The 142731-nt window shown below is 51.1% G+C and overlaps 3 protein-coding genes across 3 annotated transcripts; 2 read left to right on the top strand and 1 right to left on the bottom strand.

Moving 5' to 3' along the window:
- Positions 1–2199: 2199 nt before the first annotated feature.
- On the top strand, positions 2200–2607 carry NHLH2 (nescient helix-loop-helix 2; the record flags this gene model as incomplete). Its single annotated transcript, XM_081121229.1, has 1 exon — positions 2200–2607. One exon carries the CDS (start codon positions 2200–2202, stop codon positions 2605–2607), a length of 408 nt encoding a protein of 135 aa, XP_080977355.1.
- Positions 2608–35803: 33196 nt separating this feature from the next.
- CASQ2 (calsequestrin 2) lies at positions 35804–72242 on the top strand. The gene is made up of 11 exons (XM_081121964.1): positions 35804–36385; positions 46465–46549; positions 49215–49315; positions 50795–50906; positions 53519–53592; positions 57496–57626; positions 59083–59128; positions 62372–62426; positions 67916–68016; positions 69961–70035; positions 70894–72242. The coding sequence occupies exons 1-11, from the start codon at positions 36152–36154 to the stop codon at positions 71095–71097; spliced, it is 1218 nt and encodes a 405-aa protein (XP_080978090.1). The 5' UTR covers positions 35804–36151; the 3' UTR covers positions 71098–72242.
- A 6526-nt stretch (positions 72243–78768) lies between these two features.
- Positions 78769–119180, bottom strand: VANGL1 (VANGL planar cell polarity protein 1). The gene is made up of 8 exons (XM_081121963.1): positions 119066–119180; positions 109531–109736; positions 105184–105316; positions 99859–100466; positions 85612–85745; positions 84002–84134; positions 83642–83876; positions 78769–81395 (listed from the first exon to the last, which is right to left on the bottom strand). The coding sequence occupies exons 2-8, from the start codon at positions 109599–109601 to the stop codon at positions 81135–81137; spliced, it is 1575 nt and encodes a 524-aa protein (XP_080978089.1). The 5' UTR covers positions 109602–109736; positions 119066–119180; the 3' UTR covers positions 78769–81134.
- Between the last annotated feature and the right edge of the window lie 23551 nt (positions 119181–142731).

Genomic DNA, 142731 nt, shown 5'->3' with positions numbered 1-142731 from the left:
GGAAGGAAGAGGAATCCTCCAGGAGCGGGATCTTACCTTAACCACCTTTCTTATTGATTCCTCCGCATTTAGAAAGTGGAGGGATCGGCCCTTTGATGAGACCGTGTTTATCTCTGCATCTCTTTTGTTATTTGTAGAGACCTAGAAGAGGAAAACAGGCACCAGACTTTTCAACACGTCCTGTCCTTTTTTTGGGGGGGGGGGAAATCAACGAATTTTCTGAAATGTTTGAGAACCATTAAAAGGAGAAAGGGCGTTTTTTGATCCATCAGCTAAGTAAACAATCACTGATACCATCCACCTCTTGAGAGATTATCGGTCCTCCTCACTGTGGGCACCGGCGAGATGACAGCTGCTTTTTCATATTTGAATGTAATAAATATTTTCTGCTTTTAATCTATTTCGGAATTCCTCTCCCCCCTGTTCCCTGGAATCTTAACTCTAAAAGATTGGAAAAAAGATTATCGAAAAGGCTTTTACAAGGTAAGGCTCCTTTAAGTAATTTTTTTTGTCCAGCTTGGAACTAAGTTAGATTGTTCATATTGCCTTGGCAGATGCATTTCGGTTCATTGTTAAAAAATTAAAATGCACACACGACCTGTTATTTACAAATATTTAAAAAAAAAAAAAGATATATGGAGGAGAATTGAACATGCTTGGAGGGCAGCCCAGGAACTTTTTACCTGAACTGCAACTGTGCAGGGGCTCATTCTGGTTTTCCACGACTGGCTTCTCTATTTACGCGCTTTCACGCCGGTGTGTGGATGCAGGTTGCTCTCCCGACAAACGCATCCGTGGAAAGCCCGTCGGGAGCCACATGCAATTCACCGGGAGCGTTTGTTTCATTCTGCCTTAGAGGACGTGTTGCAGGGAAATGAAAGCCGCCCTGGAGCCAGACTCGCTCCTAAGCCGGTGCGGTGCCGGGAGCGGATGGCGCGTCCCCGCTTTTGTCTCCCTGGAAGCAAACCCTCCTCCCGCGCCCACGCGGGTTTCTCCCGCGGCCAAGTCGCTCGGGCGGCACCCGAGGGGCCGCAGGCCCGCAGCTGGGGCCGCGCTCCCGGCGGCCGCGCTCGGCGCGCCCCGTCCCCGCAGGTGCCGGCCCCGCCCGGACGCTCGAATTCCCCCGGAGCGGGAGCCCGGGGCCTCTGCCTTCCCCGGGGCGCGCGGTCGGGCCGCCCTCCAGGCTCCGGGCGGAGCCGGGCCCGCCGACCGTCCCGGCGTTAGAGGAAAGCCGGGGACGGACCCGCTGGGCCGTCGGCCAGGCCCCCGGGAGCGCCGCGTGCCCTCCACTCCGGCCCCTCCAGCGCCCAAACTTTGCGGGCAGAGGTGCAGCTCCGGCCCACGCATCCCGCGCGGGGCCCACCTCCTCCGGCCGCGGGCCCTGCCTTCCCCCCGCTCCCCAGCCTCTCCTCGCAGCGCCCCGGCCGGCCCCGGCCTTCTCCCGGAGGGGCCGGCAGACTGCCGCGCGCATTGTCTTATCCCGCCGTCGCCGCGTCCCTGGGTCCCCGATGTGTGTGGCTGTCTGCGTGACAGATGGTGCTTCGGGAGCCTGCGAGGGCGTAAGAGTAACGGTTGGGTTGCAAGAAGCCTCCACGTTTGTTTAGCCATTTCTTTATGATTTCGGGGAAGCTGGGGGGGCGGGGGGACGGGGGAGGGGACCAGGACGCCTTCGCGCTCCGGGCCGCCTGCTCCGGGTCCGGACTGTGCGCGGGGTCCCGGCTCCTCTCCAGCCCCCGCGCTCCCCTCCCCCGCCGCGCCCCAGAACAGCGCGAGCCCCGCGGGCGGGATCCCTGCCCCCCGCCCCGTAAAACCCAGATGCGTTCGTCCTTCGGAATTATTTGTCGACGGAGACGAAGTGAGGGAGGCAGAATGGCACAGAGTTGGTCTATGGCCGGAGGTGGCACAAAACTCAGGCCTCGCGGGCCGGCGGTCGTCCCCCGGGCCAGGCCCACGGGCCGGGCTGGGCCTCCTGCAGGCCGAGTGTCGGGTCCAGGACGCGGCCTGGCCGGGGCGAGATGCGCCTTCCCCGCGGGGCCAGCTCGGCCGGGCGCGCCGGCCCGGCAGGGAGGAGGCCGGGGCGCACCGAGGCCCTGTGGGGTAGGCCCTCCCCCGCTCCCGCTCCGATCAAAAGACTGATTCCTTTTATTGATTGATTTTTCTAACTCCCCCCCACCCCACCCCCTACCCCCAGCCTCCAAAATGATGCTGAGTCCGGACCAGGCCGCCGACTCGGACCACCCCAGCTCGGCGCATTCGGATCCGGAGTCGCTGGGCGGCGCGGACGCCAAGGTGCTGGGCAACGTGTCGGACCTGGAGCCGGTGGAGGAGGCGGAGGGCGACGGCAAGGGCGGGGGCCGCGCCGCGCTCTACCCGCACCAGCAGCCGCTGAGCCGCGAGGAGAAGCGCCGCCGCCGGCGCGCCACGGCCAAGTACCGCTCGGCCCACGCCACCCGCGAGCGCATCCGCGTGGAGGCCTTCAACTTGGCCTTCGCCGAGCTCCGCAAACTGCTGCCCACGCTGCCGCCGGACAAGAAGCTGTCCAAGATCGAGATCCTGCGGCTGGCCATCTGCTACATCTCCTATCTCAACCACGTCCTGGACGTGTAGGGGCGCGCGCGCCGGGGGCCGCGGGGCTGGCGGGGCAGGCGGCGGCTCAGCGGGAGGCTTGCGCCCCGGGAAGAAGTTATGGACGGTTTGCGTGCTCTCCGATCGGAAGGGAGACCAGGAGGTTTCCGACTCTGGAAGGTGGGGTGTCTGGTGAGCCGTGGGGCTTGCAGGGGGTGTTTTGCAGGCCGGCGGACCCCCGGGAGGCGCTGGCGATGAGCCGCCCCCAGGCCGCCCCGCCCCGAGTTAGGATCCCTTTCAGGGTGGTTACATTTAGCTCACTGGAGACCTGAAGTTCTCCTTAGTTTGTTTATCTCCCACGAATCTTCAAGTTTTGGGGAAAAAAAATGAGGGCAGAAGCTCGGAGTACAGGCTCATAACTTTATAGACGATCTGGATTTTTCTAATGGACCAAACTTTCGGAGAGGGAGGGAGGGAATCGCGTCCAGGGTAGAGATTTTAGACACATTAAGGTGGAACAGGAAACTTTCCGTTCCGACGTGAAAGGACAGATTAGGTTAGAATCCAAATGCAACCGACAAACCTGCCTATTTGGTCAGGTCAAAAAGATACACTGAGAACAAACAGACACATTGTGGGGAGACCTGAGCTTGGTGAGAATTGAACCCTGGCGCACAACACTAACGTAGATGGGGGAAAATACATATTTAAACGGGAAACTTAATATCTGACTGCTTTTTCAGGCGAAGTGCCCCTTTATATATCCAAAAACATCTATTTGTGACCTTAAACATGTGGACCCATAGGTGCAGTTTAGAAAAAGACAACCTATTTTTATTTATGTTAGAAGGAGTAGAGTATTTTTTCCAAGACATTTATTTTTCAGAGTGGTGATAATTTTACTTTGGATACTCTGTGCCAATTTATTTATAGTCAAGTGTTTACACTTTTTCCTGTGGAATAATTGCGTCTAACTTTCTACGTGTTTGTTGAGATTATACTGTGGTCTTTCTTTTGGCTCTAAGTATATTGCACTTGCATAACAAATGTCCCACTTCTCCCTGTTTCTAAACATATTTTATATATTAAGATGTTTGTTGTTGAAAGGTCCTTTCGTTGTGAGATCAGCAGCACTGACACTTGACTACTATAGTTTTTTAAAAAAGTAAGTGTTGTTATTCTTATCTGTAGTTATGTCTGAAAAGTACTTTACAAACTGTTTATAAGGAGAGTAGCTTTTCTGTGTGCGTGTGTGTGATGTTTGTACGTGGGATGATTTTAGGAAATTAAGTTATTTTCCTAAAAAAAAAAAAAAGAATTCAGAAACTACTTTCCTCTGTGACAACCAAAAAGAAAAGTCTATAACCTGAAAATGTTTCATGTTCTCAGCTGTGAAACTCTTAAAACAAGGAGTGTATTTTAAAGACAAAGGAAAAAAGAAAAAAAAAAAAAAGAAACCACATCTGCTATCCAAAGATTTTAGTCTTTTTCAGGGTTTTTTTGTGTCTCTGTTGCTTTATATAATGCAATATTTTGTAGTGAAAATAGATATAATCTGGTTTCTATCTGACAAGTTTTTCATATCTCATGAATGGTGCGCTGTTTTGCATATAAATAAAGGTATCGAATAAAGGCCTCTCCTTTATTTTAAGCATATTGTCAAAAAAAATAATGAACGTGCTGGCTGAGCATGAAATATCTTAATGGACTCAACTCCTCAGGAAGGAACTAGAAAACAAAACAAAACCTTAACGTATTTATGCACTGAGATATCTGATGCTCTTCCTAAACTTGAACACTAACCAGTCTATAAATAGACCCCCCTGGAGGATGGTGACAGAGATCATGTTTCTCTCAATGGGGAAAAAAATTAGTGCTCATATGACAATATTACTTGAATCATAGATTATTTTGCTCTAAAAGGAAACTTAGTAAACTAACCCAACCTCTTCGAATTAGAGTGGGGAAACTGAGGCCCAGGGAGTATAAGTCCCTGCACTAGGTCACACAGCTGTGTGAGAAGATGGCCCCTGATATGATGACTCCCAGCTCTCATGGCACTCATTAAGAACAAGCTGATAGTACCACTGTGCACTCAAGCATCTAACCAAGACAGAGGTCCTAGACATGACACCTGCAAACAAGAAAAAATATTTAGCCCTGGGCTAACTTGAGATATGAGAATGTCACCTACAGAAGCTTATAGTTAGTATAAAAATGTGAAATATTCTTTCTATAAGCAGAAAACATGAGTAACTTAAAGCTATATGTATATACATATATATACACACATATATAGAATATTATGAACTATGTGTCTATATCACACCAAATCTCTGGTTGCAGAGGAGAAATGCAATTATGTGGATGCTTGGTGCTATGCCTACAAAATATGTGGGATTGTGAGTTTTTCACTTGGCACCCAGGTACCTTATGGTCAGGTTCACAGAAACCTAGCAAGGGAGGCTTCACTCTCTTCTTTCATGTCCTCACCCACGACCTGAAAAAGAACAGTCCCTTCTTTGGCCCTGTATCTGGGCTGAGTCCTGGCCACTGCAGCTGTGGCGGGTTATGCCAGCCTGCAGACACGTGCTGCCTGGGGACTGAGTGCAGGTCTTCCCTGCTCTAGGACTGGGGCGAGATGGCTACTCCCAGTCCTCATCGCACTTCTCTACTATGGGACGGAAGAATCGGCCTTGCTCCAATGCCAAAGCAATGAAGTCAACGCCTAACTTCTGGAGACCTTCTGGGGGTCTCCCTTTCCTGGTTTATGAGCCCAACTTCCAACTAACACAGTTCTGCCACTTACTCTAGGAGGAGCCTATTAACTCATCTCCCTAGACGAAGGTCCTCGCCCTCGGAGTTGGACATAGGGCAGATATAGGCAAAGACCAAAATCCCTTCCCAGCTGCACAGCCCATGTGATCCCAGGAGAGGATCTTGGCAGTGTCATTTCAAATCCAAAGCTGTTGAGCACCCTCCAAAGAGACAGGCAGCACTGTGGCACTCTGCTAGACCAGAGGGTGACTGACTCACCCTGGTACAAGGCATGGGCTCAGTGGCTATCCAGCCATAGTAAGGGAGTCACAATGCTTCTTTGAATAATGATAATGGTGATCCTTCAGTCTTACCTTCAACAAATACTTATTAAGGACCTACTGTGTGCCAGGCATTGTTTGAGATGCTAAAAATAGAGCCCTGAATGAGACAAAACCTACTGGAGGATCAGAGTAGACTGACAACAAATAAACAAACTAGTTAATTTCAGGTATTGCTAAATGCTGTGAAGAAAAATAAAGCAGGGTAGACAGAGAATGAGAGCGGCAGGTGCTGGTGGGGGTATTTTAGAGAGAGCTGTTAGATAGATAGACCTACCCAGCTGCCTCCACAGTTGCTGCCACCTGTTAACCTGTCCTGTGCTCATGCCACCGAAACACCCTGTGCCGATGGCTCCCCACTGGCAGCAGCCTGGTCCTTCACCCCCAGCTTGCCCTCTCCCCAGGCAGACCCAGGACCACAGTTCCTTCTGCTGTCGAGCTCCCCTTCTCTCTGCTGCCAGCTGTTCAACAACTGGCCAGGGCATTACTGCCTCCCAGGAAATCTAGCCCCACCCGGCCCAGCTGACAAGGCCACCTGTGCCGGAAATCTCTATGCCCAGAGGTCCACCTGGCTTCTGTCACTGTTTGGAGACATCCGGGGGAAAGGGGCAAAAGTCCTTGGCAAAACCCCTTTCCTTGGAAGGAGAGGACAGGGGAGGGGCAGAAGCTGAGAGTGTGGGTGGTGGGATGGGTCAGGAAGGGAAGCAGGCTGAGGGCAGGGCAAGTGGGTCTAGAAAGAAATGAGGGTGCACTGAGGTGGAGGACTGGGCAGGGAACACCTGCTTCCCACATGAACCCTGTTCTGGGGGCTTCCTCCAGTGGCCTTGCCCCATGAGCAGGTGTCACCAGACTGCTATGATCTGGTAAGTAGACAGAGCTGACGTCTGTAATGCTGTGACTTATCCAGTCCCCCCAGATACTGGTCTTCCACCCACTGAGGCATGGGGTGGTGGGAACTAAGGAGGAGGGGACACCAGCTTGAGTGCATGTATAGTGAATACCCTTTTCCAAAGGACTATCTCCTTTATTATTGGCAGTAGCAGAAATATTAAGAGCTGACATGTATGAGTGTGTACTATATGCTCACTGAGGTAAGTCCTTTGCATGCATTATCTCACTGGATTCTCACAACAATCCAATGAGGTAGGTTCTTTCGTCTCCACTTAACATACAAGGAACTTAAGGCTGAGAGAAATTTATAACTTGCCCGGGGTCAGGAAGCCATGTCTGTGGGTTTATCAAAGTGCCTGCCCTTACCTATTATACTCGCCCCTTTTCCTTTGCTCCCCTCGAGGGCAGCTGCACCATGCACATTCCCTCCCTTGGCCTCTGCACCCCATCTCTCCACCCATGTGCTTACGGAGGCGTCAGCTTGGGCAATGACAAAGGCGTGCGGGCTCTGCAGTGTACCAGCCACCCAGTCCAAAGGACATGCCAAGGAGGGGACTGAGCCTGTGCTCTGCTCGCCAGGTCAAGTGTGTGCCTCAGCTTGGGGCTGAAGGGTCAGGAAGACACTGCAGGCTAGTGGTGGCCCCTCCTGAGGGAGGTGGGGCTAATCTGACACTGTCCACAGCGTGACTACTCACCAGCACATGGGTGGGCCTGGCGCTGAAGTCTCCCCCACCCACACTCCTCAGCACGTGGAGGCTGGTTCTCACGCTGCCCCAAGAGCCATTTTTGAAAGCTAGCATGTCACCCCTGCCTGAAAACTCTTCCTGACTCCTCATCGCAGATAAATAATAAAACTCAAGTTCTTCTGGGCACAGACATCTTTCAGCACCTTGTCCCAGACACCTCCTAGCATCATTTTAGCTTCTCTCCCCCCTGAGGCTAAATGCTCCTGCCAATTCCCATTTCCTTGCTTCCCTGGAGATGCCCACTCCTTTATTATTATTACTTTCTTTTTTATTTTTAATATATGTTTATTGATTTTGAGAGAGAGAGAAGCATTCATGTGAGAAACACTTAACAGTTGCCTCCCATACGCACCCTGACGGGGGTTGAACCTGCAACCTTTTCGTGTACGGGACAACACTCCCACCAACTGAGCCACCTGGTCAGGGCTGAGCAGCTACTTTAAAAAAAAATACGGAAAATTTAGGAACACCTTCAAAAGCTAAGGGACAAGCACACCAAGTTCTAATAGCCCCGACATTTCATTTACACTCCTGTCCTCGCTATCCCACTACCTCTGTGGCCTATTTGAAACAAGTCCAAACATCACATCTTCGCCCATAAATAATCAGTAAGTCTCTCTAAAAGATAAAGGACTTACTTCTTCTTCTTTACTGTAACTAAAATACCAGTGTTAGAGTGAAGCAAATGCAGTATTTCCTGAGTGTCATCAGTGAGCACCTACACCTTGCGGGGAACTTCACAGCCCGCCCCACCCAGCTTTCCCCGTGGCCTTTTTCCTCTCTGCTTCCCTTCCTTCCACTTTACATCTCACCCTCCCCTCCCCGTCCTTACCTTAGGCACTTTCTCTAACGCGTGTTGGACAAGAGCCGCCCTGTGGCCACCCTCCGCCACCCTCCGCCACCTCGCCATGGCTGGATGCGCCTGGGAACCGCGCTCCCGCACAGGAGGCCAGCCCGCAGTCCAGGGCGCCGTGTGTGTTCCAGGGTGGCTAGTGGTGGCCAACTGACTAACCACAGCCCGGGGTAAAGTAGGAGGGAGACCAGGGGCCACTGGAACATGACAGAGCGGCCACACTGCCAGAGCCCAGCTTATGCAGATTTTAAAGATTTGAAAACAAAAAAAGAGATGGATTCTCTTAGCTACTGGTCAGGAACTGGGGTGGGGAGGTAACACGGGGCAGGAAGCTCTGGGGACCCAGGAGTGAGGACCGAGGGGTGCCCACTGGCAGCAGCACCTATGGAGGCCTGAAGATCATCAAGAACAGTAACAAGTGCCCCTAGTGTGGTCCTTTCAGTGACAGATCTGTCACTTATGCAACCTCTGTGAGCCCCGCAGGCCCCTTGCACTTTGAGTGGCTCACCCACAGTCTCACACCGTGTCAGCGACAGACAGAGCCGCCTAGGAGCCTTTGACACCAATCCACACGTAGACCCCACACTGTCTGCCCTGCGTTGTAGCCTAGTGACTAGACTAGTAACAATATCAGCAAAAACAACTGCCCAGATGTAGCACTTACCCCGTCCCGGGCACTGTCCATTATTAACTCACTCGGTCCCACACAGCTCAATGAGGCAGGACCTCTAAGTTACAGGGAAGACACCAAGACACAGAGAAGTTAAGTGACACTCCCAAGGTCACACCACTAGTAAGGATTTGAATGGGAAAATGCAGATGAAGGGCTATAAAATTAAAAAGCTTATACTTTGAAGAAAAGGGAAAAAATACAAAGTTTCTCTTGAAAAACAAAACCAAAAAACTACAGGAACTGAAAGAACAAATTTTCTCTTTGAAGCTGCCTGGGTCTGGACTAGATATTGGCCCAGCCCGTGGACGTGTCCTCTCATGTTGAGACCAAAACATCACCAAGAAGGGGCACCATGACTGAGGCGTGGATATGGGGTGTGGTCCGTGTCTGGCTATGGCTCTGTGCTGATGACGTCATGACTCACTGCTCCAGAATGAGTGCCTCTGGCAGGGGGACCCCGACCACATTGAGACTCTGGGAATTGCTCAGAAAGGCTTAGTGTTTAGTGCCCTTTGTATAAGTCTAAACGTAAAAAGAAACGAGTCTGCTTAGGAGAGAGGCTGCGTGGGCAGAATGCCTGACACTGAGAAAACGGGCGACCCAGGAGTTCCAGCCTATTGTGTTGCCGGTGTGACCGATGCCACTGGCCTAGGGCCGCTGCACACACTCCTGCATAGCTCGTGTCACTGTCCCTTACACCTAGCCCCGTTTCCCAACTTTCTTATCAATGCTGCTTAATGCCAGACACTGTTTTCTATTGTCACGTGGTGTGAGTGGGAGGAGATATTATGACGATAGCTAATTATTAATTTTTTTAAAAGTCTGAAAACCTAATTAAAGTTTGGGTGATTTTTAGTAGTTTGGACGCAAGGAGGATTTGATTCTCCTGGCCTGTGGGCGGATGGGAGAGGGCGGCAGGCTGTCCCTCTCCCTGTCCCCATCCTATTTGCATGTGGGCCCGGATCTGTCTTTGGCTCCTTGTATGGTTAGGGATGAGACCCTCGCGTCCCAGGGGAGGGGGGCAGGTGTTGCTCCAGTCGAGCGAATGGAACCAAATTACAGGCCCGTCTGTCACCTCCTCTAGGGAGAAGGTGGAGGGGTGGAGGGAGGGAGGGGGCGGGAAGGAGGGCGGGGGAAGGGAGAGCCGCATCCTGCAGGGGCTGGGGGCCTGAGACACTGGACAGCAGCCTCAGTGCAGGCGCAGCGGGGTGACACAGCTGGGGGGGCACCACGTGGCCCAGGACCCCGGGCTCTTTGCTGACCTGCCTTGACCCCGCAGCCACTTAGGCCGCGTCTATGCGGCGCCAGCGAACACTCACGCCGGAATTGGTTTTCACTAAATTGACGGATATATTTTCTGACTGCACTGACTTGGGGGCTGTGTCTCTATTCCACGAAATCTACCGAAACCTGAAACATCCAACACATCCACTCCCTTCATCTTTGGGTCTAACAGCTTGCATGTGCGCGCACACACACACACACACACACACACACACACACGCACACTCTCTCTCCCTCTCTCTCTTTAATTAAGCCACACAATTTGCACATGTAGACACAGATGCCCCGCCGGGATTGTAGCCACTGCACCTCCGCCTGGATTTGTCCTTCGGGGAGAGAGTTTGCGGTGATGCCCTGCAGCTTCATTAACGCTGGGAAGTGACTTTGAGGCTGCCGCATATAATCCGAGATAACCGTGAACCCTTGATGGCTGGGGCGGCCTCTAGGGATGGCCCTTCTGCCCAGCGCCCCGTGGGGCCCAGCAGTGTTATTCTGAGCCACCGAGAAAAATACAGATAGCCAGCCCTTTGTGGGACACAGGGCACAGGAATCACGGCTTGCCAGCACTGGGCTTTTTCTCGTAAACAGAATGATGTAAAGAATACAGGAGGGAAGGAGGAAAAGAACCCCCCCCCCCCCCAGCCCTCAGCGCTGGTAAGAAGCGGGGCCTGTGAGTTCCCCAGACTCGTGTGGGAGAAACAGCGCCTCGCACGCTCGCTCCTCCCACCGCCGGGCGCGCAGGTTAAAGGGATTGTCAGTTCCCACTAGCTCTTTCAATAAGGGAAGAACTGAGGCATAGAGCCATCACTGCGGAGGGGCTGGGAAGACACAAACAGCTTCTTCCCCTTCTCTCCGACAATCAAATGATTGACAGAGATAATTCCCCGTGTGAGGGGAAGAAAGGATCGCTGGCAGATAATGGGCTGGGCTTCGGCTGTGCCTGGGAAGGCTCTGTCCATCCCATGTCAAGTGATGACTGAAAAGTGAAAAATTAATTCCATTCTCCAGCTGCTGTTGCTGCTGGGTGCCAAAAGGCCCAGATGTTTCCAAACATCTGGGTATTTGACGGCACGTTTTTACCATATACCCAGATGCTCCGCATTGTGTAGACAAAGGCCAAACGTAGACATGGAGAAAAAGAAACTTGGGGAGTGGGGAGCCAAGAGTTTAGAAGGGGGATTGAGTGGCGACGGGGGAAGAAAAGGAGGAATTAAAGGAAAAAAGCATATGTGAAGAGACAGAAAAAGAAAAGCAAGTCAATGTTCCAAAAGAAAGAATGCCTGTTCTTGGCCTTGCTCTCAACCTGGCTCCATGAAAAGTATTTCTGCTTGTCCGTGTATGTGTGACAAGGAAGAGGGTACAAAGCAGTGACCTGGAGGACACCCACGAGGAGACCCAGTGAAGAGACCTGGGCCCAGACATCACGCTTGCCCAGGGCGGTGGCTGTGTGTCTGCAAAGAAGGGAGAGTACAGAGCGGAAACATGATTAATACATCGGGGGCGTGGTTATCACAACCAGGAATGAAAAGTCGACATTCAGTCAAGGAAGTCCGCACTATGCAAAGCATCGAAACGTGCTGATTAGTCAACTTTGTTCCCAGTTATCCATCAGGATGTTGAGCACGGTATACACAGAACCGGTGACGGTGTGACAGAAGGAAAGGGGTAATTGAGTGGGGGAAGGCTGTGCAGTTTGGTGACAGATTTAGAGGAGGGGACATGATGTGATTGAGGTGATCGTGGGAGTAAGTGTTAGCTTTCAGAACAGCTCACAAAGCCTCCTGTAATTCCCAAGCTGTCTGTTATCTATGAAATGCAAATCAGGAGGGGAGTGACATCATGTCGGATTATGGCCACAGGGAGTAATTATTTAGACATTAAAGGCTACTGAAGGGAGTGGCTGACAATATTAATGATGTCCAGATGGACAGAGTGTGATGCTAAAATTACTTTCTAGTACAAAGAACAAGGGAATTTTTATCAGGTTTTCTCTGCTGTTGGACAGTCTGTATCTCTCCGAGGTTTGCCCCTCAAAGAGATGTTGACACTAAGAGATGGCCTCTGTGAATCAGTGTACAGTGCGGTTTGCAGGAGGAGCCACTGTCCCCAGCCCTGCAGCAGCAAGGCACAATCAATATGCAAAACATTCCCATAATAATTATGACTATAAAAAGAGGAAATAATCTCAAGATGGTGTATGTAGCAAGCTGGTGATTGGAAATATTTTTTCCCAACACTCGCCCCACCCCATCTGTCTTTCTTACCCAAATATAGCAGCCGCAGCAACTTGTTGCTTGCTTTACATGCACTCCCCCAACCCCCTCCCCTGCTCCCTTCTGCAATACAAGCACTAATATAGACACCTTGGCCTTGATACTGCTATCAACAGCATCACCCCAGGTAACAGTATTCTCAGCCATTGAGGAGAAATACAGCGTGGCCAAGACCACAGTGTCAACAACACAAGAAAAAAGGAGGAAACTACATCCTGGGAGCCATACTGGGAAAGATTCATAGGCAATGGCAGGTTAAAGAAGACTAGTTTCAAGAAGAAGATCCAGAGAGAGTCTGCTCACCTAGATTGGAGATCCAACAATGCTGCCTGGAGTTCTGTTCTCTTCCCAGAGCAGGTAGGGAGATTCAAGTGAGAATTCACCAGGGAGCCAAACCTGCTGCTCATCTCTTTGACCCTCATGAGAGCCAATGATGCAGCCAGAAGAAACCAACGTGTCTCCAATATATGGGAAGTTCCTGCATTAAATTAAAGGGATCAGGGACACAGGTGATGTTTTGGCCTCTAACATTTGAAAGTCACTAAATGGGTAAAGAAGATTCAGAAAGGGAATAGGTAACTGCAAAGATGGTCTCAAAGATCCCCTGATCCCTGCTCTCCCAAGTTATGGCTTACAATACCAAAATCCATCTTCTAGACTAGGTCATTGCTTCACCCACCTCTAACAGATTCATACTAGGAAAAAAAAAAAAATCAATATCTTTCCTGTATTATTACCTTCACACTAGAGGACTTCCTAAGCATAGTTAAATGAATTTTCAAATTGACAAAAAAGTGATCCCAAGTCTAAGTGTGACTGACCTCAGGTAGACTGAGGAGACAAGTCTTCCTCCCCTTTTCACTACTGGGGAGGAAGATGTATTTACTAAGCTAACACCCCCTCCTTCCTACTCTGCTTCCTCCCCTCCCCCTCTCCCTTTTCCTTTTTCTTCCTTCCTTCCCACCATGCAGTCAAGAGGAGATCTCAGGCCCTACATGTATGCACACCACTGGGAAATTTTAGATATTCAAAGATACAGAGAAAATCCTGAGTTTTGGGGGGTAAAAAAAAGAGATGTCCTATAAAAGAACAAGATATGTATTGGTACTAGCAATATATTATGTCAAAAGAAAGTAAAGCAATACTTTCAAAAGACTTGAGGGAAAATAATTTTGAACTTGGAATTTTATACCCAGCCAAGTTATCAGGTATAAAGACAGAATGGAACCTCTTTAAACACATGCAAGATCTGAGAAAGTTTGCTTTCTATGTATTCTTTCTTAGTAAATTACTTGAATATATACTACAGGAAATATGAAGGCTTAAGCCAAAAAACAGAGATAATACAAAACGAAGAGTAGGTACAGCTAACCTAGAAAGCAAATAAATAGTCCAGTTTAGAGCCGAAAGACTAAAGGTATCAGGATGAAGGGCTGCAATTATAAAAGGGACTCCATATACTTTACATCTGGGGGGAAATAAACAAGGCTAAAGCAATTAGAAAGGTCATTAGAAACATCAGAAAAAATACAAAGCTTCGTAAAAATATCAAGGTTCAAATATGAAGCACCCAGTCCAAATATGAAGAAGTCAGTGGACTTCCAAGAAGAAAACTGGTATCACTTCTGAAAGGTGCAATGTCAAAGGCATGGCCCAGCTCTGAAACTCTAAAATGTAACAAAACATTTAATAATTAGTGTATTGTAAGCAAGGAGTACCTACTTATGTTTATTTGTCTATTTATGTTTGGATCTGTTTCATCTGTTTCATATTAGGAACATTTGAGAGGCACAGAGCCTGGGACTTTGGAACTACTCAGCTGTGCTGGGAATGATATTTGCATGTTCATAAAACATAAATGTTGTTTGCAGTTTATCTTTCATCTTCTATTATAAAAAATTCAGAACATATACAAACATATTATATAGTGCAATGAACCCCTATCATCACCCGGCCTCAGCAGTGATTCAGCTCAGGGCCTAATCGATTTTATTGCATATATATTTCCCACTTACAGCACCATACAACTAAGTGAATCAGCAAATGCTTCATGGAAACTGTATTTATACTGGGCCTCAGTAGGCAGGTTTCAACAAGAACAATGGGAAAAGGCATCCCAGGTTGGAGGAATGGCATAAGACAAGAATGAAGCTGGGAAAGTTTCAGGGTAGGCAGAGTTCTGGTCATCTGGGGCCTTGAATGTTGTGCTCAGGAATTTGGACTTTGTTCTGTAAACAATGGGAGACCAGCGAAAGCTTCTAAGCTGAGGAATGATCTGATCTGATCTGACAGTGACGAACATTTATGGAGGAATCACTACGATCCAGGCATCGTGCTAAACATTCACATACTTCGCCTTCATAACGACCCCTGGAGGATGGTGAACGTGGGCTGTAGTCCGATGGGCCAGAGGCAGAACGGTTAGGGGTGAGGCCGCGGGAGAGGACATCATTCCAACCTGTGGTTTAGGGTCCAGGGATAAAGGTCTGAACCGTAGAGTCTGCTAACAGTGGCAATGAGAGCTAGAGTTAGGATTATGAAAAGGTAGGGCCAGAGGACCAGGTGGCCAATTAGCTCCTGGAGTGAATGGGGGGCAAGTGACTAAGAGATCTAGAAGGAGAGCGTCCAAGTAGACAATGCCAGCGGACTCCAGTCTTGGGGCACAGCTCCCGTACCCACCACCAGATCCCAATTTCAGGAAAATGGGGCATTTTACCGTCGGGTGACGATGGGACTTGGAAACTCAGGAGGGTTCTAACTCATGGTGTGTGTCTCAGTTCTGTGCCTGAGCAGCCCTGTGAGCTAGGACCTGTTACCTAATCTCTCTGAGTCTCAGTCCCTTATCGTAGAGCAGGGACCATCATAGAGTTATTGTTGATATTAAATGACACGAGGTCTAATAAATGTCCAGCACAGGACCTGCCACACAGTTTGTGCTTCATGTAAGGAAGTGCTTTTATTACTCCTGTTCATTTGCCTCTGCATCCTATCTAGTGTCCCACCTGGACCAGTGGGAAAAATAATCATTGTGAGAACTCTGCTGGGATGGGACACCTGGATGCTTGTACCTGGTTTCTACTGGGCTTTGTCCCACATGCCTTTTCCTTTGCTGATTTTAATCTGTAGCCTTTCATTTTAATAAACTCTAACCATGAGTATAACAGCTTTCCTGGATCCTGTGTGTTCCTCTAACAAATCATCGAACCTGAGGGTGGTCTTGGGGACCCGTGACGCACTCCACGCTGGGGTGACAGAAGAAACAGCTGGAAAAGCACACAGCTCCAAACTGGTATTTCACCCCAGGAGAGGGGACTTCAGTCAGGCCATGTGCAAACAACTTTAGTGGGACCCTTTGTGAACTGCACAGAACAGGCGGGCAGGGCTGCCCCGGACACTGGCAGGATACTGCGCAGCTTACCCAGAATTCAAGGTCACTCTGCTGCTCTCGCAGTGGCCTCCAGGACTTGCTTTGACGCTGACCCATAAGAGCCAGCAGAACTGTACCTTTTCGTTTTTAGCTTTTGCAAAAAGTCTCATGTCCTCCCTCCCCTGTTGCTGCCTGTTCTGTTTTTTGGGGGTGTTTTGGGGTTTTTTTGCCAGATAGTTGTGTCAAAATTGGACCCCTAACTGCAGGCAATTTCCAAACTCTGTAAAACAAAATTTACCCTGAACAACAGATGTGAGAATCTACAGTGTGCCCCAGAAATGCAACACATCGCCATGCTGTAAACGGATAGGTTATTCAAACAACATGCTGTGATCCAGCAGGGAAATTAAACTTCCCAGCAATGGGTATGGTCCACAGCCAGGAGCCTGAGGTTAGATCGGATGTAAATACACGCTTCCTGTGTGCAACCTTACTCTTTGTTTTTACCACGTCATTGGTTTGTTTGCACAACATGGGCTATACTGAGCGAGCAGTGCCCACCTCCTCTCGCGTTTATCTAGGAAAGGACTCAGGTGAACAGGCGTTTCTGCTCCACTTGCAGCCCAAGCTCCTCCTTGTTCCCAACTCCAAGCCTGAGCGCTAGGACCTTTTATAATAGTTCAGTTAGACTAGCGACTCTTAAGAACACATCCTTTCTGTATTTGCAAAGCTGCTCTCGGGGGTCGCCAGGCCCTGCCACAGCCTGGCCTGGCATCCCCTTTATTATCTCCCACTTTCTGCTACTCCGGGGCCCTCGGTTCTGCACCCAGGCCAGTGGCAAGAAGACAGAGCTTCCTCAGCGTTCAGGGCAGAAAACAGAAATCTGGGTGTTTTAAGCAAAAAAGAATTTACTACAGGAAGTGGTGAAGGAAATGCTGAACTTTCCAGAACCCTCAGTACAGGGAGCACAGCAGGAGGTGAAGATGGAGATGTGTCAGGGAACTTACTGTACCCACCACAGGCTGCGAAGGTCCAAGATCCAACATCCCCGGTATGGCCAGGACCCAGAACAGGAGAGGCCGCGGCCTCTAGGGGGCTATGGAGAGGGCAGTGTGCCCTCTGCTACCATCTCCGCTGCCCTGTCACCTCCTTAGGGAGAGGCGAGAACCTCCGTTTTCAAGAGCAGGTGTGCCCGCCGCGCGTCGGTTCACACTGACAGGGGGCCGCAGGGGAGCGAATGGGCCGCGGTCATTCGGAACCTGGAAAGTGAGCAGTTGCCTTTTAACCTTACACATCTCTTGTAAGGGCTGCCTTGCAGACCTCAGCAAATGCCTCCTGCAGCATTTCCTGTTGGTTCCAGACCACAGGCATCTCCCTGGTAAGGGCTCCCCCTACTGGACGTGCTGTTATTAACCCTTCGGCCTCCAAAAGCGACGATCTTGCCCCTTGCGCTAGGGTATTCCAGCAACAGCTCTGGAAGAACTGGTTCACGCGAGGGCTGTTGAATTCAAAGGCTTCCTGGAAAAGGGGGGAAATACTCAGTGCAAGCATCAGTGAGCACGGCGCTCAGAAAGTGGGTTATTAGGGTCGAAATGAGCAGAGAGTCATCTGAAAAATTGTTGCCTGGAATACTCCGTGCTTCCCTCCCAAAGCAGGCTCGTCTCTGTGGCCCTCAGTAGGGCTGCCAGGACTGTGTCTCACCCTGAGGTCTTAGCTGTTTCCCTGGTTCAAAGATTGAGACAGGCACTCTTCCTATCTCTTCTCTGCCACCATGGGCCTGGGTGGGAACTCCAGTCATGGCTTAAATACCTTGTCTCTGAGGGGACATCAAGCCCAACAGTGACAGAGTTACTAGAAGGAATGCCTTCAATGTTCCCAAGCTTTTAAACATCTCGAACACCTCTAGAAAGAATGTAACCTAAGAACCAATCTCTGGCAGGCGTCCACTGATCTCAGATGTTAGGGGTAGAATTCACTCATTCAATAACTATTATTGGGTATCGACTATATGCCAGCCTCAGGGTTAGGGAATTCGCCACCACGCAGAGAAAGCTGATTAATGAGGTGGCATGTGGGGGAAGCACAGGAGGCTACAGGAACGCTTTTAAGAGTGCAAACAAGGGTTGTCAAAGATGCTTAAAACTGGAAACAAAAGGTTGATGGAAGGCTTCATAATAGATGTTCCAGTTCATATCATCTGAGCGCAAGGGTCAATCTAACGTCTCTAAAAGTGAAACCACCAGTCATATGGTCCTCCCAGTGTGGTGGATTAGGGAGCACAGAGCACCATTTATGGAGTATTATTGCAAGAAGAAAAAGGGACTGAACCTGTAAGTCTCTGATTAACCACCACTCACAGGAAATACAGGAGTTAAAGGGACACGGTAAGTGACACCAAGGGGATGCAATAAGACTAGTTCAGAATTAGGAAAATTCTTACAGAGGAAATAACTTTTTTCTCCATCAAATAAATGGAATGAAATAGCAAAAAATAACAGGAGGAGCTGTTAGAGAGTCACAGAAATTTAAGACACAAATCAAAGAATGCAATTTGTAGATCTTGATTCAAACGAATCAACCATAAAAAGACATTTTTGGGGACAATTATCTGAAACTGAACATGAACTGGATATTAGGTGACATTAAAAAATTATTGTTAACTTTGTGAATAATAATGGTATTGTGGTTATGTTAGTCTTAAAACAAAACAGTCTTTATGTTAGAGATCAATAAGGAAGGGTTCGCAGATTAAACGATACGATGTTTGGGCTAAACTATTCCAGATATATTCATGTATTACATGTATTACTTGTACAACTTGAAAAAGAAAAACTAAAGTGTAGGGACCAGATTTTTCTTAATCACCATTAACATACAAGAGAGACCTCACTTAATCTAAGGAGTTGGGTAGAAGGCATGTCTATGGACACTAGGTTTCAATGATGTAGGTTATTGCAGGGGAGGTCTTCTGGGGGGAAGCAGAGAACCAGGTAGGATATGCTGGAAGACCTTGCTCCTCAAAGGGTGGTCTGCAGCCCATTGGCATCTCCTGTGTTATCATAAATGCAAAACCTCAGGTCCACCTCAGAACCACTGAATTAGAAACTGCATTTTAACAAGATCTCCAGGTAATTCACATGCCCATGAAAGTTGGAGACCCACTGCTCCAAGTGCATGCTCATCTTTTAATAAAGTTGCTTCATAATCCATCTCTGAAAGCTCCTGGAGACCAAATCCAAGATTTCATGCAGAATCCCCCCAAGAGCATAGATTTGTGTATTAATCTGTTGCAACACCTACACCGGTTGCCGTACTAATGGCTGATCCACCATTTATTCCTGGCCCCCAGCCACACAACATCCTCCCTGCCATGCTTCCTAATTGGTAATCTGCCACCCATGACCTTGACCAGATGGTGTACTGCCTTGGGACCCCTGGCCTCATCAGCTGATTCCACACTCAGCCAGAACCATATTACAAAGGGAGGCCACTGCCCGGAGCATCCATAGAGATGAATGGGCCCCCAAAGATTGTGGCATGCAATTAAAGGGAAAGAACTCTATTAAGTATTTTTATGAGAGGCCACGGCCCTTTACAGATAGGGGTCACCGGCCCTGCTATTAATCTAGTCTCGCTCTGCCCTCCAAATAGAAAATACTTTACATATGAAGAGATATGAGGAGGGCAGCTATGGCGAGCTTCCAGTCCATTCACATGAGTGGGCCTCTCCATTAGTGTTCTCTCTCCTTTGGGCAGAGCCAACACCGATGTCTTCTTCGTGATTAACTTTTGTTCAGGCGTGTGGCTGTTTAATGATATTAATTCTGGCAATTGGTTGGATCAATAGAGTCTGAGGAATTTCACACTTCATATCTGAGTTGCGATGAGGCAGGTGGCCACCATATCACAGCCTCTTCCCGAAGAGTCTCAGAAGAAATCCCTTCCATCTTTCTGAGTACTTGTGATCAGCTATGCCCGGCACCTTCAGGCCTGACTCTTCCGTTTACTGCAGCTGCCCAGGGGGTCACAAAGGTGGAGCTGAGTGGTGGGACTGTGTAGGGGGTGGTGATCTAGGATGCAGGCTCTGAAGCCAACAGCTCGAGTCTAAATCCCTAGTTTGCTGCCCACCAGCTGTGTGACATGGGAATACCTCATCCTTCTAGGCCTCAGTTTCCTCCACGTAAAATGGGGGTGCTAATGACCTACTTCTACCTCATAGTGTTGGTGGGAGGGTTAGATGAGGTGCTGCGTGGAAAGCACTCAGAATAGAGCCCTGAACAGAGCTAGTGTTCGTGAATGTTATTTATTTTCACCCATGCAATTATTCACATTCCAAAACCAATCCTCTGACACGAGCTGGGCCTCCTACAATTCAATTCAGTTCTGGCACTGGCTACCCAGAGTTAGCACAGAACCCACAAATTAGAGGGGAAGTCCTCCAGGTAGGGCTTTAGGTAGTTAGTGTCATATCCCACAAGATAAAGGCAAGGTCCCCAAGACTGTCCTTATCTCAGATGCCAATTACAAGTGACATCCCCAGGATACCTGCACTTCTGTCCGAGTTGGCTACAAATTCAGGGATTTCCATGAGCCCCCTTCAGGTTTGATAATTCACTAGAATTCCTAAAGACAACCCAGGAACCACCAAATGAGAGAGACACATTGGGCAAGGTCTCAGGGGAAGGCACAGAGCGTCTTTGCCCTCTCTGGGTATGTTACCCTCCCAGCACATCAGCCTCTCCTCCAGCCAAGAAGCTCTCCTGAGTGTTGGCATTCAGTGTTGTTGTTTTTTAAAACATACCCATTTAAAAATATATTTTTTTATGGACTTTAGAGAGACAGTAAGGGAGGGAGAGAGTGAGAGAGAAACATCAATGTGACAGTGAAGCATCTTTCGGTTGCCTCCTGCACACCCCCTATTGGGGATTGAGCTGGCAACCCAGGCATGTGCCCTGACCGGGAATGGATCCAGCAACCTTTCGGTGCACAGGATGATGCCCATTCAACTGAGCCACACTGGCCAGGGCTGGTCAGTTTTGACCCGAGATTTCATTACATTGATAAAATGGGTTAAGTGGACTCAGCCTCCAGCCCCCTCTGCTCCTAATCAGGGAATGGAGTTGAAAGTTCCAGCCCTCTAATCACAATCACACGCTTGGTTTTTCTTCTGTGGCCAGTCTCTTTCTCCCTTGAAACCATTTAAGGGCCTAATAAGAGTCACCTCCTTAGCATAAACTCAGGTATGGTCAAAAGGGACTCTTATGATAATAAAAGACACCATTGTCGCTCAGGAAATTCCAGGGATGTTTGAAACTCTGTGCCAGGAACCAGGGACAAAGACCCCCGCTGTATTCTTTATAATATCACACTAAACAAATATCCTGAGCACTTATGTGGGGCCAGGTACTATGCTGGGCATTGGGCAATAATCTCTATTTTCAATGGTTTTCATTAAACCACAGGCTTGGAAGACAGTGCCACATTCAGACCAGGGGCTGGGACTACTGCTCTTTCCTCATCATCACGACCACCCACGGAGAGCCCCGGCTCAGGGGTTTTGAGAATCACTAAGATGCAGGGCACCTCAGAGCTCACTAAAAACAACTCCACCCCTTCACAGATGAGAAAACCAAGAGCTAATTGTCAAAGGTTATATTCAGCCAGTGACACGTGGCATGACTGCCGATCTAGAGCTATTGCCATTTGCCAGGAGCCACGGGATCGGAGACAGTGGCGCCTGTGCCAAAGGTAGGAGGCAGACAGCTACCGGCCTTTGGATTAAAGGCCGGCCATCTATGTTTCTCAGCCCACTTACGATACCAGCCTCTAGAGGTGGCTCGGAAGATGTACAGGAACCAACTGAGAGCATGTTCCCTTCTCTCCTCCCCTCTACCTAAGTCAATCAGCTCTCCTACCATCTTCCACCCCTGGAGGAAAGGCCTTAAAACTTTGGCAAGTCCACTCTCCTCAATGTCTGAGGTACCTTTTGACCCCCCCCACTAGATTTTCATGGCAGACATGGCCGAAAGGATACCTCACTTCACGAAAACACAATATGGACCATGTAGATGGTACTCCGTGGTCAATGATACCAATATGGATTTCAGAGTCTTGATCCTTTTAGTCTTTCAGATGACTTTATCAGAGCTGATTATGGGTTTTGCCCTACAATGTGGCTGACAGAGGGCGGAGGGCTGCTCTGCCACTGTCCCGTTTGCTCCAGTCTGCTGTTTACAGGAATCTCAATGCCTCTCATTCATTTATAGAGGAAGAGTTTAGTTAAATCAGGCACAGACGACCCACCAGGCTGCAGCAATCTGCTCACACCCTCTTTGTTCAGAGCCTCATGGCCCCCCTTATAGGTACCCAAGCCTCATAGCTGGCGACAGGTCCTCCGTCCCGGATGCGCCCCCGGGCCCCAGCCCTCCAAGTCACCCGCAGCCTCGCTCAGTCTCCCACAGTGAACGATTATGGAACAAACCGGTGCGTCCGAATCTAAGTCAAAGGCCCGAAAGACAGAAGCGCTTTCAAAAGTATATATACTTCGTCCATGACGGGTCCCCTTTACTCGCATGTCAACCTTCTTACACGAAGCAATGGCAAAAGCCAACAGAACGCTCCTGAAAGGTGCCTGGGCCTCAGGGCTGAGGGCGGAGGCAGGGGAGTCCCTGGCCTAACTAAGGTGTCTGTACCAACCGTAGTATATTTGCCTCTTGTGACTTGGCGTGGACAGTAAAAGGACGGTCACCCAACGATTAGCCCTGCTCACCTTTCCTTTGAATCTACCTCTTTAGAGCTTTATGATCTTTCGAGCATGGTTCCGATGATCCCCTAGAGCAGGATTTTCCATCTGGTGCACAGTTTTACTTTTCAGAGGGGCCTCCACGGCCAAATAGAATTCTGTTAACCCAAATTCCTTTCGTAGCCAAGCCTTTGGGAGCTCCTCTATTCTGAAAAGTTGGTATATTTATAGCCCTCTTTCCCTGCAGGGAGAGGGGCGGGATGGAGTCAGCGAAGGGGACAGCCCACCGGTTACCAACGTGGATCCCATGCTGGGTGGATTACAAGGCGTGTGTTTCATTCCGGCCAACACTGACCGGAGTGCCCGGGGAGTACAAACTCATTTTAAAATTAGCCCAGGCAAAACTAAATAATGAGGAAAGAAAACGCATTGTAGAAAAGAAGCATAGGATGCAGGCAAAAGCCAGATAATATGATTTTGATCCATCCCCGCTTTGGACGGTCTCTTCCCGGCCCGCCCTTCAGCGGCAGCACGACTGACTGTTGACTACGCGATGAAAAGGGACCCTTAGGAGAAAGCGCTGCCGCCGGAGGATGGAGATCGGCTCAACTTGCACTGTACTAAACTTCAAGGAACCCTGCGCCCTCAGGAAATGCCTCTTTTCCAGGGCCTGCGCCTCCTTAGACTTTAGGGCAGGTTCACCCCCCAGGGGTGGCTGCCGGGCCCTGCAGGGGTGAGCGAGGGACCCACTAGCATCTCCTTGTTACGGTTCCTGGGACAGTCACAGCTCCCAGAGACCCTGAAATGACATTTGTTAACATTCACACTTGCTTTTTATTTCTTTCTTTCTCCTTTCCATCCTGGGGAAACTATTTTGAAGATGTGTTCTTTTCCCAAATGTATCATGACCTAAGCATCGTGACTCCTTGGCAACCTCTGGTGAGCCCCCTTCATCTCGCACAGTCCTCGGCACGGGAGGGAGAGCGTCAGAGTTAACTCAAGAGAAGACGGGGTTCATTCTCTGCACTTTGGAAAGAATAGGCTGTCCGCTCACGACGATGGCCGATTTAATCACACACATGATTTGTAATACGGATAAAAAGAAAGTTCATTGTGGCGGCAAACTCACTTTCCCCTTTGTGGTGCGAGCGTCCAGTAGCTCAGGCCTGAACTTATCGGGGTGATACCCAGAAAGTCTTTCCCCCTCCCGCCCAGGTAAGCAGCCCCAGGTGCCCGAGCAGCAGCGGACCTTGTACACTAGCCCTTTGAGGGTGGCCCAAGGGCATTCCAGGGGCACCTCTAAGAGCCGGTCAACCCCAATGAGCTGCTCTGGGAAAGTTCTCTGACCTTCCAGAGAGTTGCTTGTCCAGTTTCTGTTGATGAGCCATTGACCCGAGGAGCAGAGGGCAACCTGTTTTCTTGGCCACCACTGGAAATGACAATATTTTCATGGACTCTCCTTAGGAAGAAAGAGAAGTCCCTTCTTTTGTGATCATGTGAATACCTAGGACCTTGAACTTCATGCAAAGTAGGTGAAAATGAATCTTCCACAACTGCCTGCGAAGGCGGCTTGCTCAGCAGATTTCACTACAGCCAAATTGCTTTCTCTCCCCCTTACCTATTTCCCATTTTTTAACCTAGTCTTACAAATGCAGTCATTGAAAAAAAACAACACTAGCCTTTGGGCCTAATGTATTTTTTTTAAATAATGATTTTTAAAAATGGAACTTATGTTGGCCTGACTCCCTTTTGTCTGAGTACAGGCTTTCTCACAGTAAAAGGGGCGCGTGTGCTCAAATGCTGCCCAAGGATATGGGTTATTATTCCTCCCCCCTTGACCAGCAGGGTCTCGTCTCTCTTTCCCTTTCAGTCTTTTGTTTGAACAGATGGGATTGGGGAAGCGAGGGAAGAAAGCCATTCTGTTCTCATTAACTCTCCCCATACACAAACACAAACCTGGGCTTCGGGGACTCAGGGAAGGGACAGCTCCCACTCATTGCCATCGAGACCTGATGTCCCGACGTACAAAGGAAGCCAGGAGGAGGACCCGCGTCCCCATGTCAACAAGACTGCCAACCAGTGAAATGACATTCGTAAATTCTCTCATAAATATGTTCACAAAAATGTGTGCCTATCCGATGTACAACACAAGCAAATATTACGTGCCCAGGGTAAATCGACCTATTATATATACCATACATAATATATTGCTTTCAGCAATCTTTTATCATGCACAGAGATATTTTAAGAGTACAAATAATATATTTGTGGGGAAAGGTAAAGTTATTCTGTGAACTATATGATTCTTTCCCCTTTTATCCCATCTTTTCTGTATGCAATGGAGTTGAAATATGTTGAGAATGGTGGGGTTCCTATGTTTCATGCTCTTTTGTTCCACTGTAATGTAAAAATTATTAACAAGGTCTCCTGTTTGGATGGGCTTGTGTGTGAAATCCTCCCGACCAAGAAAAAGGTCACAGCATTTTAAAGATATGGCCCAAATATTGAAGGCTCTCTTTTCAGGCGTTCTTATAAAAGTAGAAGACGTTTAAAAAATAACCTTTGAGGGAAAGTAAAAGGTTTTGTAGAACTATGTGCCCAGAGGCGAGGGGGCGTCCCCCTGGCGAGCTAATTCTGGGAAGTGCTGTCCTTTGTCCTGGAAGCTGGATTAGGAAGTGGTCTGGCCCGTTTCTTAGGTCGCCTTTGCTTTTAAACCCCCGTCTGTCCTCATTACGATGACGAGAGTACCGAGGCAGAGGCAAACAGAGCCTGAAAAGAGGGCTTCTCGGGGCCAGATGCTGCCACCTGAGCTTTCGACTCCAGGAGCCCCAAGTCCCGGGAGGGCAAGGAAAAGAAAATAACTGTCCGGGAACAGATGCATTTATATTTCACGGCACAGCCACCCCTTCGGGACGCAGTCCCCGAGGACAGAGGCGGCTTTTATTCTTCCAGGACGTGGGGAAGTGCGGAATATGCAGAATGAAAAGAAAATGGGTAAAACTATGGAGACAGTAAAAAGATCGGGTCACGGGGGATCTTCTAGGGGAGGGCGGGAGGGTGGATGGCAGAGCACAGGGGATTTTTAGGGCAGCGGAACATTCTCTGCGCTACCATAATGGTGGATACGTGTTGTTCTGTATTTGTCAAAACCAAGGGTGAACCCGAATGTAAACTACGGACTTTGGGTGACAGTGACGTGTCAATGTAGGTTCATCGGTTGTAGCAAATGCACCACTGCGGTGGGGGGTGTTGATAGCGGGGGGGGGGTGTGTGTGCCAGGGCAGAGGGTGTACGGGGAAATCTCTGTACTCCCCCCTCAATTTTGCTGTGAACTTCAGACTGCTCGAAAATATAAAGTCTATTAAAAAAATGAAAGAAGGGAAACCTACTTTAAGAAAAGTGAAATGGCTGTCTATGGCAGGCCTCTTGATGGGACCCCCAAACCCAGGGGAATATTTAGGTCAAAAGGAAAAAGCATTTCTAGGAGATAAACAATCCTTTGTAGCTCTGTCCAATATTTCCTTGCAGTTTGTTATAAACATAAATTATTCGATTTGATTTTTTTTTATGCCCAAAGAAATTAAGCACAAAATGCTCCAAGCCTGAGTTTGTGATCAAAAAGAGAAACTGAGGGAAATTTTTACTCTTTGTTAGCAAGTGTTAATTCTTGAGCACAGAATTTCAAAAGAACCTGTTGAAAAGAAAACATTTCACCAACTCCCCAGATCACATCAAAATATGCTGATATTTAGCATCCAATTAGGAAAAACAAAAAATGGACTCTGTTGCATAATTGTTTTCTGCTGTACAGAAAAAAAAAAAAAAATCTCCAAAGCATAGATTTGGACTTGAACTTGAAAATCTTGGGATACCTTTCAACATTTTTATTTTCAAAATCGGTTCAGTTTGACAAGGACAAAGGGAGATGGCTATCAATTGGCCAAAAAAACTACAGAAACAAAAGCCTGGTGATGAAAGGCAGCCGGTCCCAAGGGGGCTGGCCAGCAGGGCGCCGCAGGGGTCGGCCCGGGGTTTAGTCCTGTTTAGTACTTTTATTAACCAATCTGAAGGGGGAGGGGAGGCCGCATAAAAATGAAACCTGCAGATGGGTACTCATCACGGAGGATTTGCAGACCCCGGGAAGAGCAGGAGTGGAATTCAGAAGTTCATTTGGAAAGGCGGACAGGGAAGGACAAGGGCCCTGGGAGGCAGGGACCCGGGGATCCGCTGGAGGGCGGTAGCTCTAGGGTGGCTGGTGAAAGGCATGGGGACAGGGGCTCTGAAAGCATCCTAGGGGTGGTTATTAATACAGGCAAGTGTCACCCCTGCCTGTCGGGAGCTCCTACATCACTTTAGGTGTTTGGATCACAAGGTAACGGTCTATGTGCCTGTCATTTTTTTTTAAAGAATAGTTTATTGATTTTTCAAGAGAGAGAAAGGGAGAGAAGCATTGATGTGAGAGCACAACATTGGTCGGCGGCCTCCTGCACTCGCCCTGCTGGGGATCGAGCCCACAGCCTTGGCCAAATGTGCCCTGACTGGGAACTGAACCAGCGACCCTTTGGTGCACGGACGACACGCAACCAACTGAGCCACCCGACCAGGGCTATGTGCTTGTCTGTAGGTTGCTGGGCTTAGTTATAAGAAGAGGAAGGGAGTTTAAATTGGGATCTCTGCCTTTATAACGGCAGGTGCTCCCCCTGAGGGGTGATTTAAGGCATCTGGAAGGTTGAAAAGACCAGTAAGCGACGAGGTCCGTACCATTTTTTATGTGCTCGGGCAGCCCCCGTCCTCAGAGCCTGTCCCTCTGTGCAGCTGGCTCCTTAGCACAGTTAGCCCAAAGCCCACCGGCCCGGCCTCCCCTTCCCAGTGGCCCAGTGGCCCACTCATGTTTCAAGCTCAGCCCCTGAACATTCTACAAGTGTGTATTCAACCTTCCTTACTTGCTCAACAGAAAAGCCATTATCAACTGGTCAGATCTCCCCTTTGCTCCGAATCCCCTGTGGCTCCCCATTGCCCCCAGAACTTGACATTCCTGAGCCTAAAGAGCGTAGGTTACCGCTCGGTCCCAGGAATCAGGCTGACTTCACATTGCGTGACCCCACAAACGCCCATCTTTTTAGGCACTTTTGACTACCCAACGGGGACGGTGAGCACTCCTGCCTCCTCGGGCTGTTCCAAGGGCCGAGGCAAGTCATGCAAAGTGCTTCTACCGTGCCTGGTTCCCCGTGAGTGCTCAGTGGGTGCCGGCCACAGCTTTGCATTTGTCAAAACTATTCACAATATCCCTAATACCGCTTTGCAAAAGGGTCTTTTCAAAGTAGCTTTCCTTGTTTTATTCATGGTATGTGTTTTATCTTCTAGAAATTGCTATTTCCAGGAAAAGATTTAATCTCTATAAATATTTAATGTAAAAGTGGTATTTTCATGTAGAGGCTTGACGGCCTGCTCCATGGTCGAGCAGGTGCTGCTCTTTGTAGCTCCACCTGCCTCCCCGTGGACTAGCTCGTCATGTGACATCTTTTGGCCTCTGACCTCAGCCAACTTTCCAGCCTCGTCTTTCACGCCTCCCCTTCTCCAAGCCTTCTCAGAGCCTGTTTCCAAGCACATCTCATCACTCACCTCTCTCCAGTCCACTGTCGACTTGGTGTCCCACGCCTCCCTGCACCTCACACACCTCTTGAGGTTTTCAGGCCTCTGTGTTACACTGTTCCCTTTCTATCACTTCTTATTTGGGAAAAACAAAAACAAAAAACAAAATTCAGTTATTCTCTTTAAGGCCCAAACAAGATGGCACCTCTTCCGGGAAGTCCTCCCAGAACTACTCTGCTCCACCCCTTCTCTGAGAAAATGTTTCTCTTTTTCTGGGTTTCCACTATTATACCTCCCAGCTCACTGCTTATCTGTCTCCGTCTCTATAGCAAGAGTTCCTGAGAACTCAGACAGAGCTGTGTCTGAGTCCACCTACATCTCAAGTTCTTGGCACTGCATCCTCGATAAGCGGTTCCCAAGTGTAGCAATTAAACCTGCTAGTCATGAACGGAAATTGTTCTTGCCAGAGAAAGGAAAGGAAATGCAGGAAACCCAAGGGCCACCCGTGGAAGGGGCAGATCCGGGCCGGAGAGATGAGCGCCTGGTCTCTGCCCTAGGACACCCCCTGCTGGAGAGAGAGAGTGGGCACCAGTAGCTTTGAAACTGACCGTGGAACGGGGATCCTTTAACCACAAGAACTGGGTCTGGGTTAGCCCAGGAGATGGAGGGGAGTGAGACTCCAAAATGCAGTTTCACAGCCGGGCCGCCTGCCTCCTCCGGCGCGGGCCTCACGTCCGTCCTGGGACAGGCACGCAGACTGTGTAAATCAGGCTCAGCTGGTGCCCCGGGCCCTGCCAAACAGACGCGCCCCTGAATTACCGCCCTGTCCCAGGCAGAGGGGCCTTCTCGAGGAAGGTTAAAACCAGTGGCGGTGGAACAAACAAAGGAAAGTGGCAGCTGCTCCGAACACCTGGCTGGGGATGGCTCCCCATCCATCCCTGGTCACCCGCAGCGCCTCTCGAGCCACGTTGCTTAATGAGGATCGGGCGTCTCAGACCGAAGGCATTCGGTACCAGTGTCATCGTTAGAGGAGGAAAACAGTCATGACGACAGGGAGAACAAAAGGGCAGAACCAATTTCCCGTCAGCGGCACTAGCGCTTGCCCAGGGCAGGCCGAGTAAACTGGGTGGGGCGGCGTGCCTCAGTTTCCCTCTGACCCTTCTCTGAGCTCTGCCGTCGCCTCCTGAGGAACAGCAGGTGTCCGTTCGCTGGGCCGTCAGAGCGTCCTCGGTCTGGGGCCCACGTGTCCACAGCGTTACTGCCCATGAAGGCTGCGCACAGCCTCGGGAAAGTCACTCACCTGCTCCGAGGTTAAGTTTCTCATCTGTAAAAACTGGAGCGAGTGGTGATGACATGAACTGAATGGTAGGAATTTGCTGGAGCAGCAAGCAGGGGGAGGTGTTTGTGGCCCTCACGCTCAGCCTGCCCGCCCTGAGAGCTGGTTTTAGTTATGACTCAGAGGGAGGATTAGCAGGGCCTCTGTCCTCCAAAGGAGTGGCAAAGGAGCGCTGTGGACGCTACGAAGCCAGGCCACGCGCTGCATGACACAGTGGCCATTCCCAGGCGTTGCTGAGATGATGGTCCTGAAGCTGTCACTCCTGCGAGCCCGCGGGTCTCAGGTGCCACCGCACTGACCCAGAGGCGTCTGCCTCAGGCTCTACTTGGGTTGAGTGTTCACGGTCTTCTTAGGGCTTGAGGACTCGGCCACAGGACACAATCTCACAGAAGCCTGAGCACCTAAACGCCACCAGGCTGGTCCCATGCTGAGGACAAGATAGTTAGGGATCTTCAGAGACCAGCACACAGGACAGGCGGGAGGAGTAATCGAAGGACCATGTGGAAGCATAACCCAGGAAAGGCAAAGAGCCAGGCCGGCTGTGAACACTTGTCCTAGACCTGTGAAGGATGGTGTCCTCCCCAATCTACACCCACCCTGTAGCCCTCACGGACAAGGAGCTGTGAAGAGCAGCAAGCTATCCAGCTGGGGCGAGAGACAGTGCTCCTGTCCCAGACAGAATGGAGCTATGGCACTTAAACTTCAGGCCCTGTGAGCAGGGTTAAGATCACTGCTACTCAAGTCACAGATACCAGACCCTGGGTAACGTCCACAGAGCGAGTCTCAGGCAGCACAGCGTGAGCTGTGTCACTCTCGCCCAGGGATTTTCAACCTCAGCACCAGGGACACTTGGGTCGGGCAGTTCCTTGTGAGAGCTGCCTGGAGCATTCTAGAAAGTTTAGTGCATCACCAGCTTCTGTCCACTAGGTGCCAGTAACACCCCAACGCCCTCCCCGAAGGCTGTGGCAATCAAAAGTATCCTCAGGCACTGCCCAGTGTCTCCTGGGTTCTCAGATCACCTGGGTTGAGAACCACTGACCCAGCCTTTTGGTTTGAACCTCAGAAGCACTGAGCAATTACAGTCATATTTCCTGAGACTAGAGGTTGGTGTGAAATCTGGGGGCCTCTGCTAAAAATCCAATGTTTGTGTTGATTTATTTTAGTCGTAAAGCCAAAAGCCATTATGCATATAAAACATTGCCCCAGGCGCTTAACAGCGCATACGGCGAGGTGGTTAATGACACGTACCCCAGGGCAAGAGCCCCAGCTGCCCGGATGCCAGCCTGCCCGCTTACTATTATTATTGTGACACTGGGCAAGGGAATTTCATCTCTTTGCGTCTCAGTTTCTTTGCCTGTAAACTGTGGATAATCACAGAGACCACCTCCCAGGACATCTGAGGACACACAGAACAGTCACTTGGCATGTGAAGTGCTTAGCCCAGCGCCTGGCAAATGGTGAGCCCTGGAGATAATCTACTCAGCTGGCGAGGGTGGGGGTGACTCTGGTCCAAATGTTCATGACATTTATAAGAATAAAGAGACTACTCACGGCTTACAAACAGCCTGCTGCCCACCCAGGGGGACACTGTGACTGCTTTCCCATGTTCCTCTGACCTTGGACAATGACCTGAGTATCTTTTGGGTATCCCACCCCTTCCTGGTGGCCCGGGGCTTTGGGGGCAGCTGACCCCACCAGAATCTCATTGATTCCGTGTAAGAGCATCCCCCGGACTCACATTTTCAGAGGTGGGCACCTAACTGACCTCATTTTAGCTTAAGGATTGGAGAAGATGGTTGCAGGTATTTCCTTCTAACCTCCCCTCCTGCTCTTTCCTGTAGAAATGCCTGGTTTCCCTTTATTTTCTTATTCTGTAAATTTTGGGTAATCTAAGTTTCCCCATTTTTGCGTTTCCCTGAAGGAAACAGGGAGACCTCCCCTCCTTACGCAGGGCAGCCTGGGATCGCGACAAGCCAGACTGACCCTGGTCCAAACCCAGTCTCTGTGACTTGCCAGCTGTGTGACAGGCAGATGGCTGAGCCTTGGTTTTGTCGTCTGTGACACGGAAGGAAGAATACTCATCTTGATAGGATGTACATGAGATGATGTAAGAACGGATGAGCCCAGTGATCGGCTCACAGCGGGCACTGAAAACATTAGTTCCTGTTTCCCTTGCACACTAGGAGGCAAGGGCGCGATTCTCCAGGGCCCAGACCCAGGGCTTCTCCCCAGATGAGCAGTCTCGAATTGTGGGTGGCCATCGACTGCTCTGAAGCCATTCCTTGCTTGCCCCTGTGACTTTATCAGCCCCCTGCTAGAGGCATTTAGCTGGTGGTTACAAGCTGTAGAAAACAGACACAAGTGGGTTCAAATCCCAGCTCCGTGGTTACTAACCATGTGACCCTAGGCCAGTTAGTTAACCTCCCTGTGCCTCAGTTTACCCATCTGTTAAATGGGGGTGCTAAAATTACTAGCCTTACAAGGTTGCTAAGAATAAATGAGTTAAATTTGTAAAGTGCTTAAAATAAGGCCTGGCACAAAGTAAGTGCTTCAGATTTATTTAATGAATATTTAATGAGAACTGCCATAGGCAGAACTAATGAGTAGATGCTGTTCCCGCTCCAGTCAGGCTCAGTCCACTGGGGGAAGAGGCTCCCCAGTGGGCAAGTGTTTCCAAGGAAAAGTAGGGAGTGTAAGGGGAGTGAACGTCAGCCCTTGTCCACACAGAAGGCCTTCCTGAGGAAGTGACGTTTGTGAAAACCTGAAATTGTTATCGGGAGAGCTGAGGGGCTCCTTTTCCCACTGAGCATTGATTTTTTTTTTTTTTCTGCCTGGTCTGTTGAGGCGGTTCCTGGTGTAGGGGAACGGGGAAGGCTCCTGAGGCTGCCCGATATTCAGAGTAAAAAGGAAAGGGGGTCTTGGGCTTGCGAACAGGCCTGTTCTGAGCTGAGCGGAGTTAGACTGAGGCCAAGGAGCACAGGGCTGTAGACACAAGCCTTTCTAGGACTCTCTCCCTACCGGGCGCACAGGCTGTTATCTCCCTGGCCAGTGGCCTAGCCTGACGGAGGGGGAACCCATCCAACAAAGAAAGGTGCCATACCCCACATCGCCCACTGGGGGGAGGATTTTAGCCAAAGAAGGGACCTTGGGACACACTGACTTCGTGGATCTTTGCTTTGGAGAAGAGAGATGCAAGGTTGGACTCCTGAAGAATCGTGCCCATCACGACCCTCCTCCGCAGGAACACTCATCCAGCGTCCTCAGACCTGGCAGCTGTGCCAAGGCGTATCCTGGTCAGAGACAATTCTCTATGGGCGTAACAAGTTGTAAAATGTCAGGGCCACATAGGAGACCAGCCAGTCTGACCCTCTTTTCCACAAATTGGAAACATGAGGGCCAAGAGGGGAGGAGATGACCGAGGTTGCACAGCAAGGCCAGGCTGTGTCAGACCAGCCAGAACCCAGGCCTCCTGAGTTCCTGGTCACGGCTCTGCCACTCTGGACTGTTTCCTTCCAAGTCGCTCAGATAGATTTCTTTGCCCTGTAGACCTTCCAGTGTAGGTATGAACCTCTATATTTTAACAGATGACAAAGTCTGAGAAAAGGGATGGTGAGAGATGAAGAGCTGTGTACAGCCCCCTCTAGTGGAACCCACTCGGGGCTCCAGCGTGGAGGCTCAGCGAGTTCAGGTTTAGGTTGTATCTATCCCCAGTGCCCAGAAGAGTGCGGTACATAGAAGATGCTCAACACAAATTTATATAATTAACTAATTAATGAAAAACTATGGCTTCAAGTCCTCATTTATCTATAAAATTGATTATTGTGAAGCTCAAATTAAATAGTATATAAAATGACTCAGCCTCCTGTCAAGAATAAATAAACACAAGGGGTGCACATTACAGAGTGGACTGAAAATTAGCAAAAGCAAGAGGCCTATGACATATATTGTGACAATAACTGACATGCATCTGTATTAACACAGTTACTTTATTTGATCCCTTCTTGTTCCAAAATAAAACAAAATAATACCTATTGGCCTAGCAAGATACACACAGAGCTAGGAGAGTGGGATGTGTTGCCTTGGGCAGGGGCTGGTCTGAACCCGAACAGCTGATTTGCTCAATGTGAAGTTGACTCGGAAATGTCAGAAGCATTTTCAGTTTACGAAATAAATGAAAGTGGCTGAGTAATCAGGCAAAGTAAAACAAAATTAGGAAACTAAACAGCAGCTGGAGAAAAGGCTGATACATAAAAGCAGACCATAAAAAAGTATTGTTACTGAGTGGGACACACATTTAGGTCCTCACACTCACCGTGGAAGGACAGTGGGAAACCTGATCGTCGCAGCAGATGTTAGTGGGTGGCCGTGCCACGGTCAGGGCTGGGCTGTGAGGCCCCAAATACAGTCCAGGATCTGGGGACAGGGACTTTCCACACTGGGGTTTTTTTCTGTGAATACTCAGCTGGTCCTAAGCCAGATGTGAGAGCCAAACTGAAATTTAAAATATTATCCCTTTACCCCGGTACTTTTCGTCTCTTGCAAGTCAGGAGGAAATTCAAAGACTCTGACTTTAAATATCTCCCACTTTTTTTCAGTAACATATAAAAAAAACACACCAACTGTATATTAAGAAAAGTGGAGCAAATTCTAAATAAAGATAAGCCAATGAGATTGAGACAACTGGGAACCGTTTGGGAAGCTGACCTCGAAAAGACAAGACAAACGTAGTTTCCCTAGGAAATCTTTCCCCCCTACATTTTTCTAAAGAAAGCAGAGATCTCTCATACTTGGCAGTGACCTGGAAAACTAACCACTCCTTGGAATGGCTGTTCTTTGCTTCTATTTAAACGCACAGAGAATTCACCACTGGAAGGAACTGGATGCTGCCACGGGTTTTAATGGTGAGTTCTCCAAGGTCCTGGCTTCCTGGACGGGAAAAGTGACGCCTCCTTGTCAGCCTGACTCTCAGCAGGAGGCCCTCTGGCCGCAGTAGAGGCTCGGTTGCAGGCCACTGAACTTCCCTTTTCCTTCCATCCCCTGCAAACCCTGTGAGCGACAAGGTCCTTGCTATTTCCAAAGCTGGTCTCTTAACGGAAGGAAGACAAAAAATTGACCCAAGTGCCAAGAGCCAGAGACCACTCTAAAGTGGAAAGACATGACCGGACTGTTGTTTGGCCAGAAGACATGGTCAAGGGCCACTTAAGAAGATGGTTGTCTACAGGGGAATTGTCCTGAGTCGGAATTCAAGCAGCCAGGAGAACGGGGCTCCGTGGCCGTTAGAAACAATCGCAGACAAGTTGCTAATTTCTCTGGATCTCAGCTCACCTGGGAAATGAGCACCAATCACTTCTGCCCTGATCGCCTGCTGGGGGCAGGGAGAAAATGGACAGGAAAGGGTCACAGACCATGACTACTAGACACTAACAAGGAATTACTGTAATAACCTATGTCCCAGCATCGCCAGCGAGAAAGAAGTAGGTGTAATAGCTACCATGTTTGGGTGCCTGCTTTGTGTCACACATTTCCATCTAAATGTCCCAAACCTCACAATATAGTTACAATTGTCCCCATTTGACAGGGGACAGCTGAGACTCAGGGAGGGAGAGTGACCTTCCAAAGCTTATTCAGCTATTAAAAGGCAGAGTGGGGATTTGAACTCACACCTGTCACCCTGTGTCTAATAAAGAGGCAAAGGGAACATATTAGGGGTTAACATAAAAAGACTAATACGACGGGTGATGGCCAAAAGCCTCAGAAGGTTTCTGAGGGAGGATGTTGAACTTTTATTTCATTTTAAAATGGGGGCAGCAGTCCTGGGGTAGGCAGAGCTCGGCTGTGGGCAGGGCGGTGGGAAGGCACTGTGGTCCTGGGTGCGCTGGTGCCCCCGGAGCCCTTCAATGTGGAGGGCTGGTGGGAAAGGGTGACCCTGCACCCTCGGCCCAGTGACCAGTGGGGCCATGTGGGCATGGCGAGTGGCCAGCCGGGGCTGGGTTTCTAAGAAGAGAGGACAGGAGACAGGACAGGGGGGAACGTGAAGTCCACTTTGGGGCTCCCTATCATCCCCATGTCAGTAGTGAGCAGGCAGGGGACGGGTGAGGTGTCCCAGGAAGGGACAGGCTGGATCGCCTGCCTAGATAACAGAATGACTCGGTAATGTCCGGGGGGACTGTGCACGTTCCAACATCTCCATTTGCTCCCTGGAGCCTCAGCCCCCCCCCCCCATCCATCTCTCTTCCACGGGCCTGGCCTCCTCAATCCCTGGGCTCCCGCCCCCCTGCTCCCCCCCTGCTCTCTCCCTCCACTCCCCTCCCACGGGCCGTATCAGCGAATCCCTCAACAGTGGCTCGGAGAACTTTATTTGCCGCATGATTTATTTTTAGCCTGAAACAAGTGCATCCTAAAAATGGAGTTCCTGATGGGACAGGGGCCGGACAGAGCTATGTGAGGTATCTGGGGCTTGGCGGCCCAGCCTGGCTCTCGGTCGGCGTGTGTGTGTGCGTGTGTGTGTGTGCGCGTGTGTGCGCGTGTGTGTGCACCTCGGCTCCCTTCCTCCTGAGCCCACAACTACAGTAGCTGGACCCGAGGAGGTGAAGAGTCGGCTCCGGGGCCCAGGAAGGGCAGGAGGGAAAAACCAGGCTCCCCGCTCCCCGCCTCTCAACAAGCCCCTGAGAGCTCTCCCGCCTCTTTCCCGCGCTCGGTGTGTTTGGGCAAGAAGACCCGCCTTGTCCCAGATGAAGAGGACTCATCTGTTTGTCGTGGGGGTCTGCCTGCTGGCCTCCTGCAGGGCAGAGGAGGGGCTGAACTTCCCCACCTACGACGGCAAGGACCGCGTGGTGAGCCTCACCGAGAAGAACTTCAAGCAGGTCCTGAAGAAGTACGACCTGCTCTGCCTCTACTACCACGAGCCCGTGTCGTCGGATAAGGTGGCCCAGAAGCAGTTCCAGATGAAAGAAATCGTGCTGGAGGTGAGCGGGAGGGGGGCGGTGCCGACCACCGTCCCGGGGAGCACCGGCTGGCCAGCCGGGCGGGATGGGGGGCTGGAGGGTGCAGGTACCTGACCTGAAGTCTTGCTGCATCCCAGTCCCAGGTAGATCGGAAGATATTCTTGCTGCAAAGCTGGGGTGGGCGAGCAGGCGTGGGCCCAGGCACCGGGACAATGGAATGTGCTTGTCACACAGGGTCCTCTGGACGTTTCAAGGGCAGTAGTCCCAGCCGCTGTTTTTTGGAGAGAAGGTTAACGCTGCTGTATTGCTAACAGGCCTGGCTGACAGGGGTTCTGGCGTTTTTGGTGGGTCTCACTCTGTGTGCTAATGGCCCAGTCTTCGCACTCTCTCTGCGATCCTGGAGACGTGGGAGGCCTTGACCTTGCGTCTCGGGGTGGGTCGTGTGGGGAATGTCACCAGGTGATCCTCCGTCTCTGTGGTTGGGTTTTAGTCAACATTACACGGTGTGGGTGTGTGAGGACCTCGGCTGCATTCTCAGTGATGGGATGATTTTTTTCCTTGGAAAGTTCTTGGTGTGAGCTCAGGGCCGACGCTGAAGTCAGTTCTTATTATATCTGCATTACGTGGCCCGTCAGTAAACCTGGTGCTGGGGCCCATTCTTGAATCTGGTGAGAGCGCCCTAGAGCTCTCCCTGTGGCTCCTCCTGGGCAGTCTAAGGTCACTCACACCAGGAGCTCCGTGGATGCCAGGAATCCCAGGAGCCACCCAGGTCCCTGTCAGTCCCCATGCCCAGCCCAGCCTAGGCACGAATCTATGGAAAGGACTATTTGATCATTACAGCGGTTTATTAACCATCAGAAAGCTCCACTTAATCAAATACTTTGATGAAAAGAATTGCCATATAAAACCCACACGGATTTGAATTCTCAAAAAAAAAAAATTTGATAAAATCCAGGAAAACCATCCCAGACACATCCAAATATCTTTGCTGATTTAAAAAGCACTTCAGGATCCTAAGTGTCCCCTGATCGCCACTCAGGTTCCTCTTTCAGAGGGTTTTTACGACAGTGTGGTCAGTAGGAAGGCTCAAGTTGACAAAAAGCTAAGTGTCTTTAAAACACCATCACGACCCTGGTATTTTTCCTCAGGCTCCATCTGGGGGCTGAATGGGGAAGTTCGGGTCCCACTGTGGGTGGCAAGTGGAGAGAAAGCAGGGACGGTCCTTAGGGCTTCGTAGCGTGTACAGGGGAAAATCGCAGGCTGGTGAAACCGGGGCTGATGAGCCCGTAAAACCCTCACTCACACCATCGTCTCCATCTCACACTGTCCCACTCACTTACTGAGAGGTATTTTTAGGAAGATTTTAAGTGAAGGCGTAAGGATTCTATTTATATGCTCATCACTGTCCAGTTAGCCCAGGACTCAAAAAACACAAACAAAACAAATCAGTGCAAGCAGCACCCCCCACTTCTGATTATCAAGCTAAAACACATACACACACCCGCACACTCTCCCCCAAAGGCCAGTTCTGGGCCCCCATACAAAACCGTGAGATGGGACTGTGCTCCGGGCTCAACACCCCTCAGACGCCTTGGACCCAAGAGCGCCCGGCAGAGGTGACAAGGGGGAGTTGACACAGGAAGTCGGAGCCCTGGAGGCACCTACAGCTGGCGTGGACATCATGAGAGGAAAAAGAGCACAGGCTTTGGGGTCAGGAGACCTGGGTTGATATTCTAACACATTTATATGCTAAGAGCTATCATACCTGCTTTGAGATCATCAGCTGAAAATAATGAACATCTGTTGGACGCTTGCTCTGAGCAGGGGCTGCTTTAAGCACTTGGTGCATGCTGGCTGGTTTCGTCCTTACAATATTTCTATGACGTGGGTGTGGTTACTATCCCCACTTTACATATGGGGAAACTGAGGCACAGAGAGGCCAAGTTGCCCAAGGCCACTCAACGAGTGCCGATGAAGGCGGTCCTGGCCCCTGCACGCACTCTGCTGGCATCAGTGAGACAGGTGCAAGGCTCAGCCCGTGAGCCGGGTCTGACGACTCAGCTGTGTCGCCAGCAGGGCTGGGTGCACAGCACCTGGAGGAACTCCTGATGATTGTCAGCAGGGCTTGGCTAGGGTGGGAGGTCCGAGGCTGCCGCTCGGTGTCCCCTCCGCGAGGACCTTCTGCTCTTTCTGTTGAAGGAGGTCTCACTTTAGCTCCCCACATAAACCCGCTGCCATCCACACAGGACCCTCCCGGCAGCCTTCTCCCAAACCCTCGTGGGCATGAAACGGCAGGGTCATCACATACAAGTGATTGGAAATGGCCTGTCTACCAGCAGGAAGGGTTATTCTTAGGGCCGATGTTTCAGGGCTGAGAAGCAGGTTATTTTCTAATAATTTCTAGATGGTGAGTCCAGCAGAGTAATCTTTCATTGGGGTCCAGAATTTACCCCCAGAAAGAGAGGAAAAGGCATCTATTTGGTTGCCATGTCACACTGCATTTTCTTTAAAAGAAATCACAAATTTGAGAGCCCCGGAGGTAGACAACTATGAAATACTGAGATGTCAACACGTTTAACAGGAAACCATGGGAAAGCTTCTAAAAGCAAACTGGCGAGTGTTCCATAAAGGGAAACTAAGTCTTGTGAGCACCCAAATAGAAATGTTCATTCATTCTTTCATTCATTCGTTTGTTCGTTCATTCGTTCGTTCATTCATTCAGTCTTCATGCTGCTTACAAAATGCAGACGACACAGACACGGCCCCTGGTATCAACAGAGTGTTCTTCTGTTGATAAGAGCTCACTTCCTTTAGCTCCATGCTTCAATGTCACCTTTTCAAAGAAGTTACCTCCCTGACCACCTATATCAATCACACTCCCGACACTCTTTAATCCTCTCTGTCCTACTCTGTTTGTCCCAGGGCACTTGGCTGTCCCATTGCGTCTTGTCCAACACCCCTGTAGACTGTAAATCCACAGAGGCGAAGACTCTGTTCTCTTCATTGCTGGACCCCAGCACCTAGACCAGTGTCTGACTCAGGGGGCACTCAGTGGTGTTTGCTGAGTGAATGCTGAATGGACAGAAGGAGGAGAAGGGAAATAGTGCTTATTATGAACTTACCATAAACCATACCTAACGGGTGCTTTTCATTTGTTACTTTATTAAATTCTTAAAATACATTCTCCTATTACATGCACAGCAAGGACCCTGTAAGTTAAGCAGAAATTGCCCCAAATCACAAAGCTAGAAAATTGCAGAGCATGAACCAGGATTTGAACTCATATCTATTTGGTTGCAAGTGTCGCGTTCCTTTCTCTGCACGGAGGAACAGCTGAATAGGGTTGCTTCACACGCATGAGCTGTGCCAGCTTACAAAGGGACAAGTGGTTTTCGTTCGTATTCTGGATTTTCACCTACACTTGAGCAATGTTTAACTGTACGGCTGAACTATGTGTTCAGCCAGAATGAGCAGTGCGAGTAAAGAGACTAATGCTCAGCACCTACTGGGCACTTAATAATTGCTGGCTGGATGGCTGGATGGCTGGATGGGTAGATGGATGGATGGATGACTGGATGGATGGCTAGAAGGACGGGTGGGTGGCTGGATGGGTGGGTGGGATGGATGTGTGGCTGGATGGGTGGATGGAAGGGTGGGTGGGTGGATGGGTGGATAGATGGAAGGATAGAAAAGGAAAAGGCAAGGAATTGTACATACATTGCCTGTATGGGAGATACAGTTATCCTTGATTTCTTTTTAAATTAATTAAAAAAAAAATTGAACATGATAGTAAAAAATAGATTGAATTTGTCAGACTCAAGAACCTGTTTGTCATCCTTGCTTAATCCCACTGAAATATGGTTAAAACGGATTTTTTTTAACCGTGGGACTCTCAGTCCACTACATACACAGCCTGGCAGAAACCTCTGGGCACTGCGTGGCGGACCTGCCTCCAAACCTATTTAGCTCTGGCAAACGTCCCAGAGGTTTGATTTCCAACCCCAAGAGAAGGCAAATGGAGTTGCCAGAGTCAAGTAAATCTGCAGATGGGGGGATGTGGGAACACTGGGCTGAGAACAGCAGCGCGCAGGAGTCGGGCATCCCTTCCAGCTGTTCGCTGCCCGAAGGCGCCCCGACAGATCCCGGAGGCCGGGCTGGCTCTGGCTCGGCTGGGAGACGCGTCCCCGCCCTCGGGAGGCGTGTGCGCAGGCTGTCCCTCGCCCTGCCACCTCTGAGAGCCCGGGCGCCCTGGCCCGCGGCGAGGGCTCGCTGCGCGCGGCTCAGTCATAGACCCGGTGCTTGGTGAGATGGCGAAGGGACAAGACGTGCTGTTGCAAGAGCGTGGATTGTATCGATTATCGGCAAATCCTTCCTTCCACGTATAGAATTAACAGAGAAATGGATTTGACAACATGGCGAACACACTGTTGATTCAGAACATTGTAGACCATTGGGACCTTCTCCTACTACTGTGGCCCCAGAGCCTCAGACTCGAGCCCAGATAGGATGTGTAGTGATCATACCCCCGAGGGAGACTTCCCGTCAAAGTTATACATATTTAACTTTATTTTTCAATTACAGTTTACGTTCACTATTATTTTGTATCAGGTGTACAGCATGGTGATTAGACGATCAATCATATGCTTTACAAAGTGGTGCCCCTGATGTTTCCAGTACCCACTGGCATCATATATACAGTTGTTACAATATTACTGACTATGATCCCTACCCTGTGCTTTACACCCCATGACTGTTCTGTAACTAGCTCCCCAATCCCCCTCCCATCTGGCAACCGTCACAGTCATACATTTTTCAGTGGAGACCTGAGATACCATGAAAGTCACCACTATAAAACTATTGTGAGAACTATTGTAAAGTAAAGCAGGAAAATAAAACAGGAAATCTGTTGGAATCCCCAGACTTTTCCTTCAAAGCAGCAGCCCTGCTCTTTCGCACTGTGGGCGTCGCTGGTTGGTATGGAGGATTTCTGTGTGATAAACAGCTCAGCCTTTGCATCTAAAATGACTTGCTCCCCCAAGAAAGCTAGCCCCCCGCAGTCCCGAGTCCATATGACGGAGCCTCCCTGGTCTGTAAACTGGATGTGGTTTTACCCAGACGAGCTGATTCTGTTTGGACAGGCACACAGGAGAGAGGCCAGAGCGCTTCTCAGTGCCCAGCGCCTGTTCCAGCGGCGCCCGCCTGCCTGTTGCCCGGTGCCCACGCCAGGCAGGCCTCTCCTCACCATCTGCTGTGCACCTGGCAGGGAGGTGGGGCAACAGGCACCCCCTCACATGCCCACCTGCCTCTACCTTACAGGGACACACAGCCACCCTGGTTCAGGGTACCCAGCGAATGTGACTGCTCAGAGTCTCACAGCTGACAAGCAGCAGAGCCAGGACTGGGGCCCAGGTCCCCGTGAGGCCCAGGTGTAGGGAGTTGGATGTCATGGACGAGAGCTTGGGCTCTGGAGCCAGAATGTCAGGGCTGGAATCCCTGTCGCTTCAGTGCTGTGTGGTCCAGGCAAGTTGGTTAGCCTCTCTGTGCCTCCATTTCCTCATCTGCAAACTTCTATTTCATGTGGGTTTGGGGATGATTCGATAAGATAATTCATAGTAGGTGTGGGAGCGGTATCTGGCAGGTAGTAAACACCCAATATGTTGCTGCTACGGTGTTTCTCAATGTGGTAGAGTGGAAAGAACACACTAAGAACAGCAGTGGCCCTTGGTCTTTACTTTGGCATTGACCAAAGTTATAGCACAAAATAGAAAAATGGACAGCTTCCCTCGCCCCCAAGGCTTTTTCAGAGGCCACCCAAACCAGCCCCCAGAGGCCCCAGTATTCACCCGAATCTCATAAAATAGCTGCTCCGTCCCCTCCCCTGCCTCCTGGGTGGACGCATCCCGTCCCACCCCGAGCTATACATAGATCAGGCTGTTTGAGGGCGGTGGAAAGCGACGGGAGATTACCGGGGGATAAGCGTCAGCTCTCCCGTTTCAGGGCAGGACACACAGTTGTTGAATTGCTTGACATGCCGCCAGATGGTATCAGGGACAGTGGGTGAGAACAGCCGCTGGGCTCTTAGCTTCCATGGGCAGAGCAGGATGGCAGCCAGGGTATTTTTAATGAGTGGCCTGAGGGACATTCATTTTGAGCAAAGATCTGTGACATTTCCCCCCGGGCTCCTCAGTCCTCAGATTCGACCCTGGCCCCTGGCATATTGTAGGTGCTGTCCTCTGAGGCCCAGGGAGCAGTCGCACAGCCCGGGGACCGTGTCCCCTGGTGCTTCTGTGTTAGTGTCCCCGTTTTCATGGGTAAACCTCTTGAACAAGTGACCCGCACCTGCTCTAACATGTCCTTGCCACCACTCAGATGCTTAATTCCCAGTGTTCTGGCTTCTGTCCCAGCTCCTCTCTAAAGGTCACCGGTGACTTACCCGTCCTGAAAGAAGAGACCTCACGGGGGTCCCACCCCCTGTGACTCCCTGCAACACTTGATCCCGCCACCCACTTCTTCTCAAGGTTCTCTCTACCCGAGACTTTGGAGTCACGGCACAATGTTCTTTGTCCCCTCCCTGCTTCTCTCACAGTCCTCTGCCGCTTCTTACTCTGGCCACCCTCAGGCCTGCACCTCTCACCTCCACAGCTCCATTCGGGACCTCTCCCCTGAGCCCTAGGTTGGCACCTCCAGCTCCTGGCTGGACTTCCATTGCCATGAACTTGCTGCCCCTAAGTCCAGGCCGACAGCCTTGCCCCTGGTTCTGGGATGCCCTCCTGACGTCACTCTTCAGCCCTTCACTCTGTCCCGGTCGGAGACCCTGGCATCATCTTGCCTTCTCCTCTCCTTTGGTTTCCCTCCCTTTTCTCTCCAAGGCCAGGAAGAGTTATCAGGTCTGCCGGACTCTCCTTTTGTAACTTCACCTCACCAGTTGCACCGTCTCCACCCCCTGCCACTGTCTGAGACCAGCCCCCTCCCACTTAACTGTGGCATCTGCCTCCCAGCTGGTCACCTTTCCTTTCCACTCTCCTTTCTATCTGTCGGGTCTATGCCCCCAGATCACCCTCCCCAAACCCAAACTAACCATGTTCTGTTCTATTCCAACATCTCCCAAGTCAGAACTGCTAGTCCAAACATTCAGAGTCCTTCACACTCTTTCTCACGAGGACGCTACTCCTTTGCGTGTCCCCAAAGAAGCCCCCTGCTCAAGGAAGTCAGCCTGTCCTCCGACACTCCCCTGTGGGGCCTCCAAACCTTTGCTGTGCCATTCCTTCCTCCTGGGACTCCCTGCTGCTTCCACCTACCCACACACCCCTCCTCCCTCAAGGTCCAGCAGTCTCCTCTTTTATCCATTCATTTATTTAAGAAACTTATTTATTTGCTGCAAGGCAGTGAGCGATGTGGGCCCATCTTTTCTGATTTCTCAAGGAAAGCCAGAATTCTCAATTTCTGTACAAAGTTGTTGAATTTAAAAATACTCATGTCATACTCTGAAGGTGGAACCCACCAGAGGAGCATGGTCCCTTCAAATTACGATTTAAAAGCTACTTCACGTGCAACATGGATGTGAAATCTAATACATTCAATGTACAAAGGCAAAGAGAGTAACAATTACACTCCCTGGTGGACAATAGGTAAGACCGTCTGAGAAGCAGTCAACCAACCAACCAACCAACCAACCAACCAAACAAAACCAGCAGCGGAAAGACTGTAAGCCAACAGGGAAAAACTGCAGGCAGATCTGAAGAGTGCTCCAGTCTTCTGGAGTTTAGGGGACGCAGGGGCTACCTTTTCTCCTTCCCCTATTTGTAACTCCGAATCACTGTAATTGGTGGCAGTCGCCTCTTTCTCTTTGGCTCAAATGTCCCTGGAATTTGTGAAGTACTTGGGCTGGTCCATTTTTCATACAAATTCTGAGTGTCTCTAAGGAACTGTAGGAGATACGAGAGAGGCACAAATCGGGTCCTTCTCAGGGAGGAAGGATGCATAGCACAGAAGAGACGCACAGTGCTCACGACTGTGACATAAGTGTCTCAGCGCTGCGTCTCTGCGATGAGCTCCTGGAATTCACAGAAAGGAGGCTGGGGTGAAACATGACCTGGAGCTGGGCTTTGCAGCCAAGGGCGGCCAGGGCTGGCAGCAAGTGCAGTGAGCAGTGGGACTGGGCTTAGCAGAGTGGAGAAAGGAACATAGGAGCTGGAGATTCAGGGCCAGGGCAAAGGCGGAGGTGAGATCCAGCCAAACATGAGAGGCAGGCAATGTCTGGCCTGCTCTACCAGCCCAGCAGGGCATCTTGGTCCTGAGGGGAATGGGTCGGGTCAGGAGTCAGCCCAGAAGGCCCTGGGCTTTCACCATAACCATTCTCCTGCCCTACCCCCAAGTCTCACTGCTCTCTCTTGGGGTGCAGCCAGCCAGCCCTGGTCACCCTTGGCTTAGGCTCATGCAAGGTGCTTGCTAGGGCTGACGGAAGTGATGACAGAGCTCAAGTGGGCAAGCTTTGGGCCTAATCACGGTGGGAGGTGAGAGTGATGGGACACTGCAGGGACTGTGGGTCAGTGCGCCACGGAGGAGGTGAGCAGGCCCTGCTAGTGTGCTTTCTTGCCCATCTGTGGTTACCGCTTCTGTCTGTGCGTCCAGGCCTAGGACAGTGAGGGGCTATGCTTAGTTAAACAGGAAACCAGGAGAAAAAACTGAGTTTGTCTGAGATAGTGCCTTCCCCTCCACTCACATGTCTTCAAAAGTCAATAAGCAATAAGGGAATTAGAAGGCTATGACTGACATGCCTAGGAGAGGCACACATCTGCATCCACTAAAGAGCCATCAAAACATATTGGTGTAAGCTTAGGAGAGATCAGAGCTAAATTCTGTGTTTAATTTTCAGAGTCAATTTCTTATATTCTCAGTAATATTAGTATTTCTCTTCTCTGCCTAAGGTAGAGGGGCCCACAGGGCCAGGCAGGGGCCCATGGGTCACGGCTGGAAAACATTACGCCTTAGCACCTTTCTAACAGTGTTTCCCAGAGTGTGGCATGAAATCTGCTACATCAGAATCAAGGGGCATGGTCGTGTGGTTTATGAAAAGGTAGGTTCCCGAGCCCCACCCCAGGTCTATTCTCTGCTTGCTGGCGCTGAGGCCCAGGAAGCCTCCCTCCTGATATTTCCAGTCCCCACTTGGCGCCATAGTTGTTACAAAATTGTTGGATTTGGCCACACCATCCTGAAAGCCCCCGATCTCTCTGTGTTACTTCTTAGAACTGCATGTTCATCTACAGTTATCTTTTTTTTTAAAGTTTCACTGAAGAAAAGTAATACTCGCATTTCATGATCTCTCTGGTAGCTTCAATTCCGTTTCTTTTTTAAGCTCCCATCCAGCCAGATGGCAGGAATCAGATTTCAGTCAATGGAGGGTCTCCCTACTTTCCTGTGTCTAAGTTTCAGGAGCTCACCCAAGCTTGTGTTTGGTGTCATCTGGGTTGGTGTCCACTCAGAGGAGTCTTTGGCCATCTGCCCACCTAGATCACCACTGGATTGTCTTCACCTGCAGGTCCTACCAATTCCTCTTCTCCAAGGGCTGCAGGAGAACTTCAGAGGCCAGCTCAGGTCTATTTGCCCGAAACGCCAATGGACACTCCTACTCCACGAGTGGGGAGACTCGAGAACTATGCTTAGAGGTCAGGGACACAGGTCTCCTTTATTCTAAGGTCTTCCAGCCTATCTGGTGTCCTCTTGTGGCCTCACCCCACCCAGGCTCATTTGTCAGGTATCCATGAGCATCCGAGGACTTCCTTTCCTTTCTGATTCTCTTCTCTCCCAATTCAAATTTCATCCACCCCAAGGACAGAGAAGGGTGTGGGAGAGTAGACGTAGTCTTCCAAACCTTCTCTCTTGGGGCCGGTCCTCACGTTTTCTCTCCTTGGTTCAGCACTCACCCCGCTGAGTCATCCGTCTCTGGAGGGGATAAGCAAGAATCCTCCCCACTGCTCCAGCTGGTGACAGTGACAGGGAGTATGAAGGAAAACCCTCCCGAAAACCTCAAACATTATCCCATGACATGGTCTGTATCTCTCAGCCTTGGGCTCACTTACTCTCCCTGTCTTTCCCTTCAGCTTGTGGCCCAAGTCCTGGAACATAAAGACATAGGCTTTGTGATGGTCGATGCCAAGAAAGAAGCCAAGCTTGCCAAGAAACTGGGTAAGTGTGATTTTTTTTTTTTTTTTTTTGAGATCTATCAGGAAGAAACAAAGTGTCTTACAAAAAAAAGTATAGTTTCATGCATGATAACTGGGCTTTATATTATTTTCATTATTAGGCTCTTGCATAGCCTAGTCTTGGGTTGTAGAAGAGTTTCGTAAAAGTAAGTACCGGCCTGAATTGAATGGTTTTACATGAATCATCTCGTGTATCTTTGTATCAGTGCGATGAAGAGGATTCCTTCCTGGAGAAACTGACACTAAAGATTTAAACCTTTATTTTTAGATCCTAGAGTTAAAAGGCCGGCTTCTCTATCTCACCACCACGGTGGTCTCTGAGGGAGGTCAGGTCTCTCCTTCCAGCACCTGTTATTTCCGACACACACGGCATTCGTGGTAGTGACTCTGATGTCCCAGTGGTTTCTAAATGAAAGGCTGAACCCCAGCTGGGCGTTATCACTGAGGATGAGAGGGAGGATTTCGATGAGTTACGCGTGAGCGACTGCGCCGTGCGGGCTGCGATCTCCGTGTCAGTAGGTCATGCTCACGCGCAAGTTTACTCTAAGATCCTTACACTGCTAATCCCAAGGAGCGAGAAAATAGGTAACTTCTCTGCTTTTCAAACACCCCGCCATGCACAGCCCATTTTGCGTTTTCCGCATGACCAGCGAACAGCGGCCATCGCAGGAGGTTATAAAACAGGACCTTTGAAGGGAGGTTAATTGGACGCAGAGCAGTAAGCATGGGGGGAGAGATTAGTGGTGCTTCAATAAATACCTTCAGGTACATGGAAGTTCATTATCTCTGAGGATCACAAACAACTATTTTCTATTTTATGTTCAAGAAGACCAGCTTTTTTTTTTTTTTTTTTTTTTTTTTTAGGATTTAAATTGCAGGAGACAGTACTTAGGTTGGACACAAGCAAGAACTCCTGACTATAAAATGATAATGAATTATTAAGGATGTCGGAGGTATCTCTTTCTCTAGAGACAAGTTAAGGAATATTTTTTTCTCTTGAGCAGGAAAGCAAAGCATGTTCAACCATTTCCTTAGTCGAAAGCCGCTGAATGAATTCTTTCTCTTCCCCAGCACCTACCGATTCCTGAGTCTTCACCCTTCCCACTGTTCTAAAGAGAAGTTAGATTTCCAGTGAATTCAGTTTGGGGAAGACGTGAGAGTCCCTGTGACCTAAAAATGTAGGGAAGACTAGCCGGGCAAGCGTCCAGAGGAGCGGCCCAGGGCCCTTCTCCCCGAGGGCGCGAGGGGCCTGCGAAGCCTCAGCCGGTCCCTCCCCAGGCTCTGCCTGGGGCACTGCGGGCAGGCTCCTCTCGACTGCCGGTCCTCGGAGTCCCCGGGACAGTGGCGCTTGCGAACCTGCGCCTTCGTCTCCATCCTCCCTCCCGCTTGCCTGAGTGGGTCTCCCCTGGGCTGTGCCTGAACCAGTGCCACAGCCTCCTAACCGGTTTCACTCGGAGCAAAACGCAACCGCAGGACACTGGCTGACAGTCCCTGCGGTGCCCTTGGGATCGGCCGCTGCCAGGTTCAAGGGTACATGATTCACTGCCCCTTTAGGTTTAGAAATGGTGCTCGGTGGTGCGCCCGGGGATCCTCCGATGTCCCCCAGGACAGAGCGGTTGTGGGGCAGTCTCCCTTTCCCTAAAGGATACGTAGAGGAGTTCATTTGGAGAAAGCTTTCTCCAGCTAACAGAGAGTTTGAAAACAATTAATCTAAGGCATTAAGGACGCCCGCAGTTGGACTAAATGGCAGCCGCAGCTCTTTCGGCCTTGCTGGACATATCTGTTAAAGTCACGGCTTCATGCCAAGAGCGCGGAGGGTAGAAAGTAGGTGCAGACCCCGCCCTCGCAGCACCCTCAGCTACTGGGGAGAGATGTGCCGAATCCAGCTTCCCTGGAAAAGCGAGCTGCTCGTCCTGGCCACAAACCCTGGTGGGGCGCCCAGTGTGTCCAGGCTCCGTGTGACGCCCTGAGCTACCAAGACAACAATGGCCCTCCCCTTAGGGAGCTTACTGCTATCGTGAGTGCACGTACATGGATCTCAAAGAAGATCAATCCCGGCAGGAGACACTGGGGTGGCCTTCCTGGGAAAAATAAATCCTGAACTGAGACCAAGATCGCAGAGGGAGGCAGGGGTCGCCCCAGACTTGAGGAGCAAGAAGAACCACGTGTATAGGATCATGTGGCCTTTCTTTTATGCACCCTGTCAGATCAGCCTGTGGGCAAGAAGCGAAGGGAGACAGGGATTAAGAGAGCAGTTCTCAAAGGAGCACAGGTCTACCCAAGGGCATCTGGACAGGGTGGGGCTGGCATGAGACTGTGGAAGGGCTTGGATAGCAGGCTAAGGAGTCAGGTGGGCAGTGGGCATTAAAACGCTGTGATAAGGGGGATGGGGTCACAGGATTTTTGGAAAATTAAAGCAGTGCTGGGATGGAGAACAGATTTTTCTTTTAAGTGAAAATCCAGGTGGCATTGTTGGTTCTGGACTATTTTGGTTTAAATTTCCACTTTGGGAGAGCTTCAGAAGTGTGGTGTCAAGGGAGCCAGTCCTAGGGTTAAGGCTGGTTCTGCTTGCCCTGACCTGGCCGGCGGGATGACGGTTTTTCCTATATCAGGATGATCTTGTCCTGGGAACTCTCTCTTCCTCCCAGGTTTTCATGAAGAAGGAAGCCTGTACGTCCTGAAGGGCGAACGCACAATTGAGTTTGACGGCGAGTTTTCAGCTGATGTCCTGGTGGAGTTTCTCTTGGACGTAAGCATTTATGCACAGGAGCCCTGCGTGGAGTTGTTTGGGTTCAAATATAGGGGGAAGTAAAACCTTTAAATGAGAACGCAGAAGCTGGGTAACCAGACTCAGGCTAAGACAGGTCTCTCAGGCTTCACAAAAAATCAAGGAGAGCCTACATCCCAGTGCTATTTACTTCTGGGAAGCTGACCCTTAAGTCACCTTAGAAATGCTTTTATTGGTGATCAGAGGCTCAGAGATCAGAACTGTGTAGTAGTAACATGTTAATTCTCTTAGCAGTTATACACTAACTTCCCCTGAAATCCCCTTGGCTTTGCTCCGGTGCTTCTGAACAGGAGTTGAGGAGTGTGAGGAGGAGATGGATAGTCACCTGAAGACCAGTAGGAAGAGGGGTAACAATCAATCAGCTGAGTTATCCTCAGAGCAGGATAAAATGGGGCAGGACTAATGAGCCCTCATATCATTCTTCCTCTCAGCCACGGAGGTGCACTGCCCTCAGATCCATATGCTGAGGCAAAAAGAGGAACAAACACTATAAAAATATTTTATCCCTAGATAAGCTCACACTTTCAATAGCAGCTGTGAAGTCAAGTTCAAGCTGCTTTTGAGCACGGAGTCCTGTACAGAAAAAGAACATCCATACTGATGATTTTTTATCTACCGGCGGGTCCACAGTGGTCTCTAGCCTTTTCTCCACAGCCTCAAAAACCCAGAGAGAGAGTCAAAGTGAGTTGAAGGTCACGTCCTATGAAAAAGTGTCCATAGATTCTCCTTGGCCCTTTCATTGACACATAACTATAAGCCCTAAAAAAGTTGAGGGCAGCAACTGAACAGCTCAGCCAACGTGGCACTGTCCTGGCTCTACCAGCAAGGCCAAGGCTGTCAGGAGCTTGTAACAGACACCAGACTCTAGCTACCTTAGACAATAGGATACGTGATTGACCCTCACAGATAGAAGTCCAGAGTGAGAGTAGATTTTAGACTTGATCAAATCAGGGCTCTAGCTCCATGTTTCTCTGTAAATCATGGATAATGCTGTTTTCAGTGTGTTCACTTTGTCCCCAAGCTCTTTCCAAGTTGGTTCTAAGGTAGCCAGCAGCACAGCTAATACATCACATCTCCTCATTAATATTCACTGAGAGGGAAGGGAAACATCTGGCTTCCCATTGTTGCCTGAAAGAGAAAGCAGAACTTTCCTAAAGCTTTCAGCAATTCTTCCCTGGAGATTCATTTACCAGAACTGGGTCTCATGCCATTCCTGAACCAATAAATGGCAAGAGAAATAGAGTTGCCCCAGACCAACCAGCCTACTCCTTGAGTTAAAGTCAAGTCCTCAAAAGGCGCTGCTGATGTACTCATCCGGGGAGGGTGGGATGGATGTTGAGGCACCAACTGAAGCCCGCTACTTCCCTCCAATGCCCTCCGCATATGTGCCTGATTCCGGGGGAAGGAACCGATTGTGTGTACGTGTGTGGGGTGTTTCAGCTCATTGAAGACCCAGTGGAGGTCATCGGCAACAAACTGGAAGTCCAAGCCTTTGAACGCATTGAGGACCAGATCAAACTCATTGGCTTTTTCAAGAGCGAAGACTCAGAATGTAAGTTGTCTGTCAACCCCAGCCTGTCAGATTAAGGCTAGATTCTCAACAAGGTACATCAGGTTTTCCATAAAGATGATGGGCTATCGGCATGTCCTGTGCCGGGTAGAAGAGAGGAAGAGTCTTCCTTGCACCCAGGGCAATGGGACACCTGCATTGATTATGCAAAACCGTCAGGGGAGCTGAAAGAACCTTAAGGCTGGGCCACGTCCTCCGGCCTTGAAGGGGGGTGAGTGTTTTACAGCAGATATAAAAGCCCTTCCTCCACTTTCCCACCTGCCCAACCACCAGTTGGAGTCTCCCCTAAAATGGGGCAAATAGTGGGCTGTCTCCCTGACACCGGTAGCTCCTGTGGTCACCAGCTGGAGAGCTTCTCAGTCACTTGGACAGCATGAGAGGAAAATTGGGGTAGGGCTGGGCTTAGCAGCTGCAGCACAATGTGGGAAATTGCTGGCCAACCCGGCTGACCACCGAGGGCGCCTGCAACACACCACACCCTTGGGTGTATCCCCTTTGAAAGCTTTGCGGCCGGCATTTGGGTGGGCACAGGAACATATCATAGCGTCAGCGCAACTCATCAAGGGGTGAGAGGGTGGTGAGCAGGAGTCAGGAGGGATCAGGAAGGGAAGGGACCAGCAAAACTAACTACCTGAGTACCTTTTCTTAGGCTGCTTTGGCAGCACAGCCCAGTGAGTTAAGCCTTCTTCTGGTGTCTCAGCCTTGGAGAGAGGGAGTGGGCACAACTACGGAAGAGAATCTGGGAGCATTAGTACATGAGGGAAGTGCAAATAAGGGCTGCTTCTGGCTATTTCTGGAAACTCCAAAATATTTTGAAATTATCTGTGAAGCCGTGTCTCTACCCCATCTGCCAACTGGCATCCTTAGTCATCTCAACAACCCACCAATTTTCTCTCCCCCAACTGAATGGTCTCCTCATTTGCTACATAAAAGCCTCTATTCACCCTCCTTAAGAGTGTGCTGGGGAAGGTGGCCAGCCAGGGAGTTTGCCCCAGTTCTTTAGGTGACTTTATTTCAATTTTCACATTTCTACACAGATGCTGGCTCGTCTGGGGTGCTTCTCATGAGATCAGAATAGAAGACTAGACCAGGTTTCCTGTAGACAATTGTTTGCAAGAGACTAAGGGTCCAACCCTAGCTTGAAGCTCCAACCTGGGATTTACCTTGCCCCACACTTTTCCATCCTCGTGAGGATACAGACTGGCTCCCCAAGAGAAGAAAGGAGTTCTCCTGACGCAGGTCTAGGCCGTGCCTTCCATCAGGGTAGGAGTTCAGGAGGTAGAGAGAGGTTCATCAGCGACAAAGGGGACAGGGAAGGGGGAACAGAGATTCTGATGGAGCCCGCTGCTGCTTTGAATAGACGTAAATGACTTAGCCATGGCCTGAACCATTCCCTTTCTAACCTCTCCCACGTCCCTCTATTCATTCTCCAAATCTCCCACCCATCTTCTTCCCCTCCACTCATCTACTCCGACTGTCAGCCTAGGCGACCTATTTCGTGACAACGCAATCACTTACGTGAGGATGAGTTTGTGTGAATGTGGATGGTATGCATGGGTTCCTTGTACCCTCTCCCGCCCCTCTCTCCTGTGTTTACTGTGCCCACCTCTGTTCTAGCCACTGTCACACTGCGCTGTGATTCTTTAAGAGTCGGCAGCGCTCCCTGGACCTTTGACCATTGGCCTCGCCTCACTCATCTCGGTGTCCCCTGAGCCAGCGCTATTCTTGAAATGTCTTTGATTGAATGTTAGACAATGCTTCGCGCTCCTGGAATTCTACAAAGCTCATCCTCTGAGGACGAAGGGATATGGAATTCCATGAAATGCAAAAGGTCACTCCTGTTAGGAATGAGTCATAGGATCATTGACTCCAGGATCCTGGAGCATCCAGCAGCACCACTGCCATTATCACCCCCAGATCTAGGGCTTGAACCCGAATGGCGTGACCAGGTAGCCGCCTGGGTGTGGCAGGGCACAGCGCGGCCCACCCGCGCGCCTCAGGCCTCCCTTCACCGGCTGCGCTCCAGCTTGGGGCCAGTCAAGGGTGGTCTTGATTCATTTTAAGGGGTCAGAATAAAAAAGGGAAAACTTAAAAAGAAGGAAATAAAAACTAGGATCTACTAAAAAGAGTGCTCCTGCTAAGAAGTTTAAAATGCTTCTGTGCTGTCGTTTTCATTGGGGTGCATTTCTGCTCCCGTCATCTTCCTCCCTACCAGGCTGCACTCTCTCCAGAGGGCACGTTTACCACCAGCGGTGAGTTTCCGAGAAAGAACTGTTTCTTTTGGTCCGGAGCTTGACAATTCCTTCTCTTTCCCTGGTTCTCTCTGAGTTTTCTCCTTCCCATCTACCAGTTTCATAAAACATACAACAGTGTGGCCAAGAGTGCTTTTGGGGGATTGAATGTCAATCAGGTCCAACTCCTCAGGGGAACTGTGGATTGAAATGGTACTAAATAATTATCTATCTAAATAATACCTACTCAATAATTATCCAGTTAGGACTAATTGGCTCCCCACTCTCTACATTATTTAAAAAGGAAAAGTGTCAGCAGTGTGCACCTTGAAGATGTCTCTCCTTCCATCTCTTTCCTCTTAGATTACAAGGCTTTTGAAGAGGCAGCTGAACATTTCCAGCCTTACATCAAATTTTTCGCGACCTTCGACAAAGGGGTGAGTACCCATGACGCCCCAGTTTGACTGCTTCTGTAGGCACGAAGTATTAATGTCCGAACGTCCCACCATTTTTTCTTTTCTTTTAGCAACATTAACCACCCTCCGCCCGTGTTAGAAATGTGGCGGTGTGTCCCTAATGAACGAGAGATGAGTGCAAGGGTGTTTCGTTCAGAAGATGTAGGGGTATTTCTGAAAATATCCAATGAAAAGTGGTGAACCAGAGTGTGCCAGACACTAACACTGCTTCCTTTTTTTAGAGCTGTCCCCTCCCTCCCCGGGGTCACACGGTCCCTCTTCTGGGTGAGGGATGGAATGGGGACAGGCATTGACCTACGTCTTCGGGAGATGTCACTGAGGCACTCGTCTATAATTCAATGGCTCTTTGTTTCCTGGATGTGGAAAGTGCTTTATAAGCCAATGAACAGTTGCGATGGAGGGACCTTGACTCAATGGGAACTTTACCTGGGTTCCACTGTGGTGGGGGTACTCTACCGTGGCTCCGGGTACCACTAAAATGGCTACTGCTTATCCAGAGCTTTCGGGGGGGGCACAATTTGATATATTGGACTAACACAATCTCCAGTCCTCTAAACAACTTTGAAAGTGAGACTCTCCCCACCCATTTTCCAGATGAGAAAAACACATCTAGAAAGGTTAAGTAATATCCAAGGTCTCCAGTGAATTCACGGGAGTGCTGAGATCCCAACCCAGGTCAGTCTGCAGGGTGGGGTCGGTTTTCAGATGTGCCGCCAGCCCAGCACATGGCTTCGTGTCTGTGGCCCGTAAAGAAGGTGAGGTCAGGCTGCAATTAAAAACTCAGAAGGCTCTTCACTAAAACCCTGTATGACACTGAGTCATAGGTGCCATTGTCTGTGTAGCCTTGTGGGGCCTCATGACATTCAGAAAGAGAAAGTTAAACACTCTCCACCACTGTGTGGAGCCAGAGGGAAAGGCTGTCCCACTGAGAGGACTCAGCACCATGTAGGACTCAAGAACTCGCACCCGTCAATTAGGGGTGTGGGAGACAGCACCCAGTGGACATGGTGGGGTCCAGCAGGCATAGTTGCATCCATCACCTCACTCAGGATGACATACAATTTAAACTCATGAATTGGTTATTTCTGGAATTTTCCTTTGAATATTTTTGGGCCGTGATTTAGTGCAGGTGACTGAAACAGCGGGTAACTGAAACCGTGGCTATGGGGGACTGCTATGAGTTGGGGAAATGTAAAGAGGGTGGGCAGTCAGGGCTGCTGATGTAGACTTGGGAGTTAGTCGTTTCCAAACACTGTGCATATTGGTATCCCCCAAGGAGCTTTTAAAATGATGGATTCCTGGGCCCTGGCCCTGGAAAGTTGAAATTTTGCTCAGCGATCCCCAGAATGAAATGAAACAACATCACAACCCAACCTCACATTCATGGTCTTCACACTGCAGACCTGGACACTAGCATCCAAGGACCAGAGACAGCCCCCACCCCCAACACACACACACACACACACACACACACACACACACACACACGTATATTCACACACGTGGGTGCACCCAGAGCTCTGATGAGCTCTTCTCACCTGCAGGAAGCCTAAATTCCACCAGACTGTGATGGGGCAAATTGAGAGCACGCTCCAGAGCAACAGGAAACATCTCACTAAACACATGCAGTGACAGTGGAGCACTGATAGGGACACACAGCTTTCTTTACAGGGTCAGGGAAAAGGTGAGTTTCTAGGAAAAGCTGGCGTACTGGCGAACTGGGTTTCAATGCTGGCTCTGCCCCCTCCGGGCAGATGATCCTGCCGAGCTGCGTCCTCACTTGCGCCTCAGGCTCATCATCTGTGAAGTCCCTAGAAGGCCAGCTTTTCCCTGACACGGTCACAGGGAGGGCTCGGGAAGGAATCGCCCTAAGACGCGGGCCCCGGCAAGCGCGCGGTGCTCACTCCCACCCCTTTCTCCGCCCGTCACTCCCACTTCCCGTGAGCAGTAAGCGAGGTCAGAGAGCCAGGACCGCGAGTCGTTCCGGGCCCAGCTCTGCGAAGAGCGGTGTGTAAACGTGGGTGCTGGCTGTAGAAGTTGCTACTTGCATTGTCCCCCCCCTTTTTTTAACCCTCGCCCCAGGATTTTTTCCCCCCATTGCTTTTCAGAGAGAGTGGAAGGGAGAGAGAGAGAGAGAGGGAGAGAGAGAGAGAGGGCCACTGATGTGAGAGGGACACATCGATCGGCTGCCTCCTGCGCTTGCCCCACCTGGAGCTGGGGATCAAGCCTGCAGCCGAGGCATGTGCTGTTGGCCAGAATCGAACCCGGGATCCTTCCGTCCACAGGCCGACGCTCTAACCACTGAGCCAAACCGGCTAGGGCATGCCCTGCCCTCTTGTTCCCCCACCATCATCCGTACCACCCCCTGAATAAGAAGAAATACCTTACCGCCCTGTCCTTTAAAATAAAATCATTAGGACCCCAAAATCTCATTTGGCTGACTGTGGCTCTTAACATGGCCTGTTTTCTTGAGCTCTGAGTTGAATGCCAGTTTCTTTGTTAGATACTATAAGAAATGTCCTTGGGAATATAGTGACCTGGAATTAATAGGAGTCACAGACAAAAACCACAGGGACACCCTCAGAATGGACCTCCTTGTGTAAGAGCTTTTGTGACGCCCATTTCCGCCCCCTCCCCACTTAGTCCTGGCTGCCCTGGGCAGTGGGTTATCACAGCCGGGCATCAGCTCTCAGGCAATTCCTCTTCGGTTTCAAGGGAACCACTGTTCATCCTGCGCTTTCTGGGACCACAGCTCTGAACCAGGAAAGAAGAGCATTTGGTTTTCTCCAGTGCGTGGCACATTCCAGGCCTCTCAAGTCATTTCACAGACAGAGGCTCTGAGTTCAGCAGGTCTGCAGGCGAACACAGCAACCACTCTGCCCCAAGACTGTGGGGCCACTTAATCAAGAGAGGAGGTGCCCTCCAGGCTACACCTGGCTCCCCGGCTCCTTCTCTGTATAGGGAGCAACTGGGGCTAGCTCGCTGGGCGCAACCCAGTTTTAGCTCTGAGAGTCTGAGTCCAGGGAGCCCCTCCACTCTGGACAAACCAGGACGGCTGCTCACCTTCTGTTAACCAAGGGGGCGGTTCCCAGAGCCGAGAAACCATCACCCAAGCGCAGCGCTGAGAGACAACCCTAGGCCCATGCTTCAACCTAAACAACAAGTAGAGTTTATGGGATGATGAAGGATTAATGGGTTGGCCCCTGATTTTGAGTACCTCTATGCTTTAAGTATTTTTTTTTTAATTGACTTCAGAGAGAGAAAGGGAGAGGGAGAGAGAGACATCAATGATGAGAGAGAGTCATCAACAGGATGCCTCCTGCACGCCCCCTACTGGGGATCAAGCCTGAAACCTGGGCACATGCCCTGACGGGGAATCCAATGGTGACCTCCTGGTTCATAGGTCGACGCTCAAGATGCTCAACCACTGAGCCATGCTGGCCGGGTGGTACCTATATGCATTAAATGGTTCCCATCAACTACCTGTTCTATCAAAACTGATTCCATTAAATCCATACGTCCAAGAACACTGAGCATCTCGGCTGACCTTTCCTTCTCCCCCAGCCTGGCAAATTCAGGGGAGCGATGGCGACTGTAGAATCACATTTCCCACTTTGCATTCCCACCGCTCCCCGGCCCTGCTTGCACCCCGTTGGCCAGAGAGGTTCCCCCTCCCTGTCTGTCCTCCTTTGCTTGGTTCAGCCATGCCTTACGTGCCGAGTTCTTACCACTGTAACATTTAAGTTAAAATATACACACACTCTCAAGTCTGCCAGAGAGCACACACACGCCTTACAGGCCGACCCCCGCTGCTACTCGAGAGAAGCCCTCAAGGAAACTCTGTCCTCCTTCCAATCATCACAGGTTGCAAAGAAACTGTCCTTGAAGATGAATGAAGTTGACTTCTATGAGCCATTTATGGACGAGCCCATTGCCATCCCCGACAAACCTTATACAGAGGAAGAGCTCGTGGAGTTTATCAAGGAGCACCAGAGGTACCCCAGATGGCATGCAGGGGGTGGGGGCGCCCAGGGTCTGGGAAACAGAGAAGAGCTGCTCAGTCCTGACATTTCAGACCCCCGAGGTCCACGACCTGGAGTTAGTCCCCAGAAGAACTGAACTCAATAGAATGGCTTAGTTTAGGTCATCGATCAGTGTCAGGGATATGGCTACATTTTCTGGATATGGGTCTGTCTACACTTGCAGACAGGGTTAGACCGCCTCCCCTCCGTCGGCAAATCCCCTCAAAGCCAGAGCAAGATGTAAGTAGAATTCTACAATAATAGCCATGGTGATTTAGAGACAGCCTCCTATATGCCAAGTACCACGCTGGGTGCTTATGGGAGCTATTTTATCTAATACAGGGGTGGGCAAAAGGAGGTTTACAGTTGTGAGTGAGTGAAACACAGAGTTTATTCTTATATTCTTATTTATTAATTATTGTATTGTTTATTTGTATCCCAACTGTAAACCTACTTTTGGCAACCCCTGTATTCAACATAAGGGGGGATCATTATTATCTCCCAATTTTACAGATCAAGGAACTGGGATCAGAGTAGTTTAGCAACTCAGCCAAGCTGAGCATTCTGTGTACAGGATTTCTGGGAGAAGACTATTTGACACCACTTGGAGCAGCTCAAGCGTGGATCAGCAACCTTTTCTGAAAAGGGCCAGAGAGTAAATATTTCAGGCCCTGCGGCCAGATGGTCTCGGTTGCAACACTCGACTCTGCTGTTTGTGGGAAAGCAGCCGTAGACAATATCTAAACAACTGGGTGAGGCAGTGTCCCAAACAAGTTTATTTATAAAAATAGGAGGCACTGGTTGGACTTGGCCCACCAGCTGGAGTTTGCTGAGCACCGCTCTTGAGGGAGGGACAATACTGAACATGGAATGTGGTGGTGGGCTCACCGTCTCGCCCCACCCTCCCGGCACATGCTCATGCATGCCCACTGGACCTGGGGCACCATGAGTCCACCAACCAGCCAGTCCCGGTCCCTACAGGGCGGCAGTACTTGGAGAAGCCAATAGCAACATTCTAGCACTATTTGCAACATTCAGAAAGCAATGAAACCAGGAGCAAAATGTAGGCCCTACCTGCTCTTCCAAACGTCCCTAAAGGGCTTTGGATGGATGACCCTAATGATAAAACAAAATCAAGACTTCCTTTGTCCCCTCCCAGTCCTCTCATTCTGGGCCTTCTCTGGGCCCTCAGGAGTGGCATCTCTCTAGGAGGAAGGAGATGACTTCTTGCCCTGGGAATGAGCTGACCCTGCGCCCTCTGACCCATTGTTTGTAACGGACTTTCTAATCCTTGGGTCAAATGGGTCTATGAAAAGGCTGAGAGCTTGAGGCCGGCTCTCTGTGTGGTATACAGCAGGGCACGGGGTCAGCTGCGGTGTCCCGGAATCCCTACTCGAGGAAGCTCATCTTTTTTTTTTTTTTTTTCCAGACCTACCTTACGTCGCCTGCGCCCAGAGGATATGTTTGAGACATGGGTAAGAAAGTGGCAAACTCCTTCTGCCTTGTAGAGACTGGCATATTCCCAAAGAGGAGTAGCCCTTTGAGTTTTAAATTCAATAGGCATCAATAAGAACCTATTAGCTTGTGCTAAGCACAGAGGCGATAAAAACGAGCATTGCTGTCCTGTCCTTAGGAGTTCGGGGTTGAGTCAATGAAACAGTCTCGAAACAGGTGGCACCAGTCGAGGATGCTCCCTGCCGTGATGGAGGGGCATGCAAAGTGCTGGGGAGTTCAGAGTAAGGTATTCGCCAAAGAAACTCCCAAATCTCCAGTTTTGTGGGGGATCTGGTGTTTGGTCTCATTATATAAGGGCCCCTTCTTGGGAGTTTTCAGCTTAAGTAAGTAAGCGCCACTGACCTGAGTCTGCAACATCTTCTGCACACCCTGTAGAGAGGACAGCAGATTCACGAGCTCATTCTGTACTGTTGGCGACGTAAGAAGCAGAAACTTGTTCCTCTACCCTCTTAGGTTCGGTATTGGAGGCCTGCAAACTAACTGACAAAAGACAGGAAAAACACACACAGGTTTAATTACTTGTCTATTCATGGCAGTGCACCAAAAATGCAACTCAGGGAGGGGCTTATCTACCATCTAACTTAGGGGTTGGAGAGGGACAGAGGGGCCCTCCTGGGAGAACAGAAGACCTTTTGGAAAGATAAATGGGTCTTAGGAGAACAAATGGGACAGAGGGTTGTTTGTGACAACATCTGTTTGAGAAGATTAGGGTTGCATCCTGGGAAAGGATTTATGACAATTGAGTTCTTTGGAGAGGCTCTGCAATTAGGCAAATAAGGGTTTTCAGGAATTCAAATGCCTTCAGCTCAGAATAATTTTTCTGCCACGTGGCTTATTCTGGACTCCGTCAGTAAGCTAGAAAGAGCAAGGGCTTTGGGACCAGACAGAACTGGCTGGACTCCCAGGTGTGTCACCCACCGGCTCTGTGGCTTTAGGTTAAGTCGCTCCAATCCTTTAAGCACTGAACAGAAATAAGACTTTCATTTAAGACTTAGAAATGATGTTCTTAGAAAGTACTGATACAAAGGCAAACGGCAGGTATTAATATCGTCGTCTTAATTATCATCATTATTTCAAGGTATAATCCCTTCCCTCAGAGATCGAGCCATCTGGTTAAGAAGGGAAGATTTATTCAGGTAAAAAGATCATTTCCAAGACAATGTGACCTGGAGACCAAATGGGGGGGGGTCTCGGCAGCAAAGGTTGTGGGGTTCAGAGAAAGGCCCTAGGTGGTCAGGCCTGCAGATGGCCAGCATAGCTCCTCCTCACCTGTGCACATGGGATGCTCACTGAGCAGCCCTGCCCTCCAGGCTTGCCCATGGGGTCTTGCTCTGTGAGTTTATTACTGAAAATACCTGGCACAGGGCACACCCCTGTTTCTTTGCAGGTTGTATACTGACTCTCTGGACCCACAAAGACAGAGGCTCTTTCCCTTGGTTACAGCTCTCCATCCAGGGACCGTCGGAGGCCTGGGGAGTGACAGCCATATTATGAGCAGTCTCTCAGTAAACAGATATGGATTCTTGATTCTAAAACCAATTTCCAAATGCACTGTGGAAGGGCAGGCAGAAATGAAGCCTGCTTCGTGGAGTTGATCCCGCCGCCTCCCCACCGATGGCAGGAGCAGGGACGCAGGGCAGCCTACTGAGAACTGAGCAGCGTATTCTATCTGGTGATAATAGCAAATGTGAAGCAGTGAAACCCCAGGCTCCCCTTCTGGCTGCTGTCAGATTTGTGTAATAAACCTGCGCACACACATACAGATCTGTAAAATTCAATTCCCTGGAGAATCTGACCAAGGCAGTGCCCACTCTCTTGTTCTTCATAATAATATTTTCCATTTAATCTCACTCAGAAATTTTGCAGGTTTTGTCCATTTCAAACTCAAAGGAAAAAAATTAGCATTTAGATAGGATGGCACCAGCATTCAAATCAAGCAAAATGGAAACGGGGATCGTGAGAGGGTTGAGATGCTTGGAGTATTTTTTTTTTTTGCATAGGATGATTCTGATCTGGCATTCAGGGTGCCCAGCGAATCCCTCTCCCTGTGTCAGCGACAGTCGGTATTCACTCAGATTTGGCCCCAGTGCCTCATTCTCACACATCTTCCTGCCCAAGTCTCATGAGGATCACATTTTTTATAAAGGAGGTGCCTCCGAGCTCTCGCTCAATGCAAAGGAGACAGGAGGCATATGGTCCTTTCTGTCCAGGACATGGGAACGTGAATGCCACGAGCTTGTCCCATAGAGCTGAAATATTCTCTAGATTCTTTGCCTCATCCTGACCTCCACAGCCATACCCACTTTCCACCACCACACCCTCAGCCTTCCCTAGCCCCCATTTCCAGACTCTTCTGTGCCCCCCCCCCACACACACACTTAGACGTGCATTAGAGGCCTATATAGCTCCGTCGAGTTCTGGTTCCAGAGCCAAAAGGAACCCAAGGAAACACCCTAGCAGTGGCAGACAGCAAAGTGCCCCCTACTGACCACGCAGGCTCTTCAATAAGCGGTGTCTTAGCGACGCAGGACACTTGTGTGAACAAAACGGACCCACATCCTAATTTGCCTTGAAGATCACTGTCTGCTGCCTGTTTGGGGTCAGCTTCAGGATCTGTCAGCAGCACCCAGAGGTTTCCATACTCGGGTCGACCGCCGCTTATATTTGCTGGTGGCGGCTTCTGGAAACATGGACTGACATTCGCTGGGCTACGTTCAGAGTGCTTGCTGCGCTCAGCGCTGCTGATGAGCCAGGCTCACGCTCTTCTTCCTTTTGCCTCTCCCTGCTGCCCTCCTGGACCCGCCAGACCACGGGAGTGAGGCCCATTCAGTGCTAATGTCCTGGGTGTCGTTTGTGTTTTCCTGCCTCAAAAACCCGCTTATCAAATCCCACGCCTTCCTCCCAGCTACTCACCAGTATTCCCTTCCTCGAGGTGCATGCTGCTCTGTGCCCTGTGCCTCTGTGTCCCCTGTGCCTGACCCCTGTGCCTCTGTCCCCCTGTGCCTCTGTCCCCCTGTGCCTGTGTCCCCCTGTGCCTCTGTCCCCTGTGCCTCTGTCCCCTGTGTCCCCTGTGCCTGTCCCCTGTGCCTCTGCATCCCCCTCCGCTGCCTCCCCGGCCTCCATGCTCATTGCAGCCCGTCCGTCCCTGACTCCTTTGCGTCTCTCCACCCGGGAGCGTAACCTTTGACTCTCTTCTCCCGCAGGAAGATGATCTGAATGGGATCCACATAGTGGCCTTTGCAGAGAGGAGTGACCCAGGTAGGCCCCCCCCCTTTGACGCCTTAGGCAAGAACTTAGCCCTCACCTGTGTCTTCCTTCGCCGCCCGCCTGCGCTGCAACCGAAAGACGCCGGCACCCCCTGGTGGTCGCCTGCCGGCTGCGGGGCCGGTTCAAGGGCGCGCGGCTCAGCAGCGCGGGGGATCAGGGCCGCACCCTGCGGCGCTGCCAGGCCTGGCTGCCGCGGGGCGCCCGTCCACGCAGCCTGGCTCTGCGGGCGAGCGTGCATGCACGAGCGTGAGTGTGCGTGCGTGTGTGCGGGTGCATGCGCCTGAGCGTGCGTGTGCGCGCGCATGCGTGTAAACTGCTGTTCGCGTTAACGTTCGCGTGCCTAGCCTACGTAAATGGCAGTCCTACCTTAAAGGACAATAAATGTGCCCTTGGGGCGTCACCTATGGCCTGTGCTTAGGAAGCTTCCTGGAAAATATTTCCCGGGATAATGAGAAACTGGGCCAAAGCAGCAGCCGATTTCTCAAGTGTAAAACGGCCCTAGAAACGGCTGAGTGGCTTTGCTTTAGTTTGGGAACCTGGACAGCTTTCCCCCGGCTCCACTCTGTGTAGCATCAGCGGAGAGCGAAGGGCAGGAAAATGAATTTGGCAGGTGGGAGAACAGTGGGTCCCCGGGCAGGGCCTGTGAGACAGTGTCCGCCAAGGAGGAGCGCACGTGGAGGCTCCGAGGCGCGTTCGCGGGCCTGGGACAATCCGGAATGCCGCCGGAGGAGGCGGGGGTCTTCATTTCTCATGGCTAAGCAGCCGGGCCTTGGGCTCCGAGGGGCCCGGGCAGGGGTTCCAGAACCTGACAGGGCCAAGAACCATGGGCACGAAAGCCACCCGGGGGTGACTGGAACGGAGCCTTCAGGAACCCGCGATTTCACGGAGCTCTGAGTCAAGTTCGGAGGCACCATCAGGTCTGGGCGCCGTTGCTTCGGGTGATGGAGAACCACATGGTGTTTGCCTGGACCTCGGCCTCCTGTGCGTTCATAGGCACAGTGAGGAATCGGGGGATCAGAGAAGAGAAACCGCCCAAGCGGGCACAGAGAGTTAGCGGGATTTCCTGAAGGAGGAACAGATTGTCATGCACGTGCCTTGACGCACAGTAGGTGCTCAATGAATACCTGTCAGGCAGATCACTGACCAACCGCCATAGTTTCCTGCAGACTAAAACCCCAACTCTTTTTATAATTTTTAAAATTGAGATACAATCCACATGCCATAATGTTCACCTTTTTAAAGTGTGCAAGTCATCCACAAAGCGCAAACATCAGCACTGTCTAATTCCAGAACATTCCATCACCTCAGAAAGAAATTCCATGCATGTCAGCAGTTGCTCCCATTCCCCCCCCCCCCAGCCCCTGGCAACCACAAATCTAATTCCCGTCTCTATGGATTCGACTGCTCTGGACATTTGCGTGGAATCGTGTACTATGTGGCCCTATGGAGCCTGGCATCTTTCACTTAGCATGACACTTTCAAGATTTCTCCTTTGTGTGCCACGTATCCATTCTTCGTTCCTTTTGAGGACTAATATTCCATTGTATCATAACCAATTCTACACTTCCAATTATCTGGCAGCCTTCTCCCCCCAACCCCCTCTTTTTATTAGAATGTTTGAATGTCCACTGATGTCCCAGTTTCCCCATCATTGACTTGCAGAGTTGGAAAAACTCTTCAAAGATATCTAGTCCTTAAAGCCAGTGTAGTTCCAGCGTCTTTCCGCAGATTCTGGCCACCCCTCCACCCTCGAGGAGAAAACAGCAAAGGAGGCCAAGTGCCCGAGGTCAACAAGCTACAATCAAACAGAATCGGATCCCTGGTTGTGTGTGAACAGAGATACCATGGCCATGCGCAGCAGCCCGCTGGCCAGGCTCCAGGCCCTTCCTCCCACCCCCTGCCCCTTCCAGGCTGTGGGGAGGCCTGTCGGGCTCTTGCTAACAATGGAACAAAGAGGCCTCTAGAAGCTGCAGGAACCTGTTTGACCGAGATTGCTGCTGATGAATCAAGCTCCTGAAACTACCTCCACCTATCCCTGCACAAATATCCCTGGGCCGAAGCCTGTCTCTTCCCAAGCTAGGGCTTGTTACTGGGAAGCTGAGAGAAATGAGCTGGGTGGGGTGGGGGTGGGGGTGGGAGAGCTGTCTGCTCAGGGCTGAGAAAGCGAAAGGCTTTTATGTGAAAGCCCCTGACTCTGAGGCTAGTCAGTCATTACACGCAGGTCACTGATGTGAGAACTGGGGCGGAGAGACCTGGCTGCGGACTAGGCGGGTCCTCCTATACTTTTGCTCTTGCTAAAAACGGACCCGTGGCCCATTGCCCCAACCGAAGCCCTGCCCATTCTCTAAGGAAAGGTTACATTAACCACACAACCCTCCTTAAAGAGCTGGAGCATGCTGAGGGCTCTATGGAGAAGAGCTCCTTTGGTCCCTAAAGCCATTCCGTGACGTGTGCATGATTGTGAGGACAGTGATGGCGATGCAGAGGGAGTTTGTGCTCAAGGCCCCGGAGCCATGGGCCCTTCCTTCTGCAGTGCACTCTCACCCCACTGCCCAGGGCAGGCCTGGCTGGGGAGGCCAAGTCCGCGCTCCGCTCCTGCCCGCTGCCCTGTGCTGCCCGGTTCCTCCTCCAGAGCCTCCTCTCAGCCGCTGGGCTCAGAAAGCTGCCTGAGCTGCTATTCGACAGGTTTGAAAATGAACGGCTCTCCTCTCCCACCCCCAGATGAGTCTGCATCGGGGTTGACATCTTCACAACACTTGAAAGGTTCGCAAAGTGGCGTTTCTACATGAGCGCGTGCTCGATGGACGTATCAATAGTGTGCTGAGCATATCAACACTAATGAGCCAGGAGGCAGGACAGGCTCCTGTCTGCTTGTGGGACAACCAGTGACAGCCTCTGATGGTCCGTTCCAGCGGAGCCAACCGCCTTGGGTTCTTGTCAAATGGTTTGGAGACCAGTCGTCTCAAATAGGAACGCTGATGGCTTCCAAATTTAAATGTGGCTTTATCAAATTTAAGGTTTGGTTTTTGCTAAGTGCTAAATGGTGTTCCAAGCACTTAGCAAATATCAGCACATCTAATCTTCACAACAGCCCTGTGTGGTGGGCACTGTCATTCCTGTCTTTCCCCATGCACAGGAGTTAAACATGCCCCAGGTCACATGGTTAATAAGAGGTGGAACTGGGATTCAAACCCCGGCAGTCCCGGTTTGAATCCTGCATTGATGGAAGGCCCTGGCCCCGGGCCAGATATGTTGTGTGCACTCGAAATATCCCTTCCCAATGACAAAATGAATTCTTCCCATCAGGGAAGGATGAAAGCAGTGAAAAAAACCTAAAATGAGTAAGAGATTGATGGGCTGGGGGGGAAAGAAGGAAAACTGACAACTGCTCCAGACTGGTCTGCCCACGCTCACAGGGCAATAGCATTGTTATCACCCAGGGGCCCCCAACTAAGGAGGTAGCTGCTTTCTCTACTTCCGAGGAGTCCCAGACAGGTTCATCAAACAGCAGACACAATCTCCAAGCTGTGTGATATCCCCCCACCTACTTACCTCTGTCACCTGCCATGTGAGCACCAGCAGTCCCCGCTCTAACAGCCTGGCTCCCCGAGTCTAGGCCTCTCTCCAGGAAGGAGACCCTGAGTCCCATGACCACCTAGCGTGGCCTCAGGGAGGGTCCTGTATGGCGAGCAGGGCCAGCTGCCCGAGGATGGGGTCACAAGGAGAAGTGTAGGGCAGGCAGTGATCTGGGGGAGGTATTACTCCTGGGCCATCGCTTGGTCTTAGACACACGTGTCTCTCTTTGCCGAAGGGAGCCCTGGCTGCTGATGTGGCTGTGACTGGACTGTGATTGGCCTGGAACTGTACCCAGGGCCTGGTGCAGCCTTATTCCCACCAGCCCCTTGCTACCTGGGAAGGAGGAGAGTGTGATCACCGAGCTCCCTTCCCACAGAGATGTGATCCCCAGAGGCCTCGCGCTGGCCGTGGGAAACCTGGCTCTACAGGAACCCTGGGCCCTGGGTCATGGGATCTCAGCATCCACGCCATGTGGCAGGGAAGCAATCACCGTTCTCACAGAGCCAGGCCTCTCAGCTTTATTTAGCTCCATCTCTGAGACTCCAGGCACACTCAGGGAGGTCGCCGAGTGAACCAGCCAAATGGGCTGTGGCTGTAGAGGGATGGGGCTCGGCCACCGGTCAGGAGGGGAAGGGAGAGTCTGATAGCCGCCGGGGAAGCAGAGCCTCCACCAGCCCCATGGTGTACCCCTGGCTGTCTCCTCAGTCCCCGGCCCTCGATCCCTTCACACCCCTCATTCTGGCCTCTAGCTTTGTTCCAAGGTCACCCGTGGGTCCCTCCATCCAGTTGCTGGATCTTGTCCTCTCAGCTTTGTTCCTGATCCTCAGAACACAGGGAAGAGGGCTCCTGACCTTCCTGCCGGGGTGCTCCTGCCGGGGGGGGGGGGTTCTCCAGGAGATTCTGGGTCTTCCCATTTTCCTGAGTTTTATTCCAGAACAGAGCATGGGTGCCCGATATTCTAGGATTCCCTGAAATTATGGCATTTCTGTATGTGGACAGCTAGGCACACGTTGGCCTGGGTTTGTGCATACAGACACACACACACACACACACACACACACACACACAGGCTTATTCCCAGGGACTTTCCAGAATCTAAACTCTGTTTCTAGTTGGGAGTGGGGCGGGGTTGCCACAACTTTCTCTTCCTAAACATTCTTCCAAAATGTTTGTTTATGGCATAAGTTTTATGCTGTTCCCAGTCCTACAAGATTTAAGCTCTTAAAGCAAAAAAAAAAGACAACCCCCAAAATGTGTGTTCTTGAAACTCACAAGGCTTGTCTCTGCTTTTCTTATGAATCATCCCTCCCCCGGGGGGGCAATGAGTGCTGCTGACTGAACCGGGGGAGAGCAGAGCACACGGAGGGAGGGAGGGAGGAAGGGACGCCCCACATACTTCTCCAAATGATGAAACCAGCTATAGATCAGAAGCTGGCTTCATTGGAAGGGTTTAGGAATTCCAGGCTGTAAGGAGTAAGGGTCCAGGCTAAATGTTCTGGTCCCTAGAGCACATTTACTGGGAATGCTGAGGGACAGCAAGATATTGGTTTTAAGAGCGCTGAGGACCAGGCAGGGGTCCCCCTGCTCTGGGGCTGAACTTTCCGACCCCAGGCCAGGCCGGTCAATCTTCACGGGCAGATTAGCGATCGGAGCTTGGCTTTGAGTTACTTACTTCCCTGTGAACTTTTCATTTCTTGACTCAAAAACTATTGTTTCCTTTGAGTAAGCTGCTTTGTGGCGGCAGTTCTCATCTGACTCATTTGCTAGAATAATCCTATAATTGAGAGTACGCACCCGCACCAAATGGCTCAGGAAACCCTTGTGGAAAAGCCGCAGTCTCTGCTCCCCGCGTGGGAAGCCACGTGCGCGCAGGGGTTACCCAGCTTTCTTGAACCCTGTTTCAGATGGCTACGAGTTCCTGGAGACCCTGAAGCAGGTGGCCCGGGACAACACCGACAACCCGGACCTGAGCATCGTCTGGATTGACCCTGATGACTTTCCGCTGGTGAGTGGCTCAGACCAGCCCCATCCTTGGTCACCTTCACAGTCTCATGCTTGTGTGTGGTGTGAGGTCCTGTCACATGAAGCAGGATGTGAAACAGGAGGGGCACTTGCAGAAACCCAGGGGTGGCCCCTATCCAGCGTGGGAGATCTTGGCTACCGGGACAGCATTGAACTTGGGGCCTGGTGTCGCCCTTGACATGGTTAGACTTACTGCTCTCACTCCCTGGAGACCAGAAGTCCCTCTCTGGGGCCACTCAAATGAGCTGGGTGAAATGCTTCTGCCAGCAGCTCCATAGCTGCCCTTCACCCCGTCCCACCCATTAGCTATAACCTCTTTCATTTTCTGGGTGGGGACCGTCATTCTGAGGCAACCTGAGTTACTAAGTAATAAAATCCAGATGTGAACATTGTGCATGGAGTCAAGAACTTCGTGGAGAGAAGGAGCAGCCTCTTGGAGGGCAGAGACCCTGTCTGTCTTCTCCGGGTTCTCCCAGGTCCTAGTGTAACGTCCAGCCCTGGACTGCAGAGTGTAAGAGCCTTAAAGTCCCACCTCTTGCTAGTGTCAGTGATCAATGAGCAGAAAGTCCTGATTATGCTTAGTTTACAGAGAATAAGCAGAATTCGGACAACACACAAGCCCGGGGTAATGACAATGAATGTAGCTACTGTATTGTACTGTATGCCTGGAGCTATGGTGAGTCCTTTACAGGCGTCACCCCCTCTAACCCTCTCAGCAACCCTGTGGAGTGGGGGCTATTATAATCCCTGTGTTACAGATGAGAGGAAGGACAGCTGGAGAGGCTAAAACAGATGTGGCAGGTGTGATATTCCAACAGGTCTGCGTGATGCCAAAGCTCCGTCTATCAGTCCCCAGACCTTTAGGTTGCACTAACCGCTGGTCAGCAGTACACATGTAATTATTGTTCGGTTATAAATGATAAGTGTAGCTTCTTCTAGGAATTATTGTTTGGTGCATAGGTCACAACCAGTCATACTATGATTAAATAGACAAATCTGAGGGGTTTTAGTGATTACAAGGGTCCTGAAACCCAATCCCACATAGAGAATGAGAGAATCAAAGGCAGGGACTTCCACGACACCTGAGGTCAGTGTCATCATTTCAGGTGATCATAAGTAAGTCACAGGCCTTATGCGGCACTACATGCTATAACTTTGGCCACTGCCTGATTGTGTTTCTAGTTGTGATTGTGTTTATCCGGGCTATTGTTGCTACACAAGCTTGTAGATGGTCTGCTTCTTCCTGACCTGCACTATAGGTTTGCCTTGCCTTTTGCAAAGGAGAAATCTTTAGATTATTCTGATTTCCAGGTTCCTGACTATCCCCAAGCCCTGTCAGGCCGTACATTTGCTTGGGAGACTTTCTACCACTGGACACCTCCATTTTTTAGCCCCGTGGCCCCTAATCCTTCAGTCCTGCCCCGGTCGGAGATTCATCCACATGGGCCCAGGCCTGGCTGAATGGAGAGCCCTTTTCTCACTTATATGCCACCTCATGGCACGTCACTGCTTTCCCAGCAGCCTCACGAGGCAGAGTGGCACAGCATAAGGGATTTTTAAATGGGACATTAAAAGAGAGGTGGAGGGAAATCTCTTCCACCACACATAAACTATAAAAGAGCCCCGAGTAATTTGGGGATCGCCTTTGGACCACCTCTGTAATATTCTCCCTCACAGCTGTAGCAGCTCCTATATTACATGTTTTCATACTTTGTATTATGGCATCCTTTCCTTTCCATGCTTATTTAAAGGGCTTGAGGGCTGGGGCAAGTCTTCAATTTCCTAAGTGCCCACAGCTGTTTTGGGGCCCTTCTACCAATGGTGACCTAGTCTCTATGATGGGATGGCAGGTGGGTTCACCACAAAAAGTGATTTTAGCAGGGAATGCCCTTTACCCACCGTCTAATTTTATTTTCTGTCGCCGCAGCTTATTGCCTATTGGGAAAAGACTTTCAAGATTGACCTATTCAAGCCACAGATCGGGGTGGTGAACGTGACAGATGTGAGTATACCCCATGAAAGCTTGCTCAGGCACCGCAGCCGGCCCTGGGTTCCGCCATGCGGCCTTGACCGTGTGGGGAGTCCCGTCCCTCATAAAGTGAGTAGGCCCCTGGGCCCTGCCAAGCTCAGGAAACGTGCCAGTGTGGCCCAAGGCTCATCTCTGAGCCAGCCCCAGCCTGTGATTCCATGTTCTCTTCTACGGGCACACTCACAAGAAAATAAAATAAAAAAATAAAAGTGGAATATATATATTGTACTATAGGTATCTTGTATATAGTCAGAGGAAACAAACAATGCAAGTACAATTACGATGCATAAAAATACTCAGTTTCAATGCCCCTGGGAGCTGCGCCAGTCCTGGGCTTCCTCCCATCCCCTCGAACTTCCCCACACACCGACCTCAGGTAAGGAGGGCGGCAGGTTAGGGTAGGGAGTGGGCTCTGCCACGGCGTGCTGGTGACCTGGAGGGACTCTCCAGGGGGGGAGGCAAGGTACACATAAGGGGTGGGGGTGGGGGAAGTGGCATCTCTAAGGAGGAATGAGGTTGGGGCAGCGGCCGGGCTCAGCGCTGGGCCGAGGCCTACCCCTCCGCTCACTCTCCACAGCCCCGCCTCCCTGTGCACTCCCCTTCCCCCGAAGCCCTCTGCACAGATCACACACACGCGCGCACACTCGTCCTTTCATATTGCACACGGGTGCTGCATGTGCCACTCTGCAGCCGGCGTTTCCACCGAACGGCGCGCACACCTTCTGATGCGCGCGTGCCCCGGGGCCCGCCCAGCTGGGCCACGCGGGCCCGGGCCTGGCTCGCCCCTCTCGCCTCCTCTCGCTCTCACGCGCGTCCTGTCCCTCGCTGCAGGCTGACAGCGTCTGGATGGAGATTCCAGATGACGACGACCTGCCCACGGCCGAGGAGCTGGAGGACTGGATTGAGGACGTGCTCTCTGGGAAGATAAACACAGAAGAAGATGACCGCGAGGATGACGAAGACGGCGACGACGAAGATGACGATGACAATTCCGACGAGGAGGGCGATGACGACAGTGACAGCGAGGACGAATAGCTCTCGCTCCACCCGGCTTCGCTGAAACAAAACCCCAGCCCCACATCCGCGCAGACGGCACGGGGCAGAGAGCGGCCGGCCCAGCAGCCCCCCTCCCAGCCCCTCTCCCTCTCCCTTCCCTGCAGGAGCCACGCACTCGGCGGAGGCCTTTCCACACGCAGTCACCCCGCTCAGCCGGGACACGCGGGGGTTATCCCCATGCTGACTGTCACCATCACCGGAAGGCTCTGGCTCTCTGCCCCACCGTCAGCAGACGTGGCGGTGCTGGAATCCGGCAGCCGGGGAGAACTAGCCCGACACCTCTACTCAAGTTTACGTGTCGCCTCTGACTGTGACAGTAACAGAGTGACAGCTTGCTAACTCACAAGCATGGAGTGACCTTATTAGCATCAGAGCCCAGGGAAGACACACACTTAATCCCTGTAGCCCCCGGGCCTAGGGCGTCAGCTAGGACCCCTCTGATGGAGGGGTCAGCTTCCCTCGGCTCCATTAAGCTCCCTGTTTTAAGTGTAGGCCAGACCGTTACGAACATAGGTCCGAGCCTTTGGAGGACGATCGAGAGGCCTTGAAGCTCATGTGTATGCATGTCACCACCATTTCTAGTACGTTAGGGTACTGGGACGGAAGGTTAACTTGCACTCCGAGCTTCCCTTGAGGTGACAAGTCTCGCACAAACGCAAGGGAGTGGGGAGAACTGAAAGAACGAAAGGTTTTCATTTTTTCTGATGGGTTCACGACCCTGATCCCATCAGCTGGCTCCCTAGCCCGAGCTCGGATCTGGTCACCCCTTCTCTGTCCAGTGAGCCTTCCCGTGTGGAGTAAAGGTTGGCTTATCCAGAGGTCAGTTAACTCTCCATTGATCAACACTCCCACAGTTGACCAGGACAACAATAAAGAGTTCATAGCGATGCCCTGAGGCACTAAAATAAGCACCCCCCCACCCCCCCAAGTGCCTTCCGAACTCTCTAAAAATTACATTGTGCTCGGTAGTTTTAGCGTTAAGCGTGAATTATTATGTTCTAATTTATTTTCTCAACCTCTTAACATGTGTAAGACACCGCAAATTCTTCGAAAATAGGGCAAATCCTCTCATGGAATACTAGCTGTCATTAAAGTTGTATTTTGAAAATATTAAGACTATCTTGAAAATCCTCTCTTGATCTTCTGATCCTGCCCCTGTCCTCTCTCTGTGGGTTTCTCCTGATTTCCTTTCTGGCCTCCCATCCTCTGCCCGCCCTTTTATTGCGAGGGCTTCACAGTGTCTCTCAAGTCTAACATTTTTCCTGGGTAGCGTCATCTATGCCCATCAGCCACTGCCTGTATGTGATGACCTCCACGTCGGGGTCTAACCTTGACGGAGGCCCATTCATTCAGCCGCTCTGGACATCTTGGTTAGGACGTTGCATAAGCACTTCAAACAGTGGAACAAACCCCGAACCCACTACCTTCTCTCCTAGGCTTCCCCTCCTCCTCTAGGTGGAGCCCCAGTTTGGATGAGTGATCTCACCATCTATCCAGTTGCCTAGGTGACCGGAAGGGACCCCCTTCCCTTCTGTTCCTGCGGTATTCTGTGCACACCCCAATTCACAGCACTTGCTTATACTCAGCCAAGGATATTTTTTCCATTGCTTTTCAGAGGGAGTGGAATGGAGAGAGAGAGACAGAGAGACAGAGACAGACAGAGAGGCAGAGAGACAGAGAGAGAGAAGCATCAATTGGTTGCCTCCCACACAAGCCCCAGACTGGTGCCGGGGATCAAGCCTGCAACCGAGGTACGTGGCCTTGACCAGAATCAAACCCGAGACCCTTCAGTCGCCGGGCTGACGCTCTACCCACTGAGCCAAACCGGCTGGGGCTCGTGGCACTTATTTAAATTGCAACACATATTTCCATATCTGCCCTTTCACTAAATCACGGGCAAGGGATTTATCTTTGTATCTCCAGCGCCAAGTAGGCAGTCCTTTACTGAATGATGTGGGAACAACTGATTAACCAGAATCGCTGCAGTTCCCCAGTACTGCTGGGTAACAGTGCAGCGGGGCCTCCTCACTTCTCTTTCTGCCCCTCACCATTCAAGGCAGGCGTGTCCCAAGCTGGGCCACGCTGCCATCCAGCCAGGCCCAAGCTTACCTCCGGTGACCTCTTGGGGAGGTAAGTTTTCAAAGCCATCTTTGAAGCTAATCTTTCAAACAGCCAAGGAATGTTGTCTGTCATAAAAGTGGCCTGTGCCCAGCCCAGGGAAATCTCCTTGTTCTCACAGGGAGGACGTGAGTCATGAGCAAGGAGTTTAAATCCCGTTGTGGGCTCCTGTGTTAGCCCCGAGGGCCACCCGGGTACTGTCTGTAAGTAGCTGCTTAGTTATTGGTCTAAAACTTTCAAAACTGATATGGAAGGTTTGGCCTGGAGCACTATGCTATTGCGTTATGGGAATTATCTCATTTAATCTTTGCAAAGTTCTTAGGAGATGGGTCTGGTTAGTCTCCCAGTTTTACAGATGAGAAAACTGAGGGCTGGTGGCATTTTCCTGAGGTCACACAAACGCCTTTGGTTTATGTCTGCACACAGCTTGCGTCTTTTCTCTAGTAGCATTTGCTCGTGCGGATGTACTGTGCACATCTTGGCTGATGGCCCAGAGAGATAGCTTATCAATAATCTATACACGGAATATCTTCACATCAATTCCTTTCTTGAGCTCCTGTCCATGCAACAGAGGAGAATGTGTGCGCTGTTGGTACCTCTCTGCACAGGTAAAAAGCTAACTGAGTGTCGCAGGAGGCACCTCTCACATTTCTTTGTCAAGTAATCAAGTTCCCTTTAAACAGACCTATGTCAAATAAGGCATTAATTTAAATGACCAAGCTACTCACAGAAACAATCCAGTATTCAGCCCCCAGGCCCCTCTCCACCAAATCCAGGGTCTGACACTCTTGTCACTCTTGACGCAAAGATCCTTTCTCACTTGCTGATTTACTCAAAAAGGCTGTTTCATCTCCAGGTTTTAGAGCCTAAGGCTTTAATTTCCAATCGTCTATTCATTTAGAATATGCTCTTGACCATAAAAAGATTGCGACCAGTAGTTCTTGTTACAATGGCGATCCTACTTTCCCATTCGATGCACCCTAATTGTCTCATTTTCACAGAAGCTTGACTGGTTATCTTTAAGACGCTACCAAAATCATGCAGGTTGAAGGTTCCCTAAAACGTAAAACTCTAGATGAAAAAAGAAACAAAATACAACTTGGGATTTCTGTTTATTTTCCAAGTGTGACAGTATAAAAAAAATGTAACATGTTTGACAGGGGGACTCAAAAGGAAACAAAATGCCTTGGATGTCAGGTGCACTCTGTCCCTCAAAAACGCTGCATTTTACTGATGCTGCAATGGGGGGGGGTCTCACAGCACAGCCTGTGAATGCAGGTCAGCGCCCCCCACAGGTGGCTGCTGGTAGTTCACTCATTCATCTCCGAGGTCAGAACGGTCTCCGGAGAGCGCACCCCACAGTGTGTGCAGGAAACCACACCCAGGCCTTGTCACACGCAAATGGCAATCAGGAGTTCAGGCTGGTCGGCAAAACTGGCCTCCTGGTTACAAAGTGAGTGTCAACTATAAGTAAGAACACGAAAGACCCCCGGCCACATCTTTGCAAGAGTGGTTAAGGCTCCGTGAGATAGAGACAGACAGCTCGGTCACTGGACATCTTGGGTTGATGCTGGATTCTACACCTGGAAATGTACAGTTCTTTCAACGCAAAAGTGATTGTCAAATAAACTTCTCTAAGACGTGCGTGGCCCAGACCTGTCTGGCCCTCTCCCTAGCGTCCTTGCTGAGGAAGCAGCCATCCACAAGGCCGGCCATGTCCCCCCAGCACTGAGCCAGCACCCACCGGTCGGACACTCCACACACATTTGTACTCATAGACGGCGGCTTGGAAATCAAATTTGGTCAATCATGTCATAATTTAGGGGTCCAGAGGAGTTTTCTATTTAATTAAAGCCTACAGTGAATCCATGAGAAAGATAAGGAATTATCGCCAAAGTTTGGATTTTTTTCTTTTTTTAAAAAAAAAAATCAGATGATCAACTTGAAGTGAATATTTCATTATGTCTATAAGTCAGGAAGGCCAGCAAATGAAAAGCAAGTGTTACCTCTTCCCACCTGGCACCTGGAATGGTGATGACGCGTCACTGTCTAAATTCCCCACAACAGGAGTTGAACCAGACTGTGTCCTGCAGGCCAGATGCCTGGGTCCCCTCCCTGATTGACTCCCTGAGCAAGTCTCTGGTCCTCCCAGGGCTTGGAGCCTCATGGGGTTTAAAAACTCCCATCTGATGGGCCCCTTCAGGATGCAAGCTCATGTCCCCACTGGAAAGTTCAGATAAACATAAGCACACATGAAACCAGACCACTGTACATTCAAATATTTTTATCCAAACATTACTTCAGTGCCAAAAGAAATACCAAAGACATTCAAGATAGAAGCCCGGGGGTTGTCACATTTGTCCCAAGGCTTAAATCAGCGTGTTTTTATTCCACCAAGAAAAGGTCGAAACACTGATGTTTTCTAGCTGAGACATATACATTGTAGACTCTTAGCGCAGTATGGGAAGTGACGTTCCAGGTGTCAGGAATCTGTTGTTGTGTTGGGGACACTCACGATGGAGATTTATTTTACAAGTGAAACAAAACAAGTGGGGTTAGCTAAGGAGAAATGGGACAAGGCCCGGTAAAGGGACTCACAGTCCTGAAATCTAATTGTATTCAGTAGTTTTAGATTTCTTATCTACCCTTTGAAACTTGTCCCAGCTCCCGAGGAGTTAGCACGATCTCCCCTTCCCTGTCCTTTACTGAAAGCAAACAGCAGGCGAGAAAAGGGTAGTTTAGGCCCAACCGAGCCAAAAACTCAAAGACACTGGAATAGAGGGAAACAGTGTTTTCAGAGTCCTGTTTTATGTCTGTTCTTTAAAGCTCCTGAGGGAAATTGCGAGAGAAACCAGTGGATGCAAAGAGCTTGCTGAGGACATGATGTCAGGGAGGGAGGCCAGACTCCAGCTGCAAACCTCCCAGGCCAGGCCTGTGGGCAGCGCTTCTCCACCCCAACCAGGGACACGGTGCCGACACAGCACCAGGAAGAGGCTTCTCAGCTCAGGTGGCCAGGCCAGCCCCTGCACACCTCGGGGCACACCTCGGGGCACACCTCGGGGCACACCTCAGGGCACACGGCCCAAGACCAAAGCCCAGGGCGCACACCTGCCCAAGCCAGCAGGTGAGGGAGGGGGAGGGGCAAAAGCAAAGAGTGGCTGCAGGGAACAGCACTTGGGTCTTATATCAGGTGCGGCACTGGCAGGGCTGGTTTTTCTGGGGGCAGGAGGATTCTCCAGTTCTTTTCATTGAAAACCCCAAGGAATCTGCCCTCCCGGAGGAGAAGCCCCCGGTGGGGCCACACCTCCGGGCAAACCCAAAGTGAAGGAGCAAAAGCAATTCTACCTCCGACAAAGCTCCCACCCCAGGTTCTGGTTCAAGGTTAAGTGTCCCCAGGTCCCTCCTCTGCATCCAAAATGTCAAAATCATTTAGATCACCTCGAGGTACAGTGACCGAGGGATTGGAACCAAACACTGGATGCAAACTTCCACTTACTGCCCATGAGACCTTGGGCAGGTCTCTCCCCCTCTGACACCTTTTTCTCACCTGTACACTGAGACAACCCCTACCTAAAAGAATGTGAGGATAGCATGGCTGCCAGGAACAGTCCCCAACACGCAGTGCCTGATAAATACGCTAGGACCCTTCTTTAAACAATTTTTAAAAATATATTTTTATTGATTTCAGGGACAGAGGGAGGGGGAGAGGGAGAGAGAGAAATATCAATAATGAGATTCCTCCATCAGCTGCCTCCTGCACCCCTCCTGCTGGGGATCAAGCCCGCAACCCGGGCCTGTGCCCTGACTGGGAATCGAACCGCGATCTCCTGGATCCTAGGTCGATGCTCAACCACTGAGCCACGCCGGCCAGGCTTCTCTTCCTTCTTTGACCATAATGTCTCATCAAAAACGTGATCTGAAATCTAAGTCTTTTGAGCATCCACTTGGCTAAAGCTCAATACAGTGCCTTCCCTGGGGGTCTAACCAGCTCCATCCGCCACCCACTGTGTACCACTCGGGGACTGTGCTGTGGGCTTAAGAACAGCTCGCATTTTAATGCAATATGACCACAAGGTTGCAGGGCAGTGAATTCACAGTAGTGATTTATTTTTTGTAAAAGGATCCATAAAACACAATGCTACCCAGAAATACTCACATCGCGTTACAATCGCAGGGTCTCTGCGGCAGGGCTCTTTAAATATTGTGTCAATGTTTCTGTGCTGCCTTCAGTGGTCAATCTTATTTTTTGATGATGCTGTTTTGAAGTCATACTGAGAAGCATATATTAAGGCTTCCAGGGTAGTGAAGCTGGAGCAGTAATTATCGTAGAACTCAACCTTTCTCTCCGCTCTCAGGTCAGAGGGGCCTGAACAAGAGTCCATAGGACAGGTGTGTGCCAAAGCCGTTTACTCCTGGGAGAAGCCAGTGTAACGGAAGGAAAGGAGTAAAGGAGGGAAGGGAAAAGTCCCAGCTTTAGAGCAACCTCCCCAACGATGGGTGCAGTTAGGAAATCTCTCAACCATACAGCCTGGGTAGGAACACAGGCACCCTCACACTCATCCACGTGAGCACCAAACAAGTTACCTACGAAGATGCCCGCCTGCCCACCCGCCACAGGTGACACAGATGTGCAGATGCCTAACATACAAGCATGCCGTCCAGCGGGTAGCAGACACCCTGAGAAACACTCATGTGCATGGAAACACAAAACCATCCACGACAGGCGTCGCTGTTCAGGGGGCTGAGCCTCACGCAGCGGGGCCTGGATAGAAGAGAGTAAACCCAAGGCCCGCTCTTGTTTGTCTCGCCGAGTGGCTGGCACGCTCGCTGTCCCGGGCAGGCATGGCTCCCACAGAGCCGTATCTACACACACACACTCAAAGGTCAAGATGAGACGCAAGACTGGGTGCTAGACTCTCACGGACTACGGAGGAGGGGGGGGCACCTCGGCTCCCCAACACACAGTGGCACAGCCACGCCCGCCCCATGGGAAATGAGGTCCACGCTGGGGCAACGAGCTGCAACACCACACCCAACACATACACGCGCACACAAGTACACATGCACCCAGGGGCCATCTGCCCCTTACCACCTGCTGTACAGAATTCGTCCTGTAGATTTGAAAACAAGAGGGAGAACAGGAGATGACAATAGCTGGGCCAAAAGCTGGTCAAGCATTTTCTCTGGGGCTTACTTTATGAACGTGAGCGAAAGCATTACGGACGTGTTTCGACTTAACCGATAATGCGAAGGATGGATGGATGACAAAACCTTAAAATCCCACCCACCCCCGAGAACGCAGACTTTAACATTCAGGTCACAGCGGGTTAAAAATGGTCATTAGCTTCGGAAGGACACACTTAAGGCCAAAAGTTACCTACTGGCCGAAACATCGCCGGGGCGAGAGCAATCTCAGACACGCGCTCCTCACATCTTCTCCTGCTCTTTAGCATTTAACGTCCGCATTTTAGTAACTTTGGTTGAAGGTTATAGAAAAATCTACAAACATTTAAGGCAAATGAACTCCTGTCTCCTCCAATGTGGATGTATCTTTATTAAACTAGCCCCAGGGCACAGGGCACCCCCTTTGAAAAGAATAGCCTGTTTGGTTCCAAGAACTGAAATAAAAACGCATTGTGTCAGCCGGTGGGACACAGCTATCTGAAACCCTAACTGATCACGGGCACTGTTTCCACTGCACCAGTAACTCAAGCTGGTAAGAGTTTGAATGTGCAACGTCTGTGCCCAAAGATTCTGCATTTTATTTAGGTATTCTTTCAAAAAGGACGCCAGTCAGTGTAAAAAAAAAATCGATATTCAATTTAAAACAGAAACTATAACTTCAGAAGGTCTGACATCGTCCTATGGCAAGGCTGAGAAAGGGAGAGAGAGAGAAACGGGTAGAGAGAAAATATGCTCCTTAATTTAAACCGTTCTTCGCCCTGCTGGGGGTGCAGGCACCAAAGCAGCCAATCCAACTGGACCCCTTCTGGGCTGGTAACTGAAGGCAGGGTCGGCAGCCCAGGACTTTAGGATGCTGGCGAGTAGTGTCATTACAAGCTCTATGCAGGGACCTCTGGCAGCCAAAGTCACAGACATTCACCATCTCCCACAATATATTCCTGAGAAAGACACCATCCTAAGGAACGTCCAGCTTGGAGGGCCCACAGGCAAACACTATGAGGAACAGAAGCACCATGGTTACAGGCGTGTGTGTCTCGGCAACGGAACCAGGCAGTTCAACGGCGTGCCTTGGCTCCACGCCACACCAGCCGGCTCGCCTTCCTTCCTTCCCAACACGTCTTCTCTTTGACCTGAAGGCTGTTGATTCAAGAACACTGTTTACTTTTTCAGGTACAGATGTATTACAAATATCCAAAGCCGGTTCTGATTTCAAGAAAGATACACAAATCCCGCCCCACCGGTGGAATGCATGAACCGGCGAGGTGCATGGGGACACACACACACGGAACACCCTGACAGTGTCGCCCTTGACAAAGCGAGGGGATGGTACCCTAAGCACCTAGGAAAAGCAAGAGTGGACACTTTGGAAAGGTTTGTTGTGGATGCGGGAAGGCAGAGGGAGGCTTGGAGGACCTGGGTGTGGCCCCTCCCAGAAGTCCCCTGCTCAGGGCTCTGCCGGGAAGGCTCCCCACCCCCAACCCAGGCCATGGGACAGCCCACTGGACCCAGCTGCATTTAAGAAGCAGATCATGGATGAATCATTCTGGACCCCCGACGGGCTCCCCGCTCTCCTCTCCCTACACTCTGTGGCCATTTCACTCCCTCTCCCTTGACCAAACTCTACAAGCCATGTCCACACCAGGGGCCGACGGCCCTTCTGGGGAGTAGGAGGCAGAGGGCTTGAGTTCGTTACACAGTGACGGTGGTCAGAAATCGGGGGCTGGACAGCAGCAGCTGTCACGGCAGGGGCACTGTCTGGTCTCCCCTGGCAGGCAGCCTGCTATGAAGCTTTGGGGGAACTTGTCTCCCCGGGGACGTTAGAAGCTCCACACTGAAGCTGCCAGTCCCGGTCACAGTGTCAGTCCTCTCTGGTCAGCGGGGAGCAGGGTGGAGGAGTGGCAGGAGGGGACATTCTAGCTGGCTTGCCCTCGCTGTGATCTACCTGGTGGGCGATCCACGCTTCCCTATGCAGACAGCCCGTGGGACCAATGAGGCACATGGGCAGGGTCAGGTCCCGGTCCCAGGCAGCTCTGAAGGCTGTGCTTCCCTGGCCAGGCCTGCCAGCCAGGTGGGGGCTGTGTGTGTGTGTGTGTGTGTGTCGTGCGGAGGGTGGATGGGCGAAGACAGTGCCAATCACAGAGTGAGCAAAGGCTACCTGCTCTGGTCAGTAGGGAAGCGGGGTCAGGAAAGCAGGCAGGTTTTCTCTTTGGAAAAAAATCATCACATCAAATCATTAGTGCACATCTTTTGCTGTGAACTCTCTCTCCAGAACCTAAGGCAACAAAGACCAGCCCCTGGCTCCCGGGGGTGGCATGGAACTGGACATTTACATACACACACATCTGTGGCCATGTGTCTGGCTTCCAGAACCAGAATTACGATGCGTCCCCTGGAAGCCGAGGGAGGGTATGGCGCTGGGTGAGAGGCAGGGACTGAGTTGTAAGGCGAGGTTCCCCGAACCGCCAGCTCCGCTTTGGTTACAGCTGCGCCAGGAATGGCTTCCTGAGACGTCCCATCCACAAGAGTCAGGGGTCCCCAGTCACCGTTTTCCAAGGCGGACATCCCTGCTTCCTTCCAAATAAAGTGCAGACGGTCAAAGGCCGCTGGCCGGTCGCCTGCCAGTCTCAGCCACAAAAACCAACGCGAACGGGGTGGCCCTCGGGTGCACACAGATCTATCGTCTCTCTTTGAATGAAGCCATAAACGTAGGACACTTAAACCGACGTCTCGGACTGTAAGCGGAGGGCAAACTTGTGAGACTTGGGGTCTACGAACTCCTCCGAGAGCACGATGAAGGGAATTTTCTTCACACTGACGACCAGGCTGAAGTCCAAACATCTCAGCACGAACACGAGTCCGTCCCGCAGCCCGCTGGTCACGGCCTCGTCGCTCACGAGCCTCCACTGCGTGGACAGCCAGCGCTCCCTGTCATACTGCAGCGTGGGGCCCGCGCTGAGGTAACGCTCTAGAAAAGCCTGGAACAGAGGAGAAAGGCTGTCAGCGGAGGGACACAGCACCGGGGGGGCACCAGCCCGTCCGGGGGTACAGCCCACTGCACAGGCCCCGGCCTGCACCTGTCTGGTACAAAACACGCTTCTAACGTCAAAACAGCTCCGTGAGTCACGAGAAAAGGAAACGACTCTACAAGCAGAGAAAGAAAGTTAACAAGATAATTTATAGAGTAATAAATGGAGCATTAAGCTGGGAAAGACATTCCATCACATTAATGGTGAAAGCAATACAAATTCAAAGAGTAAAAATTACTTTTTGCTTCCCTTAGATGGGCGGTGATTGAAAAGAATGGTAACACCCAAGGCTGTCGAGCGTGTGAGGGAAATAAACAGACGCTTCGCATCCCGGAGGCGAAGTCTAAAGCTGCCACACCCCTTGCAAGGACAACCTGGCAGGTCCACGCCTGGGATCCAGCTGTTCCTCCGCCAGAAATGCATCCCTCGGAAACACCAGCGCAAATGCACAAAAACGTACGTCAAAGAGGGAGTCAAGCCAGCACTGTTCAGACCAGGGGTTGGCAAACTTTCCTCTGAATGTAAATATTCTCGGCTTCGCAGGCCACATTCTGTCACAGCGACTCGGCCCAGCCGTGTGGAAGGCGTGTAAATAGAAGGGCGTGGCTGCGTTCCAATCATACTGATTCAGAGACGGCCAACCCGGGTTTAGACTCACAAAAGAGCTTCATCCAAAAGTGTAGCAATAGGTAACCAGTTAAACAAATCCCAGGGTTCAGTGGAATGAGGCACAGCTATTAAAGAGAGTGAGTTCAATGTATGTGACGGAGATCTGAAGTCCTGATGTGGGAAGATGGCCCAGGGAGCTTTAAGTGAAGGAAGCAGGTTTCCAAACCATATATATATATCCCAAACCACTTGCCCCCCATTTCTGTTTACACACACACACACACACACACACACACACAGGCACCCCCCCCCCCCCCCCCCCAGTTTCTTATCAGGAAGAACTGCTGGGGTAGGGAAATGAAACTTTGCTTTGTACTTTATACTATTCTCTAATGTCTGGACTTTTATACGAAGACTATGATTTTTAATTCATTTTTTAAATGAAAAAGAAAGTAGCTGGGAAACTACCACATCCTGAGAAAAGGGAAAGAACAGCTTCTGCTGGTGGCACAGGCTCTCGGTCCGCACATGCACACACACTGTGATCATTCACAGCCACGGTGTTCATACCTTTTTTCACTCTGCAAAAGGCAGAATGAAACGTAATTGTGCCGAGTGTTTTTTCCAGGCGAGTCAAAGAATACGGAAGCCTTATGGGTGTTTTTTTTTACTGAATATTTCTGGATTGCTTTCCTGGGGGCCATTACTGGTTAGTGACAATGTAACCAGCAGTAGTACATGTATGTACAGGACAATGTGGGAACACAGGCCCTCACACTAAAAACAACAGCTCCCAAGTGTTCCATGTGTGCTCTATGCCAAGATCAATTCTCACACAACAACCCCATCAGGCAGATCCTATACATTTCCGTTTCATAAAAGAGGAAACCAGTGTAGAGTAACTTATGCGAAGTCACAAACCAACAAAGCGCTGGAGCCAGGATCTGAACCCACTTCTGTCTGAAGAGAGGTCATTTGCTAAAGCCTGACTCTATTTTGTCTCCCTGGGAACCTCCCTCTATTAGCTGTTTCTAGTAATAGCCCTAAAAGTGTGCTCAGGTCATCATCTAAAAGACTATTCAGTAACACCAATTCCACAACATCCAAAACGCTGCATTATTTCTACCTCTAATCATAATAACCATTTACTGAGTCCTTACCATATAACAGGCACTGGTCTAAGCTCGTCACATGAATGAACTCCTTTACTTCTCACCACAACCCAGTGAAGTGAATATTAGTATTATCCCCCATTGACAGATTAGGAAACTGAGGCACAGCGCCATTAAGCTGTTGGCCCAAAGTGTCGCAGCTGGTTGGTGGAGGAGCCAGGTCGGAAGGAGTCAACGTGGCTCCAGAACCCACCGAGGACCCCTCAGCACCACCCCGACTGTCTCTACCTGCAGGTCTTTCCTCAGCTTGAATCTGGGGGCCTTCCAAGGCACATCGGAAAACCAAATGCGCCCAAATACTAGAAAGTAAGGGAGAATAACCCATTCTTATCAGTTGGTGCTTCAAAGGAGCCTCTGATTCGGTCCCTCCCGGTGCCGCCCCGCAATGGGACCTGGAGGCTGGGGACGGCGCACCTTCGGGGTCATGCTGTTGGTGATGCAGAAGGCCAGGTGCTGCAGGATGCTCTCCATGCTGTGGTAGTGCTGCTGACGCGTGGTGCGCAGGTACTTCTGCAGGGCCCGGGCCATGGACGGGAAGATGGCCTGGGCGGCCTCCCGGGGGTCCATCACCTCCCCCGGGGCCTTCTGCTGCTCCTCGGCCTGGAGGCGCTGGATGTGAATGAAGGCCTCCTCCACCGCGACCACCAGCCTGGGGACAACGGAAGCGAGACCTCAGGATGGGCTCTGAGGACAGAGTCACTGGGACCCGCACACCTGCCGCGTCCCGGCTGCCACCAGCTCCCCTGAGGCCCGCATCCTTCGCTGTCCGTGTACCTTGCCCTCCGCTTCTTCACCCGCCGCTCGTGTTCGGCCTCCTCATAATACAGCTCGTTATGGCTCGAGTCCCTGCGCCGGGCGGCCGCAGCGATCATGGCCCGGGACTGGCCAGTGGCATTGTTACTGGGACCTTTGGGGAAAGGACGGCGGAGGAAAAATGAAGAGAGGTCATTTGCTAAAGTTTTAACCCCACGGGGCTGTGAAATGGAGCAGAAGACCAGTGCTGCGGTCCGTGAGGACGGTCCACCCACTCCCTGGGAAGAGCAGACACAAAGCCCCAAAGTGACTTCCCACGAGGGTGAACGGCACCCCTGTTTCTCATTCAATATGCTCACGAGAGGAAGGAAACCTCCCTGAAGCCCAGTGTGACCAGTGCAAATAGCGAGAGAACTCAGGAGGAGATGAAGAATGTGCGACAATTCAAACGATGGCTGAAAGGAACGCGGTGCGAAGATGTTACCTACCTACCACTCGTCACACTGCAGCGGTTACAGAGGGCAGGGGAACAGTCCAGCAGCGAGACAGCCAGAGACGGACGGGAGAACAGGGGCAGGGGAAAGCAAAGTCCAGGGACACAGGGACACTGACCACACAGGAACACAGCCCTGCTGGAACGTCACGGCAGCCTCGACTTTTACAGAAAACACCGCAATGTTCGAGGACCTGCAAAATGGCCTGTTTGCTCATAAGGACTTAGAGGTCCCAGTCTCGTTCCCCTGACCACTGACCACCCTGACTTTTCAGAAGACGAGGCGGATCTCATGCTCTCTCATGTTTCACCTACTCGGTTAATGACCTGGTTTTCCTAGTGGGAATTTTCGCTGTTTTCAGGTCATGGGAGAAATTCACCAGTCCTTTAGGATTCATGAGAGAGTGCACATCTCATTAGCCAAAAATAATAATAAAATAAAAATTAGAATGCGGAAGATATTACGTCACCACCCAAACTGACACCGTCTATAAATCACTTGACTTGCTAACAACATGATCCTCTTGTAGGGTTTGCAAAGCTCTTGCCCTGACCCATGTGGCCCAGCAAGAAATGCCGCCGTGTCCTGTTTCTCGCACTTGACCATCTGATAGCCTGAAAGAGCTCTGATGTCCCCGGCCTGGCCTCTGGCTCTTCGCCACCCACTCGACTCCAGCTTCGAGCCAGGATTGAGAAATGCTCGTAAGTATCTCACCAGATGCCTGAATACTGACAGTTATACAGTCCTAACGGGTCTGGGTGGCTGAGTCCTTGCTTTGGGTACTTCATCTACATTCTGAAAAGCAACTGTTTCCTAATAGCTTTTAATATAAGATGTTCCCAGCAGGAGGCAGGAAACACACACACACATCACTATTGTTTTCAATCATAAAATCTCAAAATGAACAAACCTCCCACAGATGTAGACCATAAATCAACATTCCTCTGGAAATATGTTTGAGAGAGAGACAGAGAGAAAGAGAGAGAGAGAGAGAGACAGAAATTGTTCTGAAATAAGAATGAACCATAAAGACAAACACAAAGAAGAGGGAGAACCAGATGGGCCATGAAGTTGAAGCTAAATAGTTGCCCCGACTGCCCCCTGCACCCACCACAGACACCGTTTCAAGGCACATACCATCTACGTTGTAGACTTTCAGCCCCGCCATGTGCTTGGCTGCTCGGAATTTGGAGGCTGTCAGGAGGTTGGGGTTATAGATGGTGAAATCTTTATAGTAATTTTCCAGAACCACCAATGCTGCTTGCTGGATACTGAAAATAAAGGGGAGGGGGCAAGATTAATGCAAAGCTTCTTCACCGAATGAGCACGGCCTCTTTGAAGGCGGGTAAAATACCAGAGTGCCAAGGAAAACCGCACACAGAAGGCTCCTGGGTTTCACCACCTTCTTCTTAGTTAAAGAGGAAACTAAGTCCTATCATCAAGTGGCGTCTGTACCCCCTCCAGGCTATGTCATATCCCATCTATCCAAGAGCTGAGAAAGGAATGAGTTATAACTTAAGATTTGTTTAGGACACACAGAACTGCCCTATTTTACCCAGTTCACAAAAGACAAAACTGAGGACCCCAAAATAGTCAGGACACTTACAGATGGCTGCAGAGCTAACAAGTGGAAGAGCACAGCATGGCTCCAGGTTTCCCAGGTCCTTGTGCAGTGTCCCCCCCCCCATGCCTCATGGCCCTGGTGTAAGGAACACTGGGTTTTGTACTCCATAGATCAGAGCGACACCCACACAGGGCAGAGTGCACTTGAGAGCTGCTGCAGATGTGAGTTAACCCTGATTCCCCCTCTTCCTCCCACCCATCCCATCTACCCCAGGCCAGCGAGATCGCTCCAATGTCCCTCGGTCTGTAACTGATCACCTGCCTGGCCCCTGGGAGAACAGGGCAGGAGCAGAGCAGAGGTAATGCCCACAGGTAATTACAAGGGTGGTGAGGGAGGCGCCCATACTCAATACTGGCAACGAAAGAACACGCTCTTGGTCTCAGATGCAGGGCGGGTTTTACATACCTCACATCCTTTGACCCCTATAATCACTCAAGGAAAGAAAATTGAAGTTCAAAAATCTATGACCTGCTCAACAGCATGCATTTCCCAAGCAGAAGGGCTGGGACTACAATCTGCATTTACCAACCTCCAGCTTTGCTCCTCTGCACATGTGGCCTCTGTGGGACAGTGTATGCACTGGCACCAACCACCGTCTTAAACTCCAGTTATTTGTATCTCGCCCTTTATATTTTCCTTCCTGGGTCCCTTCGAAGTAGACGAGCTCAGAAGGATTATCTAGAATTAGCCGGGGTGCCAGGACGGGCTGCCTTTGACGCTGGGTGCCACGCTGTGCTCCACGGCTCTCCGAGTGGCTCAGGGATCTTCACTTGATACCAAGACAGTGCTGTCCCTACCCTGGGACACAGTCAGCTGGATACTCTGCCAACCTGCCCTTCAGCTCCTCTTGGGACTCTGCCTCAGAGTTTAAGACAGAACCTAAAAATGATCTAGAAGTCAGTCGGCTAACCTCCCTGAGAGCAGAGTCTTGGCAAAGCTTTCTTACTTACACCCCACCAGTGCCTCAATCCATGATGTGCATTTTGCTAGTATTTAGTATCCACCTCGACATACACACTCTGGTGAGACCAACCTTGTATAATGGCAGTTTGGGCTGCTAAGAGCAAATCCACATTTTGAAAGCCCTAGTGGTGCAGTTCCTTAGCTGCTCACTCATCACTGCCGTATTTAAGCGCCTACATCGGCCGAGCCCTGGGAATGCAAAGATAAGACAGAAGGAGCCTCTCCTTAACCCAGCGTTCAGGGAGCAGAAGTTGTGACAAGAGCAATACTTGGGGACACAGATGAGCACAGAGGAACGCTGACCGCGGGACTGGGTGGTACAAGGGCAGCTCCCCTAGGAGGTGAGTGGCCCTTGAGTTGAGGTTTGGGTGTCACACATTTTGTGCAGAAGTCCTCTGGTGCCGGAGCCTTGCCCGGTGAGTCTCCTCCTTGCCTGTCTGTCTCTGGTCTGTCACCTCCCACTCCATCCAGAGGTTGAGCAACCTCTCCTTGTCATGGTCCACACGCAAACACTCCCTTTCCTGAACCAGTGTTGCCTCCGGGCCCCCTGCACTGATTTGCTGGGGCCCCTGGGCTGGTGAACACATTGGGGATATGGCCCCACCTAACCTCATAGCAAGGAGCACTCTCCCAAGAGAGAGGCCTCTGAGCTCAATTAATACCACGTTCCATACACTCTCCTACGTCACCAGGGAACTGCCCTTTCACAGACCACAGATATTTGTGGAAAATACATAAAAACACCAGTAATGGGATCTCGGGTACGCCTATGAAAAGACAACATGGACAAGAAAATATTCAGGATCAAAAGAAGCTCCTGTTGTAGCCAATGGAAAAGTAACCCCCTCAACTCTGCTTGGTCCAGGCCGGGCCAAACTTGAACTCATGAGAAAGACAGGGCAGGAATGGACCGGCACCAGGGCTCAGGGAATTTAACAGCCGCTTCCAAATCTGAAGCTCCCTGTCGCCCATGCTGCCTTACTGGCCTATTTTCTCTTCAGGACAAAGAGGGTGGCCTGTGAAATGCTGAGGCCTTTTGTGTCTAATCAACCACAAAAACATGTCCAGTGTCATTGACAACTGTTATACAATTGCCATGGCAACGGGGACGAGGGGCTCGCCCGTGTGCTACATTTCTTCAATAGGCTTGGACAGAAGCACCTCTCAAGACAGTTCACGTTTTAGTTCATAAAAATCTCAAAGGCATGTTTTTGAAAGATAAAAACCTGAAAAATAAAAACAAAAGCAAATGAATGCCTCCCCCATGCTCTGCATATCTGCTGGGGGAGGTTTGCACCGTGCCAACGGCTCTGGCTTTGGCCCTAGACAACGTCACACTTGGCTCTTTCAGTTATTCTTTGACCTTGAACAAATTAACTCATTTTCCAAACCTCAGGTTCTTCATCCGCAGGCTAGTTAACACATTATAGAAAACGTTGCTATAACATAAGTGGGCTCCTTGCTACTCGACTGTATAAAAACCATCGCTGCAAGGTCACTGCAATGACTGCAGCAGTCTAGTCAGAGAGTCTAGTAACAAAATGCAAGATGCAAATATACCAGGTTCTGGCCAAGGCCTGGTGTCACCTGTGGCGCTTATCTCCTGAGCTTAAATATCAATGAGACGCCTGGCTGGGGTGGCTCAGTTGGTTGGGTGTCGTCTAGTGCAGTGAGAGGTCTTCGGTTCAATTCCAGGTCAGGGCACGTGCCTGGGTGACAGGCTCGGTCCCCAGCAGGGGTCATGCAAGAGGCAGCCGATTGATGCTGTGCTCTCACATCAATGTTTCTCTCTCTCCCCCTCTCCCTTCTGCTCTCTCTAAAAGTCAATTAAAAATCTTTTAAAAAAGCATGTCCTTGGGTGAGGATTTAAAAAAATAAAAACATATATCAATATATTAATGGAGATAATTCCAAATTGGATGACTTTCCCAGACTTCAAAGGTGGTGGGCATTTAGGCCAGAAAAAAATACTAGAAACTCACTCTCCAATTTCCTGCCTCCCAAGGAGGAGTTGCCTGCCTGGAGTAGGTCTGTTTTAAAGATTAAATGAGATAATATATTTTAAAGTGCCTGGCCCAAAGCAAATGGCTCATAAATGGTAGCACCGAGAGCTTACATGTCCAAGTATGTTGGGGAGGCCAATTCGTCCCTTGTGTGTGGCTGTCCCGCTCTCCCCATCAAGGACCCGCCACGAGGGAACCATCATAGGACATGAGCCAGGATGGGCCCTCTGCATAGTTTCCCTTAGGAACTTAGACCATAAAGTTATGCTACTCTGTTTTTCTAGGCAGTATTTCCTGCTATCACTCAGCCCCCTGCAAACCAAGCCCAGCTAAAGGGAAGCATCCATGGTACAAAGTAGAAAAGGCATTCAGGCCCAGATTCCAGGGCTGATCCTGCAGCTCTGTGACCCTGCATAAGTCATCTCCCCTCTTTTGGCCTGTGATGCAAACACCAACTATTCCATGTGGCTGTGGAGAAGAGCAAGTGGAACGGGGCCAGTGAAAGCATTTGTAAACTAGGAAGAATTATATACAAATCTAAAATATCACATTACTCAGTATGAGCGCTTTGCAGCAGGTGGCTAGAATATTCACGCAGCCTCTGGGCATAAAAGCATGACCCAATCTCCACTTACTCTGAATCACAAAATTGTACTCTACACAAAATGAAGAGAATCTTCATGTTCACCCAAGCAGAGACACAGAATCGAAGAAATCACAGCCCATCTAGTTCAAATGCCCAATTCATGCACCAATTCTTTTTACAACACCCCCGGTAGCATCCAGCTTCTCTCTGCCTGAAAAGAAAATTCACTCTTGTGTGGTACTGAAATGCCTTCAAGTTCCACCCACTGCTTCCTTCTGGCCCAAGCCCCTCTTTCTGGTGACAGCTTATTAAATCCTTGAGGAAAACAAGAATTTGTATTGCCCCCCCTTTTAACTCTTATTTTGCAGATAAGGGGACTGAGGCCTGGAAAAGCATGTGTGCACATGCATATACACACAGCTGTCCATTTCCTACTCATTCACTTCCCCCTGGATTTGATCATGGCTTCTGCTATTAAACAAATACATGCTATCAAAGCCAGAAATATTAAGGCTTCAGAGCTCATCCAGTCCAAGACCCTTAAACTTTATAGTATTTAACTTCCTCTAGAACAGGGGGAAAGGCCGTCCCTAACTGAGGAGGGGAGCTCGTTTAGATTTAAGCCACATCTTTGCAAATATTAGTTTGCTTCTTCCACGCAAATGCCCCACGCAAGCACCAGCCACCACTGTTCTGGTCCCCGAGGTGTGGGCTGACAGGAAAGCACTAAAGAAAGCGCTCTGGTTACAGAGCCAACTCTGCGAAGGCCTCCCTGCAGGTTAAATACTCACCATCCCACAAGCCAACTAAGGTTGCTGACATTCACAAAAACCCTAATAACCAGCCTCCCCAACTCCGTTCACAGGCAAGTATGAATTATGAGCACCCGCCGAGTGCCAAACACTGGGATACGGGTGTGAACAAGACCTCAGGGGCTTCCGCTCCCGTCCGCGGTGACCACAATCAGGTGGCTCAGGGGCTGTGATGGGATGTGCGACTGGGCTGGATGTGGGGCCGCAGGTGAAAACCCACAGAGGCGGCAAAGCTTAGTTTCTTAAAAGATGAATGACGGTCACACCACGTGGACAGCGGCTGGAAAGCTCACTCCAGGCGGGGAAGCGGTGTGGCAGACACAGGGCGTGAAACAACCCTCCCACACGGGACAGGGAGGGGACGAGGGTCTCAGTGCTGAGTCACAGAACAGCCCTGAGAAATCGGTTGGGGCGGGCTGAGTACTGTCTCCCCAAATCCAGGTCCACGCAGCACCTCAGGATGTGGCCCTGGGGGTCTTTGCAGAAGTAACAACCGTAAGATAAGGTCACACTGTTGTCCTGTAAGAAGGGCACATGGAGAAGGCCGCGAGACAGTGGAGATGGAAGTGATGCCGCTACGAGCCCAGGACTGGCCAGAGGCGGGGAGGGAAGGAAGGAAACTTAGAGGGAGCACGGCCCCGTCAACACCTCGGTTTCACACTCCTAGCCTCCAAAACTGAGAATTTAAGCCACCTGTTTGTGGTCCTTGGCCACAGCAGCGTTAGAAAACGAACATTTGTATTTAGGGCAAGGCGATGGAGGCAGGTGAAGAGCAAGGGAGGCTAAGACGAATGGGGTGAGGTGGGAGGGGTGGGACGAGGTGGGGGGGTGAGTAGGGGACAGGTGAGCCTGCCCTGAAGACCCGAAGGTCACCAACAGCAAGGTCGCTCAGGTCCCCAGGCCACCATCGCCCCTTCTGCTCCGTGGCTGCATTTTAGGCCTGAACCCAGGGTCTTTGAGAAAACTCTAAACTGCAGGACTCAAAACAAGCTGATTCAGCTTACTGTGCAAACTCCCAACCCCAGGGAGCTGGACGATGCCCTCGGCCTTTATCTGACTGACTTCTCGCCAGAAGAGTCAACAGGACTCTCAGCTGGGTGTGAGGGCCCCACGGCTCCCTGGGCTTGCAGATAAGCCGACCCGTCTGCCAAAGCGCCAGGACGATTTGCAGCAATGCTCACCGAGCCCCGGAGACGCGGTCATAATTAGCCCCTGAATGCCGCCGCCACCTCCGCTGAGAACCGGGCACATGAGCGCCGGTATCTCCTGGCCCTCCTGCCTTTTAATTAAAATGTTTGCCTACAGCTGCGTGTGGGGTGGCAAACACGAATCCCACACAGATAACACATAATGACCACCCTGGAACTTGAGAACAGGGAGGAGAAAAAGCTGGAATCTACTTGTGTTTATCGACCCATCTGGGTTAGACTGCGGAACGATCTGGAAGAAAGGCTGGATTTTTCTGGGACTTTGTCTCGATAGAGCAGGTGGGACACATGTATCTGCTTGGGATCTTGAGACGCGAGACAGACCGTATCGTGAGGGGGCCCCAGATTGGTGGCCCTGCTGTTTGGGCCCATGGTGCCTCTCCCGCTGGCTGCAAGGATCCCTGGGTGACGCCAGCCTGCTGGCCTCTCAGTTCTGTGGAAACTTCAGGGACCAAGTTCTTCGCATCAACATTCACAAGCTGGGAAGTGTCCCTGGCCTAGGCTTTGAATGTTGGTTCTGCAGACAAGCCCTGCAAGGTGTCCCCACTGAAAGACAGCCAACCAAGACCAGAAGCCAGGAACATCCATAGTGACATCACGAAGGCGGCAGAATCGACACGGTCTGGTCATCGCAGAACGGCCCCCACAGTGCAGTCCGGGGAAGCACCCAGGGCACTTCTCTGTGCCCAGTATGGCCCCTAAGTTTCTGATAATAAAGTACAACCCTGGAAAATGCCCTCTCTAATAATACAAGTAAGCCCACACCAGGGCATGACAGGACACCTCTCTGGTCAGTGAGGACCAGCCACATGCAACGACCTGGTTGTGCTGGTCTCAGGAACTGAACATCACGGAGCTGTCACCCACGTCATTCTTGGCCGTGGGCTGTTCTGAGTGGTGACACCACCAATGAGACAGCTTCCTCCTGAGATGATCCAGTCATGGCTGGCCGGCCATCAGGCTGCTTCTCCCACAGCAGAGCAATGTTGGCAGACCTCTAGAAATTGGGGGGACCTACAAGACAAGCTTCCCCTCGCGCTACAGGTCTGGCGACCGCAGCCTCACTTCCAGGCCAGGGCACAGACCGCACCACACTGTCACCTCCCTGCAAAGCCTGACCTGGGCTGCAAATGCCCCTGGGACGGAAATTCGGCTTTCTCAACACTTTACATTACTGTGCTGAATCACATCAGATAAACATCAAAGACAACCACCTGCTTAGGGTTCTCTAAGGAGGAGACTCAGATGGGGACTATGCACCTCCAGACCCCGCCAGGACGCTCGAGGGGCCTTCTCTTATCCGGCCTCTGTCCCTCCACACCAGCACCGGTGCCTCTGGGCCTGGGAAGAACTCCAGGAGTGCACAGTGAGCGGTCTGGAGGCCGAGGGTGATCAGTTGGGCCAAGTAGACCTCTGCTTGCAGACGCTGAGCACAGCCAGGCAGCAGCTTTGCTGGGCAGGGAGAGCAGGACCCTGCCCTATGCCCTCTCGAGCGTCAGCATCTCACACACATGATGTCACATCACACCCATCAACCCATGAGCAAGGGTACAGAAGGCCAGGCCTGCCCGCAGCGTGAGGCCTTCAGGAAAGCGAGCAGCACCACTCGGGGTGCAGGACTGACGGCCCAGCCCCCCTGTGGCCCTGCAGGATGCCACCCACACCAGCTGTACATCCATGGGCTCCCCCCCTCCGAGGCCACGCTCTGCGGGGTGACTCCTCTTGGCCGCAGGGTGAGGCTCGGGGGCAGACGCCATGCGAGGGAGGCCGTCCCAGCTGTGGCCGCTGCCAGCAGGCAGCTGTACAAACACAGGGCTGCAGTGCCCAGCACCTTTCATTAAACCGCTTTGAACAGGCACCACAGGGCAACGCACAAGCCGCAGCTCCGTGCCCGCCCGAAACCCTCCCGCAGCAGAGCAGCCTGAGCAAAGGCCTCGGCTCGACTCTGTACTCATTTTTACCTGTCGCTTTTTCAGGGACTGGGGGTGAAGACTGGCGACAATCTTCACTAAGAAGCAATGAAAACAAAGTGCACATTTGTAAAAATGAAATTGTCTATGAATCCATGATTGTAAATAGCATGGCCTTTTAAAAAACACTCCCCAACTTCGCCGCCAATGGAGCTGGGTCCTCGAGACCATGGATGCTGGTTTTGAAAAGGGAGGGGGTCCCCAGAGCCCAGCGGTCCCTGTCCTGGATGTCATCTGACCCAGAACCACAGACACGAGGTTTCAGGGGGAGCTGGATATGTCCTGGAATTGCTGGGATAACCCTTCCTTTCTCACTTCTAACTGGAAAACCAACGTGCAGCCGAGAGAAGTGCGGCGCCCACTCAAGTTGGGAGGATGCTGCGTGAGCCGGAGAGGGGAGAGCATGAGCTCTGCGTCATCGGGGTGGAGCTGCGCTCACTGACCTCATGGTTTCCTGGGACTTCAGGGGCAAAGGTCATCAGTGCACACAGGACACTCCTGTCTCAGCTGGGGCTGCCATAGCAAAATACCACAGATCAAGGAGCTTAAACAACAAAGACTTATTTTCTTACAGTTCTGGAGCCTAGATGCCCAAGATCAAGGTCTGGCCAATCCAGTTTCTGCCCTCTCACTACATTCACTCGTGGCCTTTCCTCGGGCCAAAGACAATGAGTGTGCCAGCTCTCCGGTCTCTTCTCATAAGGATGCTAATTTTATCAGACCTACGACTTCATTTAACCTTAATTACTTCCTTAGAGGCCCATCTTCAAATACAGCTACACTGGGGCTTAGAGCTTCAACCTGTGAATTTTGGGTGACACAGTTCAGTCCATAACATTCCAGCCCTGGCCCCCCCAAAATCCATGTCCTTCTCACATGCAAAATATACTGATTACACCCCAACAGCCCCAATGGTCTTAACTCATTCCAGCATCAACTCTGAGTCTGAAGTCCAGGCTCATCTAAATATCTAAATCACGTGTGGGCGAGACTCGAGCGCAATTCGTACGAGGTGAAATCCCTCTCCAACTGCGAACGTGGGAAACCAGGCGAGTTAAGCGCTCCCAAAATACCAAGGTGGATCTGGCACAGGACGGACATTCCCATTTCAAGATGGAGAAAGTGGCCCTGGCTGGATTTTCTCAGTGGTTAGAGCGTCTGCCTGTGGACTGAAGGGTCCCGGGTTCGATTCCAGCCAAGGGCATGTACCTCGGTAACAGGCTCCATCCCTGCTCTGGTTGGGAGCGTGCAGGAGGCAGCCAGTTGATGTGTGTCTCTTACATCGATGTTTCTCTCTCTCTCTCTCTTTCCCTTCCACTCTCTCTGAAAGCAATGGAAAAAATATCCTCAGGTGAAGATAACTAAATAAATAAATAAAAAGAGGGAGAAAGTGGGAAGGAGAAGGGGGGATGGGTCCCAAGCAAGCTCAAAACCTAGCAGCTATTAGTTATTAACTCTTATATAGATATTATAAGGTATCAACTCTCTTGAGAATAATCCTCTGGTTCCATGCTCTGCCCTCGGGGCCCACAAGGATGCAAGTTTCATGTTCCTCTTCTTGGAGGACAATGCACGTTAGCAGGCTTCCTTCATCCCACCCCACTTTCTGTTTCCTTCAGTTCGAGCTGACCGTGCTTTTCCTGGGACAATCTCATCTTTATTCCTGGCTTCTGCTGAAACGGCTGATTCAATTCCTGGTTCACACGCACACCAATCTCCCAATCTCTTTATCAAATGGGTGGTCAGCCACACCCCTGGTGCTCCCTTCAGGTCATAGTCATCTTTTCTTTTTTTTTTTCAATCTGGATAGGCTGAGACACTTACCATATGATTTCACTTATATGTGGAATCTAAAGAATAATATATAAATGAGCAAACAAAACAGAAACACAGTCACAGATACAGAGAACAGACTGACCATTGCCAGAGGGGAGGAGGGTTGGGGGACTGGGTGAAAAAGGTAAAGAGATTGAGAAGCACAGCTCGGTGGTTATAAAACTTTCACAGAGAGTATAGGCAATAATATTGTGATAACTCTGTAGCGTGCCAGGCGGGTACTGGAAATACGGGGAACCACTTTGTAAAGTATTATATGATTGTCTAACCACTACACTCTACACCTGAAACTAATACAAAATAACACTGAGTGTAAACTGTAATTAAAATGTTTTTAATTAAAAATAGATTTTTTAAAAATCTGGAGAAGCTGAGAATCTTCCAAATCTTCGAGCCTGGATTCCTTTTTGCTCAGCACTTCCTTCTTCAATTCATCTCTCTCCTCTCGCATTTTACTAGAAGCAATAAGAACCCAAGCAGCATCCTCAATATTTTGCTTGGGAATCTCCTCAGCTAAGTATCCAATTTCATTGCTCAGAAGCTCTACCTGCCACAAAACACCAGGGCAGGAACACAGTTCAGCCAAGTGCTCTGCCACTTTATACCAAGGACAGTCCGTCTTCCACGATCCAGTAACGGGTTCCTCCTACGGATTTCCACCCGTGAACTCTGGGAGGTGGGGGAACACATTCAGTCCATAACAGTTTCTCTTCAACACAACCACGCTACAATCATGCACAACCATAAACTCCCACTGTCTGCAAAGCAAGCCAAGAATCACTTCTAAAGCAGAGGTGGTTCTGTGATCAGTAACCAGACCCTGGATAAAAAGGTCCACGGTCAACACCAATTTATAAGATGCTCTTCGTCTCGATGAGTAAAGCAAGCTTAGAAACCCAGTGAAAACCCGCTGGCAGGAATTCAATACGATGGGCTTCAGCAACACGAACATCCGACAGAGTGGGTCCCTGTGGGCAGACAGTTCCCAGGGGGCCAGAAGGAGAGTTCCAGCTGCTTCAGATCAAAACTCACTAGTTTTTGGGGAAATCCTAGAAAAGTTAGCAACTCATTGTGAGAATGGGACCAAGAGTAACAAGTGACATGTGTGTGCAGAATTACAAATCAAATACGCTGAGACCCCAGGGTGCTGCGGAGAGCATGGGGGGGGGGGAAGGGTGTGACCCACAGGAAGGTGGCTGGTCCTTGCAACCACGCACAGGTCCCTTAACCTCCAGCTTAGGGTCCCTCCACTGTAAAGGGTGACACCACCACACCACCTGCCCCACCCCGATGGGCAGGAGGAATAAATGAGATCGCACATACGAAAAGCCCTTTGTCACCCCTCGGGCACTGGGCAAAAGTCAGGAAGTCTCTTTGTACAACAACCTTTTACATTTCTGAACATTTTCAAATAAGCCATGGCTCCATTCCTGCAACAAGCAGGGCCCCTGCGAGGACCTTCCATGAGAGCTGACAAGCAGCAGATTCTCTCTAAGAAACTGAAGAATAGGCGCTCTTTACACAACTCTCAAAAATAGCTCAGTCCATTCAATAAAATCATCTTTGGAAACAAAACAAAAAGAGCCAACCGCCCCCTTGCACCTCGGCCCACAGGTCGCTGCTGCGGGAAGGCCTGGCATAAAGGGCGGTGGACGGGCCTGTGACGCCACCGGAGCCGAGAAGACGCTATTCCCACCCCAGGCTCGCTCTTTGTCTACTGATTCTCCTTCCCCCTTCTCTTTCTACACTTTATAAAATCGCTTAAAAGTTCTATTTCTGGCCCAGTGACTCTTCCAGCCACCGCTGGGTTGGATCAGATTTAGCCCAAGGGTCTGCGGGTGACTGAGCCCACACAGTGCCAGCAGGAAGATGCCAGGCCTGCTCCAGCTCTGACAATGGCTGTCACAGGGCCGCAGGCACTGCCTGAGGGCTCTATTTGTGAACAAAGGGTCTCTCCTTAGGGACAAAGGGGGGCTTACTGAAGGCAGGGAGAGGGGAAAACAGAGGGCCCTGGAGAGGAGCCAAAGGGAAGGTACTGGGACCACCTGGACATGCTCTCCCCCAGGCTGCTGGAAACGTGAGCTCCGGGGTCTCCCCGGGGTTAATGGCTTCAGGGTCAGCAAGTAAAGACCGGAAGGTCACGGTGAGGACAATTGTGAGAGGTTTGCAGCCAGCCTGGGGGTCACACAGCGCCATCAGTCCAGCCTCTCCCGCCCATGTCTACCCCTGGCTGGCAGAGCTATGGGTGAGGTACCAGGATGACTGCCATTCTCCAGAACATTCCAGAGGGACCCTGCCCTGGGCTGTTCTGCTTGTCCCCTCCCCACCCCCTCACCCAGTATTAGCAGGAGGAGTGATAGGGAGTCTTGAGGGGAAGTAGCCCCACCACTCTACCTTCCTTCCTTCCTTCCTTCCTTCCTTCCTTCCTTCCTTCCTTCCTTCCCTCCCTCCCTCCCTCCCTCCCTCCCTCCCTCCTTTCCTCCCTCCGTTCCTTCCTTCCCCTTCTCCCCTCCACAGGTGGGATTCACACCAACTAGGTAGGTAGGGCTGAGGCCAGGGGGCCTCACCACTAGTGCCTTAGCTGCCTGTATTTATAAAGTCCCAAATATCACTCATCTCTCCTGGGACCAGAGCAGGACTCTCCACCCCCCCACCCTTCCTCATTGCCTGTCCTGTCCCGAGACCCCTCCCCGCAGGGCTTTATGGCTGCCACGCTCTGGAATCCCCTCGTCCTGTGTTCCCATCACCCGGCCCCAGGCCCGCGTCAGCAACTGTCCACCGCTCAGCAGTGGGCTGGTCTCTCCCAGGGACCGTGAGCCCCAGGGGTTCTAGGATGGTGCTCTGAAGGCAGCTGTCCTGTGCCGCAGGGCCCCAGGCCCGGGCTCTACAGCACAGATGTCCTAATACGAGTCTTCTGCTCACCCCGAACGTGAAACATGGGTGAAAGTGAGCTGCCCGAGGTGAGCAAGCTGCAGTGACTGACTTGCCTTCAGAGCCCCACAGGCATCTGAGAGACCTGGAAATGCCGAATGGGACTGCACAGACACATGGATCAGACGCCGATCCCCTCCGAGGATGGGCCAGGGTGGCTGCAGCCTTGAACGCTAAACCACTGGTCCAAGATGTACCAGCTGAGCCCGGGGAGTGAGAGGGTGCGTGCCAACACCGAGGTGGTTTGGCAGTGTGACCCGACTCCACGTTCCTGGGACCCAGCCAGACACACGACAAAGCCCATTGTTCCGATAACAACTGAGGTGCCCTTTGGCAGCTATGACACCACAGCAGGGATGGCTATAACCAGGTGCCAAGCAGGTTACACACATCGGCGTATATCACTAGATGAAGCTGGAGAGCCCAGCTCGAGGGCAAAGTCAGATATCCCAGGTGATTCATTCAGCGGGTAACCATGTGGCTGCCAGTGGTGTGCCAAGCTCCAGGCCAGGCGCCGAGGATGCAATGAGACCCATCCCCCAGCCCCAGGGAGTCACGGTTTGTGGAAGGAAACAGACCCGAAAAACAGGCCAGCGAAGACAAAGGGGGAGACGCCATCACTCAGGTGTCCCACGTGTGGACGGCTGGGTGAATCCTAAACGAGGCCAGCCATGTTATTTTGTACAAATTACTTAAATTCCCCAAACACCCATTTCCTCATCTGTAACAGAGAGATTAATAAAACCTAAATCGAAGGGTTCTGTGGAGACCGAAACATGGCAATTTACGTAAAGTGCTTACCTTGGGATGAATAAAAATAAATTAAATAAATGAATGATGATTACTGCTCTTCTAGTTAACCACAAAAGAATCAGGTTTTCTGCAAAGATGTGAAGCCTGACGTCTCGATGTATTTCTAACTTGTTCTCATAAATACATCTTTAAAACACCCACCCTCACAGGTCTGAGGTCTCCCACCTGCACTGATCCTTCACTGGAAGGTCACCAGGGTGACCATGTAACTTACTGCCCAAACCAGGGCACCTCTGAGAGTGGACAAAACAGGAACCGTTAGTAACTCCACTGGGACAACAGGGTAACGCAGGTGCACCGTTCTGAGCAAATGGAGCTGCTGATCACTGGGTGCATCCCTCACAGGCCGAGTTCAGGGGCACGGTCGGCAGCCATCACTGGGCATCCTTTCTCCATCATTTTAGGGAGGTGCCAACAACATTGAGAGCGGGTCCAACTAAACTCAGAGCCAGCAACTGCATCCCCCCCCCCCATCCAGAAGTCAGGGTAGTCAATGTACCCGAACTCCCCCCGCCCCCCACGCACACCCCCCACATACACAGCTCTTCTCAAAACCTGAATCAGAGTCAGACCCCGGTCCTGGCGCCTGGAGCCCGTCACCCCCTCGCCTGCCGGAGGCCTCCCGGGCGCCCCCTTACCTGAGGTGCCCCAAGCTGTAGAAGCGGGACTCGCCGTCGGCGGAGCGGACCACCTGCAGCGTGAACGCGGGCCGCAGCTGCCGGAGCTCCAGCAGGACCAGGGCCAGGTAGTGGATGAAGAGCAGCGCGTCCACCAGCGAGACCGCGTACTGCACGATGCCCTGGTAGTTCCGGTCCCGCGGGTCCAGGATGCGCACCCCGTAGAAAAGCCAATAGGACACCACGAAGAGGAAGACGAGGACCAGGAGGAGGGCGCGGAACACGGACACCCGCGGCACGTCGGCCCTCTGCCTGCGGAAGAAGAGGGCCCAGGTGCCCACGAGCAGGATGAGGAGCTTGAAGGCCACGGAGATGAAGAGTCCCTCGCAGATGGTGCCGCACGGCTCCAGCTCGTCCCTCCACAGGACCGCGGGCAGCAGCATGAAGGCGACCGGGGACAGGAACACTAGCAGGCCCAGCGCCCCGGCGACCGCCAGGCCCAGGGAGCGCCGGCAGTCCAGCCCCACGCTGTCCTCCAGGTCCTTGCTGATCCTGGCGATGTCCTCCTGGGATATGCTGTGCTCCGAGGTGCCCGTGACGGCCGTGGTGGTCTCTCCCCAGTTGTCATCCTGACGGGGAGAGAACAGGGAGGGTGGAGGGCCGCACGCCGCGGGTCACTTGTAAGAGCCCCAAAGCCAGCACCTGGAGACACGGTGGACATGAGGTCCCACCCCGCGGAGCCAACCGACCCCCCGCTCGGGCGTCCTGGAAAACCCAAGCCTAGCTCGCTCGATACAGAAAATTTTAGAACTTTAGCCCGGCCGGGCGTGGCTCAGTGGTTACAGCGTCGACCTAGGACCCAGGCGATCGGGGTTCGATTCCCGGTCCGGGCACATGCCCGGGTTGCGGGCTGAGGCCGATCAATGACTCTCTCATCATTGATGTTTCTCTCTCTCTCTCTCCCTCTCCTTTCCTCTCTCTGAAATCAATAAAGATATATTTAAAAAAAAAGTTTAAAACTTTAACAATTTTCATTGAAATTTTTCAAAAGGTATCATCTCTTTACCTTCACAAACAGAGAGAACGTAACTTGACCTTTTTGTTTGTACGTTTGGACGAGTTGGTATCATTCCCCGGGTTGGGTCCCTTAAGAGGCCTGGGGGGCCAGGGGCTACTTGTCCTGTTGCTTGTTAGGTGAGCACCCAAGAGCTCGCCTGTGGCCTACAAAGGACACCCTCTGTTTTCGCCTCCATCCCTGCCTGGGTAACAAAGGCCACTTCTGGAAGTGCCCTCCTGCAGCTCGGACGGCGGCAGGCACAGAGGGAGCTTACCTTGTACAAAGCAGAGCTTACCTGCAGCTAGGACACGCTTTTTTGGAAGCTCCACGATGTTTTCAAGACCCACTCAAAAAACACCAGTGTCAAGCTCTCCTTGACAACGTTTCCCAGTGAACAAGCTAAGCAAATTCAGGCATCTATAACCAGGGCAGCTACAAACTCCTCCCACAATACACGCTCTCATGGCAAAATGAACAGCAAGGGCATGGGGATGCCAGGACTGTAATAACATGTCTGTCTTTTACTTTATTGCTTTCTCTCTCTTTCTAAACGCTGAGGTAGCTTCTGGTTAGAGCAATTAGTCTCTTCATTGAACAAGACCCAGCCGTCAGGATTTTAAACAATTTTGCTGTTTCACTGGCACCTCTTGAGTCCACTCGAAAGCAACAACAGAGCAAGGGGGCAATGAAAAGCCACATGGAGTCCAAGAGGGTGGGCCTCAGAGACTTGTATATATGATTTAACTTGGAAAAGTCAGATGGAGGAACCAGTTGGGTGAAATTAATGTGTAATACACCAACTTAGAAAAATCTACTTTAATAGCTGAATCAGCAAGATAGAGATCTCATAACAGAATAACCTCAAATCCAGTAAGAATAAAAAATATGATTTATGAGCCCTGGCCGGTATGGCTCAGTTGGTTGAGCGTCCCTCCACGTACCAAGAGGTTGAGGGTTTGATTCCTGGTCAGGGCACATGCCTGGGTTGCAGGCTTGATCTCCAGTACGGGGCCTGCAGGAGGCAGCCGATTGATGTTTCTCTCCCATTGATGTTTCTATCTCTCCCTCTCTCCCTCTAAAAAAATCAATAAAGACATATTTTTTAAAAAGATATATGATTTATGAAATGTATAGGCCATAGCGAGGAGCAGTGGTGGTGGTGAAGGTCTCGACCTGTGAAGTAATAGTTCCTCAGCTTGGAAAGCTACAAGTGCCACAGACCATGACAGAAATGACCAGTTAAGACAAGAGAAGCAACCAAGATGCTCGAACCTTGCTGGTGGATGTATAAAATGTACACTAGCTCTTGCAAACCAGTCTGGCAGTTTCATCTAAATTTAAATATATGCTTCACTGTATGGCCCAGCAGTTCCACTTCCAGGTTCTTATCAAAATAAATGAAAACATATGTCCACAAAAGACTTGTACGAGAATGTTCTTAACAGTTTTATTCATCATAGCCAAAAGTGGTGCAGCCCAAATGCCTGTCCGCAGGAGAATGCATAACAAATTGTGGAACATTCAGACACTAGAACGCTACTCAGCAAAAACGCCAAAGAGTGAACTGCGGAAACACACCACACCGTGGATCAATCTCCAAACCATGCTGCTGAGTGGGAAAAAAGTCCAAATCAGAAGAATGTGGTTCCAATTACATTAAATTCTAAAACAGGCAAAACTAATCTACAGTGCTAGAAATCAAAACAGGGCCTGCTTTGCAGAGGAGGGGGTGGGGGACTGTCCCAGGGACTGACCGGGAAGAACACGAGAGAACCTTCTAGGGTAATAAAAATACATATATCGATAGGATTATGAGTTATATGGGTTTATTCAGCTCTTAGAATTGATCAGAGTGTATACTTTAATCTGCTCATTTCTGTGTGTGTAAATTTAATTTTTTTAAAAAGAAAAACATCACAAGCAGGGAGAAAAAACAGCTACAGATTCAAAGATGACAACTTGCTTTAATATAAAGTAAGTTCCCGGGCTACCTAAAATAGTTTACTCTGTAACACTCTCAGTGAAGGCAACACTGGATTCCATGTTTTGCACTGGGCCTCATGGTTAGTGGATAACCAATGCTGAACTCATTACTCGTATCTTGCCATTTTGTTGACCACCACACTGCTCTGATTTAGCTCCTCACCCTGTTTCCTGCCAAAGAGTCGCTAACTAAATCCTCCGTCCATGTTAAGAACGTGTGCACATCTGGGTCTAAAAAATGCAGATGTCCAAAGGGCCGTCTCCAGCTTGAGGTTCTCAGAACAGAAAGGATCTAAGATCCTCTAACCCAAGTCCCTAGGTTTTCAAGGAAGACGCTGAGGCCCAGCAAGGCGGTGCCTGCCCGAGGTCGCATGGCCCAGGAGAAGTGCAGCCTCCAAATGCCCGTTTCAATGTTTTCCCCACCACATCCTGGAGTAAATACCAACAGCTTCCCAATGTAGCTACGAGATATAGAGAAGCTGCAAAGAAGAAATGCCTTCGATGGGCCGCCAGCACCTCTGGATCCACATCTAGAAGGAACCGGACCCCCTGCAGCCCTTAGGGTGGTCCACTCTTAGGATTGGCCCCATCCGTCCAACCATCCCTCTGGCCCTCCCAGAGCCAAGACAGGCAGTGAAATAGTAATGTATATGCTGAGGAATTCTAATTTCAGTCCACCTATCTGTTTAGAAATGCGTATCTGTGTAAAACTACAGGTACGCAGAGGTTTAACCATAGTCCTACGTCTTTACAGCTGTGTGTGCACGCATTGGTTTATTTGGGGCCAAGGCTGGACATGCCTATATTTCACCAGCTATGGAGGTGCCTATATTTCACCAGACATGTTGCCGAGTGTAGCTCAGATGTTTATTTAAATCAGATGGGTTGCCAGACAGTGGGGGCCCAGAGAAAAGACCCCACACAGTGTTTTTTTTTAAAATACATAAATTACCAACACAGTTGACCCTTGAACAATGTGGGGGTTAGGGGCACAGTCAAAAGTCTGCATATACTGTGACTCCCTCAAAACTTAACTACTAATAGCCTACTGCTGACTAGAAGGAAGTCTTACCAATAACCTAAACAATTAACATATATTTTGTATGTTATATGTATCATATACCGTTTTCTTAAAATAAAGTAAGCTAGCCTTAGCTGGCTTGGCTCAGTGGTTAGAGCGTCAGCCCCCGGACTGAAGAGTCTCAGGTTCGATTCCAGCCGAGGGCATGTACCTCACTTGTGGGCTCAATCCCCGGCCCCTGGCCCCGGTTGGGGAGCGTACAAGAGGCAGCCAATCGGTGTGTCTCTCTCACATCGATGTTTCTCTCTCTCTCCCCCCCACCCCTTCCACTCTCTCTGAAAAGCAATGGAAAAAATATCCTTGTGAGAGGATTAAAAAAATAATAAAACAAATAAGTAAATTAAGTAAGTAAGCTAGAGAAAGTATTATTTAAAAAATCATGAGGCTGAGGAACTACATTTACGGGACTGCACTTACTTAATGAAAAAAATCTGCATGTAAATGGACCGCAACAGTTCAAGCCGGTGTTGCTCAAGGGTCCACAGTGCTTAAAAACTGAGTGAAATAGGGATTGCACATAAAATCCGTATTTCCAGCTTTTCTTAAATAGCACAGGACCCAGGACCGCAGACAGAATCCCTGAGCTCCGGAGCAGTGCGAGGCGTCTGGAGCTAGGGGCTGCCACGGCCCACGCGGAGGAAATGCAACCCCGTGGGGCCCAGAGCCCCTCGCTCGCTGCCACCCCACACTCCGTGCCGCAGGCCGCTGTTCACCCCCAAGCTCGCCTGATCTACTTTTGCCTTTTGCTGTGTCCTGGGGCCTATTTCATTCATCTGTGTTTCCAACCAGGCATCTACGTTTGCAGCCCCCGATTTATCTCATGTCCGGTCCTAACCACCCTGCCCTTCTCCCCACGCGACTCGGGGTTTCTGGAAGGAAGGTCCTTCCCTCTTTCCTCCTGTTCCACTTGCAACGAGTCCCCGGAGACCGCAGCCCGTAACTTTTCCCTCCTCCGCCCCGATGTCAGCCCGGCTGACTTCTTTTCAACACCATTCAGAGCAGGCCCAGCAATCACACTTGGGAAGCAAGCAGAAGCCAGCCAACGGCAGCGCAGGCTGTCCTCAGACCAACAAGAAACCACGGGACATAGACAAACTAATTAACATGCTGGAAAAACAACGAGAAAAGCCCAAGAGAACCTATTACAACAAGACTTAGAGAAACATTTACCAAAAGGAATCCTGATCAAGGGGCCGCGTGCTTACAGGCGGCCTTTGATCCTTACCTGGACTTCCTCTGTCCGAGTGGAGTCGTTTGCCAACAGGGGCTCTCCGGTGGGAGCCTGAATGGTGACGGCTTTTTCTGACCCTCTGCCATCTTTATTTCGGGGTGACTTGTGTCTCTCTCTATTTCTTTCCCTGAAAAAGAAAGATAATAACTAGTATATTTATCCCATGTTAATTGACTCTCATCAAAATATTTTGTAAAGTTCATTTTGAGTTTAGGAAAATTACACACACACACACACACACACACACGGTGCCAATACCCACCTATCGCCACTCCCTGTCACCGTGCAAAAGGTTAAGTTGTTCTTAGCATTTTCTTTCTGCCATTCCAGGACCCAAAACAAAGACTGTTACATCTCCATCAACAGTGCTCATATTTTTTCAGAGCCTAAAATTGCAACTTTTAGAATTCATGTAGCTAAGGCACACTGTTATTGTAAAGTGATTGCCTTGATTTGGATATAATTTGATTGAATGTATTTTCTAGGACCTTTTCATTGGGACAACACTGCAAAATCTTCAAGCTCTGGTCTGTCCAAAAAAATCTGGGACACACTGTCACCCTACACCTCTGAACAAGAAGAAAGGAAATCCTAAACCTGCACAGAGAATCACTTACCTCTCATTCCTACGAATTCAAACGAAAAGTCATTCCCACAGGTTCTAGCTGAACTCAAAGATACCCACAAAAACAAACAAAAGCCAGGACAAATGACACCAAGTGTGTGCATGCGTGTGTGTGCGCACATGCGCATGTACCTGTGTGTGTGTGCGTGCGTGTGTGTGTGTGTGCGCGCGTGGGAGTGTTTTCAGGCCTCCAAAGGAAAGCAGGCGACTGGCTGCATAATATTAATCCTGGGTGGTCCCCCAGGGTGACTGTGAGCGCACCCTGCCGAGGATCAATCTTGACAAAAGGAATCAATCACTGTGCAAAGCTCAGAGGTCCGAGGTTGATGCAAACCTGGGCATCAACCAACCATGGGAACTGGCACTCCCGTCCCCAACTGTGAACAGTCATCGCAACCAAAGGAGCCCCACGGTGCCAAGAGTAAGCTCCCTCACCCGTCCCACAGGCCACCCTGACATCAGTCTTTCCTTCAACCACTGTCCTAACTCCTAAGTCTCCCAGGTGGGACAGGAGCATTGCACCCACTGACTTTGGGGATAGCACAAAGCGGAGTGCCCAACACTCTGCCAAAAACAATCACTTCCACAGGATGCACTGTGAGAAACAATAAACAACTTGGGGGAGATTTCCCACGTGCCAGAGTGAACTGTTCAGACGAGTCCCAGGGTCCCCACCCCGCCTCCGGGCCAGATCCAAGAGCCCCCTCTTCCATTTTACTGTTTCCCCTTTCCCCACCTGCTCTCATCTCTGTCACTCTCTCTGCCATCAGCCAAGTCACATTCTGCCCTAACCTATCTAGCTGTTCACTGGTCCCGTGGGTCAAATCCTGTGACGGCACAGATTCCACCGGAAATCAAAATCCCTCCACTGAGTGCCAATTCCCGGAGCCTGGACAATCCCAGGCAGAAGCAGGTGGAAGCCACCCAGGGCTGGAAAGAGCCTCTCTAGGACCCACCATCACTCCAACCCCCACCCACCCGGCCTGGCTTGTAAAGGGCTTAATGGCACCCAAAGGAGAAGTGGCAGTCTATTAGTTCCTCTGGTAACATCGGAGGTGAACCAGATAAAAGCCATTTTTTATAACCTGGGGAAGGTTTCTCATCCCCAGAGGCAGAAACCCTAAACCAGTGCAAAGAAAACATCTGGGTGTGGATCTGGGTAGATTCGCTGGCACCACCCTCAGAGAATTCCTCGGGAAGGGAGACAGCAGGAATCTGCATTTTCCACCAGCTCCCCAGTGATCCAGGAAACGGTCCGCAAGGCTCTCCCACCCAAATGCTCCTGGGGGAGGCGGCTGTTGGACTAACTGCTTGGAAGGCGGCCTGTCTGTGGAATGTCCTGTATATAGCAGGGGCTCAATCGCGGGAGCACTGGTTGTAACACTCAGCTGTACAACGTCACAAAGTGCAGTGGCTTCTTTATGAAACCAGCATTAGGTGGAGGGAGGCTCGGAGAAAGGCTTGGGATAGCGTGCATCTGGACAGAGGGATGCTCAGAGGCGAGGGCTTCCCCTGCACAGTCACATGAGGGGCGGGTGGAAAGACCATCCTATCAACTCAATGTGGGCCATGCGTCAAGCTGGTCCTGTTGTCAAGGGAGCAAGAACTGCCATACGGCTCTTATGAAAAGCACTGGTCTTGAATGACTGCTCCAGGGAGGTCTCTGAGCCAGTACTAAATAGAAAAGACCAACAAAAATACTGCTGGTCAGTGCTTTCCAGCTAACAGAGCTGCAAGCCACAGCGTGGCTGCCTCAACGCAACAGGTCTCCAAATGTCTATCCCAATAGCTCCCAAGGCCATAACTCTAAAGAAGGGCCAAGCGCCCCCTGGGGAGCTCCCAGTGGTGAAGACCATCAGAGGATGCAAACGGGAGACAGGGAGTAAGGCGATCAAGCCACTGAAAGAGACACGTGCACACTTGGTGTTTTTCAGCTCCGCCTAAGTGGCCCAGGTCACCTGTGTGCCTTTGCTGAACAGGTGTGTTTATCTCTGGTGTCTTTATCTCTGAGCCTGTTTCCATGCAACATCTGCCTGGATGAGTAAAGATAAGTGTGTTTGTGCACGTGTGTGTGCGAGAGGGGCAGGCGGAGCAGGCCAGGGCACGCAGGAGGCCCGGCACGTGCCTGGACCTGCGTGTGTGTAAAGGCATCCATTGAGGCAATTGAGCTGAGCCCTTGGTGGCGGCTGCAAACCCCCTCTGGCCCCAGCCAGAATCCCTGTCAAGTCCCACAGGGGTCCCACTTACAGCTGGCATTTCCTGGGAAGATGATTTGGCTCTGTGTCCTTTGTTTGCTCTTTCTGTTTGGGGAAAGCCCGCCCCACCGGGTACTCCTCCCTTTCCTTCTCCACGCCACCCACTACCTGCCCTTTCTGTCTGCTGACAGCTGGGGCCTGGCTGGCTGCTTCCTCTGCACTGACTCTGCCGCCTGGGAACAAAGGCGCCAACCCCCTCCATCAGCAAGCCCTCTCTGGGACAATGAGTTTTAGCATATGAGTCACATGAGTTAGCCTTCATTTCCTTTCCCTTTTCCCCCCTGCCAGTTACTCCTGCACAGCCCAGGGAAAAAGCGTGGGCTCCCAAAGGACCAGCAAGTGGGCCTGAAAACTGAGGGCATCTAGCAGCCTTGTAACCTCAGACAAATCACAGGGCCTCTGGGCCTCAGTCTTACCACCTTGGGAGTGGGGGCACCACCGCCCACCGTTCTCGGACGGCTGTGAGGATGTGGCTGTGAAGACTGAGGGTCCCAGTGGCGGGCACTCTCCAACGGTCCTTCACGTGGCTGGCCGCTGCTCTACTGAACTCAGGGAACTCATTCCTGCTCGCCAAACACTCTGTAGGTCTGCAGCACCGCAGGCTCTGTGAACATCTGCGCACTCCTGCGCATCCTGCTCAGGGGAGGGGTCAGCGCCCGGCACCCGGGGCAGCGTTCTCAAAACCCAGGGTGGTTCAATGGAAAGACTAGCCAGAGAGAAACAGGCGCCAGGCCAACCCCACCTCACTGTATAAGCCTCGTGGCAAATGCACAATGGACCCTGAGTCAGCAGCTTTGGCTGAAAAGCAACAAATTAACACGTTTTTTCAAATTTTCATTTACATTCTTGGCAAAGCTGTGGGAGAGCTGTCATCTAGGAGAAGTACTTGGAAATGAAAAAACATTTCCACTGCAGGGAGAAACTTTAATTTAAAATCAATCGTGAGAAATTAAAGTCATCAACTGTTATGGAAGCAATAAAATGCAACTTGGCGGTGTGGTTACTCCCCACGCACGTTAAATACACTTCAAGTTCAGCTTCTCACGCACCACGGACTAAGCCACCAGCGTCCACAGCCCTGCAACCGCTGTTGCTATTAAAAACGGAATCTAGCCCTGGCCGGTGTTGCTCAGTGGTTAGAGCGTCAGCCTGTGCACCGAAGGGTCACGGGTTCGATTCCTGGTCAAGGGCACATACCTGGGTTGCAGGTTTGATCTCCAGCCTGGTCGGGGTGCATGCGGGAGGCAGCCAATCGATATGTCTCTCTCACATCAATGTTTCTCTGTCTCTCTCTCTCCCCCCCTTCCACTCTGTCTAAAAATCAATGGAAAATATATCCTCGAGTAAGGATTAACAAAACAAAAAAACAAAAAAAAGAAAGAAAGAGAGTGAATCTAAACACCCCAGCGACCTACAAGTTTCCCCAACCAGGAAAAGTGGAAGCATCCCCAGCTGACATACCCTTGTCTGTGAGATTTTTTCGAATGACCGGAATAGTAAGAATAACCAGAATACGTGGATTCGGTATCCATAGCAATGGAGAGCTTGCTCTTGATGAAGGAGCAGGTGCTGCTTCTCCGTCGAGGTAGAGAATTTCACCGGCTGGGTTCCTGAAACCTCGAAGGGCCCGGGAATCAAGGGGCCACACTCTTCAACAGGAACGGATTCTGGGAAAAGGGGGGGAAACAGATATCAACGTTCAAAGCCAGCCTAAAGGGCTGGAAGGGAAACGACAGCAGCCGCCTCCTCTGGGGTCTCTATGTTCCACTCGTGCGGCAACAAGCTTCCCCAGGTGTCTGGGAGGGAGACAGGTAGGTGACAGTCAAGTCAAACCCTGACCACAGGAGCAGGAAAACCGGAGGCGGGTGATACCTGGCCCTTGGCCATTTCCTGGACACAGCCTGGCCCCCATAGGTTCAGGCTGGGGGCAGTGGGTTCCCACAGCCTGAGACATGATGCCCAGCCCCCACTGCCAGCTTGCTGGTTAAAAAACAATACCCAGGAAAGTCGCTTCTAAGGGATTTGCTCATAGTTTCCAAAGGCCAATGTAAAAGGGGGGGAAAAAAGTTCTCAGTCTCTTTAATCCAGGAACCCAAATTCCTGAGGATTTATCTTAGGGAAACTAATTTCTTTTTTAAAGAAAAACTATTATTACTGCATTATCTGTAACAGTAAAAAGCTAGAAACAATCTAAATGCCCCCCAAACAGAGGAATAGGTTTATCCACCCAGAGAAATATCATATAGCTGTTTAAAATGATAATTACAAAGAATGGAGATGTTTATGAGAGGATGGTAAATTTAAAAAGCAGGCTACGGGACTGTGGAGACAGAGACGCACCGAATCCACAGGGCAGTTACAACCCTATAAAATCACTCAGGTAAACACAAGGACAAACAGGGATATGAGCAGCAGGCTCCTCAGTCTTTTCCCACATTTTCATTAGATATTGCTTGGCAGTAAAAATAAATCAGAAACATTTCCAAGTAAATTCCTGAGCTTCACACGCTAACTTCTAGAACACTGGAGATCTGCAAGTGGCCTCTCCCTCGCACCCATCACCCCAGAGCTGGTCTCTGCCAAATGCCCAAGGGGGCTCTTCTTCTCAGGGCTCCTGAAAGCTCAAATTGTAAACAGAGCCAGTGAGAGGCGTGCGAAGAAAAAAACAAAGGCCCTGCAGATACCATGCCCCTGTCCCTTTTGGATGAGGCCATGGCTCCCCACCCAGCAACCACCTGCAAGTCTGGAGGCAACTCCCCTGAGAGCCAGCAGAGCCCCCACCCTCACAGGGTGATTCCCCCCCTGGGGTCTGTGACCCAGGGCCCTGGGTGTTGTGACTCATCAATTCAGTACCCCTCTGCCATCAAGGGCCCCAGGAGAGCAGAGGGAGACATGGGTTCTAGCCAGAGCTCCTCCCTGTCTAGCACAGCCTGGGAATTGCCACTGGCCCCGAGCATCAGTTTCCTCATTTGTCAAATCAACCAGCCACCGTCTTTCCATGTTCCCAGGGTTGATCTGAAGATGTAAGCAGATACAGTATTCGGAGCTGGGTTCCAATCCCAGGTGTCACTGGCTTATTAGCTTTGTGACCTCAATTATAATACTAAACCTCTCTGAACCTGCCTCTGTAAAATGTACATAACAGGGCTGCCGGGAGAAAGAAAGGAGCTACAAGTGCGAATGCTCCCAGCACTGGCTCCAAATACCGGATACGTGAAAGTCATGGTTACCCGTACGCCCGTTCCCGCTCTGAAACCTGATGTCCTCCTTGTCTTTCTCAGGGAAAGGAAAGCTCTGGGAAAGCAGCAGGGCAGGGCAGGGCCTATGCCATCTTCCCACCTGGAGGCTCACCTGTGGCTCACCTGCAGCTCACCTGCAGTCAGGTGGCACTGGGCTGGCACCTCAGCCCGCCGCTTGCTAACTAGCTGTTACCTGAGCAGGACAGGTTCCTCTGGGAGCCTCAGGTCTCCTCATCTCCTAAACAGAAATAAAGCAGCCTGTTTTCTGGGGTGACCGTGAATGTGAAAACAAACGTCGCAGGCATTTTGAAAAGTGTTAGTTTTGCTCCCCCCCCTTTCCTGGAAGACTTCATGGGCCCCCCTCCTCTGCCTCCCCCCATGCTCACGAGCAATTTCAATGAGCTTTCAGCACCTTAGACTCTCGCTTCCTTTCTGCTCAGGCTTCACTGCTTCTTACCTGGCAGACACGAACATCGGGAGGCGAGCCAAGCTCCGCAGGCCTGCCCCAAACCAGCCTCTTGCCCTGCGGGCCCTTCGCCCTGCCCTCTGCTGACCCGCAGGCTTCGCCCAGGACCCTGACTGCCTCTTCTCCACTCGGAGTTCACCACCCACAAGTCCTACACCTCTGCCTTCCAAACCATAATTCCTGATTGCCCTTTCCAGCCCCTCTTCTAGCTGGCTTTGGCTACCTGTTGCTGGGGGGGAGGGGGGATCTCAGAGGCAGGCAGCCCAGGTCCTGCAGACCTGGCTGATCCTATTTGTGCTTCTTGCCGTGACACTCTGGGGCAGATGCTCACCTCTCTGGGCTTCTGTTTCTTCCCCTGCAAAACGAGGCCGTTTCCTACGATCACTTCCTAGGGCGGTTGTGAGCGTCAGTCGAGACTCCCTACGTAACCCCTCTGGCAGCTGGCAACCCAAGTTCCACTCCTCTCCCAGCGACGTCACGCTGCATGCTCATTAACAATTCTGGCCATCCACGAAGGCAACTCCAGGCACGTCCCGCAGTAAATCACGGGCTGCTCCCTTTGGGAAAAAGGCTTCACCTAACCCTACCAGCCGCCCCTGTCCAGTTTCTCTCCCACAATTCTGGCCTGTACATGCTGCCACTCCCCCCTCGACGGTCACCCCAAGTCTCCCTCTTTTCCGCTGAAGCAGCTCTTAGCTGGCCAGCGACTGCTAAGAGCCCCATCCAAAGGTCACAACCTTGTCTTCCTTTCCCTGGGTTTTATCCCATCTGTTCATTCATCCGCTGCCATATCCAGTAAGCAGCTGGAGAGACCCTGCTGGCAAGGCCGGGGCACAGCAGTGCCAACGCACGGGCACGCCGTCACCGTCGTCACGGGCACCATCAATGTGATGCACTAACGCTACTCCTCCCACGCGCCCTCCCCTCTCCCCATCAAGCTTTCCCCTAAGGCTCAAACTCACCATTAGTCTCCACCCATGGGCTTACTCTAATATAAGATCCTTGAGACAAGAGCTGCCGTTCACCCCCAGGACACTCTGAACATAGAGGTACCCACCCAGCAAGTACCCAAAGGATGAGCCCCAAGGCACGGTTCCCACACGGGCTCGGCTCCACCTGGGATTCTCCTCGGTCACCCTCACAGCTGCTCGCCACTGTCCTGACCGACGCTCTCCAGTTTCCTCCCGAGGGCGACGCAATCCTCCCACCCATCCTGTAGCTCTGCCCCTGGGCCATTTCCATACTCTCTCTCCTTCATCCCACACCCCCTCCCGCCAAGAAGTGCCCTCTGGCCCCCAGGATCCCCCCTCACTGCCCCGGCTCTCAGCCGCCCACTGCCTCCTGGGCTAACCTATTACAAAGCCTGCAGGTTTCCTCATCGAATCCAGTTTACAGAGCCCAGGCCCCTTCTTCTACATCCCACTGTTTCCATCATCACTGTGAACTCTTGTCGGAGACCTAAGTGGGGATTTAGAAGCAGCAACAGGCAGCCAAGTGACACGACTCCAGAGTGAACTCCTTTTAAAAGCTGATGTAAGAGCTTCGGTTCATAGCCGTCCCCCCTCATTCGTGGGGAGAAAGCGTTCCAAGAGCCCCGGTGGATGCCTGAAACAGCAGAGCCCTATATATACATTGGTTTTTGCTATACATGCATACCTATGAGAAAGTTTAACTTATAAATAAGGCACAGTAAGAGACTGACAATAACTAATAATTAAACAGAACAATTATAACAATATACTGTAATAAAAGTATGTGAGTGTGGTCTCGCTCTCAAAACACCTCCCGTTCGGTACTCACCCTTCTTGTGATGCTGAGATGATACCATGCCCATGTGATGAGATGAAGGGGGTGACTGAGAAGCTATTAAGTAAAACAATCGTCACTGGAACACAAGCACCCGACCAAGGGGCGTGTAGCATCTCCAGCGAGGAGGCGCTGGACAGCAGGACAGCTCACTTCTCAGGCGGATGGGGCGAGATTCCACCACACTACTCGGAATGACATGACGTGCAACTTAAAACTTATGAATGGGTTATTTCTGGAATGTTCCGTTTAATATTTTCGGACAGAGGCTGACCACAGGGAACAGAAACCGTGGGTAAGAAGGGACTATGCAGTCAACAGAAGAGCACGTCCTGAAGCTTATCACTGCAATGACAATATTTACAAGACAGTTCCCCTGTATGCACAGGAAATTAGCAGAACTCAGATAAGGTCAGAGGGCCGCCTTATCGGGAAGATAATAAAGTAATAAAAAGGAACCAGATTCCCAAGGTGATAACCGCTAGGAGGCCACACGGGCCTGCGCAGGAGGTAGCCACATAAAGGAGTTAATGCGGACCCTGGAATTGTCCTCCTACTGACCCAGCAGGGCAGCAGCCAGCATGATCTCTCCAGTCACAAGGTGGAGGTCACTTCCCTGCTTAAACCCCTTCCAGTCCAGTTCCGGTTTTGCTCTGCATCACAACGTCCAGTTCATCTGAGCGACTACCTGGTGTCTGGCTCCTCGAGGGCAGCGACCACCTTCGTTACCGCCTCCCCAGCTCCTAGGTCCTAACGGGCGCTCATTGTGTGCTGAGTGAAGGGTGTCTGTGGCCATCCTCAGGCTGTGGAGGCCATGCATCTACTGTGTAGGACCCTTAGAGGCTGTCTATATCTTAATTGTTCAGTTTTGTCCGGCCGGTGTGGCTCGGTGGTTGAGCGTTGTCCCAGGAACCAGGAGGTCACGGTTCGATTCCCGGTCAGGGCACGTGCCAGGTTTTGGGCTCCATCCCCAGCAGGGGGCGTGCAGGAGGCAGCCGATGGATGTTGATGTTTCTATCTCTCTCCCTCCCTCCCTCTCTCTCCCTTCCGCCCTCTAAAATCAGTAAAAACATATTTTAAAAAAGTCCCATTTTAAAAGGCGCGGGCATCAGATTCAGCCGTGACGCAGACCCACCAGGGTGGCACCCACACTGCCCTGCCGCTCGCACGCCTTCTCACTCAGAGGCACAATTTCTGTTTCCGACACACCCTGGCCGCTGCCTTCCGCCTGCCTGTCACAACCCGAGGAGCTAGGGGCACGGTGGGAGGCGGGCACCGGACAGGGCCGGGGCCTCACACCCACCTAGGGCAGGCCGGAGGGTGCTGTGGAGACGGGTGCACAGGACGCTTCTGAGCAGCAGCATCCTCAATTCTGGAATTCTCGGGCAAAAGTGTCCCGGAGAACCTGCCTCGCCACCCTTTAGAAAAGCAGAGTCAAGGCCCGTGGCCCCGAAGAGAATCTTCCCCTAAAGTCACATGCACGCACATAAACTGCACCTACTCCCTAAGGGGAAAGCGTGGCGTTCAGAAAACCGTCGGAGGGAGGGAAAGGACATGCTGTGGTAATGACAGTGGTGAACAGAAGCCAACCTGCACGGAAAGGAATCAAAAACATCAACAGCTCTGCCAGGAGCTGTTGCGTAATTAAGGGAACCGGTGAGGAGGGTAGGAGGTTCCCCGGCAGGGCACAGAGACACCCTGAGCTTAGGGGGCCACTGGCCTCACCTCACTTCCCTCCTTCTGCAGTGGGTGCACTTCTGAGGGGAGGAAGTATTTTGTGTACATGACTCTGAATATTTAATTTTTATCACATACATAATTCTAAAGGGTTCACTCCATTAATTATTATTTTTACTATTTTCTTACTTTATTTTCATCGTTGATACTATTACAGATGTCCCCATATCCCTCCTCCTTTGCCCACCTCCACCCAGCCCTCGCCGCCCCCCCCACCCCCCCTTTTGACTATGTTTTGAAGCTAACACTTTTCTCAAGCTACCCGTGTATATTCATATGGCACTCAAGGGGAAAGTGACAGTTTAGATAATTTTGTTTAGAGTCAACTTTTTTTCTACAGAAGAGAAGCAATGAGCACAGGTCCTGGGGTTAGACAGCCTGTCACTGTTCAAATCCTGGCTCCGGTGCTTATCGGCTGTGTTACCTCAGATTGAGTTACTTAACCTTTCTGTGCTGGTTTCCCTCACTATAACAACTGATTTATATTTTACTTACCTTATAGGCTCATGGTGGCTATTAAGTGAGATAATTCATATCATTTAGAACAGTGCCTGGCATATGATAAGTACCCACAACTGTTAGGGCACTATTATTATTCAATCAAGTGAAATTCTCTCAGTTAGAATAACTTAGTGTGGCATAGGACTATCGTATCATTTTCACTGAACTTATGTATACTTTTTGGGAGTCCACAATAGTCTATCTTTAATGAACACCATTAACTATAGCTAAGTAATTTAAATGATTTCCAGTCTGTCCCTTGCAGGCCTCCTTTTACTGCTCCCAGGTTGGAAGTGACTATCCCAGAGATCAGAGAAGGCTGTGCATTTTTTACTGGGTTTACCTGAAGGACCTCAGGGTTGTAAGAAAGGGTGTGGAGAACAATGGCAAGGTCTGCAAAACATTTTGCTGAACTTGTGGTTTATAAACCATAAAACATCATCCAGGTCACTGATGTGGGGATCAGAGGGCTTGTGGCATTTATGGCAAATCCCGTGATTCTTTCGTTACAATAGAGCTCTTATAAATGAATGATTCTGGGCCACTATTCACAAGGAAAGGAAATGTCAACCTCATTTTACCTGCCTAGCCGATGATTTCAGCTCACCTTCCCGAAATAACTGCTCTTGGCTGGAGTCATTAATTACCTCTAAAACCCCAGCAGCTCAGTACAGATTTCTGAAGAGTTGTGAAAAGTCAACGTGCCTGGGGTTCTATGGCGTATATTTGCTTTCAAGCCAGCGCTTTGTCCCCTGCTAGACATCTAAGCTTCAGCAAAATAGATTTCATGGGGACTACCTCCTCTGTAATCCCACGGTGCCGGGTCCAATGATTGATGTCCATTAAGAGGGATTCAGAAGGACAGTGATGGAGACAGACAGCAGAACACACATGCACCCTTTTCATCAGGCTTCAGGCCAGATCAAAGGCCCCAGGAGAAACATGAGTCAGCCCCAAGTCCACCGAATCCTGTCTTGTGCCCCTTCTGGGATATAGCACAGCACTATGCCCAAATCACTTGCCCGTGCCCAGCGAGAGCCATAACCACAGCTGGCTCACGTTACAGATAGAGGATGTGTGAGCGACTGTTTTAAGTCATTCCCATGTAATATCTCACTCACTTCTCAGACCAAACCTTATAAGGGAGGTAAAATGTTAATTTCACGCTACAGTTAAGGACACGGAGGTCACACACCTGGTAAGTGCTGGAACTAGGGTTTGAACTCGGAGGGTCGAATGCCAGAAACCTGTGCTCTGAGCTACGGGAAATGTATAGCAGTGGAGCAATTACCAGAACTATTTATTTACACAAAGGAAGGTGGGCAACCATCCTAAATGGTCCCAAATCACACATAACCCATAAAGTATGCTGCAATTTCAACTCCTACTCACAGATTCAGTGTCCCAAGCATCGGGGGGAGTCCAGGAGAAAAGAAACAAACCTGAAGTAGCCCTAATCCTAAGGAGCTCACAGCCCAAAGGTGGAAACTGCCTATTAAAATACAATGTGATAAGTGCCAAGCAACCCAAACGCTGCTGCGGCCTGGGCTCCCGGTGTACTTACGTGGGGTAGGGAGGTGGAGGGGAGAACGCCTTCCTCACTCAATGCCTGTTTATTTGTCAGTGGAGCCGGGGGACAAGGAATTGCTGCCTGGAAAGGAAACTCCCCTTTATGGTTTCTGCTGGTCACTCAAATACACAACAGTGAAAAGATATACTGCCTGGCAAGCAGTCCTTACAAATATACCGTTCTCAAACTTCTCCCATTTTACTTACAAGCTGAATCGCAACCAAGTCACACCGCCAACGCCGTCACAGTGAAAATTTCACACTAATCACACGCAGACACCAGCGTCTGGCAAGTGCGACGTGCTCACAGATAGGCGGAAAGTGTTATTTCTTTTGAACCACAGAATAAAACAGTTCCCTCCCACAAATCAAAGCCCCCGACCATATCACATCGATTTAATTTGACTCTTAAAAACTCTAATGAGTGGTTACATAAAATGAGTAATTACATCTCCCTGGACGCAGACAGTTCCTGCCATCTCACTTGCAGAGCCCAGGAGCTGTGTCCTCCAACAGCCCACCCCCAGCAAGGAGAATGCTAATTAGCCCTGAGGATGGGCGACGCAAGTTATAATATTTCCAGCAACCCTTGTAAAACTTACAGACTGAAAAGTGCCAACTTCTGTACACCCTGCTAGCTTTTGGAATCAGTGTCTAAAAAGACACTCATTTCCAACCAGGGCCCCGGAAAAAAAAAAGCAAAAATTTAAAAAAAGCAGGGTTAAGAAAATGCAAGTGCCAGCCAGGCCGTCACCAGCTCCGAGCGCCCCAGCGGCCCCCCGCGAGCAGCAGACGGGACAACTGAGCCGCAGCGCCGGCTCCGAGCCTCCCCGAGCTCCCCTCCGCCCGCCAGGCCGCGGCCCCGCCCCACCCCGCCCCCGCCGGCGACGCGTTTAAATTTTCATAAAGCCTCGCACTCCTCCGGGCGCGTCGCTTAGGGCGGTTCAGACGGAGCGGTTGTGAACCGGGTCCTGCCCCCCGCGGCGCGGCCCGGGCGCGGGGAGGTCGCCCCGGCCCGGACCCCGCGCGCACAGGCGCGCCCGCCGCCTGCGGCTCCACCCCGGCGTTTTTGAAAGTAAACTCCTACCTGCCTGTTGCGCTCCGCGATGCGCCACCAGGCTGCCCCCCCCCCCCAGGCCTCCGGGGCCGCCTCACTTTTGGAAGCGAGGTGTGAACACAGGCCAGCTCTGTGCCGGGTTCTGGCCCTGGGCCGGGCGGCCCCCGGACGCTGGCGGTTCCCGGGTCAAGCCCGGGGCGGGGTGGGGACCGGGGTGCGTGCCCGGCCCCCCGGCCCGCGCAGCCGAGGTGCCTCCGGGGAAGCTTGCCGCTCCCTGCTGGCCGCCCGAACGCGCACCCCGAGGGCGCACCCCAAAGGGCAGCCGGGGGAGAAGGGCGTCCGAGGAGCCAGGAGGGAATGCCGGGACCCAAGGAAGTGGGGTGCGGCGGGGAGCCCGAGGCAGGGGCAGGAGGGGCGCACCCCGCGGGGATGGGAGCGGAGTGGGATCCCGGGGAGCACCCACGGGGTGAGGTCCGGAGGAGGGGAGGCGGGAGGAGAGCCGTGAACCGGGTGTGAGTCCTGCGGCCGGGGTGCGGGATCCGGACCGGGGGCGTCTCCCCGCCGGCGGTCTGCGCCCCGCGCCCGCCGCCCGCCGCCGCGCCCGCCCCTCGGCGGACTCACCTCGCGCCGGCCGTGCGGCTCCGCGGCCGCGGTCTCGGCTCGCAGCGCCCGGCTGCGCGGCCTGCGCTGGGTCCTGGAGAGGCTGAGCCCCGCCGCCGCTGCGCCGCCGCTTTCCGCTTCCTGTCCCGGCGCCGCCCCGCAGCCCGAGCCCAGCCCCGCGAGCCCCGCGCGGCCGCGAGCCAAGAGCAGCGAGCGGGCCGCCGCCGGCCCACCTGCCGCGCAGGGCGGGGCCCCGCGGCGCCTCCCCCTCCCCCTCCCTCCGGGCACGGGCACACTCACACGCACGCACACGCACACACACTCATAGGCACACAGACCGATCCCCCCCCCACACGCTCACTCACACATCATGAACACATGGCCAGGAATTGACCCCACCAGCACCCCAACATCCTTGCACCCTCAAACTCACACACGCACATGTTCACAACCGTGCGCAAAATCCAAGCCCGTGTGCCCTCGCCCGATCCCGAACACACATATTCACACAGCTCAGGGGCTAACCCCTGCCTTCCCAAACCACACTCACAGACACACATTCCAAGAACTGACCAACAAATATCCATATGCACCCCCACCTCCACTAGTATACTCCACTTAACTCACAGGCAGCCCCGGAAATGACCCCACAAATAACCACACAACCTCAGCCCCCCTCAGCCCCTGCAGCCAGCCCCCTCCCTCCTCCTGCCCTAAGGGAGCAGTCGCTGCCCCCACCCCACCTCCGGGAAACTGCAGGGAGAGCACACCTCTGCAGGCTGGCAGCCGGGGTGCAAACCCCGATTCAACCAGGTCTGCTGCTGGCTGAGTCTCTGCCTCCCTTCCTGAGAAGTGAGAGGGACCAGCCCAACCTCACGGCCTGTGGTGAGGGTCACGGAGAGTGGCTGGTGCCCAGCAGGCACTGAGCAGTTGTGGACTATTTAGATGAATATTTGCACCCTTCCTCAGTCGTCCTGTGTGGGTAGGGTTGGGGGGTCCATGTGGGGAGTCTGAAATCTGGCTGGGACCCAAAGCTGCGTACATGACACAGCTCTGAGTGGAGGCGTGTGTGATGAACACTGGGGACAGCTGGGATGGAGAAGCACACACCTTCCCTGAACTAGCCTTCCTTAGGGAACTCCAGCCCCCAAAGCCCTCACTCTCCCCCCCCCACCTCTCCCCTTCCCCTCTGGTCCCCATATATTGTACTTTGTACTTCTACAGAGGACATCGTATGTTCAATGTGCTGTCTTCATCGCCCCCCTCCCCGCCCCCCCCCCCAACCTGCCACCAGGCTTCACTGCAGAGCTTTATAACAATGTGTCTCTTTCATTTTACAATGTAGACCCTTCAAAGGTACCGGAGGCCAGGGACTTCCAGTTCCAGTTATGATACTTCCCAATAGTCCCCCCCCCCCCCCACGATCTACAGATCATCACTGAGTTTTCATGGAGAGTGAATCTAATCCACTTTAGTAAGCCTAGCTGCCTTACCGTGTGGTGCTTCTGTGGGAAACAGGGGTCTTGTAAAATAAACTCAGTTTTAAGATATAAGCTCGCCTTTCAATGCCATGTACTGTTCATTTTTATCTGACAATCTCAAGTATTCTAGTTGAAAGGTAAGAGTTGGAAAACTTCCCAGGAACTGAGCTGTGGGCTGTGCAACCTGGACCCCATTACCTGTCGCGAGTGGGCCAGCTTCATTCAGCTCTTGCCCAAAGTCAAGTTCTCCAGCTTAATCGTAACCGGTAATAAAGGTCATATTTATCTGTCTCACCTATCCATTTTTTCCAAACTCAACTAGGGAGGTGGGGTACTTCCCACCGGGTGCTCTCAAGCTGGTAGCAGGATATACTCTCCGCGAATTGACACATGTATCTCTCTCTCCCTCCGGCCTATTCTCACAGCTTTCCCAGCCCCCAGGATGCTGCCCACAAAAATTCTTCCTGGCTGCCCAGATCCAACTCAGATGCCATCTCTCACCCAAAGCCTTCTCGGGTTCTCCCAGCCAGAAACCATTCTCTTCCCCCACCCCCATAGCCCTGTTTCTACATCGTAGTTGCTTTAAAATATACTTTAGCAAATGAATGAGGGACTAAAACACCACTTGCTCTTGGGAGGTTAATAATACACCTGAAAAAGCAGGAGTGAAGTGAGAAAGGCCTGTGATCAACAAAATAGATAGTACAAAATCCGTGCTTTAAAACAGATAGACTTTATAAATAAAACAATATTTCAACACCTCACTTAGATACTGTTTACACTTAGTTGACAAACGTTTCTAATAAGTGTCATCTGATTCCCAAGCCCAGCCTAGATTAGAAACACATTAAAAGAGAGGAGGGGGTGAGTTCAGGAGACCACAGGCATTGCACAGGGGGTCATCGTGAAGGTTATTTAATTCCAAGTCTCACGCCCTTTCTTTTTACCAGTGACTCCTCTTGGCACACTGGACATCATGGAGTAACAGCGTCCTTCTTGGCGACACTGAGTTATAAAGTTTAGGTGGATATTCTGTATACAGTACTCTACTTAAGAAGACAGGGAAGTTGTGAAAAAGTATTAGAAAAAGTGTCATCCAAAATGTTTGAACTTGGAATTCAACACTAGTGTTTGAGCTCTTTAAAACAGGCTGGCAACGCACTCAAGCATTCATTCATCTGTCCTTTCATTCAAAAACATATACGTAGTAACTATTACAAGTCAGGCAATGTGTTAGTGACCAGGGAGGGATACAAAGCTCGATAATGTAACAGTGACCAGCGATTCAACAATTCTTTCAACAAGTATTTACTGAGCACTTACTATTTGAGGCTCTGGGGATCCAGACAATGCTTCTGTCCCCATAGAGTTTGTATTCTAGCGGGGAGAGACGAACAAACAGACAAGGTGTGTTGTGAGTGAGAGTCAGCGGTAACACATTAAGAGGAAACAGCAGGATCAGTGACAGCAGGGGGGGGGATGCCCTCCCCTCCTGGAGGAGCTCGGGCTGCGGGGCGAGACTTACACGAAGCCTGGAAACTGGACACCGAGTGTGCACAGAGCAAAGGCAGGCTGGGAACGCGGCGGGCACAGGGAGAGGGGCCGCTCAGCCCGCGGAAGCCGCATGGCCTCCCCGGCCCGACCCCGCAAGCAGAGCGTGAAGGATGAGCCCTTGGCGGGTCAAGAGGGCGCAGCGTCCCCGGCAGAGGCACAGAAGGGTGACAGGGCGTGTGCAGGAAGCCGTACCCGATGGCGGTCGGTGCGCAGTGCCGAGGGAGAGCGGAGAGTGGGGCCGGGGTGGCCGGGCGGCGTGGGCCTGCAGGCCCGGAGGCGTAAGGTACCGCCACTGGTGTCACCGGAGGAGGACAGGAGGGCAGGGAGCGTTGGAGCCGCATGATTTCTCAGCGCGCCCGCTGGCAGGCTGGCATGGGGACAGTGGAAGGGAGGAAGCAGGGCCAGGATGGGTGGGCAGCGTGGGCACCGCTGGAAGAGAGGGGCAGACGCCGGAGCTCAGAGAGCCTTGTGTGGTGGGCTTAGAAGTTTGGCTTTTTCTGGGAGGCACTAGGGAGCCACTGGAGGCTATGACGGTAAGACGAGCCGATGTGGGGGGCGGCTTTGCGAGCAAAGGGCGAAGGCAGGGAGGCCAAATAGGAGGCTGGTGAGACATGGGGAACCGAACCAATGAATGGGCTTGAGTTACCAAAGCCTGGGCAGCCACAGGCACGTCTCAGTTACAAGTGAGGAGCCAGGAGGGAGAGGAATTTCGAGGAGAAAGGCGAGCTCGGCCACAGCTCGTCGGGTATACGCACCTTTGGGATGTGCAGGGACAAACGCTAAAAGGTCCCATTTACTGAGCACTGATTATATACCAGGCACTGTGCTAAGTGTCTTACATTCCTCACTGCGGCCCACGCTGTGGTATTAAATCATCTACATTTCACAGAGAAGGACACTCAGGCGTAGACCGGCGGTCGATCGCACAGCTGCTGATTGGGGGGCCAGGCTTCCAGCCCCGGTTGGCTGAGCGTGGATTCCCGCCTCTGATCTCTGAGCCAGACCGCTCTGGGGCAGCGTGGGTTCAGGACTCGGGAGGAGACGGGCTCCTGAGATGAGTATTGTTTCCGGAGATGACAGGTCGTTGCCGACGCAGGAGAGGAGAGCAGGAGGCGGGTAGAGAGTGCAGACTGTGTGGAGCAAGGAGATAGGACAGGGACACGCGGGGGTGAGACAGGTGTCACTATAGTTTTGTTTGGACATAGTCTTAAGCCTGTTTATAGACCAGGGAGAAGAACATTTAAATTTTAAAACTTAAGGGGCCAGGTGGAAGGACTTGCCCTGTGTAGGGGGTGAGCAAACAGGGTGGGCGTGGGAGGTCCAGGGCATCTCGGCATCTCTCCAAGAAGGAGGGGAAGATGCTCCAACAGAAAGCCAGGAATGGAGTCGGGCCAGAGAGAAGGGGTGTGTGTAATGGGCTCTCGGGGGCCTTTCAACAACCCGATTGTCACTAGGATGGAAACCACAGAAAAACGCACATTCCCAATTTTTTGTTCAAATGATTTGAATGGGCTCGCAGTTCCTGTGGGCCTTCGCAGGACCTCAGACAGTGCTCTCTAAGGTCTCTTCTGTGTCTAAGAATTATTTTCGTGGGATGTCCAAGTGCAAACTTGAAAAAGCAGTTGAAATGGCAGGATTTTCTATTAATTGGCCTTGATGGGCTCCAGAGTGTAGTCTGTGGACTAAAGCAAATGTGCTCTGTGTAAAGCCACTGGGCCCACGAGGACCCTAACAAGCAGCCGTGGCCCACAGACCACGTGCATTGGCTCCATAGTGGGCCAGGCCCTGGTGCCCACGCGGCTCTGCAGGTCTGGGCAGGCGGGCCCACTCCCAGGCAATCATTCCCTTGGGGGCTGGGAAGGGACACAGGCAGAGCTTAGATCTCAGAAGCAGGATCCTCCCAGGCCTACAGTCAACCCTGCACTTCGGCAGCCTGGTTATTAGGGGGAAGGATACGAGCCAGGGGCAGAGATCCTGCTGAAGATGCCAGTCCGTGCACACGGCCTTGGGCCTCCTGGGTGTTCCCAAGGTGATTCCACTTGCCTGGGCTGGGCCAAGTATCGCACCCAGGGCCGATCATGGGCAGGGCTGGGCTAGTTAATCACATCTTCTGGGGCCCGGAAGTTTCTTTAATGTTGTTTTTAATCTATGGAGACGTCATCAGTAATTCATTACCTATTTATGAGAAACACTTAAATAACACCCCACAGCCCGCGTTAAGCTAATTACTTGGACTAACACCAGGTGGCATTATGTCCTGAGGGTGAACCAGCCTCTGGCACTGGGGGCCTGGCTCTGACTCCTCCTGGCTGTGGAGCAGACACAGGCACAAAGGGGAGACACATTCCCCCCCGCCTCACCCCAAGTCAGTTTCCATGGGTTCTGCAGAAGGGGGTGAGGAGGGGGGAGCGGAGGGGCAGGTCTGGGTGTAGGACAACACTTTTCATCCATCCTGGTGATCAGGGTTGTGTTAATCATGCCTTTTTACTTTTTGTATTTCTGAATATAAAAAATGGGCTTTGCTGACCTCCCAGGGGGTAATTAATGCCTAGAGGTAGTACAGGCTCACCTGGTCCTGTGCAAACCAACCAATCCAGAGCCCCATTCAGCTCCTGTATCAGGCTCTCACACTCTGGGCCACCCTTCACCTGCCCTAATCACCCCTAGGTCAGGTGCCTGACAAGCAGACACGGCCCCTCCGCCCCAGGACCTGCTGAAATGACTCAGGCTGTCCAGTGCTAAGCCAGCTACCCCGCATAGACTTACTTGCCATCTGCATCTTCTTTGCTGAGGTGTCTGTTCAGGTCCTTGGCCCATTTTCGGTTGGGTTGTGCTCTTACTGTTGATTTTCAAGAGTTCTTTGTATGTTTGGGTAACAGTCCTTTATCAGATGTGCGTTCTGCAGATATTTTTCCCCAGTCTGTGGCTTGTCTTCTCATTCTCTTGATGTTTCCTTTCGCAGAGCAGGAGTTTTTAATTTTCATGAAGCCCAACTTATCAATTGTGTCTTTCATAGATTGTGCTTTTGGTGTTGGATCTAAAAAGATGACCATACCAAGATTTTCTAGGTTTTCTCCTACTTATCTTCTCGGAGTTTTATAGTTTTACATTTTATCTCGAAGCCTGTGGTCCATGTTGAGTTATTTTTTGTGTGAAGGGTGTGAGGTCTGTGTCCAGTTTAATTTTTTTTTTTGCCTGTGGATGTCCAGTTGTCCCAGCGCCATTTGTGGAAGAGACTCTCTTTGCCCCATGGTATTGCTATTGTCCTTTGCCAAAGACCAGTTGACTACATTTTTGTGGGTCCATTTCTGGGCTCTGTTCTGTTCCATTGACCTACCCCTTCCCAGCCCAGCAGTCTTGACAGGAGTGCAGATTCTGGACCCACGAGCTCTCTCGCTCCCCCTAGGGGTAGAGGGTTTGTGTTTCCACCTTTCTTCCAGCAGCCGTGGCTCTTTGCCCATGTCCCGGGAGAGGGTTCCCTCCCTTCTCCCAGAAGCCGTGGATCCAGAGGGTTCACTCTCTCCCTCAGTGGCTTAAGGTTTTTGCTTCACAAGGAAAAAAGGGTCCAGGGACCCTGTGTCACAGAGAAGCCACTGATCACCCTTCTGCCCCACCCCCAGGCTTTCCTGTGAGCCCACAGCAGAGGCTCATGCAGAAGAGCTTGCAACTCTCCTTGAGTCTGGGGACCCAGCTATTCCAGTGACATGCTGACCCGACCTTGGCCTCCGGGAGATTGTTAACATTTCAGTTTACTTCTCACTGGCTCGCTTGGCAGCCGCCCGGTTCTCCCACGCTCCGCCCAGGAGACAGGATCTGCGTGTCCCCCCCTTCTCTGTGGGCCGGTCTCCCCTTGGAATTTGGTCTACTTGGCTGCCTCATGAACTCAGATTTCTCACGGGCTCCATAAAAATTAGAACTATGTGGCTTACCCAGCTTCTCCTTAGTGTTAGACATTCTTTCCAGCTTCCTTCACCCTGGGATGAAGCCTCGTTCCCTGGGCATTGGAGTCACGCTTTTTCTCGATGGCCAGAGCAGGTGGGCTTTCCCTTTCACACCAAGGAAGCCAAGCTCGTGGAGAGGTCGGGCTCTCAGACTGGCCGGTGGCGCTGGGACTCCTCTGCCACCAGGATGATGTGAGGACCTCACGGCGGGGGTGGGGGTGGGGTGGGGAGGGGACAACCTGCTGAAGGGTGTGATGGGCTTGTAGGACCTCCACCTGTGCCAACACTGCCCTGGAGAGAGTGGGCGATGTGACAGGTAAGCAAGGCGCACAGAAGGGGGTGGGGACGCACCTCGAACCAGGCAGTAAACGTTGTTTCGCAACCTGCATCTCTCATAGGACCAGGCAGCTGAGGGTGTAATTTTGTTTCCCTCGGTTGAGGGCAACAGTTCATAAATCCTGGGCAGGCACACAAATAAGTATCGAAATAATGGCATAATAATGTGGAATTCTTTCCAGGGGGCTGTACTGCGGGGGGATCTGTAACAAGCCTCAGAGCCACCCTGCTGCTTGCACCTGCTTTGTCCACTTGTCTGTCCCTGCCGCGTGGGACACGGGTACGAGAACCTGAAAAACCACATTCATAAGATTGATTCAGTAATTTAAGAAAGTAACATAGTTGCCGAGAATGATTTTGCTTGTTAAGTCTGCCAGGACAGGAGTTTCATTGCTTGGAAGAATCCAATATATTAAATTTGCATTTGTACGTTCACATGTCTCAGGAAACATGATTCATTTAAAAAATCACTGGGGTAAATGTTTAAGGCTTTAATCTGTTAAAATTAATTAGTTTAACACTGAGCCAGGGAGAAACAACTTTTAAAATTCTTTTTTAATTGTTAAGTTAGTTAATAGAACAAGACGGTTTGTAAGTTGAACTTGAAGGTTTAAAGTAAATTAGGCTTTAAAAATGAAAACTTTAATACATTGCATATTAGAATAAAAAAGACACAATGAACTGTAATCAGTGTTTTCCAGATACAAAAGCCTCTTTTCCCCAATATGAAAAAAAAGAGAGAAAAAATGTGTCACCACACCTCACCCACCCCCGGCAGGTCCTGTCCAACTGGCTTTTCACTTAACTCTCCTTAACTTCGGCCAAACTGATGAGAAAAGCATGATGCTTTGTTATGGCTCTAATTTCCACTTCTATGACCACAGCCAGGCTGGGCATCTTTTCATCTTGAATTGGACATTTCGGATGGTCTCAGAATTTCTGCTGAAGCCTTGAAGCTGAAAACAGGAGGTTGCGTGAGGAATAGACCGTATTCTAAAGAGAAGCGCCGGCCCATCCCCGTGGGAGGAGGCCCGGGCTGTCTCGCCCACCCACCGTGGGCCTGCAGAGAGAAAGCAGTGAGCCAGCGAGGAAGGAAGGAGGCCTTGAGAGGGATGGTGTAGACAATGCTAGTTCCTCCTCTCTCCCATGTGGGGGGCCCTCTTACCCTCAAGCCAAATATGAGGAGCCCAAGGAATGCTGCTCTTAGAAAACGGGGAAGTGCTTTCCTTGCAAAAAGGAATGACTGGCATTTTCCCGCCTGGCCAACTCTTCCCTTGGGATGGGTGGGTGGGAGGGAAAGGAAAGTTATCGGCTTCCCGCCAGGGACCCGGTAGGGATTTCCCTGGAAATGAAGCTATAACTACCACGTGGTCTTTGGGGATCCTTCTGGCAGTGGAGCCCCAGGTAAAGAAAGGAGCTGCAGTGTTGGCAGGGATGCGTGGCCCAGGTGACCAGAAGACCTAGACCAGGGGGCTGCCACGCAATGGAAATCCACCTGGAACCCCGGGGAAGCCTCTCCGTGGCCCAGCAAGGGCATCGACCCCTCTGAGACAAGGCTGAAGCACCGCACAGGCCCCAGCCCAGCCCCGCTGAAGTGTTGGCTGGATGGAAGGGAATTCTGGAAGGTGGAGGAGGGACATGGGGAGAGGAAATGGTGCCTTTGGCTCCTGTTACAGCCACTCACACTCTAGTTTATGTTGCTGAGTCCTGCATATTGTCTGACCACACCCTGGAGGCTCCACATCGGTTAGGGTTTGATGTCAGGCATGCGTCTGATGGGTGCAAAGGTGCTCAGCTGTAACAGACACCTCATGTCTGGCTTGCCGTCTCTTCAGGTCACCTGTCCCACTCTGGCCATTGCTGAGGCCACCAGCTGGGCACAGCTGTGAGCTGACAGCTTCTGCCTCCTCTGCATTGTGTATCTCTAGCTTTCTTCCCTTGAGTTTCCAGGCACTGCCCTCATGAATCCATGTGGCCATTCTCAGATGTGTGCGAACGTGGAAATGGGAAGGAAATCAATGCTCCACGGGGCGATCCAGGTGAGTCCTCCATGGAGCAGAGACCGAGGTGGCATTAGGGATGCAAGTGGTTTATTTGGGCATAACTTCTGTAAAAGATGAAATAGGGTGGGGGTAGAAGTGGGTAGGAAAAACCTCTGGACCACAATGCAGGCCAAAGACCTGTGAAAGGAAACGGGAGGGAGCTGGACAAGGAGAACGCTGGACAGGGAGAGCCTCCAGGAGTGGGCAGACCTGACCAAGCCTCGGCCCAACAGGGAACTCTAGCACAAACCTTGCCCCTTCGAGGAGCCCAGCTTTGGACAGCAATGGCCAGGTTCTGAGGCCCCCGCCACACTCGCTCATTAACTGGGTGCTGCCCCCAAGGGCATGACTGGCTCACAGGCCAGGGCAGGTCCCGAGGGCACTGCAGATGGAAGCTTTCAGCCAAACGCATGCCTTGAAACCAAATGGCAAATTCCTTCCCGAAAGGAGATCGAATAGCACACCCTCATGGCTGCCACATTAACCAATAGGGTTAAATTACATTTCAACCAGTGGCTCCAACATCCCCCTGTTCTATCCCCAGGGCAGCAGGTGCTGCATCCGACAGGGTTCCAGGGAGGGTCTCCCGCAAGATTGAGCCCTACAGCAATAATCAGCTCCATCGTGCCCCCTTGGCCTGAGTTTCCCTCCTTCCTTTTACCCTCTCCCTAGCCCCTCACTCCTGTTCCTTGAGATCACATCTCAGATTATCTGCCTGCAAACCCTGGTCTCAAACTTGGTTTAGTGGGAACCCAGCTGAAACAGCTGGTTTACCGGGTTTTTTAATTCAACAGCGCCCTCTTCTGTTAGTACAGTGCAGTTCACGTTCTTTAATGAATGGGGGTGTGTGTGTGTGTGTGTGTGTGTGTGTGTGTGTGTGTGTGATTAGTGGTATGAATATGCTTCTTAAGTCAGTATTGAAGTTATAACTAGAAAATTGCCATTTTTACTGAGTTTTCAAGTTTATTGGCATAACATTTAATTAAATATTTCCTTATTATTTTTTTAAATCTTTACTATAATTCCCCCCACTCTCTTCAATACTAATTTGGTTATTTGTGTCTTCCTATTTTTCTGTCATCACTTTACCATAGGTATTTTTTTAAGTATTTGTATTTTCAATAAAACAACTTTAGGGTGTAGCGATCTAGAACTTTATTTTTCATTTCATTAGCTCCTCTTAAGTTTATTATTTCATTCCTTATATATTCTTTGGGTTTAGTCTATTCTACCTTCTCTAACTTCTCAGCTGGATAGTTAACACATTAATTTTCAATCTTTCTTCTTTTCTAATATAGATAGTTAATGCATAAAGTACCCTCTTAGATAGTTGAGCTGCATTCCAAAACTTTTTCTATGTACAATTTTCATCATGATTCATTTTTAAGTTGTCTTAGCCCAGGTCCTTTAAAAGCAGAGCCTGAAGCAAAGTTAGGGTATTAACACATTTGGAAGGAACAGCCCAGGGAGGGGAAGGTGAGAGAAAAGAAGTGAGGCAGGACACAGGCGAAGAAACGTGACCCAGTGCCTAACGGGGCCACTTACTACTTCAAAGGGCAACTGGCTGCTTGGTAGCTGTGTGCACGCAGTGTATTGAATTTCTCCAGAAAGCCCGTGAGGAGGGACCCCCACCTCAGAGTAATCCGCAGGAGAGAGAAAGGAGGAGTTGTCCTCCTGGCTGCCTTTCACCTCACTTCCCATTGGGCAAGATTCATACGATGCATACTCATTACCCCGCATTCCCATAGTGTATCATCAGGGCCTTCACTGCTGCTCAGGAAGTCAGGTCCCACACCCCACAGCGAAGAGTTCATGGAAACATCCAACAACCCAATGCAGGCCGGCCTACTAACAGCCAGGCCCTTCAGGGGTGACCTTCAGGGTCACCTCACCAGGTAAAGAGCCACGACTGCTGAGGTACTTGCTGAGGGCCAAGGAAATATGGAATGGGCAGTGGAAGAAAGTATATATATTTAAAAAAATGTTTTTCCTTCCCTCTTTTATTCTCTTGTCATGTAACACAAGATGCATTGACTTTTTAACATAGTATGTAAGTATTGTTAATTTTACGCCATCGATTTGAGTTGTAGGATATCAAGAGGAGTAGATACCACTCAAGGACTTTACCTCCTCTCCAGGGGGAGGGGCTAGTGCATATTCAGTTGTACCCAGAACAGTTGTACCACGTTTGGTGGAGTTAGGACCTCTTACTGTCTTCATTTGGAGACTGTGTGGTTTCAGGTGATGTGATGGGTGCTAAGTTGACAAAGAGTGGCCTTGTGATGGTTAATTCTTCTTGATTGTGCCATGAGATGCCCGATATTCCATCCAATGTTATTCTAGGTGTGTCTGTGAAGGTGTTTTTGGATGAATTGAACATTTAAATTGGCAGAGAGGGTCAAGCAGACCCCCCTCCCTACTGTGGGTGGGCCTCATCCAATCAGTGGAGGACCTGAATAGAAGAAAAAAGGCCGACTCTTTCCCAAGCAACAGGAGGCTGGGGAGGAGGTGCAGAGATGAAGGCTTCAGAGGGGACATGTTAAATGTGTGTCTGTTTCTAGAGATAGAGAGCGATCAGTCAAAGTTATCAGCAAAGCTGGGGAGATTTTGCTGGAGACCCAGCCTTCGGAGCTGTCAGCCTGGTCCTTGAACCCATGCACGTGTGCATTACCACCCTGACCCCAGGGCTCTTAGCAGATACGGTCCTCCGTGAGACTGGCTCAGAGTGGCCTAGCGCCCTGCCTCACCAACACCTGAGGTGCTGGGTAGAAGAAAAGGTTCTTGGATCCCCCCCACCCCAGACAGTATTAAAACCGCAGGGCCACCTCACCAGGTCAAGAGCCACGACCAGCTGGGGTGCTTGCTGAGGGCAAAGGAAATATGCAGCCCAGGACCCCTCATTCTAAACAAGCAGCCCAAGTGATTTTCATGCCCACCGAACACTTCGTCCAGCAGGTGACAGGTGGCTCCTGAGTCACTAGGTGGCGCCAGCACTCGCTGCATCTCCAGCTTTGCCCAGTCCTCAGCCCGGCCAGGAAAGGACTCGGAAAAGACTCCGGATTCTTTAGAAGAAACTCTGTCAGAGGATTTCCGCCAGGAAAGACAAAGTCTAAATGATCTACGCTGGCAGCGTCCGCCACCCCAAGAAAGGTTGGCCCAGAAGAGGCCGGAGTTACAGGCGGGGAGCAGGTAGGAGGCTTTCCTGCTGGCTGACTATCTGGACGCACTTGCTCACCGGGCAGCTCTGGGAATTGGGGGGACTGTCCTAGGACCCGTCAGAGGCAGCACCTGGAGAGCAGGGCTCTGCTCCCTGCCCACCAGCCCTCCCAGTCAGGGTGTCCGTGGGCCTCCAGCAAAGCTTGAAGTTTCAGGGTCAGGCACGGGTCCTGGTTGCCCCTCAGCACCAGGCGCCCCCTGTACCCCTTTCTTCAGAAGCAATACCTCCTTCTGCCGTCCCTAGGAGAGCTGACGACACCACAACCGTCTCCAACATCCTGGCTCAAAGCGCTCGGTCGCCTCCCTGCCTGCCTCCTGCTCACAGTCTCGCAGGCGTCTAGACCTTGTGCCTGTCACTTGAGCCCCTACTCAGCCTTCCTCAGATCCATCTCTGCTTCCCGGGATCTGCGTTGGGGCCTCCCTTTGGCCAAGCCCAGCGGGAAGCCAGAGGGCAGGGAAGCTCTGAGGAAGGGAGAGGGAAACAGAAACATCTATGAGAGAGAAGCTGCCTCCTACAGGCCCCCTACTGGGGATCAAGCCCAAAACCTGGGCGTGTGCCCTGAACTGAGAATCGAACCGGTGACCTCTTGCTGCGCCAGCCCTAAGTCTTACTAACGCAGACACACTGGGCAGGTTCCTTAATGCCCAGCATGGAACCATGGGAACAACAGCATGTCCTCCAGGTCATGTGCCGTTTCTAAGAGACAGTGTCGCCTCGAGTGTTAGCCTGGTCTTTCCAGGGGAGATGTGGGGACCCAGGGCAAAGGGGCTCTCCTCTCATGTCCTCACTCTATGCCCAAGGATCCAGAGGGATCCCAGGGTCAAAGGTCCCAGGTTCACCCAACCATTGACAAGTGACTGGAGACGGGACTGGATTGGCTCCAAGCTGGGCAGGGCTGTTGGAGGAAGGACTGGGGAGGCCGGTCCTCCTCACACCCAGGTCCAGAGGAAGCTGTGTCCCCCATGAGGCCCAGCACCAGCCTCTTGTTTCTACAGCCAGTCCACTTCCTATAATATTCACAGTCCACCCACCCTCCACACACACACATCTCCCCGGTTTCACGGCCTGGCCTGCAGAGGACCACCCTGGAGAGCAGAGAGCGAGGGGTAGGAGGCAGCCAGGCCTGAAACGGGACCCGATTATCTCCAAATGTGGTCCTTCAGTGAGTGCTTCTTTGTTAAAAGTGCTCATGTAAAATTTATAAATTGTCCTCTTTACGAGCCCACTTTGGCGTCTATCCATTTCCTAAAAACACAGCAGCAGCTTCGAGGCACGCAAGAGGAGGGGGCCTTTTTCAGACTGTGAGATGGCCCTGCTCCGGGGGTGGCAGAGAATCTAAACGAAGCAGGTACCTGACAGAGGTGAGCCTCCCTGCAGCCCTCCCTGCCCTTCCCCAAGGGGACTGGGAGAAACCCAGCGAGTAGGTGCTGGTCAGCTGTGAGCAGAGCTTGCAGGGCCTGGGCCTGGGCCTGGGCCTGGGGCTGGGCAGCTGTCCCTGCTTCCTCCAGGTGGGTGGCCAGCCCTTCTCCAACGCACAGGGCCGGCCGGGGTCCACCCAAGGGGGGCCGCCCCACAGCCCAGCTCCCCCGGCCTCTGGAGCAGCTGCCAAAACCCACACACAGGAGCACGCGGGGCGCTGGGGAGGCTTCTCAGGGCACCACCTCCCAGGCCGGGTGCCTTCGCCTGGGGCACCAGCGCCTCAGGCTCAGAAACACACACCCGGTGAGGCACAGATCACACACCGAGCGCCCCGACCCCCAGAGGCAGAGGCCCAGCGAGCAGAAAAGCCACTGAGGCCGACAGAGGCGCTAAGGCAGAGCAATTAGGTCAGCAGCTTCTTAACTGGCTCGCGCACAGGCCGGGCGTCCTGGGGGGGAGCGATGGGAACAAGGCAACAGCAGCCATTTGGCTCTTGCCAGGAACTGCTTGGAATGTTCTAAAGACATCCCCAGCCACCCCAGGCTGTGGAGGCTGGTTTTCTCACTCCACAGAGGACATCGAGGGCCGGCAAAGGTAGTAACCTGCGGCTCACCCGCTGGGTAAGGGATGGACGATTCCAGACCAGATCTGTCCCCTGAGCTTTGAACACCAGGTTTCAGGTCCCGGTTGGTTCCTGAAAGGATGGAGTAAGGGTGGGAGGAGGGAGGGAGAGAGGAAGGGAGGGTTCAGCCTCCTTGAGGACGAAAGACAGCACAGGAGAGGAGGCCCCAGCTATCCCCGCTGACCTGCCACCCGAATGCAGCCACCCGAGTGACCCCCAGCAAAGTCAGCAGGACCAACCAGCCGACCAACAGAACCACGAGACGCGACAGCTCATTGTGGTTTTCAGCCATAAAGTTTCGGAGCAGTTCGTGATGTAGCAATAAATAATCAAAACACAATGCTATTGACATGATTTTAAATATACTAGTATATCCATGAATGAGATGGACTATCCGTTCACTTATTTGTTCATTTACTAAATATTTACCAGGGCCTAGTGAATCTGTACTGTTCAGACTACCCTCAGGGCTGGCTCTGCATAAGGATCCACGAATGGTTTGTAATAACCCTGCGGCCCCAGAAAGTCTGAAACTTACAGTAGAAAAGGAAGTCCCAATTAGGGTAATATTCTATATAGAGTGTTTTCCAATTTTGAAAAAACCGGAGCTCCCTATCCCCACCCCAAGTCTGTAATGCAAGCCGACCCTCTGATTCTGGTGGTTTGATCACGGGTCTGAAAATAAAGACTGAGTTGTGGTTTTGTAGCTGCCTGAGCCAATCTTTTTTCTGTGCTCGACTCCCGGATTATTTGCTGTAGCATGAGTTCTGGTCAAAGGGTTTGTCTTTAAAGGGGGCTAATCATGTGTTAATGTGGCCCTTTACGACGCACAAAGTGTTTTTCATTGGACAAAGCACTTTTACTACATTATCTCATTAAACCGAGAAACAATCCAGGGAGGTCCTTTGCTCCAGGCCCTTGGAGCGAACTTTCGGGAAGGGGGTCAGCTCAAAGCTGTCATCGCTGTTGGACAAATGGTCTTGAGCACAGACCTTTCGAGTGGTTGGGCATTTCCATAAACTTGTATTAAAGAAGACGCTCTCATAAGTGACATCTTCAAACTACAACTCAAAAGGTGACACTCCTTTTTCCATGGCATTAATGCCCTGCAATTAGAATTTTAGGTCTATTTCTGGTTTGTTCTCTGGAAGTTTTAACTAAGACAGAAAAATGTGAATATCTCACATCCTTCCCAATAGGCACGACAAGTTTGGATTTTTCTCTTCTTGAGGCCCTGGTCCCCCCAGGGATGTTTAAGAAGAATGTTATTCAGGTTTCCAGATGTGACTTTTCAGATGTGCCTCAGCACGCATCTATAAACCATCTGGTAGCAACAACAGCTGGAGCGAGTCCAAATGTAAATGTTCATTCAGGTAAAAGGGTATTAACAGAAGAAAACGAGCTGATGGGTGGTTTGTCCACCGAATCTGTGATATTGTTTAATCAGCTGTTGAAATGAGCTCTCAGTAAGCAAGACAGGCTTTCGGAATTCGCGAGGCAGTCTTCCTTTTCGCTCGAGGTGGGGATTCCTCACCTGGGCATCCTGGTCCGAAATGATTTGGGTTTAGTCTCAGAGTTTACTCTGCTTTATTCACGGGCTCTGAAGCATCCATGTGTTGCTTCCGTAAATATTAAAATATCTTTGCATCCCATCCACTTTCTAACCCACAAAACAAGAGACTAGGCCTGAGGCGTGCTGGGGAGTGGGGGAGGGGATAGAAAAGTTAGCAGGGCTCTGGGGTGCTGGCAAATGAAATGTTTTGATGATCCAGCTTCTGACTCAGGAAAATGCATAAAGCATAAGCGAGTGGCAACAGTCCCACCTCCTCCCCTGTTCCTGGAATGAAAGATAATATCCCTCAGCCCCCTGACTCTGGGACCTCCAACAGCTCCTCTTTTGATAGTTACGTCGGGCTGGGCTGAACTTTCCCAGCTATTAACTAAGTGTTAACTCTGCAAATTAACAATGACAATAATCAGTGAAAAGGACAGTATTAAAGTTAATGAAAATAACGTTTCAGGGAGAGTATTCCATCAACATTTCAAAAAAGCATTTCCAAGCGCCTCATAAACAATTTCCTAATTTGAAAATGGTTATGACAGCAAATATGTATCAAGCGTTTACTAGTGCTGGGTATTTCGCTAATTGATTTATATAGATTATCTCATTTAATTATCATGTTAAACTTGGGAGGTTCTCTTGTTAATCTCAATTGTATACATGAGGAAACCGAGCCGTAGGGCTTAAAAAGTTTTCTCAGGGTCACAGATCCTGTAAATGATAGTTGGACTGGGATTTGAACTGAACTAGACTGATCTTAGATGCCCCACATCCTTAAACTTCCAGTTACTTAATTACAATACTACTCAGTTATTGCTACTCATTCATTCATTTCTTTACTCATTGAACAGAGCTTTTTGAGTACTGGAGAGTCACAGTCCAACAACATGGAATCCCTCATTTGAAGACGTTTACAGCTCACCTGTTCCCTTCGCCAGGCATCCTTCACAGGCCCTCCCTACCCGCCCCTCGAGCTGGTCGGGCTTCAGGAGCCAGCGCGGCCATCAGCTGGTCCGTGCTCCTCCGTCTCCCCCCAGGTGCTAGCACCTTCTCCCTCCCCTGAACTTCTCATTTGATCAGTCGCCTGGAGGTCCAAGAACCAATGGTTTTTCTGAAGAACCAGGAAGCTTCTTTATTCTTCAGCACCAAGGAGCGAAGAGAACAGGAAAATGTAAAGAGAAAGTCAACTGCCTCCCACCCCCAGATCACTCACTGATCCCAAGCAGGGACTAGACAGAGCCACAGAGCCACAGAGCAGGTCCTGGGTGGATCTGGGTGGAAAGCAGAGAACCCCTAGCTGGGTTATCCCTAGTATCCTTTGGGATGGTACTTTGCAAAAATAGACCATTGGACCTCACTGGAGGACCACAGTGCTTCCTGGGTTCATCCCAGCACCTCCTGAATTGCGAGCTTGCTGACTGCAGTGACAGAGGGTCCCCTGGCTAGTCATGGGGTGAGCATGCACCTCACAGGGGCCTCTCTGATTGCACAGAGATGAGGGGGGTGCTTTGGTGACTTCCAAAAGCAGCAAGGGTATCAATCCATGTGCGCTGGGGTGTCAGGTTCTCATAAAGAAGGATTTCTGAGTCAGAGCAGCCAGTAGACACTGGACCACATCAAGGAGGAAATACGCTCAGGCAGACATGGAGTTGCAGGGCTGGGAAATGCGAGTGATTAGCCAACTGCAGGGCGGGCCGGCTGAGCTCCTGAGCTCCTCACTGGAGCAAAGAAGAGGAGAGAGGCTGGAAGGTGAAACGGAGCAGGCAGGGAGGCAGGAAGGGACAGGAGCCACGAACATCTGGGGACGCTTAATGGAGAGGAAATATAGACCTCCCACACAGTAGCACTTTTATGAGCTCTGATTGTACACTAGGGTACAGAAAAAATAACAGAAACGAGCACGCTGGTAAATAATAACCCTCCTTGATGCGGAAAACCTGCTGCTTTCTCCAATATTTTCCCTTCACCAACATGTTTAAAAGGTAAATGATCAGTGTGACAGGAAGGGGGCTCAGTGCGTATCTAAACATTGACAGTTCCTAAGAGGCCCTGAGCCACTAAGTGGGGGGATGGCCCCAAGATTTCTCTGAGAAATCTACAGAAATGTAATTCAAGTATTTAAATCCCAGAACCATTGGGTGAGTTGGGAGGACAGAGTGGGGCTGGAGGGTGGGGGAAGGAGAGTGGGAGTAGGGCCTCAGCTCTTGCACTCAATCACTTATTCATTCATTCACTCACTCATTAATTCACTCACTGATTCATTCACTCATTCATTCACTCAGTCACTCATTCATTCATTCATTCATTCATTCATTCATTCATTCAGTATAAAGTTAAAAATGTGTGTACTGGAGTCAGCGGCATCTGAATTAAAATCCCAGCCCCACCACTTGAGAGCTCTGTGAACTCCGGCAAGTTACTTAGTCTCTTTAGGCTTCAGTGTCCCCATCTTGTACAGAGTGGTCTTTGCATCATAGAAATGTTATGAGGAATGAAATGCGAAGCCCAGGATCACAACAATACCACAACTGGGGCTGGCACACATGGGCAGTCCACAGATAGATGCCCTTTTCATTAGCGGGTCTTTCAGTGAGTGACAATGAGCTCTGAGGCCACAAAGACGGTGGCTTTGGGGCATAATTTTACCCTCAACTGTGGAGCGAGACACAAATTAAACATTTCTTCTAGGCCTATGTTCTTCTTTCTTCCTATTTCCTTTCTTCCCACTTTCCCACATACAGAAAACCGAATGGGTGGAACAAGGGAGAAAAGAGGCTCTGTGGTCAGAGAGGAGATGAGAAAACCCCTCTAGAACCCTCTCTGTGCCTGGCCCACAGTGGGTACTTGATAGTTGAATACATAATGCACCTCCAGGGGCCAAATTCTCAGAAGGACGGAAATGTTTGTCCAATTAGTTTGGTGTTTTGATTAAAATGGGATCACTCATTTGTAATTCACTCATTTGTAATGGATCAGGTCTGGCCCAGTGACAAGTTTTGTTTGGCCTGCTCAGTATTTTAAAAATTGGAAAATTTCATATAAAAAAACCCCCCTGAATTTCCGGCTTCTCCCGAAAAACAAGATCTGGCGATTGTGGGTCTGCATTCCCCTGTGGTCGAGGGAGGCGGGTGGAGGCCGCCCGTCCCAGGGGACTTTCCTCCGTATCCCCACAGGCCACCCTCCCACAGCTAGGGCACTACCTTTGTCATACATTTTCCAGGGGGGGCCACAATTTCATTTGATGGTCTCGGTCATCCTTGAGGTGACCACAGGTGAGGAAAGGGGAGCTCAGAGGCCTCCTGGCCCTGCCCTTCCTCAAACCCCGGCGCTCTCCCTGAGCCCCGTCCGGTGCCTCTCGCTTGGGCTGCGCGTCCCGGTGGCGGATCTTTCCCTTCCCATCCAGATGTGTTGGCCCCGTGTCAGCACCGCTGACACCTCCCTTCCTTTAAGATTATTCCCCCTCCAGGCAGCAAGAATAAAAAAAAAAGATTGAATGACAATTATTGTGGCATCTGATACAAGGCAATTTCCCTCTGGTTAGCCAACCGCAGGACGGAACAGAGCCGTGCATTCCCCGCATACCTTTGGCGTGGCTGAGGAGCCCGTGGCGGAGGCTCTGCCGATTCTGAGATCAGGAGAGTCAAAGGGAAGGCACAGGGTGGCTCGGGCCTTAGAGCACAGTGGCCTTCACGCTATTCTGTCTTTTAATCCATGGCACACTTTTATTTTTGTCCCAGTGGAGCCCTTACTGGGGACCTGATAAAACCAGAGCACATCCTTGGATCCTGGGGGCCCCGAGAGCCCAGATCGGAAACACTGGTCTGATCACACTGTGTCTTTCACAAACGAGGAAGCGGAGGCCTGGAGAGGGACAGTGGCCCCTGCCAGCTCATGGAGGGAGTAAGTGGCAGTGGGCCCAGAGTGGCCTCATTCCCGGCCTGGTGCCCTTTGCCCTTGGACATGCTGGCCTCAGGGGCGGCTCCCACAGCAGCAGAGACAGCTGGGCCTCCGGCGAGGTGGCCTTCACTTAACGGCATTCGAGCTGGGCCCTTGTTCCGCTGAGTGACGGCACTTTGGGAAACATCGCTCTGAGTTGCTGCCTCTGGGTCTGTCCAGCCTGAGCACTGCTGTCTCCCCAGAGCAGCCAGCCCCCAAGACAGCCCTCCTGACCCTGCCTCCTGGTGTTCACACCCCTCTCACGCTGCGCCAGGTTGGTCTGTGTGACCAATAGAATATGGCAGAAGTGATGGATGTCACCTCTGAGACTGGGTTAAAAAGACACGCCAGCCTCTATTTCTCTCTCCCTCTCTCTCTGTCTATCACTCACTCCAATGGAAGCCTTCTTGTGAGCAGCCCCAGAAAGAGGCTCATGGTGAGAAATTAAGTCCAGTGTCCACAGCCACAGGAGGGTGCTTAGTAGCATATCCTGCAGCCCCAGTCCTGTATTCAGGAGCCACAGCCTGGAAGAAAGATTGAATGAAACCCTGTGACAGACCCTGAGCCAGACCCACCAGCTAAACTGGCCCCAGATGCCTGGCTCATGGGAGCTGTGAGATAGTAAATGCTTATTGTCTGAAGCTGCTGAATTTTGGTGTCGTTTGTTACACAGCTCTAGAGAACTCATACACAGCAGCAGTGCAGTGCTCTGTGATGGTGAGCATCCTTAGGAAAACTTTAAAATCCAGGCAAAAAAAAACCACAAAAACCTTGGGAAAATATCTAGAACATCAGTTTCCTCATCCATGAAATGGAGGGAATAATATAACTTATCTGACAGTGCTGGGGATTAAATGCAAGATATCTAACAAATAATAAAGGGCAGCCAGTCCTAGTTACCAGCAAAGGCCCCGAGCACACCCCCGTTTGAGATGAATGCCTATAAAAGCTGTCTTGTCTGCCATGCAAGGATACAATAAGAAGTCTGTGACCCAGAAAAGGACCCTCACCCGATCATGCTGGCACCCTGGTCTTGGACTTCCAGCTTCCAGAACGGTGAGAAGCAAAGCTACCCAACCTGTGGTACTTTGTTATAGCAGCCCACACGGGCTAAGACATGCGTATGCTCAGTGCTCCTCCCTGGGACATCTCTCTCCCTGTGCTCCCCCACTAAATCTTTGTGAAAGTCTATCACCCCTCCTAAAAAGAAATAAAAAACCCTGAAAAACAAAACCGGCCAACCAAAAGTTCAAGGTTGCCTCACTCACATGTCCCAACCCATGGGGTGGTCAAGGCCTCTTTGGAGTCGACATCAAACTCCTTGATTGGGGGTCAGCCCTGAAGCAGTACTTGTGTTTGTACTAACAGATTAGAATCCCCCAGAAACACATTGGGAGGGCTGAGGATGTGGGGGCTGTGTCCATGTGAAATATTTACAAGACAGCATTTCACATGGACCACAATTGTCAAGTTATACCAAAAGTCAAGAAGCACCATAACAGATAACAGAAGGCCCACTAGCTTCCCAAACAAAGATGTTCTTCAGTTCCCTGCTCACACATGTTGAAATCTCCATTCCCTCATAACATTGCAATTGCTTCAGCCCGCTGTGGGGCCAGGGATCACTCCCTTTGGAGACTTAGACAAACAGCCAAGTTCCTTAGGTGAGGGTCATCATCGGACTTGTTTCCCTACCAAATGCTTCCAACTGCCTGGATGTCATCCCTCCCACCTCCTGGCCTGCAGCTGGAGTGGCCGCTCTTGTGGCCAATTTCTCTTTGACTCTTATGAGTCTCGCCCTTGGCAGTTCTCCCAAGAAAAGTGAAGTGTGATGATGGACTTTAAAGGTCTTTAGAAATGAGAAATCAAGCTAGGAGGCACAGAGTAAGTGCTTGATAAGAATGAATGAATGAATGAATGAATGAATGAACAAATGAATGAATTTACCCCGTGAGCCAACCACTTACTAATAAGGCAAAAGAAAACTATATTACATGGTTTTTTGAAGTTCATTTCTCAGCACACCTGCTCCGGAATGAGCTAGTGGGTTAGTCAACAATGCAAATTTCTGGGTCCTACCCCAGACCCACTCAATTGGAATCTTTGGAGAAACCTGACTTGGACTTGGCATGGCTAACAAACCCCTCAGGGAGCTTCTTGGGTTAACAAAGTTTGAATAGCAGGATGCCACAGGCGCGGAGCCTCAAGAATTCTGAACCAGAGCCTGTGAGTCAAGGAGCTCTGCCATCACGATTAACAGCAAGCGGTTCCTTTTCTTGAATAGTGGTCTGGGAAAATATTAACAGATACTCACTTTGGTTTGTGGGATGAGCTAAAGCAAGGAAAAGCCAAGAAGAGCCAAAGGACTCATAAATGCAAGTGCACGAAATACGCTGCTTCACGTTTCCACATTGAAAGCGGGCTCGGCGACTACGATTACGAAACAGACGATACTTCGCAGCATTAAAATGCTGCCCGGTTACTGGTAACTTCACAGGGACTCCAACTTTCATGCAGACAGCAGGCAGTGTGGGGAAAAGGCAAGGACAAGTGGCCCCAGAGCCCTGATGTCAGAAAAGGACAGCGGGATTTTCCCGAACAATTCTCCTCCTGAAAATACCAAGTGCCAACCGCAGAGCTCACGTCCAGACTCAGCAGAATATTGCGTTAGTCGGACGTTCTGTAGGAGTATTTCCCGTTTGCTGATAAAGCCCGTATTATTACACAGTGAAGCTGCATTAAGTAGAGCTGGTTTGGGATCATTTATCTTCATGAATAAAAGCTCAGTGCTGCTCCACAAAGGGCCCATCTGTGAGGACTTGGCGGGTCATGGCCTCCAAGGAGTGTCCTTGCCTTTTTCAGAAGCTGAGGGGACAACTGCATGTTTTTACTAATAGACGGAAAGAAGCACCGATTCCTTAACCTAGGGAGCAGAACATCGTGGTGTTTCATGGAGGCCTAAAGCTTCTACCTAAGCCCCCTCACCTGCCCCTTCATTGCCCATTGATTCTCCATCATGCCTCCCACCCCCACACCCCACTCTTGCGTCTGTGGATTTCTCACTTTGGACAAAATCGGGAAATATCTCCAGTTCGTGTGCAGAGCCCTCCCCGCCTTGGCCTCGCGTCCCTGCCTCTGCCCACGTCACCCTCCGCTTTCTGCCTCCGTTCGCCAAACACGAGCCGGTCCTCCGTGCGGCCCTGCCGAGCCTGAGTGCTCGGCGTCTCCGGGGGGCTCCCTGCTGCTCTCCACCGACGCCCCGAGGACAGGGAGCTAAATGCCAGCGACCGAGGGTGGCCTGTCCACGTGGATAACTCCCACGCCCTCCACAGCCGTGGCCATCTGTCTGCACCTCAGCTGCTCAGTGATTCATGGCAAACAGGTGGGCTTCAAAATGGTCCCAGCTACCCCGGCCTTCCCCATCCTCGATGTCCCCCTAGTTCCACTGCTGGTCGTTGGCGACAACGTTAAGTAGGGGGACTGGATCTTTGGACCTTCTCTGCCATTTTCTTCTCTCCATACGCCCTCGAAGCTCTCATGACGCCTCCTGTCAAACTGACGTTGAACATTCGTCCCAC

The sequence above is a fragment of the Miniopterus schreibersii genome (genome assembly GCF_964146895.1).
Source record: "Miniopterus schreibersii genome assembly, chromosome: 19".
Taxonomy (NCBI): Eukaryota; Metazoa; Chordata; class Mammalia; order Chiroptera; family Miniopteridae; genus Miniopterus; species Miniopterus schreibersii.
This window is presented reverse-complemented; position numbering and strand designations above follow the sequence as displayed.

Bases quoted from the DNA above. Each gene is read 5' to 3' on its own strand.
- VANGL1 (XM_081121963.1), bottom strand. From the start codon at position 109,601: ATGGATACCGAATCCACGTATTCTGGTTATTCTTACTATTCCGGTCAT. The intron at 100,467-105,183 runs GTAAGGATCAAA...TCTCCCCGTCAG, and splicing joins CTCGGACAGAGGAAGTCCAG to GATGACAACTGGGGAGAGAC. The intron at 85,746-99,858 runs GTAAGGGGGCGC...CTTTATTTTCAG, and splicing joins TACAGCTTGGGGCACCTCAG to TATCCAGCAAGCAGCATTGG.
- CASQ2 (XM_081121964.1), top strand. From the start codon at position 36,152: ATGAAGAGGACTCATCTGTTTGTCGTGGGGGTCTGCCTGCTGGCCTCC. The intron at 49,316-50,794 runs GTAAGCATTTAT...GGGGTGTTTCAG, and splicing joins TGGTGGAGTTTCTCTTGGAC to CTCATTGAAGACCCAGTGGA. The intron at 57,627-59,082 runs GTACCCCAGATG...TTTTTTTTCCAG, and splicing joins TTTATCAAGGAGCACCAGAG to ACCTACCTTACGTCGCCTGC.